This window comes from Equus przewalskii, chromosome 25 (assembly GCF_037783145.1).
Source record: "Equus przewalskii isolate Varuska chromosome 25, EquPr2, whole genome shotgun sequence".
Classification (NCBI taxonomy): domain Eukaryota; kingdom Metazoa; phylum Chordata; class Mammalia; order Perissodactyla; family Equidae; genus Equus; species Equus przewalskii.
The window spans coordinates 7876986-8021164 of NC_091855.1; the positions used below are offsets into that span (position 1 = coordinate 7876986).

Below are 144179 nucleotides of genomic sequence, written 5' to 3' on the forward strand. Positions count from 1 at the left end.
TTGAATTTGCAATAAATGATTTAAATCAGGGGTCCTCAAACTTTTTCTGTGGGGCCAGATAGTAAATATTTTAGACTTTGTGGGGTAAGAGGCAAAATCTAGGACATTATGTAGTTACTTATATAACAAGATAAAATAAATTGGCACAATTTTTGTAATTAAAATTCAAAATATCGAGTACATTTTTTGTAATGCCTCTTTTTAGGGAATAACACTTCCTTTAACTGGGATTCTGAGTGTTTCCTATCATCAAAATCAGTTAATGATAACTTGCTAATGGTTATCTGTAATGAGATTTTATACATATCATCTTTAAAAATGTCTTTTCACACAGATAGATACTGCCAAATACTGCTATCAGTCCAGGAGCATATGGTTTTAACTGAGTGTATTTATCACTTGGAAGGCATTTGTAAAATTCTATTAGATGTTTTCTCTTGATATTTGCCTTTTAGCATATCATTACATAGTACATTAATCACTTCCAATTGAAGATTAGGTGGAAGCTCAATTGTAGTTAAATGGATTTTGAAATATGGAAACTTCCTTTGCATTTGCACAAAAGTCCCCAAAATGCTGAGCTCAGATAATATATCCACTGGCAATTTACGTGAGAATGGAAGTCTTGTCTCTTGTTTGGACTTTTGATAGTATGAGAAATGTATAACACAGGATATTGTGATTCAAACATCAATTGTTAAAATGACTTTACCGCAATATGTTTCTCATTAAAGTTATGTTTGCCTTGTAATGGTAGGTTGAAATCTTTAAGAAATATTATCAAGTCTTTAGCGAAAGTTAACTTCCAAAGCCATTCAGTGTTCTAAAATAGTGTTTAAGGGTGGTTCTTCTTAAGACAAATTTCAGTCTTGAACCTGAGCTCAAAAAATTGCAATCAAACTTTATAATTGTTAGACAAATGAAACTTAGATCAAGCAAGTCAGGAAATTCAGCTTCAATTTCTGACAAAATTCAAGGAATTGAAGATGGTTAAAGTCTGAAAGCAAATGAAGTTTGTTTACCATTGACACTACTGGTTCAGTAACATGATAGAGTCAAAATTTTCTGCATCATACGTGCTAGTGAATAATACAGTGAATAACCATAGGTTTTAAATACCTTACATTTTTCACAAGCTTTGTAAATTTGTCCAATTAGGTCTTTTTCTACCTCACCTGTTTTTTTGCCACCATCATTTATAACACATCTTAGCAGATTCCACTTCAGGTTGTATAGAATTACTGTTTTCTCAACTTTGAAAATATTCACCTGTAGTTATTCCATGCAGAATTCATAGAGGCTAATTCTTCAGTAACTTCAAACTGAGCATTGATGCTTAAATAAACAAGAACAGCAGTTTTAGTAACATCTGTCAACTCACCAAGTCAAAGAACCACTTGGACTCATTTACCTTTCAAATTGATTACTGATGTTGCTCCCAATGTCCTCAACTCTTTGACCAACTGTTCTTGCTAAAAGGCCCAGAGTCTTAAGCAAGTTTACTGTCTCTGGACACATTTTTTTGGCTGCTGCATTCAAACAACCTCACCGTCAGTAAATGGCTTTCCGTGCTTGGCTCACAAAAGAGACTGACTTTATTGGAGACTTGACTTACTTTGGTTGCAGCCTCATTTTCATTTTTTATTTTATGAAGAAATTCTGCTATGATGAGAGATTTCCAGTTTAAATTTTTTGATTTTTCTGACAGTTGCTTCTCTGAGTTGGAAATGCTGTGATGAATGTTTCTTTTGGTAATGTCAACATATATTGTATTTTAGCTCAGGTATAGATGCTTTGTCATCTAATTCAATTTCAAAATAATTTACATTCTACTGTGCCTTAAAAGCACTTTAGAAGCCCACTTACCTTGTTTTGAAATGATGGATATACACTGGTAATAATAAAGAAAAATGTTACAGCTTGATGATACCCATGGAACTCAAAACGCTAAGTTATAACCATGTCAACTATGATTTGTAGCGTGCTGAGCAGCAGTATGAAGTAATGAGAATCACACCCAGTTTGTGCTGCAACTACTCAGTTCTGCTGTTCTACCATGAAAGCAGCCATAGACAATATGTAAACAAATGAGCAGGATATGTTCCAATAAAACTTTATTTATGGACAAGGAAATTCAAATTTCATATAATTTTCAGGTCACAGAATGTTCTTTGGATTCTTTTTCAACCATTTAAAAATGTAAGAACAATTCTTAGGGCACTTGCCATAGAAAAACAGATGGTAGACCAGATTTGGCCGCTAGACAGAGTTTTCCTATCTCTGATCTAAATAATCTCATTTTTTGATACTTTTACTGTGATAGTGTAGGGGTACTTACATAAAACTTAGCTACACTTTAAAGTAAGGATAACTGCAAAGTGATATTGCTGCCTTCCTAGTTAGCACATATGCTTCAAAAACTATTTTCCCAAAAGAGACAATATTTTAATACATCTAATAAAAATTAGATATAATTTAGATTGTAAAATTATAATTATATATTACAACTTAGAAAATAAAAATATATTTAGTAGAGTTATTTAATTTAAATTTTAATTTGATAATCCTCAATTTATAAGATAGCAAGGGCAAAACATGAGTTCAATACTAAAGCAACTGGTATAATGTTATGAAATCATACAAATTACATTTCAATACATAAAAGTTTAGTGGGGAGATGGAGAAAGCATTTTCAATTAAGTGACTGAAGCAATTTGTGTTTTTTCTTCTGAAAAGGCTTTATCTGTCCTCCGGCGTTTAAAAGGTGGATCTTCATAATTCTCTGTAACAAATCCAGAAAACCTGTATTAGATAAGATATTTAACATTTGAAAATGCTTTTAAAAAGCAAGGAATATAGGCATTTTAAAGATTTTTAATCTACTCAATTTATACACGAAATAGTAACATTCCTGTGGATTTATTATTTTAATGAAATAGCCTTCTACTAGACTGAACAGTGTGTCACACTAAAATTTGTGAAATTGGTACAAACTTTCAATTGAATGGCAAGGGGTCTTGAACTGAAATATCTTAACTAGAATTAGTTTTACCTATTTCCAAATCTAATAAATAATATAAAATATAAATGTAGCCCAAGAAAGCTCCATGAACGGTATTATAAGTCACATTTAATTTCCCAGAAATTGCTCACCTGGATTTGGGGTCTGGTTCTTGTAGAGTACAGCAGCAGGAATCTGAAAGGTGATGCATAACATTTCCTTGTTCGGGGCCACATTTCTCACTAGATGAACTGAACTGCATGCCTCCAAGGAGATGCCTAACACAGCTCCAGCTCGTTGCTGAACGTCCTTAGCAGGGTTAGCATCTTTGGAAAAGCTGTAACAGTGCACTATGGGAAGGAGTTCACTGCCGCATGGCTGCCCATCTAAAAGCAATTTGAAAGCACTGAGAAACTCGATAGCCTTTGCTGGCAAGTTCATGACAATGTGCACAGAGTGTTTTCTTTCTTTTGACAGTGGTCCCAGCTGCTGCATTAACTCTTCTCTGACTGGTCCTTGGAGGAAGTCTTTCCCATCCAAGTTAAAGACTTTCACCTTTTGGTCCACTTTATTTAATTTACAATTGTGCAGTAGCCACTTATGGGATTCAGGATTGAGATCATTGGCAAATACAGTGCAGTTTTTCTTTGCTACTGGAATGGCAAAGGGCCCAACCCCAGCAAAAACATCAAATAGGACATCTCCAGGTTTGAGAAGTTCTGTGATACGGCTGTGTTCTGTAGAGAGGCGAGGATTCCAATAGACTTTTGAAAAATCAAATTCATAGGTGTAGTTGTTTTCTCGAACCTGAAAAAGGTATTACGCTTTTGGTTAATCTGCTTAGTCTTAAATTCCAGTCACTGGTATTGGATGGGAGCACCCATGCACAATCACACATTTAACTTTACAACTATTAACAGCAAATAACAGTACATTTAAAGGCATTTTAATTAGAATTCTGGTGTTTATGATATATGTGAGGCCAGTTAATATCTCCAGAAGTTTCTCAGAAATTTTAGATCCTCTCTCTGGAAGAATGATGCTCCCTGTTACTCGAACGGTCAGTACCAAGTGAAGAACATGCACAGTGGTCAATCAGGGTATACCTAAAGGTTATGCCTTAGTGTCAGCTGAGATAAGCACTTATTACCAAAGGATTCACTTTCAAATCTTACTTGCCATAACAGACCTCGTGCATTATACACAAGCAGTAGGCAGTGGGGGGTTGGTATACAGGGAAAGACCATGCATGGGCTCTAGAGTCAGAAGCCTGGCTCCAGACACCCTGCTGAGTCATTCCTTGTTACTTCATCTGCAACCATTATCTTGTGGGCTTCTTAGGTTTTGTTATATTTGAAGCTTTTGGCTCCGGGCCTAACAGTAAGTGTGTAGTAAATGGTATTCTAATATTCTGATACAATTAAATTATGGAGAAATAATATTATGCTTAAGATATTCACCTAAGTCCATGTGGCTCAGAATCTTAAAAAATAATTACTCTGCATAAACTCTCGCCTGAGTTTTATAAAGTCCTGTTTAAAAGGTATGTGTAACAATTTAAGAGTGGCCTTTGTTATTAAAATTTTTGTCAAATTATGGAGAGTTAACCTATTTCCTGCTTGGGTACAAAATTTCACATACTATTAACATATAATTATCTAAGACTTTTGGGTTAAAAAAAGTTTATTATAGTCAGTACTCCAGAGGATTGTCGAGGTGGGGGAGGAGAAAGTGGTTTATACCAGGAATCTGTTCCTACGTATTTTAAATTATTTTTCTTTTAAATAGATTTGTTTTTATTATTAAAAAAAATACGTGCTCAGTAGAAAAGTATAAAGATGATAACAAAGGTCACCAGTAACTACACCAAATAAAAATATACCACTGTTAACATTTGATGTGTGTGCATATTTACAAAGATATTTAGTTAAAATGGAAGTCCAGTATATATACTGTTCTACAACTTGCTATTTTGTCACTTAACCTGTCAATGGGCAATTTAATAAGTATGAAGCTAAATAATCTTTAATGATAGAATATTCCACTGTATTGTTATACCAGAATTTAATCAGTTCTCTACTGATGAATATTTAGGTTGTTTCCATTCCTCTGTTTCTTTGTTATTATAAAAATGATGATGAAGAACCTAGTACCTACATCATTACAATTTTGTCCAGCTATATCCTTGGGATAACTTCTTATAAATGGAATGTTAGGTCAAAGGGTGTACCCATTCAAAATTGCAGCATGTTACCAGATACTCTTTCTAAATGTTTATATGTAGTCCCATCAACAGAATATATAAATGTTTACATTCTCTCATCAATACTTGATATTATAAATATTTTTAATCTTTGTCATCTAAATATGAATCTTGATATATACCACACTAGGAGACAATAAAATACTCTATACCTTGGTCATCATATTCTCCTCTCCAGATAGCACTTCCATTTGGAAATTTCGATATGTATTATCAATATTATTGATTTTATTTACTGCTGAAGTGATTCCTGGATTTTTGTCAATCATAACTTGGCCTAAAAGAAAAGATGAGAATTTGTAATAAATATTGCCTACTGGTTGCAAAACAAAAGCTAAAACTGCAAATATGAAATGGAAATGAACTGTATTTTGATTTATGGACAAAAACTGCATCTAACGTATAAAGTAGTATGCAATTTTAAAACTTCAACAGATTACTAAAGTTAATGTCTGATGGCCTCGAATACAACACAAAAAAATGTATGGGCACATTTTTAAAGGAAAAATTTTGAGGAGTTTGGGTCTACCTAATATTTTTCCATGTTTTCTACTATATCTCCTCAAATGTACCAATACACAATAAGCAAAAAGCTAGACCATAGAGAACTGGTAAAGAATGAAAAGGAGACGTAAGGACTGTGGCAACAAATGGTCTCAGAAAACACCGGCCGTCCCCATTGGCCTCAAACCAAATGTTTGCTTTACTGTGCACCTGAGATCCATGCCCCCACTTTGGAAATAGATACTAGCAAAATAATGTTTTCAAATAAAAGCAATATAGATTCTTTAGAATCTTATTTTTTTAAATGTTCATTTATTTGTTCTTTTTGTCAAATACTTGCCAGAGCAGAAAAAGCTACAACGATAATAAAATATGCCAAAAATGGTATTTTGACACCGTTTAATCAGTCTACTTTTTTTGTCAGCATTTAAAAAAATTTTTCAGAATCTATATGCTATCCCACTGCATAAGGAAAGATAATTTGATTTGTAAGTTAGTAAAAAGTCCTCAATAATATAAACATGCTGAAATACAACCAGAATTTGTCTAATTTCTCTCTGATAATTAGATACCGGATTTTAAATAGGATAATATTAATAAACTCCAGCCAATCATTGCTCTTATCCTCTTCTACTTCAGGTATCAGAACTCAATTTTTAAGGTACAAAAATTAGTCTGAAATGACGAATGAAATTAAAAAAAAAACACAAACCTGTTCTGAAGGTCTGTAGTAAAGCTTTAAAATTATCATTGTGTGAAAATGTTTTGCTTTTAATCAGTGAGCGCTCCTTTATGAAAGAGAGGTTATAAAATAGGAATGCCAAAAGGAATGTTTGAGTTAAGATAGGCAATGGCTCAAAGGAAAGCCTAGAGCTGACAATTGCACCCAGTCATAATTATAAGGATCTGCTTAAGTATTTATTATGTTATCACTAAGCATTATCAACCCCTTTCATCAATAAAAACAAAGGAAACGCATACATAATAGCATATTTCTGAAATCCTACCCACGCAAAATACTGAGCACTACATTTTAAAGTTGAACATCATTCCCAGAAGTTCTGACAATTACTCTACATTAAAAAAAAATCTGGAGAATGCATGGCCATCAAATATTTATATAAGGTCAAGAGCAATTCTGATTAGTCTCCTACTTTTTTCTTATACCAAATAAAGGACCCAGGTTCAAATGTGGGCCCACAGAGGTATGACATACACAAGCATCATTTCTAAAAGGCTAGGAGCACTAAAAAACAAAGTATGGTGCCTGACATATAGAAAAAGCTCAATTAGTTCAATCGATGAAAGCATGAGCGTCTTGCACTTTTGACTATAAAACACTCAAATTTATGAAACCTAGCATTCAACACAGTCTTGAAGGCCCAAAAGTCCTGTGTACTAAGATGACGAACTGCCAAAAAATTCTGCCAAAGCAACTGATTCAAGTTTAATCTATGCTTATGTATTGTGTATGCAAAAGCTTTACGATATTGGGAGCTTGCCATGACTCTGGCAAGGGTATTCCAAAATGACCCTCAAAAGAGAGGGTACGTAGCTCAAAATGATAAAATGTCCTGCTTCTCTAATTTAGCATCTTAAAAAATAATTTTCAAAACTAAAATTAGAACTTGCTAATTGATTTCTAGTATGAAAACATGACTACAACACACCTACCAATTAAATGCTTGAAAGGTAGTTGATGATCTCGAAGGTTCAGGTGAGCTATATGTCCAACTCTGCTGAACCCAGAAGTCACATCTTGACCTTCAGGAAGCACAGCTCTCAAGATTTCTTCTGACTTAAAATTTTCGTAAGTTAGTTCCAAATTATATTTAGATATCTGTGGATTGACATTAAGCTGTCTTAAAATATCTAGTTCTGCTTTCTCAAAGGAATCATTAGTAAACATTTTATAGGGATCCAACATAATTAGCCTGCTTTCTTCATCTTCTGGGTCTTCAATCACACGTTTTATGCCTGGGCGCTGCAGTGCTGCCCTTTTAAGGGATCGCATCAATTTACTGACTATTTCTTTCCTCACTTTAAGCACTGGGATGGTGACTGTCTTTTTAAAAGCTGTTCTATCAAGTTTTGTCATTCCTCGAACATCAGAGGGGGGTGCAAACAATTCAGAGTCTCTCTGATTTGTTTCTGTTTCAGGCATGGTTGAGAATCTTTTTCTTTGATCCAACAAGAAAATACCAGTTGCTCTGCTAAGCTTCTGTATCAGTGATGTCCAAGCTAGTGGAATTGATTCTGATTCAGTTATTCTACAGTTTTCCACTTTGAGAAGTCTTCTTGAGAATGCAAATGGCCTCCATAAGATCCTAAAAAAAGTATTAAGAAAATACCATAAAGCTACAAACTAACTTCATGTTCACACTAGGTTTTGAGAATAGAAATTTAAATCCTGTTTTAAATAACCTGCTAAATGCTGCTAATTAAAACTTTTAGCGGCACGTACAAAGTATACTATCTTTTCCAGGATAGGATGACTTTTATTAGTGGCAAATAATAAATTTGCAATTTCAGCCCACCTGCTGGCAAGACAAAGGCTTAGTGATCCATCAGCCTTCCTATACTCCATGAAGCTCTCCACCCACAATTTTCTAGAGAATACATCTGAGATTGGCGTTAAAGGATCATCTCTAAATGAAACGGTCATTATATTTATGACTTTATCAGGGGCAGTATTTACTAGGATATTCTTTTAATTTTTTTTTTATTTTTCCTTTTTCTCCCGAAAGCCCCCTAGTACATAGCTGTATATTTTTTAGCTGTGGGTCCTAGTTGTGGCATGTGGGACCCGCCTCAGCATGACTTGATGAGTGCGCCATGTCGGCGCCGGGATCCCAACCGGCGAAACCCTGGGCCACGACGCGGAGCGCGCGGACTTAACCACTCAGCCACCGGGCGGCCCCTACTAGGATATTCTTATGGGTGCTTATTGTGTCAGACGCTGTGCTAAATGCTTTTCACACTTGATCAATCTTGGGAGGTGTGTGGGATCGCACCCTCATTTTGTGAGTAAACTAAAGCTCACAAGTAGGTTAATTCACCAGACGCCTCGTTGCTGGTAAGTGGCTAAGCAAGGACTGAAAGCCAGGCCTGCTGTCTTCAGTGCTTGTGTTCTTAACATACTGCTAGGTTGTTTGTCTTGACTGCCACAAGTCCTGCCTCTAACTAGAGGTTTCAGTATCTTGAGGAGGATTTTGCTGAGTGTTATATGCACATCCCATTAACAGTATCAGTTATTCGGCTTGCCTTCTAGAATACCAAAGAAGTAATTGTAAGTGGAAAGCGCCCTGCCCCGGAACCCTGAAAAGCAACAAACTTCACAGGGTTCAAAATGGGTCTAGCAGTTACCCAGCGATGTCATCTTGGGTAAATTACTCAATCTGAGTCTCGGTTTCCCACCTGTAAAATGAGCTAAAGGCTCTAGCAGAAAGCTTTTGGGAAGATTAAGCAGACTCCTCACCACGCTGTACTCGGACCGAGGCTCAGCACCGGGGCGCGGGGGTGACCTCGCGACGCTTCCTCGCCCAGGCAGCGCGAGGCGGAGAGCAGCCCAGGCGGGCGGGTACCGCCACCGGACCCACAGCCCCTTGGGACTATCAAGGGTACCGCGGCCGCCACCTCACCAAGGTCACCATCTCAATTCCCGGCGCCGCCCCGCCGCGGGCTCCTAGACCAGACCCCTCACCTCATGCTCTGGTGCAGCTCGGAAAGGGACGGCGGGCGGAGAGGTAGGCCCTCGATGACGTCATCACCGCTCGCCGCCGAGGGGCGGGCGTCAGCAGCTCGCGCCGATTCCTTCCTTTCTTCCCCACCCTAGAGAGGTACGGGAACGGGAAGGGCAGGGCTCGCAGCCCCGCCTCTGGCGCGCCTAACGACGAGACGGCAGGGATATTAGCTGGCAGATGGACCTGGCAGTCCGCCAGCGAGCAGCATGCAGGCGCCCGGGGGGACCCTCAACGCCCAGCGGGGCTGGTATGTCTCTGCCCAGCAGCTCGAAGAGGCGGAGGCGGAAGAGTCGTGCCCGTTGCTAAGCAACGTAAGTGGGCTCCGCGCTTCCCGGCGCTCACGGCCTCTGGGCTTCCCTGAAGTGCCTGCCAAATAAGACCGGGAAAAGAAGGGCGACGGCCCGGGGAGAGGGGAGAAGCTGAGCCTGACTCCTGGGGGATGGGGCCCAAAGGCAACAGTGAGATTCAGATGAGATCCGGCGGAGTGCTTGAATGTGAAAGCGGCCTAACAGGTCCTAGGAAGAAAAGCTGAATGGAAGGTGCAGGTGGAAGAGAGGCAGCTCCGAGTGGAGGCTGGGGACCCGACTGGTGGAGCAGCCCTAGGGTCACGTAACTCTCTGCTGTGTTAGTATCTTTGTCGGCTTCCTGTTTTCTCCACCAGTCTTGTGAGATTTTTGCAAGAGTCACAAGACTTTTCTTTTCTAGACTTAGTCATTGAGGGCCTATAAACAGTACAGAGATCCTTAGCGGCGAAGGAGGGAAGGTTGGCCTGATAACAAATACGTAGCACTTCCCTGACCCTAAAGCCTGTGCAGTGGGCACTCGGCTTTTTAAGCCAAATCACTGGACTGTAACAGTTTTTAGTCCCAAATGCTGTTTTGGAGGAGGGTGTTTTCAGGCGTGTCCTCGCCAGAGCAACGTGAATTGCTTCCGTTTATTATATCGTCGTTACAAGGTATTCCTGCCCATCCTTCCTGTGGAGCAAACTTAATTCATTAAGTATATAAATAGCGATTGGTTTTGCAGACCTGGTATTTCAGGAGCAACTGTTGTCTCCAGCAGCCCCAAGCTGACTCAGGGATTCTTCAGTAGTCACGTGAGCTGAGGCCATCTCCCTTCTCTCCGTCACTACCTCATTCCTTTCTATCTTCATCTTTTGCAGTCACAAGGTTAGTCATGGCTCTTCCTGAAGCCTGCGTAGCCTCTGTACTGGTGGAGATGATATTCCTAGGAAACTGGATTCCTGGAGCTGCACTAGTGGGAGGTGGAAAGGGAAGAAAGGACACCAGTGCTGGTTGAGCAACTAGTGTGTAACACAATGCCTGGTGGTTTGCAGGAGACCTTCTCCATAACCTGTCAGTCATTTCTTGATGAAATTTGAACTTCACCATCCAAACATTTAACACTATTAAATTTATGTGCTTACAGGAGTTTCACAGACAGAGCTCTCCAGGTGTTTCATTTGGTCTCTCAGTATTTAATTTGATGAATGCCATCATGGGAAGTGGCATCCTTGGCTTAGCTTATGTTATGGCCCATACTGGTATCCTTGGATTTAGGTGAGTTTTTTTCTTATTCTACCATTGATTTTTTTTTTTTTCATTTTGATAGTATACTGAGAAGCAAAGAGATAGGCTGCAGAAGCTGGTGCTATACAATTTCTAGTTAAATTATTTCTGGGGTTTTAGCATTTTCCTGCTACTCTTATATTGTTTCAAGCCTGTAGCTTGGAGGGATATTATATAATTTGTATTTTTTTATTCAAAAGTGTGGCTCATTTTAAAAAAATAGAAACTTGATCCACATTTGTTTATAACCTTAAGAAGTGGCCTATTTGTTGTGTCAGGTTGTCCAAAGTGAATCAAAGTTTGTCGGTCATGCAGATTGCTTACAAATAGCAATTTTGTGAATGTAAATAAAGCACATAATCTTTTCATTCATCTCCATCTCTTCCACTTCTCCTGTTGTTAAGTAGTGTTGTTTCCCTTTCCGAGGCTAGACGTGTTCTTTGCCTGTTCCTTTTCATCTTTCAAGACTGGGCTCGGATGCCAGTTTGCCCAAAATAGAAGATATTCCTGGCTTTTCTGTGTTCCCATAGTGCTTTCTATATTCATGCTGTTATTGTAATGTGTTATGATGATTGTGTGCCAGTTAGTTTCCCCACTAAACTCTGAAATTCTTTAGAACTGGACCCTATCCTTAGCATCTACACCCATGGTTAATAGAATGAATGGATGTTTGTTTTATTTTGTCAGTAGAAGCAGACCTATTTTACTAGGAAATTTAAAATATGAGAAAGTCTCATTTGGCTGGTGTTTTTTTTTTTGCCTTTATTTTGAATTAAATAAGCAAATCAATTTTTAAGTAACCCAACTTGCTTTTATTATGGAATGTGTTCACAGACTTTCATAATTTTAAAACTTCAAAACTATATGTGACCCCTTAGGCAAGACATAGTCATAGGACTTATTTTTTGGTTCCCTTTGGAAAATCATGTTTTACACTCTAGGGTCTTTCATACGCATGTGTACACTGAATGTGTGCTCACTGAATCATGTCACACTTCTCATTTGGTGACACCAAACAGTTATTTTGTAAGGTGTCCGATGTGAGTTTCCTGACAAGTGTACTTTCCATTTCAGTTTTCCTACTTATTAACAAGCGTTAAATGCACCACAAAGATAGTATTTCTTCAGCTGTTGGGGCACTCCACGGGGGCAGCTCTCTAGAAGCTTGTCCTGCCAGTATCTTCCTGAGAATGAGTAGGGGGTCATGCATGTTGTTTCTTTCCACTCTGTTGGTGGGAGAATCCAAATTATTACATTGCTTGCACTTTTTTCAAATTGTGTCATAAGAAGTGTGTTGACTGCATTTGGTTTGGTTTGGTGACTGTGTGTGTTTAATAGATGCTAGGAAATGCAGTCAATTCAGTTTTATAGATAAAGTATGACAGGGAGGTACACATTATTGGAAGGGGGGGATGGAGGAAAGGAAAAAGGAGAAGACAAGGAGATTTCACCACTGAAACTTCTCTTTAGACTAAGAATAGGAAAAAATAGTCATAAAAGGGAACTAGTGCAAGATCATCTAATGGCTGAACCAGCAGTCAGCAGACGAGAGTGCTAAAGGAGAAGATTTGTTTTTGTTTTAAAGTTTGTTTCTTTCTGATTTCTTTTTTGGTTTTAAAAGCAGTATATTTTCATTTAAATAAAATTTGGTAAATACAGAAAAGTATCTTCTCTCTTTCTTTACTGACTATAATCCAACTACTTAAAGACAGTCCCTGTGAACATTTGAATGTGAAAAAAAAATTGTTTTGTAATGAAATACCATAAAAAAGAAACTTTTTAGGGGGTTTGACCATGTACTCTTATATTTTAGTTTCCTGCTGCTGATAGTTGCTCTTCTGGCTTCTTACTCAGTTCATCTCCTGCTTAATATGTGTATTCAGACAGGTGAGTAAAAATATGCTGATTCATTTGATGAAGCAGCCCCTTGAGATTATATCTACGTGCAGGATTGGATGTCTTAAATCTAATTTCCAGTGAGGCTACATTATTATTAAGTAGGGTTGTTGAAATGGAGAATTTCAGAAGGCCTGGATATATGTCTATGTAGACCCAGTCCTACTGGGGAATATCCAAGGACGTGATGGGAGCGGGAAACTAGCATTGTTACCTGCATTTCTCCTCAGCACACAACATAGTTTCCTGGATTAGAGTAGATTAGACAAAGCACCTGAAAGCTGTTCAGAGCATTCAAACCTTATGTTATGGGGTAGCAGTAGACAGGTGTTCATTCTGATCATATTTTCTCCTAGGGTGATCACTTCCTCAAGGAGAACACCCCAGATCTACTACTGCCTTCCCTTTTTCCTGTCTGTCTGCCGGGATTGTGGGAGGCAAGGTCACTAAGCTTTGATTTACTTAGATAGTTTTGTATTTCAACTTGCAAGTCCAGAATAAGATAGTTTTTTGTAAGTGACAGATGTATATGCAGTTAATACAATACATATGTTTACATGGGTTTTTTCCATTTGGAACTTCATCATGCAGTTCAGTTTTGCATGAGGACTTTTAACAAGTCCTCTAGGTTATTCTTGTGCAAGTTACAGCTTATAGTTCACAGCTGTAACTTGCACCAATACCTTTGGCCATCCAGTTTATGAATGAATGCCTTTGCTTTCCAGGGGCTTGGGTGATATTAATCTCAAAGTAACAAGTTGTTCATAACAGCATCCCAAATTCAGGAATAATAGCCTTAAATAAGTGTATCTAAATCCTGCTGAAACTTGACTAGAATTTTAATGACATGTTTTGAAATTTTGCTTCTTTGTGTGAAAAAATTATTTTTACTTAATTGTGATAGTTTAACATCTTAATAGGTTATTTTATTATGGGTTCTACTCAAAGATTAATACATTAGTCAACTATGTGGCAATTCTGTCTTCATTAACTAAAATGTTTCGCTTTATTAGTTTCAACTATTTGAAAGTAATATTCAATTTCTGAAGATTTCCAAGTAATGCTAGTTTTTTACTCTCCCTCAGTTTCATCTATATTTAACTTTAAAATTCTGACACTGTCTGTTGTTCTTTTCTGTAACTTTGGGGCATATAATGTGCAAACCTCTGTATTTCTTTCTTTTTTCTTTTTCCTTGATTTTTGTAGCTTACTTGGTCCATGAACTAGCTTCTTCATGGTTCTTCGTACACACTGATGCACGTCTTCTGTTGAGTGAATTCCTTCAGTCAGTGTAAAATTCCCTGTGCAGGTAGGCTTTGTAAAAAAAATACGTATATATAGAAGACTAGAGAATAGCATGTGACTAAATTCCTCCTCAGTTTGTTGGACTGTCATGAAGGAGTATCGTGCTGAGATCAGAGGCGTTGGTCAGAGAAAGGGCTATCAGAAGTCTTGTACAAAACAATTTCTTTATTTATTTGCCTGGAGGTAAAAGGTGAAGAGAAATTTTTATCTTTATAAAAGTAAAGGATTTCTTTACGTGAAATTCTGATATTTTAGATTTTATCTAGGGTTTGGGGTCTATCAGGACTTTTCTTGGGAGCTGAGCTGGCATATAACGTACCTTAATCTCTCTAGCCTTTCGTCTTGGTAATGGTAAGCCTTTCCTTTTGGGATTGTTGTGAGAATGAAATAATGTATATAAAATGCTAGCTTTTATTATGAGTTTTCATTGGGGCAAAACCCTTAAGGATTGCAAGGTTTTGTATACACTGCTGGCTCAGAAAGAGTTCGCTCATTGCAGTTCTTTGGGGAAACTTCTCTGCCCTGGGAATAAACCCTTAGTCTCTTCTTCTGGCCTCCATATCACTATCAGCACGAGGGAATGAGAGTTCTGGAACTCACCGTATTTCCAGTCAAGTCCCTACTCCCTAGTCCTTGATTCCCACACTCACTGCATTGTCACCATTATTTGCCTTGAGATTATTTCGATTAATGACATTATACCATTTACCTTAATTTACGTCAGTCACTTCAAGAATCCTAGGTTATCCTTCATTTCCCAGGCTTATCTCATGTGGCCCTGTCATCCATTTTCTGACCTCATCTCCCTCTCCTCTCCAACTCCTGAAACCCTTCCACTGTGCTCTCTAGAACTCATGATCAATCATCAGCAAAACCCTGTGTCCTCAACTCTTTTCTGAACATTTCCTTCCCTTCTTGCTCCAAGTCTTCTCTGAGGACATTGCTTTCCCTGTGGTCCTTTCTTCCATGTCCCTCGTACTAGTTTGAAGATGGGATAGATGTCCCATTCACACCTCATTTTCCACTTCTCAACCACCTTCCTCTCCGTAAACCCCAGCTTTGAATCTCATTACTCCATAACACCTGCTGCTCCCCTTGCTATTATCACCTATAGTCTCTTCAGCCACTTTCTGTCATTTTGTCAAAATTTTAGCTCCCACTTTACTTTCAGATTCTTCAGTGTTACCCCTGTTATAATTCTGGATGATGTTAATATTCATGTTATAATCCTTCTAATACTTTCATTTCCTTAACTTCTTGTCTTCTAATGATCATATTCCGTACCTCCCTTGGCTACTTACTTCCATGGTCATACCATTGATCTTGTCATTACCAAAATTACATCCCCTCCAGAATCTCCTTTTCAAGAATCTTGCCTTCCACCCACCACTGTCTCTTATCTTTCTAACTCATTCTCTTAAGCACTCCGACTCTGACAATTCTCTGCCCCCACCAGGACTTCAATTCATTGATCCTACCACTTGCACTGTCCCTCACTCTTTTGTCCATATTTCCCCTCTTTTATCCAGTTCAAGTGTCATGGTGTGTTATTGCAATCACTCCCTTGCCCCTCTCTTGCATCATTATACTCCCCTGGCAAAACCCCGACCCTAGTTAAATGTAACTCTGCCTACTTCACACATGCGCCTGTGCAGCTGAATGTTCCTAAAGAAAAACACAAAGCTATGCAGGTTGATATCACTATAATCCAATGCCTGGTGGACCTATGATGCTATCACACAATCTTTATCAACTTCTTTAGTTCATTCACTTGCTTACTCTGCTGTCTAGGAGATGACTTTTTCATATCTTCTTTCTCTTACACCTTCAGCACATTCTCCTTGGTTTCATTCTTAGCTGATGTCCTCACTTTCTATTTCACTGAGAAAATAGAAGCAATCATAAAAGAACTTTATAAGCTCTTGCCACCACTTCTGCCTACCCATTTTCATCTGTGCCATATACTCTGTTACTTTCGATGAACTCTTGTGTTCTCATCTAAGGCCAGCCCCTCCACTTGTCCTGTGATCCTTCTGCTCTCACCTACATCTCTCTAGCCACTCTTTCCCTTCTCTCTTTTTCATCATCTTTGTTCCTGTCTACTGTTTTCTTCCTGTCAGTTTACAAATAGTCTATAATTTCTTTCATTTTAAAAATGACTCCACATTCCTTCGATATGCTTCATACCTTCATAGCAAAACTCCTCAAAAGAGTTGTCTATACCCGATATTTCTCCTTCCTCCTATTCTCTCTTGAACATGCTCCAGTTATGCTGTTCCCATCATTTCACTAAAATTACTGTACCAATGAGTTCCACATCAATAAATCTAGTGATCAGTTCTCAGTCTTCATCTTGGTTGACCAGTCAGCAGCATTTGACACAGTTGATGGCTCCTTCCTCTGTGAGACACTTTATTCACACTCTCCTGCCTCTCCTCCTATTTTGCTGAATACGCCTTCCCTCTTCTTCTGCTGAGTTCTCTTTATCTCCCCATCCTCTAAACAGTGGAGTACCCTTGGGAATATTCCTCTGATCTCTTGTCTTTTATGCTCACTTATGGGCTCATGATGATCATAAAATTTACACCCCAGCCTGGAACTCTTCCCTGAATTTCAGGCTCATATCCAACTGTTTCCATGCCATCTCTAGTTGGATATCTAATATATATCTCAAATTTACCAAACTCTCCATCTTTGCACTGCCAATTTATAGCTTCCACTGTTTACTCATCTAAGTATATTTTCCTTCTAGTTGGCTCAGGTCAAAAATTTTGGAGTTATTCTGGACTTTTTTCGTTTTTCTTTTTTCTCATACTCCAAATACAAGTTCCAAATGTGAGAAAGAATCTGTTCTGTAATTTGGAAGGTAAAATGTTGATACAACAATTGTGAAGACCATGATGGAAAGGTATAGAGGTTACCCATTTGATGCAGCAATCATGCTACTAGATATTTACCTAAATGAATTGAAAGTTTATGTTGACACAAAAACATGCACATGGATGTTTATAACAGCTTTATCCAAAATTGCCAGAACTTAGAATCAATGAAGATGTCCTTCAGTAGGCGATGAATAAACTGCTCTATCCAAACAATGGAATATTATTCAGCAGTAAAAAGAAATGAGCTATCAAGCCATGAAAAGACATGGAGGAACCTTACAAATGCATATTACTAAGTGAAAGAAGCCAATCTGAAAAGGCTCCATCTGTATGATTCCAATTATATGACATTTTTGAAAAGGCAAACTATGTAAAAATATCAGTAGTTGCCATGGTTAGAGAAGAAGAAGGAATGAATAGGAGCGCAGTGAAACTATTCTGTATGATGTTCTATTGGTGGACATATGTCATTATCCATTTGTCAAAACCCATAGAATGTACAACATCAAGAGTGAACGCTAATGCAAACTATGCACTTTGGGTGATGATGTGTCAGTTCAGGTTTATTGATTGTAACAAATGTATGACTCTGGTGTGGGATATTGCTGGTAGGGGAGGCTGTGCACATGTCGGGTAAGGGAGGATGTGGGAACTCTCTGTACTTTCTGCTCAGTTTTGCTGTGAACCTAAAACTGCTCTAAAAATAAAGTCTATTTAAAAAGAAGGAAGGAAAGAAGCAAACTTAGAGGAATAGAGGAAACATACTTCAGAAACCAGATGAAAACTTGAAAAAAAATGTTATATTTAATAGCTTCAGAGAACTAAAAGAATATATTGCATTCTTGAAACAAGAATAAGAAATTATTAAAAGGGTAAATTCAGAGAACACAAGTCCTGGAAGCTAAAAATAAAATTTTAAAATAATCTAGTAGTTGGATTGAAAGAGTTAAGGACATTTCCTAGGGAAGAAACAAGACAAGGAGCTTGAGAATGGGAGAGAAAATATAAGAAAACTAGAGGATCAGCCCAGGGGCTTAGTGTGTAAATAATAGGAATTCCACAAAGAGAGAAGAGAAAAAATGGGAGGAAAGAAAATTATCAACAGAATAATACTAGAAAAGTTGTGTAACTGAAGGAAATTAGTTTCCAGATTGAAAAAATTCTTCGTAGTATGCAATATGATAATTGTAAAAGAATTCACACCAAGACACATCATTGTGAAAAATCAGAAACCCAGTTATAAAGAGAATATCATAAAAACTTTCAGAGACAAGAAACAAACAAAAAATTCTCATACAAAGAATAAAAGACTAAAATGGAAAAAGACTTGCCAGGAGCAATACTATAAATTAGAAGACTATAAAATAATACCTGCAGAATTCTTGGGGAAAATGACTTTAACATAGAATTCTATACCCAGCCAAACTCATTTAGATGTAAAGATAGAATAATGACATTTTCATACATGTAAGGATTCCAAAAAATTATCTCCCATGCATCCTTACTTAGTGAGCAATGGAGGATGCCATTTACCAAAGGTAGGAAGGAACAAAGAAACAGGGAATTTAGCATAGGAGAGAAAGAAAGGGAATTCCCAGGACAACAACTGAGCAGCAGGTCTAAGAGCCACCTCCAGATTAGGGTAGTTCTTTTCACAAAGGCACAGTCAGCTCTCCAGGCCATGCTTGCCCTCAGGGTTGTGTTCAGGATGGAAACCCTTTTCTTTTTCTTCTGGCTGTTGCAGAAGTGTAAGAATCAAATAGTGGGAAATTGAAATAAGGTATTAGCAAACAGAATAAAAGAAACAGGTTAAGGAATGTGACGAAGTTAGAATTGAAGGGGGCTGATACCTGGCTGAATGTGGAGAGTGAGGGAGAAGGAAATGTCTAAGGATATCTCCCAGATTTCTGGCTTGGGCCACTGCGTTAATGATAGTGTCATTAATAGAGAGAAGAATTCAGCAGGAGGTGTTGGTTCAAAATAAAATAGTTTGGTCTTGCATAAGTGGGCTTGGAAGTATAAAGTTTCAAGAGGGACAGGTCCTAGAACTGAAGCCCGAGATAGAGGTTCATTCATTCATTCAGTATTCTTCTATCTCTTAGGAATACAGAGATGGATACAACTCACTTTCTTCCCTAAAGAAGCTCATAGTGTAGTAGGGGAGACAAATATATAAGCAAATAATTTATATCATAGTGTGGTAAGTGTAGCAATTTAAACATGTGCAAAGTACAGTGATAGCTCTGAGGTGGGAGTGATTTGCCTTGTCTGGGTTAGGGAGTGAGGCTCAGAAACATTCCTGGAGGACTGAGCTGAGAAGCAATTTGACTAGCAGACAAAGCAAGAGAGTATTCTAGCCTATACAAGGGTACAAAGACATATGCTGCATATTTTATTCAAGGTACCATAATAGTTTATTATTATTAGCGTATAAGATACAAAGGAGAAAATGAAACTGAAGAGAGAGACTGAAGTGTCAGATCCTACGGAATCTGGCGTTTTTTACTGAGGCAGTGAGAAGCAACCAAGGTGGTTCAAAGGAGTCAAGGTAGTTACTGGGATTCTCTGCTTGTTACTTCCAAAGAGGATTTTGGTCCTTCCTAGAGCCCACTGAGGAAGCTAAGATAGTCCCTTATCTTCCTCTTCCTAAAGGAGGATTAGAATTCTTTTATGAGGATTTTAATTTTTAGTAATGATGAGGAAATAAACAAAGGGTAAAATGGCCCCCTTGTGCTCCCAATTTTGTTTTTTTACTTTAACCCTCTAGAGCAGTGATTCTCAACACTATCTATTGCAACACCTAACTTTTATTAAAAAAAGTCAAATACTCCCTTTCCTATCTGAAATGAAATTCCTCTAGGTGTTATCACCTACTGGTAGTGGGCTGAATAATGGCTCCCCAAAATTTGGCCATATCCTAATCCTGGAACCTGTGAATGTTACCTTATATGGCAAAAAAGGACTTTGCAGGTGTAATTAAGTTAAGGATGTTGAGGTGGGGAGATTGTCCTGGTGGATTGTAAACGCAGTCACATGTATCACTGAGGGAGCTCACAGGCAGAAGAGAAGGTAGTGTGACCACAGAGGCAGAGATAAGAGGGATGTAGCCACAAATCAAGGTATACCAGCCGTCACCAGAAGCTGGACGAGGCAAGGAATGGATTATCTTGAGAGCCTCTGGAGGGAGTGTGGCCCTGCTGACAGCTTGCTTTTGACACAGTTAAACTGATTTTGGATTTCTGGCCTCCAGAACTTAGAGATAAATTTCTGTTAAGTCACCAAGTTTGGGATAATTTGTCATAGCAACCATAGGAAACTAATACACTGCAGTCATGTGCCGCATAACAACATTTTGGTCTACGACAGACCGCATATATGATGGTGGTCCCGTACGGTTATAATGGAGCTGAAAATTACTATCACCTAGTAACGTTGTAACATTATAGCACAATGCATTACTCACGTATTTGTGGTGATGCTGGGGCAAATCTTCAGGTCCATTCAGGAGGTATTCCAGAAGAAGGCATTGTTGTTATAGGAGATGACAGCTCCATGTGCGTTATTGCCCCTGAAGACCTTCCAGTGGGACGAGATGTGGAGGTGGAAGACGGTGATATTGATGATCCTGACCTGGTTTAGGCCTAGGCTAATGTGTGTGTTTGTGTCTTAGGTTTTTTTTGAGGAAGATTAGCCCTGAGCTAACTACTGCCAGTCCTCCTCTTTTTTGCTGAGGAAGCCTGGCCCAGAGCTAACATCTGTGCCCATCTTCCTCTACTTTATATGTGGGATGCCTACCACAGCATGGCATGCCCAGCAGTGCCGTGTCCGCACCCGGGATCTGAACCAGCGAACCCTGGGCCACCAAGAAGCAGAACGTGCGAACTTAACCGCTGTGCCACCGTGCCGGCCCCTGTGTCTTAGTTTTTAACAATAAGTTTCTAAGGTTAAAAAAATAAAATAAAAAATTTCAAAAATAGAAAAAGCTTATAGAACAAGGATATAAAGAAAGAAAATATTTTGTACAGCTTTACAATGTGTTTGTGTTTTAGTCTGTGTTATTTCAAGAGTCAAAAAATTTAAAAAAATTTAAAAGTTTATAAAGTAAAAAAGTTATGGTAAGCTAAGGTTAATTTATTATTGAGGAGGGGAAAATCTTTTTAATAAATGGAGTGTGGCCTCAGTGTGCAGTGTTGATAAAGTCTACAGCAGTGACAGTAACGTCCTAGGCCTTCTCATTCACTCCCCACTCACTCAGAGACTCACCCGGAGCAACTTCCTGTCCTGCAGGCTCCATTCACGGTAAGTGCCCTATACAGGTGTACCATTTTTATCTTTTATGCCGTATTTTTACTATACCTTTTCTATGTTTAGATATGTTTAGATACACAAATACTACAGTTGCCTGCAGTGTTCAGTACATGCTGTTCAGGTTTGTAGCTTAGGAGCAATAAGCTGTAGCATATAGCCTGGGTGTCTAGTAGGCTATACCGTCTGGGCTTGTGTAAGTACACTCTATGATGTTCGCGCAATGACGAAATCACCTCACAAGACTTTTCTCAGAACGTAGCCCTGTCGTTAAGTGACGCATGACTGTGCTTATACATAATATTATGTCATATAGTAAAATAAAGGAGAAACAAAGACAAATTAAATGCTGTTGGTGATGTGATTTTCCTCAAGGCAAACAATTTTTGGCAAAGTTCAAAACAAAACAAAACCTGCATTTGCATGGTCATTGTATTCCTAGAAAATTTTAATGTGTATTTAAACCATTAACCATTGTTTTCTCAGTATCTACCAAACTGTGCTTGACACACAGAAGGTATTTAATAAAAGCTGGATACGTGGGTCACAAATGGGTGGATGCATTAGAGCTACAGAGGGATTCTATCTTAAAAGTTCTGAAGTCAAAAAGCAAGGCAAAAATTACATAAAGTCAAAATTGCCTTTGAAAATTTCTTATGTAGTTTATAAAATAGAGTGTTCAACATTTACATGACATGTTGGACACTAACGTATTCTTTCTTAATAAAGCTGAGAGCTTTTTGTTTTGCCCAGCCTTGATGTGGGCTCCATATAAGGAGAGGGATTGCTTTAGGGTCATGATGAATCCCATTCAGCACTGTGAGATGCTGTCACTGGGAGAGCACATAAGAACTGAAACCGACTGAAAGAGTCGATTCCCATCTCCCATCCCAGTGCTCACTGAGCATTTGCTTGTTGTTTGGAATGGTAAGTGGCCTGTCCAGCTATTTCTATGTTCATCTCTTTCTTTTCTGGGTGAGTGAGGCTAGTCCAATAGACCCACAGTTTATTAAGTGGGATGATGACGTGACTTCATTTTCACTGGATTGGTGTTCTTGTCTCATCCTTTTTGCTAATGAATAGCTCTCAATTGGGCTTGATTTTTCTCTCCCACAGGCATTTGGCAATGTCTAGAGACATTTCTGGTTGTCACAGCTGAGAATGTGGGGGGCTAAGGTAATACTGGCATCTAGTGGGTAAAAGCCATGGATCTGCTAAACATCCTGCAGTGCACAGAACAGCCCCCACTGCAAAGAATTATCCATGCCAAAGAGGTCGGTGGTGGCAAAGTTGAGAACCGCTGGGCTAGACTGTGTGCTCTGCTCATGTAGCAGTTCCCTCATATGGTTCGCCTTGACGTTAGAGTAAGTGCTGCCTGTAGCAGAAGCTGAGCTTTTTCTCTTGGGCTGCAGGGGAGGAGAGGGGTGAGTCTCTGCAGGGTTAAACATATCTTTAAGTTAACCTCCTCTTTTATTTTTATCAAAAGTAATATATGGTCACACACGTGTGTGTGTGCACGCACGCACTTGTGCAGCAGGGCTTGGAGGAGTTCCCAGCCCATTCTTACCCGCTTCTGGTTTCATTCCCAGAGTTAGCACCGTTTAGAGTTTTTGTTTTTAACTCTTTTGGTGGTTATCTTCCTAAGTCTAAATAATATTCTTCTACTGTTATTTATTGATTTAAGAGATTATCTGTTGACACTTCATTCTGAAGGGTGAGGAGTTAGCTTAAGAACACTAATCCTCCTTTCCCCCCTGTAATTTTCATTAGTTTATATTAAATAGTTCTTTCATTGATTATTTTGTAACTCTAAATAATACACTTAAACCTTTATTTTTGTTCCATGGACTTTAGACAGTGTCTCTTGACTCTCTGCTATGTTATATGATATTAGTGTTCCTATCCTTTCTTTCACCTGTCCTCTTCCTATTTCCCGTAGTGTTTCTGCTGTACCCTTACATTGTCCAGGTTGACAGTATTTACTTTCTGTTTTGTAATCATATTTAAGTCATTCATGTTTTACCTATAAATTGAGTCTGAAAGTTGAAAACTGAGTAACATTTATAGGATATTACTATGTAAGTGTTGTTCACTGCAGAGCCAAGCAGTATACTGGGATCCAAGAAGTTTCTCTATGCATGCAATATCACAGCCTTTGTGTCATTTACATGGAGAATGTTCCTAGTATTCTAGCATTCTATTTTCTTTTACTGCATTGAGTGCTCTAAAGTCACGCCACATTTAGTTGGTAAACTTACATTTAAATACATGTTAAGAAAGATCAGACATGGCAATACAATTGCATAGTAGACTTTGGATAAATGAATGACCTGCACAGCACTATTAGGGAGAAAAAAGGCGAGAGGAAAATGATGGAAAACAGAAGAAGGAAAAGAATTTCAAAATAATAAGGGTGCATTCCAAATGGCCAACTTTCTGAGAGTTGAACTGTGTTTGAATAACTCATGTCCCTCAATCTAGATCCAAAGATAATATTGCTGCTGGTGAAACTTGGGCTTTGTACTATAACCAGAGTTTATTAATTGTCCTATTTCATTGAGGGAAAAATGCAAAGTAGACAGAACACTGGAGTAACTAGCTGGAAATATTCCACTACTTCATGGGAAGCAACTTTTTAAATGATTCCTGTGGAGGCCAAACTCTTGGTCTAGCCAAAATAGCACTAAAGTGTGCCTTGATGGTATATTAAAGAAGAAATTTTTCCCCAGTTTACTTTATTAGGATTTACAGCCTTTCTGCCCCCTCAAAAACAGAGGATTGATTTCTTTAATATCAAAAAATAATTTCCTAAAATAGATTGCTAATGACTGCTTTCAGTTATTTATTTAAGGAGGATTGTGCCAAGTACTGCTTGTATGAATTCCTGTAAAAGACTGAATTAATTTCATAATTAATGTTATTCCTGTTCTGGAGGAATATGCTATTAATGTGGCTGGTCATCACCACATCTTGTTTTAATATCTTTCAAGACATCTTTCACTTTATAAATAAGGTATTAAAACATCGATCATCTGAAAGAGCAGGAAAAATGTCCCTTTTTAGTAGACCAAGTGATATTTAAGTTACTAAACACCAGGGAAGTTAAAAATTGTAGCTTAAATAAATCCTATCAAATATTTGATGGAGGAAACAGAACTATTCAAGTGATAAGGTTTTTAAAAGTAAAGTTTCACTACCCCATTATAGTCATTATAGAATATTTGAACCCCTCCCCAAAAAAATGGAGAAAAAGAAAGAAGACTGCACAATCATTGTTACTGTTGGTTTTTAATTCATTCCACTCTTGTATTTTTACTCTATAGATTATATTCGAATGCTATTTTTTTATCTAATATTGCCTTTTTAATGTTATTATAAACATAGTTTTTTGTTTTTTTTTTTTAAAGATTTTATTTTTCCTTTTTCTACCCAAAGCCCCCCGGTACATAGTTGTGTATTTTTAGTTGTGGGTCCTTCTAGCTGTGGCATGTGGGATGCCGCCTCAGCATGGCCTGATGGAGCGGTGCCATGTCTGCACCCAGGATTCGAACTGGTGAAACCCTGGGCTCCCGAAGCAGAGCGCATGAACTTAACCACTCAGCCACGGGGCCGGCCCCTATAAACACAGTTTTTAGTGGCTACATATTATTCTGTCAGGTATATTTACCATAATTTTACTTTACTCAACCAATGTTGAACATTTAGGTAGTTTTTTTCCAATGTAAATAATGCATGATGAGTATCTTTGCATATAATGATTTCTCTGATTTAGTTTTATTTCCTAATATGCAAGCTCCTAGGGGTCAATTGTTATAAATATTTTAAAGTTTCAGTGGTCAAATTGCATTCCAAAAGTCAGTACCAGATTATACTGTTACTGGCATCTTATTTGCCCAAATGACAGAATAGAACTTTGAAAGTATTTCATGAGTTGCTTTTGGAATGTCAAGATGATCCAGAAAACCATTGAAAAGTGAATATGTGAAGATAAAGCATTTGGCTGACTGTGTGCATATTTTAGTAAAGCCTCGATGTTAAGCCAGAAGCCATGATTCATATTCCTGATGATCTCAGACATGGAAAAGTACTTCTAATTTCTACAACATAAAAGAAGTATGAGAGGGACAGAACTGAAGGACTAGCCAGACTTGCTGACATGAGACAGAGTTAGGATTTGGACATTATACTCAGTCTTCACTTAAAAGTCTAGGCCTTTTTCACTCTGGATTTGGGAATTTGCTGTGTTTAGAGAGATTTTTATAAAACTAGAAAATAATGGAGAACAAGTTTGAGATTGCTGAAAGTATGCCAGTCTTGTCAGAAGTTGCAATTACAACTATCTTCGTTAAGCTGTTAGTTTGATTATATTTTCTGGAATAATTAAGGTTATGTTCTAATTAAAAAATTAAGAATAAATGTTTAGCTTATTTAAATTTAGATAATTGAAATGCCAGTTCTTTTTGGACTCTTTCAATATTATGATTTTGCTTAAGGAAAAGTTACTAGCTTTTCATGTTTACCAAATATACAATCTATACTTGTTTTCTGCTGTTTAAAAGTAAACTTCTTTTTTTGAAGATTGGCACCTGAGCTAACAACTGTTGCCAATCTTCTTTTTTGTTTTTTTTTCTGCTTTATCTCCCCAAACCCCCCAGTACATAGTTGCAGGTCCTTCTAGTTGTGGCATGTGGGACGCCACCTCACTGTGGCCTGATGAGCCATGCCATGTCCGCGCCCAGGATCTGAACCGGCGAAACCCTGGGCCGCCGCAGCGGAGCGTGCAAACTTAACTGCTCGGCCACGGGGCTGGCCCCTAAGCATAGTTAAACTTTTTGATGAATATTATCTTGATAACTTCTCACTGACTGAGAAACTGATGCAAAATAGATCACTTTAAAGGCAAGTTATTTCATACATTCCCATATGTAACACTGAAGAGCCTCCTTACTTTAAATTCTTGGGAGGCAATGTTTTCTTAGGAAAGAACAGACAAATTTAACTGTAATATTAGAGAAGGATGCTAAAAATGAACAATGATGTTCCTTTGATCTCATGCCTCATAGTAACAGACCTCGTCTGGAAACTCGGTTCGTATACGCATAGTAGGTAATAAAATTACCTTCTCAGTGTCAAATTAGATAGAAGCTAACATTTAGAGAATTTTCTGGTTTAGTATATATACCAAGGCTTTGGAATGCTAAATACGAAGAATTGTGCCCCTATACAACATTATCACTTAATTATGTTTAGGAATATTAAAACAAACTAGTAAATAGTTATTGATTAAAGTAATTATTAATTTTTTTGATGACATTCACTTTAGAATATGTGAATTTGGAAAAAAATTTTTAGCAATTCACATAGAAGGAAAAAATTCCAGTTTTTACTTTTGTAACTCTGCTTTTTAATTTTATGTTCTAAAATATATCCAAAATCTATCCCTGTAAGATTATTATTGATGTCTTTCATTGTTAAAGCATAAATGTTCATACTTATAATCAAATTATATATCCCAAATTCAAAACTAAGTTGTCCTTGTCCGCTGTGTTTAGTAGTGTATAAATACATTTTAAAAAATGGTTGTATCATCCAAAAAGTTTCTAACTTCTTTGATCAAGTTTGTTAATGGATTAGAGTTAAAATTTTAAATGTATACTTGGCAAAAAAATAGGTAAATTTTCTTAATTAGTAAAAGTTATCTTTTCAGCATTTCACTGTTTTCTTTCTGACCTTGTAGTTATAACATGTAAAGACCATATATGGTTTAAAAATGTGGAGTTTTTTGTTAATTTAGTGGCAGTTTAAAGAAAACTCATGTGTGTCTTGAGAAGATATATTAAACTTGCGTTAAGAAATGATGAGCGTCGACTCAATAGGAGATGTGTGTTGCTATACCAAGCCTTAGTATCTACTGGTCAGCTTTTTCTTAGTATAAGTACTGTAAGGTTAAGCACTTTTCAAACTATAGGATTATGTGAATGTTTTTCTCTTATTTTTACCAGTGGCATCACTAGAATGAAAACGTAATTTCATACTCTTATGATGAAAAAAGAAAATGTATGCCCTATTAATTTGGGGATAAAGGTATTGTTTCTATCATGAACACATTATCATCATCCTAGGTAGCCTGGAAAAGTGAATGTCTCTGACACTATGATACAACTTTCATACTTTATCTAACTTTGTGCAGTTTTCAGAAACTATTGCCAATGAAAACTTAGATTTCACTGTTTAGTGAGAAGTGGGGTTGTTCTTGAGTAATTATTGCATTTGAATTAATGCAGCTTGAGTGGTTATTAGACAGCCTTGGGATTTGCTAAGCTCTACTTATTCTAAGAGGACTCTATCGTTACAGACCAAATGTCTTCAGAAGTTTCCCCCAAAAGTGGTTACTTCTGCTTTAAATTTAATGTGACCATCCAATAGCTATAAGGTAGTAATGGAGTAGCTTTCTTTCCTTTAAGACCTGGCACACAAATGGTTTTGTGTAAAAGTGAAAATTATCATTTCTTTTAACAGCTGTGACATCTTATGAAGATCTTGGACTCTTCGCATTTGGATTACCTGGAAAGGTAATTTTTTAAATTTCTCCTCACTGTCCAAATTCCAGAGGAGCATTTTTTCCTTCTGTTTCCAGTTAAAAGAGACAAGTATATATAAGAGAAGGAAATTAGAAGGAATAAAAGGAAACTAAAGTGAAGAAAGACAGAATGATGGGAACAGGAAGAGAAAGAGAAGAAATATTTCTATACATGTTTCCTAAAAATGCATCGTAAATTTAACTTAACACTTAAATCTTTTAGTATTTTTCACCCTAACAAAGGAGAGCAATGACTTGAATAATTTTAAAACAGTAACAATGGCCTGTTTTAAGTTTTCCTTCTTAATTTTAATTATAGTCTCTGAGTAAATCTTCGGAAAGACAGTAGAAGAAAGCAGCATAGAATTAAAATTATAGCATGACTCTTTACAAAACCGATAATTAGAAGATCATATCATTTAAGAGCTGAACAGTGCTAAAAGATTATCTAGATATCCCCTCATTTCTAGGTGAGGAAATTAAGGCCCAGAGAAATGAAGGGCCCTGTTCGTCCACGGTTACGTAAAGCAGGTACTATATCGCAGGACTCCAGACTCTCAATCTACTGCTTTTCCTCCTCAGAATAAGAGAAATAACAGCAGTATTTATTGGGCATTCATTTGTGATAGGCAGACTAAACTGATTTAAGAGGTAGGAAGAATACTGTCTTCTTCCACAAATCATCAGAAGGTAATATTATTGTTAGTGCTGTGATACTTTGTTATTTCTGAAGAACTATCCTACTTCTAAAACCCATTTGCATGTTGGTTCCAAACAGAACTTTTTCTTTTCATTTGTGAATCTGTTGTTCGTGGGATTTGTTCTAGTAGAGGTGGGCCTGAACAGTGATCTATTCCCAATCTATGTAGGACTGCATGATCCTAGATAGCTAGTCAGCTCCAGACATACCTTGGGGGTGCAGATCCACCAAGATTTGACTGATCTAAAGGCACAAGTGGAAGCAGAATATTTAAACATTTCCTCTGAGTACATTTGATTACCAAGAATGGATAAAGTGCTATCTTGAGTTTCCTAGGAATCTCATCAAAGATCACAAGCTAGCAAGCCTGCAGGCTGAACTTAGTCCTCAGGTATATTTTGTTTGGCTCAAATCTTTGTATTTTTAACTGATTGCCAACAAAGAGTTATAAAATTTTGAAACAGTTCAATTTCTGACTTTCCTTGAAAAATCAGAAGATCTAGTTACATTGGATCCACATTCTTACATGCCAGCAACTGGCCAGAGCTGAGTAGCAGCTGCCCCATTTTGAAAGGAGAGTTCTCCAATATACTAGAGTCTTTACTACCTCCTATTGTCTTACACTCAGCTCACTTCATACTATTGAATTTGAAACATTTTGCGTAAATTTTCAGATCTGAGAATATGTGGGCTCTAGAGTTTTTGCTCTAGACTTTATTAATCCCTGGGACAGGGATGTTCAAAGGCTTGGTGTAAGCCAAGCTGATAAATTCAGAAGACTCTATCATTTCCTTTTATGCAATACAGCATTGGCACAGCACACCTCAAGCTGTCTCAGTCTACCTACTAAAGTAATGTGGTAAAACCAGTAAAAAAGGGAGAATGAGACCAGATAGATTCAATTTCAACTTTTTGATACTTTGATAATCATCAGTTACCAGCTTTTTAACACTTAATAACTGTTTAAGAGAGACTGCCAAGAAAACTTGCAAAAGTATTCTTTATAGTAACCATGGAACTATTAAAGAAAGGCTTTTTATGTGATGATTATTAGTTTTATGTATTACAAGTGGCTGGCAAAATTTATTCTTTCCAATTTCTCTTCTCTTGACTTCTGCATCTTTTTGATAGTAATGGTTATTGGATTTTAATAAAATACTTATCCTTTTATAGTATTTCCCCTTCATCTTCTGAATACATTTGTTCTTTTATAGGTGGTGGTGGCAGGCACCATAGTAATTCAGAATGTTGGAGGTAAGCAGTTGAAAGTGCACCGCTTGCACATAGATATTATAGAAATGATTACCTTCCTCTCGGTCTAGCTGGGAACTTGAACCTCTGTAGACATAGGTATCTTCAGAAACCCTGTGTGTTGTCCTCATTACTCTTTTTTCAGGTCCTTTTTAGCAGCCCTTATAGGACAGTAACTTCTAAATTCAGTTCCAGCTAAGCCCTTGATTTCAGTCTCGTTATTAGGTCGGCAGCACACTGCTAAAGCATTGGCTCACTGTGCTTGTGACAGTGGTGAGGGACAGCCTGGAAAAATTCTCCAGGTTATTCTAAAATATTTCCCCTCTACTTTTGTCCTAATCACTCCCGTTGGCAGATACTGCTTTAGAGAGCATGATGTTCTGCGGGCTGTGAACAATCAGGTGTGGACAAGCAGTGTCCTTTTGTAACCAAGAAGTTAAAAATGACCAAGCAGTTTAAAAAATAAACAAACCTGAGACAAATAAGCATTCTCACATATATCTTTTGTTCCCATTATCAAGAACCACATGGAAATAAAAATTACTGTTAATTATAGAGTATTATTGACTGAATGTAATAAACATTTAAATCTGAAATATGGGAATCATGTTTGTAGGTGTTGTAAAGAAGTTAATGGTGAACAGTGTCTTAATTTTCTTTTACCATTGACTGGAGTGCTAAATAAATCCTTAGTCTGAAGGAAAATTCACAGAGAAGGTTGACATGCACTCGGATCTTAGACAAGATTGTATGGTCAGGGGAAATTTTAATCTTATTTCTTACATGTAATAGTTCAAAATAATTTAAAGATGACAGCTTTAATAAAGTTTAACTCTGATTCTCAAGAGATCTGAGGTATTTCACTTTAAGTATTGTTCAACCAAATTCTATCTTTGAAGGGTTTCTTGGTCAAGGAAAAAATTAACATTCCAACTATAAATTGTACCTGCTATTGTTTTGAAATCCTGAACATTCATGTTTTAATTCTTTGAATTTTCATGGGAAAAAAATGCTATCGAATGAGAAGAAGGCTTTCTTGGATGCCATACCAAATAATTTCCTTCTAACACACACTACTTCACCCTTCACACTGGAAGTCAGTAACCACTCTCTTCCTTAATCTATATAAATGCCGTTGATTTTAAGATCTGCTTTGTAATAATTTATTTTATTTTAGCAAATAAATATTGCTTAAATGTGCACTCATAATATCTCTAATATGAATGCATATTTTTATATTTTCAATCCCTCTCTATATGATTACTGAGAACCATCACATTTTGTTTAGATTAGGTTGAACTGTTTTTTAGTAGTTTATGTAGAATTTTCAATCCAGGAATTTTGATCCAAATATGTGACCCTAGCAAAATGCTGCTGTTGTATTCTGTGTACCCTTCACCCTGATCCCTTCCTTCTCTAATCTAGTGTATAACTATTATTGTACATGATTTTAGCACTTGGCTTTTATTAGATTAAAACTATCTCTGTGTATGCTTTTCTCCCCCACTATATTGTAAGCTGCTCCAAGGCAAGGATTGTGTCTCATTTCTCTTTGTACTCCCAGAACCTAGCATAATACCTGGGACTTGATAAACCTTTGTTGAACTGAATAGAGCTGCATGTGATTTGTATAAGCTATTTCCAAGTGCTTTTTAATATTCTAGATATATTTATCAAGAAGAAGAGAAAAGAAGACTGCTAAACTGATCACAGGCTTTAAATATTTGAAAAAGTGGACGTGAAATATAAAAATAGATACTAGACTAATTCGATATTGTTACAGAGAGCAGAACTGGTTCCAATGTAGAGTAGAAGTCTACAGTGAAGCTGGTTTGGGTTCATTTGGAATACCTTTGTGACTAAACTGTGATGACGAAGGTGGCCTACGCTCCTTTGAAAATGTCCCTTATCCCTGAAAAACATTCAAACAGAGTTGGTTAGTCATTTGTCAGAATGTTCTAGAAAGGATTCCTGCATTTGGTAATGGATGAATCATCAGTTTTCCCAACTCTAAGTTTGTTGATTTGCTTACTTTGTTTTGGAAACTTTTTTTAAAATAAAGTGACTTAGGAGCAGTCACAGCAGTTTTTAATGTCCCTCAAATTCAGAAAAGCTGGTAATATTTATTTAGCTTTTAGAATAATGTCCTCAGGATTTTCTTCACATTGGTTAAAAGTTTATTTATTGAGAACCCAGTCACTGAAACATTTTAAAGAGCTTTTTTCTTTTGTGCATAAATCATTCCTTTATTAAAATCATAGAATTGGAAACTTGCTCTTGTGAGCAGAATGCTGGGTTGAATGTCTACTCCAGTCTCTGCCATTGGGTAGGCATGTCTTGGGGGAATCCCCTCCCTCACTCTCTTGGCTTCAGTTTCCTCTTTGCTAAATTGGTGGGGGTAGGATGGGAAGCAGGGAACTTAAGGTCCCTTCCTACCTCAAAATTTGAATTCTAATTTGGCCATTTCAAAGGCATGTTAATTCTTTCAGAGCATTAAAATATTTTTATTACAGGAAAGTTCAGTGGGGGAGTTATACTTGTTTCAAAATATGATTTGGTCTTTTCTTATGCATCTTTACCAAGTCAGCAACTATTGCTCTCAAAGCTGTCGTAGATGCTGTTCTCTGTCAGAAAAGCAGAATCTCAGTTCTTAGAACTACCCTTTAGGGCAACTGCTGAGCCTCTGAATTTAGAGTCTAGGAACTCCAGCTTAAGAAGTAATTTCTTGATGGATATAAATTGGGTCTGTGGAAGTCCTAAACAGTTACTAGACCATGTATCCTTGAGAAGAAACAGCACACTTATTTGGGAGGATCTGTAATATGTTGTGCATATGATTGACTTAGTGTTACGTCTTCAAAATGGACTTTGACTTTTTTCCTCATTAATTGGAAATACGTTAGATATTTTTAAGATGATATGAAGTGTATAGCATCAGATTGAATTTCTACACTTTTTACCTTCTATCTGCATATAATGTGGTTCAGGTAGCATTTTTTGAAAGATGGAATGTTCGTTATTAGTGTAAATGGTCTGAGTTTTTGCAGTGATCATTTAGAACTGAAAAATAATATAGTAGATTCTATTTAGGTCAAGTGTTCTACTAGATACTTTAGTTACATAACTCTTCAAGGTAGATGCTATTATCCTCATTTTACAGGGGAAGAGATCAGTGCTCAGAAGCGATAAGTAGCTCATTTACTACCTTTACCCCTTAGTAAAGCTCAAACCTCGCTCTGCCTGTCTGCTTCTAAAGCCTTTATTCTTTTTGCTATGATATAATAAATGTTTGAAAAGCTGTGAAAAGATTAAATGTTGAGGATTTTAAAAACTCCTTGGGGACAGAAACTATGTGTTTTCATAACTTGATCTAGTTTCTGGTAGAGGAACTCAATAAATAATATTTGTTGAATGAGACAATTTAAAAATTCTACTTAAAAGCCTAAGATTTTGCCTCAAAGAGGCAATTTTATATACCATATAAATGATGGAAAGAAACTTGAAAGCCCATAGCATGATTTATAGCTTAGAATTATATAAAAATTAAAAGGTTGAAAGTATTGGGGAAAGTTATATCTTATTTATGTAAAATAGACAAAATATTTTGAAATCTGTTTTCAGTTAGGTAATTATGTTTTAGATTAATGCTTCCTAACTCTTGTATTCTTTGTAACATTTAAACATTTCTCAGTTATCTTGGGATTCTATGCCCCTGGTGAATCTATGAGAAAAATGGAAGAAAAACCTTTAGAAACAAAATGAACATGAATTGCTCTTGATTGATATTTGTTACATGGATCTTTCCAGTGAAGACCCAGTTTATCACCTACATCTCCATATTCCATAAATCTAAGTAATTTGCTCATTCATTTATGTCCGTAGTACCTAGCACATAGGAGGCATTTAGTAATATTTGTTATAGGAATAAAGGAAGGAATAAGAGAAGGAGGGAAAGAAGGAAAAGCAAGTGACTTGGCTTAGTACTTCCTTAGGAGGAAAAAGAGTTAATCAACTGGGAAGAGAAGACCACTGAATATATGTGAACGTATTTTAGGAAAGAATCTACTGTCAGAACTTCACAGAAAATCTTTTTTTCCCAAGATCCAGTACCAAGTATTAGTCACAGGTCACTAATGTGGTCTAAGTCGATTGGAAAAATCCACTGTCTTTGAATAATCTCTAAACTTTATAATAGAAAAAAAATGTGACTCACTAAATTCAGCATTCTTATTCTAAAGTTATAGAAACCTTTGTCTTTGGGAAATGGAGAGCCATATAGTAAAATACTACTTCAAGGCGATTCCTGATCTCCTCCCAATGCTAATGATTTAGGGGCCTGAAATAGGCCAGAGCCAGAGATAGCCCCCAGCTGCCCATTTCCTCAAGAGCTGAGAGTCGTTGCTACTGGGACACGAAGTCAGAAAAGAGGTATCTGGAAGTTGTAATATTTAATGCAGTTACAGGGAAGAGAACTCTGACTTAGAGAGTTTGAATTTAGTGGACTACGAATAAAAGGATTAAGAACTGTAATAGCAAAAAAGTATAGATAGTTTCTACAAAGTTCTCTAACTGTGTTGCATTATGAGATCCATTTCCTAAAACCCAAGGTAAGTAGTTTCACACTCATTTGAACTCCTGAGATTGACCACTCAGAAGGCAAAAATATCCCTAGAAATCAAGCAGTAAACCCCACATATCATTAATCAAGCTAGAGAAAGTCCTATTAACTCTTACATCATAAAGTGAAGTTAATTGATGTTCTTTCTGGTTTCGTATCTTGCCCAACTCAAAAGGTAGAAAGGTGAGTGGCTGCTAGGAGTATATTAACTTCTTATTTTGCTCTTTTTTTTTTTTTTTTTTGAGGAAGACCAGCCCTGAGTTCACTACTGCCAGTCCTCCTCTTTTTGCTGAGGAAGCCTGGTCCTGAGCTAACATCCGTGCCCATCTTCCTCTACTTTTCATATGTGGGATGCCTACCATAGCATGGTGTGCCAAGCAGTGCCATGTCCGCACCCTGGATCCGAACTGGCAACCCCGGGCTGCTGAGACGCGGAACAGCGAACTTAATTGCTGCGCCACTGGGCGGGGCCCCTTATTTTGCTCTTATAAAATATGAAGGATCACTATGGATAGCATATTCTTTCCTTAGTTCTTTAAAGCCCCAGTTCTTTAAAGGAGATTGAAGATCGAATCGCTGCTACATATTGTGAAAGGAGCACTGTAAACATTATAGTAGTCTTACTGAAACCTCCTGAAAATTGCTAGAATGACCCAGATTTTCCGGTCTGATACAGTTCCCACAAAGCTTCCACTAGCTGCCCTGATCAACACCCTAATTTGGGAATGTAAGTTTTAAGCGAAACTCAGCAGCCCTTTTGTGTACTCCAGCAGCACAATTTCTAAATCTCGTAAACACAAAGGTGTAAATAAGATCATTTTCAGTTGAGAACTATAGAAGTCTCAAATTATCAGTTTTTCAAATTCATGGTTTAATTTTAGGTAAGATAGAATCTATTTGGTTTAATTTCTTCCTTTTTTTTTTTCTTTTGCTGGGTAGTGAAGTCTTTTAGACGTACATTCTAATTTACATTGTCTCCTGGGAAACTAGGATTGGGCATGCTGTTACAGCGCCATCTGCTGGTCAGCTCCTCTGTAGTCAAACTGCAGGTTTTTTGAGCCTGAACAGTGTTATCCAGAAATTCTAGAAAGCGCTGCCTTAGAAGAGGAGGGAGAGAGGAAATTTGGAAGGAGAATTTTTTTCACAAGTACTCCCTTTGACAAAATTTACCGGTAAAATGTCACTTCAAAAATATTTTGAATATAATGTATTTCCTAGGAATAATTTTTATTTAAGTTTAATTATATAATTTTTAGAGTAGTAAATATTCTGGTCACTTTTTATTCAGAATTTAAGATCTTGATAAATGATAAAACGAAGATATATGTTTTTCAGGGGTTATTGGGGGGAGGATTTCTCCATACATTTTAATATCCATTTGTGCACAAATTAGGGAAATGACATTGTTTTCAGAGTTTCAAAAAGTCCTATTTTAAAAGGAGAGGTTGTGTTGTGTACCGTTTTGAGTGGGAACAGACTTTCATTGGTACTGGACGTTTAGTAGGAACATCAAGTTAATAAGACACACTGAATGTAGTAAACCAGTTGCTATCAGTGACTAAAAACACGTTTGAAGTAAAATTGAATCTCTCTTAGACGAAAGGCAAACTTGTATTTCCTCCCGTGGCACATCTCTTTAGGACTGGCTGACTGATCTTTTAAGAAGTTGCTGAACTTCCTCCAAGGGCTAAAAGCGAATTCTGTCTTTAAAATAGCTGTCCCGTAATCTCATCTTCATATATGTATTTTGAGTATTTAACAAAAGGGATAATTACTTTTTGTAAACTAATGGCTTGTTAGGCCCAAACTCCAATTGAGGTTTTGTCTGTTTTTGTTTTTTTAGGGAGTTCTGAGAAAAATAGTCCATAACAGTACAGGATTTGTGGGAAGAGAGATTGGTTTTTGTTTTAATTTTTTTAGATTTTGGTGTAATGTTACTATCTCAAATATGTGAGTATAGGAAACTTTCTCTTCTGAACTACACTCATAGCTGTAAATGCAGTAGAATCATAGTGGTAGATGCAGGGGGTCCTTTCATGAAACTCCTCCGCTTGTCTGAGGAATCTTGGGCTAATCACTTTGCCACACCACCTACAAACTTGAAATGAATTACATTGAAAGTACAACTCAAAGTGAAATGAACATTATAAGTGTTTTTAAAAGCTTCTAATTAGTGTTCTGTGTTGTAGAAATTATTTACTTTGAACCCAGCTGTTAAACTCAGCATTCAGAAGCAATTTGTTGTTTAAATGCTGGTGAAAAAAGAGTAATTCTGGGCAGTGGTCCTTTTGATAGACTTTCCTTATTTTTCTTTGCTGTGGTGGATTTCTTCCTCACTTTCCCATAGCATAGTAGTTAATAATGCACATTTCTCAAGCCTGACGGGCTATTTCTACTATTGCTAGCTTGGGCAAGTTACTCTTTGTGCCTCTATTTCTTCATCTGTGAACTAAATAATATCTACCTCACAGGTTTGTGGTGAAGGTGAAATGAGGAAATAACTTGTAAATCTCTTGGAACACTGTCGAGCATCTAACAGGCATCCAAAACACCAAATGTTCGCTGTCCTCATAGTTCTCCCACAGAGCCCTTTCCCTTTTCTGTTTCTGACATTTCTCCCCTCAACCGCCATGCTCCCAATTCATGTGTTTCTCTTTACGATTAAATCAACCAATATTAATACCTTACTACTTGCTATTACCTAATCAAATTTTACCCTATTTTAGTCATTTCTTAATATAACAGTTGCTTCTCCACATGGTTTTTAAAGAATACTTTCAACTTCTGTGTTCTGATTAAGTTGACAGAATTTTTTATTTCCTTCCCAGCACAGTTTCTGTTACATGAGGTCTATTAGCTATGTTTAAAGTGAAAGAGAAAAGAATACCTGTTTCGTTAATGTGGTGAAACTAAATGATTTGTAGTGGCTGAATACCCGTCATTAAGATATGTCTTCTAGTACTAGTTCTGGCTTTGCTGGTTTGGAGGCCAGAACCACTTAACTGTGACCATGGCTCTTATGGATGGCCCTGTTACAGCTATTAATTTAGAGTACAACATGGTGTGTGTTGTATTAGGAGTCTGTGCTATGTATCGATGTCAGCAAAAATCATTTACAAATTCTTGCTTATGACCTGTCTCTAAGATGTCTTTAAACACTTCCTTATGCTATTAATAGAAGACATGAGACAAAAGGTGTGACAGGCAGCTATTTGATCTAGTGAACCTTTTGGTTAAAAACAGTGGATATTTGAGCTCTCCTGTTGATATTATATATTTAAAACTTTTCCAACTTATTTTATTGAACTGATTATTCTTTTTATGTGACTCTAAGATATATTTCCTAACAGTGTCTATTTGGTAATCTTTTTTTGTTTCCTCTCTATATTATATGTAATAGGTTAAAGTGCTAGTCCTTGCATGAAAGTTTACTTATGGTTAAGAAAAAATAATTTAGATAGTGAAAAGAATAGTGTCTTCTTTTGTTTTACTTGCTTAGTCAGTGGAGTTTTTCCCCATCATGAGCTCTGTAGTTTTGTAGCTCTTAAAACAGACACCAGCATTCTCTAAGAAGCAGTATTTTACATGTTTTATTATATTCATATCTTGTATACTGAGATCTTTTTTTGAGAGAGATACATATGGTTAGTGAGTTCATATTTCTTGAAATGTGATGATTCTTCCGACTGGACTCTAATGAAATAGGACTCCCATTTAAAAACTAAAGAGTTAAGGCTACAGCAGAGGATAAAAGTGGTCAGATGATTAGCCAGAGGCTAATAGAAATTCTGGGAAGAATGACAGATTGTATATTAGAAAGAAATATGATCTCATATTCATTGAAGCTTTTTACAACTAAAGATCTAAAAGAAATAATAGCAAATTACTGAAAGATGAATGTCTGAAACTTTAGAAATGCATGTGGTGTTGGATTAATCCAAGCAAGAAAGACTGATGGGCAGATAATAAACTACATTGTGTAGGAAGTCTGCGTTCCTTGTTTTAAAGGTACTTTTTATCTTTTTTTTTTTCCTTGCAAGATATATTTAAGTAGCTCTAGGCCAGTCTCAGGAAATTCAGTTCATGATTTTCATCATCACACCATATGTGTATGATTCTTTGGAATAGATAAAGTATTATAAACAAAGGCCCCAAATCCTTGAGTGGAGGAGGTTAATCTAAACCTTCCTTCTATTCTGTGCCAAATTGATAGCATTTTTCCTTACGAGAGTGTGAACAGTACACCTTTTCACATACAATCAATTGTAACGCCCCATAACTAACAGAGGGTTTGAAGAAATGTACTGTACTTCTGCTGGGGAAAAAGAAATAGTTATGAACCGGAAAATGTGTATATTTTCATTACAGAGAACTGGTTATTGACTGTTCTAAATTTTAATTTTCCATAGGTACATGTTATTTTACTAAAAAATTGAGAGTGTATGTGTTTGTGTGTGTGAGTATTATCTGTCTTCATATAAATTTATCCACAAACTGGTATGTATCCTTTTTTTCTCCAGGGTTAAACGCCCACACAGCACTGTAATAATTGTGGAGAAGCTCAGCTACTTTTAAATATATTGATTGAGGAATATGCATTCTTTTTCTTAAACTATTTGAGCCTCTTAATTTTTCCCCAGATTTTTGCCATTCACACTTGGCGTTCATTTACGTTCTTAGTTTTTGTAGGTCCAAGGAGAAAGTGAAATGTTTCTTGAAATATAAATAAGTAATAAAATTAACATTCTTACATAGTACCCTCCTAATGGATATATTCTTGTTGGCTCTTTTTTAATATATACTTAATCTCTAGGGGAAAGAAAGATTACTACTCTGTTAAACTGAAGTTCTGACTCTAAATCATCTGGGTTTCTATATATTTAAGCATTTAAGTTTAAACTCAGGTGTTTACATATAAGTGAGTTCTGTATTCTGTAATCGTATTATAACATTTCTTAGTATGTGGTGGAAGGTTTATAGGATTTTTTTATTGCTACATCAGAAATAGGATCATTATTAAAATGCTATAAAAGTTAGTTATTTCTTGGATCCTGTCAGGTAAAATCTGAGAAATAATGACTAGCTTCAGGTTTTGACTGCATAATACAGATGAGCCCTGTTAGTAAAATGGAATAAAAGTTGTAAGATATGTCCCTTTAATGTACTTAATGGCTTCCATTGAATCTTTTCTTAACCTGTTTTAGAGGACGATTGAAAATGTAAGTCATGCGTCTTGTTTTGGTTGTGTAATAGCGAGTGTCCATAAGGTGTGTGTGTTGGGCAGGGGCGGGGGGTGGCAGAGGCAGGGAGGGAGACTTCTAGGGGGAGGTCTCTCTCTCTAGTGAGAAAGAACAAACAAACAAAATTATTAGCTGTACTTATTAGACTTGTGTTTCTATATCACTTGTTGCTAAACTAAACTCTAGTGCCTTTGACAAGGGTGATGATGTGTGAGATTTTGCAAAACTTCAAACAAAATTTCATTTATAAATGGCCTGTAATCAAGACTCTTTCTCTTACTTAAATAGTTTGCCTTGGACTTGAGAGATAAACAAAGGATAATGAACTTACCAAATTATTCTTCTCTACAAAGTTACTTCTCTCCACTTCTGGTGTATACATATCTTTGAGGATAGTGCAGTACCAGTTAATCTTCCACATGTTGTCAGAGCCCTAATGGACATCTGTGTTTTGGATAGATTATTCTTTAAATGGTTAAAAATTATAGGATTCTAATAGGAACTCTTTTTATTCTTTTTTCAGCTATGTCATCTTATCTTTTAATTATTAAAACAGAGCTTCCTGCTGCTATTTCAGAATTTTTGTCTGGAGACTATAGTAGGTAAGAAAAAATATTTCACATTGTATCCATTCATTTATTAACTCAATAAATATTTATTAAGCTCTAGTGGGAAGTAAAACGTAGTCCCTGCCCTCGAGAGACTTACAAATTAGGCAGGGGCAGAGTAGTAACAGAGAAGATGACACTCAGTAGACGTTTACTGATGATCCATTATGTACACAGTACTGTGCTGTGATGCCTCTGAAGTGCCAGGTGTAACCTTTGCGTTCTTCGGTGGTATGATAGGGCGGGACAGGTATGAGCTAGCTCTTGGAGAAGAGTACAGGAGAAATTTCTGAGGATATGAAGGATTGGGGTGGGGATTGGGGTTGGGAATGGGGGAGGGCTGAGAGTACTGACAGTAAAGGTTTAACCAATGGAGGGGAGTGGATAATACTGCTGTCACTTCTCAGCAAACCATAGTGATAAGGATAAATCATAGTGATAAAGTTACAACCATACTTGTGTAAGATTCCTATTAGAAAGCATGATTTAAAAAAATAAATTATCAGGCCAGCCCCAGTCGCCCAGTAGTTAAGTTTGGTGCACTCTGCCTAGGCTGCCCGGGTTGGGTTCCTGGGTGTGGACTTATACTACTCCTCTGTCAGTGGCCATGATGTGGTGGTGACCCACATACAAAATAGAGGAAAATTGGCAACAGATGTTAGCTCAGGACAAATCTTCTTCGGCAGTCAATCAGTCACTCAATCAATTAATTGCAGGGACTTAATTGTTTCATTTCCTGTTTCTTAACAATATTATAAATAATACTAAACCACATTATACCTCCTTTCTCCTTATTTTAAAAATACTAGGTTCTAAAGACTATTGACTCATCTTTTTTTATGGGGAAAAAACAAATTAATTATACTTTTCACTACATAGATTAAGAAATTTTGAGAAGGATAAACTTGAAAGGACAGAATACTTTTAATTGTCATCAGGTTATTTCACATAATTTCTAAACCACAACACAAAAACCTGTTGGACTTCTAGATTTAAATATTTGGTTGTTTTGCTCCAACATTTGAACTTGTTCTGGGTTGCAGGGCAAGTTTTCAAAATTTGGTTTTTACCTTTTACAACTTGGCTTCCATTAAAGAATTCTACTTAGACAACTGCAAATACATATTTGTAAGGAAAGTATGATGTACGTTAGATCTGAATAGGAACCATCAAGAAACTGTGGTTGAAAAAAGGTAGCTAGACGTCTTTAATGATTTTTCATCATCAGAAGATATTGTGCCTTTGTATAGTAATTTACAGTTTACAAGATTTCCACATTCATGATCACATTTGATGCTCACAACTTCCTTGTTTTATCCACAGCTTTATCTAGTTTTAAGTTTTAGTTTAACTAAAGTTTTAGTTTAACTGTTAGTTTGATAAACAATTGCTGTAAGAAATAGCTATGTGAAATTCACTTTGGCATTTGCTGTAAAAATATTGAGGACAACTTCTATTACTCAAAAAATTCTATGTGATAAATTTCTTTTATAATTTAAGGCTAAGAACTCAAGGCAATATGAGGTAGAATAAAGAAGGTTAGACTAAGAGTAAGGAGACATGCTTTCTACCCATTTCATATTCAGTAACCTCAGGAAATTAACTTCTTTTGGCTATAAAAGTTAATTCTGAGCCTTAGGTTTCTTAGCATAGTGGGAGTACTAGTATTGCCTTCTTAACAAAGTTGTTGAGATGGTCAAATAAGATATTATACATACACATGCTTTTGTAAGCTGATGGCATAGTGTAATTGTGGAGAATTAAGAAATTCCGATAATAATAACTGTATTAAAGATGGTTTTTCTCTCTTTGCCCTGTTGGGAAGTTCAGAGTCAAATTTGAATGTATTGCATAAGCTATGTTAATACTAATAGATGTCACATGTGTTTTCCTTTTTCTTAGCCCTGAATTTGGTGATTTCTATTTACATTTTTTTTTATTGTCATATGTCTTTATGGAAAGAGGAGGGCTAAAAATACATATAAAATTTTAGAAATAATTAAGGTGGTATGTGACAGAACTGTTATTAAAACTTTTATCATAGCTTCATTTTAAACCAATTGCCATTTACTTTATTGGGGTTTTTTTCTGGTTTCTTTAAATAAGTAAAAATTAACTCCCATCTTACTCATATTAGTAAAAAATCGATTAAAATGTTTTTATGTGTCAGAAATGGATTTCTAGAGGCTGGCCCCATGGCCAAGTGGTTAAGTTCACGCACTCCACTTCAGCAGCACAGGGTTTCGCTGGTTTGGATCCTAGCTGCAGACCTAGCACTGCTCATCAAGCCGTGCTGAGGTGACGTCCCACATAGTGGAGCCAGAAGGACCTACAGCTAGAATATACAACTATGTACTGGGGGCCGTTGGGGAGAAGAAGAAGAAGAAAAAAGATTGGCAACAGATGTTAGCTCAGGTGCCAATCTTAAAAAAGAAATGGATTTTTAAAACTGTATGCTTAAAAATAGTGTGGCCAGTTTGCATTCTCTTTTATGATGTTTTAAAATTGCACATCTTTTTAGCAGCCTCATCTTGTTTTAAATTAATATATATTCTCTTATTTTGGATTTTGAAGTTTTGAAAAACATTAATAAGCCACTAATTATTAATTGGTTAGAATGCAGATAAAACATTAGTCTTTAAAGTTTAGTGCTATCAAATAATTAAGAAACAAATGTTATGGTGATTGACTTAACTATCTAGGGCAGTTTATTTCTAACAATATTTCTTCTATGGGATCAATATGATATTGATATGCTTTTGTTTTAGGGTTTGATTTGCAGTAAATTGCAGTTAAGATCTTTCACGCGTGCTTATTTTCTGGGTTATATGTGGGCTTTGATGTACCTTTGTGAAATATAAACCTTTATAAAGACGATACCAAAAAGAAACTTTATGTTCATAATATTGTAATTTCAAAAATTACTGTTAGAAGTCAGAAGCTGTAATACTTAAATACCAAACTTTTATGAGGCATCTATATTTTTCATAGAATAACATATATTTTAAAAATCTATGGCTGTTAAAAGTTGGAAGCTCTCTGTTAACATTTAATGATCTTGTCAGGGGAATATGATTGACACAATTAAGTTGTCTTGCATTTGAGTTACATAATTGATATGGGATGTGAGTGAGATCCTAATTCAGAACATATGATACTCTTGTTCTATTGTATTTGAGAATGAAATTAAAGCAATTTATAAATAAATCTGGTTTTCATTAAAATATGGAAAAAAACATCTGCATGCCAATGCATTTACAATACAGCTAAGGATTTATACTCTATATTTCATACTTGGAACATTTTTATCATATAGGATTAAATCCACAGATCAATCAAACAAGTTTTCTAGGAAGTATAAAACTTTTCACTCTAATTCTTTTAGCAAAAAGAGAATGTATTTAGATTGCAGTAGGAAAACAGGGATTCTGTTAGGTGATTCTTTTTCCCACCCCTTAGGAAAAAATTTAAGGTTAGTATATTGCTCTAAAATCTTGATTTATAAAATATGTTTATTCAGTATATGCTTTTTAAAATTTCTTTTAACTGGTTTGTATTTCTCAGGCTGAGGTTTTATTTTGTAAGTTTAATCATTTCTGTTCTTTGGAAAATATCCATTGCCAAACAGTTCAGTCGACTGTGACATGCACATGAAATCTAAACTAACTTTACTGTGCATTGCTGTATTGTCTTTATTGTTGAGGAATGTTAAAGAAAAGCATTGTATTTACAATCAGCTTTATTAACATAATAAATAAGCATAGGAAATTATTAGTAATAACCAGTAGCCAAGCCAGGGATAAAGAAATTATATTTTGCAATAAAGTTCTTTTTATATTAGGAAATTAAAGTTCAGTCCTTTGAAGGGGAGAGTGTAAAGAAAGCACAATCTTGAAATAAATGAGGCAGTATCTGCAAAATACCATAACCTCACCATTACTATTCAAGAGTAGAGAGTGTTTCCATTGCTTCTGTCACTAAGATAATCATCATCCTTTTCCTGACTTTCCAGACATATAAAATGAAGTTGTTGAGCCAGATGATCTCTGCAGCCTCTTCTAGCTCTAATATTCCATAACTCTGATTCTGAGTTACTGCTGGGAGGAGGTGAGGTTATTTTCAGACCTACAGTTTAGTGCTTTGCGCAGTCATGTGGCTTCTATGGACATGAATGAACTATGACCTGAAATAGAATAAAGTTATAAAGTATAATATAATAGTACAAGTTTTAAGTTAAGGGTTTCAAAGTGTTCTCTTATTCTTTTGCAAGAGAAGAGTCTTTGGTCCTGAGGATTAACGTGCTCCCTTTGCACAAGTCTACGTTCATGACAGCAGGGACAGCAGAACTAACAGATGGAATCTGCTCTGGGGCTCCTTTGGGCCTTTTTTCTCCTGGCACTGCAACTGTCTGGTCTGATACTGGGTCCCAGAAGGAGGGAGATTTCAGGCATAGAGCCCTGGGCTTTTTGCCAGCTTCAGAAATTTAGTTGCCAGGTGTTCCTCAATGAGATATTTTGAAGTTCCTATTTTGATACATTCTCAAGAATGACTAGAAGATGAACATGCCAAGTATCATTTTGTATTTTTAATGTGCGTCCTCTCTTAGGACCTCTTGCATACCAGGAATTGAGGGGCATGTGCAAATGCAGCTTCAGGTCCATTAGAGCTAGAAATACTTGTGCATAGGTTTTAGTTTCTGGCACATGCATTTCCTAAAGACGTGAATTAGGGTGGAGAAGGGAAACGTGTGATCATGGTGCTATTTCTGCTGCTGCTCCTTCTCTCTTCTGTTCAAGAGGAAGTTGTCAGCACCCAATAGTACCCATTACAGATGCATTAGAAAGGACTTCCTCATGAGCCAGGTGTAAAAGAGACACAGTGAATCATAAAGTCCATGTTAGAAGCCAGGAGTTGAAACTCATGTGGAGGAAAACCCTGTCTTTTTTTTTTTTTTTTTTTTAAATTGAGATATAATTGGCATAACATTGTATAAGTTTAAGGTGTGTAATGTGTTGATTTGATACACTTATATGTTACAATATGATTGCCACCATAGTGTTAACACCTCCATCATGTCACATAATATCATTTCTTTTTTGCTGTGAGAACATTTAAGATCTAGTCTCTTAGCAACTTTCAAGTATATAATACAGTATTGTTAACTATAATCACAACACTGTGCATTAGATCCTCAGAACTTATTCCTCCTCTAACTGCAAGTTTGTACTATTGGCCAACGTCTCCTCAGTTCCCCCACTCCTAGCCCCTGGTAACCACCATTCTACTAAGTTCTATGAGTTTGACTTTTTTAGATTCCACATGTAAGTGATATACAGTGTTTGTCTTTGTCTGACATATCTCACTTAGCATAATGCCCTCAAGGTCTGTTCATATTGTCACAAATGGCAGAATTTCCTTTTTTCTCATGGCTGAATAATGTACCACATCTTCTTTATCCATTCACCCACTGACAGACACTTAGGCTGTTTCCATATCTTGGCTATTGGAATAATGCTGCAGTAAACATGTGAGTGCAGATATCTTGTTTTAATTTCCCTTGGATATATGCCCAGATTGGGATTGCTGGATCATAGGGTAGTTCTATTTTTAATTTTTTGAGGAACCTCCGTACTGTTTTCCATGGTGGCTGAATCAGTTCACATTCCCACCAACAGTGCACAAGGGTTCCCTTTCCTCCACATTCTTTTTTTTTTTTTTTTAAGATTTTATTTTTCCTTTTTCTCTTAAAGCTCCCCCAGTACATAGTTGTGTATTTTTAGTTGTGGGTCCTTCTAGTTGTGGCATGTGGGACGCTGCCTCAGCATGGCCCGACGAGCAGTGCCATGTCCACGCCCAGGATTCGAACCAGCAAAACCCTGGGGCCCCGAAGCACAGCATGTGAACTTAACCACTCGGCCACGGGGCCGGGCGGGCCCCTCCACATTCTTGTCAATACTTATCTCTTGTCTTTTTGATAATACCCATACTAACAAGTGTGAGGTGATATCTCATTGTGGTTTTAATTTGTATTTCCCTGGTGAATAGTGATGTTGAGCATCTTTTCATTTACCTGTTGTCCATTCATATGTCTTCTCTGGAAAAATGTCTGTTCATTTCCTCTGCCCTTTTTAAAATCAGATAGTTTGATTTTTTGTTATTGAGTGGTATGAGTTCTTTATATATTTTGGATATTAACCCTTTATCAGATAATATAGTTTCCAAATATTTTCTCCCATTCTGTAGATTGCCCTTTCATTTTGTTGTTTCTTTTGCTGTGCAGAAGCTTTTTAGTTTAATGTAGTCCCACTTATTTTTACTTGAGTTGCTTGTGCTTTTGGTATCATATTCAAAAAATTGTTGCCAAGACCAGTGTCAAGGAGATTTTTCCATATGTTTTCTTTTAGGAGTTTTGTGGTTTCAGGTCTTACATTTAAGTCTCTAATCCATTTCAAGTTAATTTTTGTGAGTGGTGTAAAATAGGAGTCCAATTTCATTTTTCTACATGTGGTTATCTAGGTTTCCCAGTGCCATTTATTGAGGAGACTTCTTTCCCCATTGACTATTCTTGGCTCCTTTGTCAAATATTAGTTGACTGTATATGGGGGTGGGGGTATTGTTTCTGGGCTCTCTATTCTGTTCCATTGGTCTATTTTTATACTAGTACTATACTGTTCTGATTACTATAGCTTTGTAGAATAGTTTGAAATCAGAAGGTGTGATACCTCTAGCTTTGTTTTCTTTCTCAGAGTTACTTTGGCTATTCATGATCTTTTGTGGTTCCATACAAATTTTAGGATTGTTTGTTCTATTTCTATAAAAAATGTTATTGGAGTCTTGATAGGGATTGCATTAAATCTATAGATGGCTTTAGGTGGTATGGACATTTTAACAGTTAATTCTTCCGATCCATGAACATGGACGGGATATCTTTCCATTTGTTTGTGTCTTCTTCAATTTCTTTCATCAAAGTCTTGTAGTTTTCAGTGTACAGCTCTTTCACTTTCTTGGTTAAATTTATTCCTAAGTATTTTATTGTTTTTGTTGCTATTGTGGGTGACATCATTTTCTTTATTTCTTTTTCAGATATTTTGTTTTTCATGTATAGAAATGCAACTGATTTCTGTATGTTGATTTTGTATCCTGCAACTTTACTGAATTTGTTGATTAATTTGAACAGTTTTTTGGTTGAGTCTTCAGGATTTTCTATATGTAAGATCATATGATCTGCAAATAAAGACAGATTTACTTCTTTCTTTCCAATTTGGATGCCTTTTATTTCTTTATCTTTTCTGATTGTCCTAGCTAGGACTTTTGGTACTATGTTGAATGCATGGTGAAAGTGGGCACCCTTGTCTTGTTCCTGATCTTAGAGAAAAAGCTTCCAACCTTTCACCGTTGAATATGATGTTAGCTGTGGGTTTGTTGTATACGGCCTTTATTATGGTGAGGTATGTTCCTTCTGTACACACTTTCTTGAGGGTTTTTATCATGAAAGGATATTGAATTTTATCAAATGCTTTTTCAGCATCTCTTGGGATGATCATATGATTTTTATCTTTCATTTTATTAATGTGCTGTATCACATTTATTGATTTGCAGATGTTGAACCATTCTTGCATCCCAGGGATAAATCCCACTTGATCATGGTGTATGATCCTTTTAACGTGCTGTTGAATTCAGTTTGCTAATATTTTGTTGAGAATTCTTACATCTATATTCATCAGGGATGTTGGTCTGTAGTTTTCTTTTTTTGTAGTGTCCTTTTGTGACTTTGGTGTTAGGGTAATACTGGCCTTATAAAATGAGTTTGGGAGTGTTCGCTCCTCTTGAGTTTTTTGGAAGAGTTTGAGAAGGATTGCTGTTAATTCTTCTTTAAACATTTGGTAGAATTCTCTAGTAAAACCATCCGGTCCTGGGCTTTTCTTTTTGGGGAGGTTTTTGATTACTGATTCAGTCTCCTTACTCATTATTGGTCTGTTCATATTTTCCATTTCTTCATGATTCAGTCTTGGTATGTTGTATGCTTCTAGGAATTCATCCATTTTCTTAATTCTACATGACAGTCGGAGACTTTGGCTACCTGGTAGAGAAAGAGGATGCATTATCGCAAACTGGGAATTCTGAGAGCATCTGCCGAATGATTTGAAAAAGTAATCCCTATTGTCTTTGATGCTCCCCCTTCCACATTAGCATGAATTTTACGTTGTTACTGTTGTGCATGTATATATGTATATGTTTCAGTGTAAAAATATGACAGCCACATTATAGACAATTTAGAAAAGGAAGTAAATAAAAACTATACATAATACTATCTCTTACCTAGTTACTGTTATCATTTTATTTTCTTTGAATTTTTCTCAAAAAGCTCTTTTAAAACATGGTTAATAACTGTATATGTTGTATTTCTATCATTAGCATTTTCCATTTTACTAAATTGTCTTCTATAAAAAGCTGCATAACATTACATCGAGTATACTGTAAATGACCTAAATATTTTCTGTTATTGGATATGTAGGATTTCTCCTCAGCTTCTTAATATTATAATAATGTTGTACTCACAGCTTCATGCACATAGAATTCTTTATATTTTAGATGATTTTCTTAGAGTAGGTTATCTCTTATCTCTTTTATTGCTCTTGTTACATATTTTGAGTGTTTTTCAAGAAGATAGTACTAATTGACAAGATAACTAGCAATGTGTGAAGGACCAATTATGACACATCCTTGAATATTATTTTTTAAACAATTTTACTAGTTTAATTTCAACAGCCTCATTATTTATTTCTTTAATTAGCACCAGCAATTGAATGTTTCAAGTGTATTTACTAGTTGTACTTCTTTCATGAATTGTTTGCCTTTTACATGCTAAAGTCAAGTCTTTATTATTAAAGTCTTGGAGAATTAACTCTAACTTTTTAAAACTTCTACACATATACTTTATATTGAAAAATTGAAACCATATATATGCAAAAAAGGAGAAAATAAAAATTGCTCATATTGCTACCACATAGAAATATGCACTTTGGTATTTTAAGTATATCCTTCTGACTTTTTTTCTATGTGCACCCATTTTTTTTTTTAAATAATCAAATATACCATCACACTCTAACCTACCTTTTTCATTCAATATTCTAATGCCTTTGTATGAAAAATTTAATACATGGTAATTCATGCCCTTTCCTGAAAATTTGAAAAATATGGAAAACTGTAAAGAAGAAAAATTACCTATCTTTCTACCACCCAGAGATAATCCTTGTTAATATATTGCAGTTCTTTTCCATTTTTAATGATTCTATATTTTTCTTCAAAATTGCTATTATTGCTATTATGCTATATATATTTATGATGTTTACTGAATGCTCATATTATTATACCTGTAAAATTTCTTTTTTATGATTGTCCCATAGTCTCATAATTTGTTTTAATATTGTCATGGTCTCAGATGTTTGTTTCCAATTTTCATTATTTTAAGTATTTTCAATAAACCTCTTTTTATAAAAATTTTTGTTATTATTGCTGATTGTTTCCTTATTTTTGTTATTATTGTTGTTTGGTGAGGAAGATAAGCCCTGAGCTAACATCTGTTGCCCATCTTCCTGTCTTTGCTTGAAGAAGATTGTCACTGAGCTGACATCTGTGCCAGTCTTCCTCTACTTTGTATGTGGGATGCCACCACAGCATGGCTTGATGAGTGGTGTGTAGGTCCATGCTCAGGATCCGAACCTGTGAAGCCCAGGCTGCTGAAGCAGAGTGCGCAGACTCAACCACTACACTACTAGGCCAGCCCCTGTTTCCTTATTTATTTATTTATTTGTTTATTTATTTATTGTGGAAGGTTAGCCCTGAGCTAGCATCCGTGCCCATCTTCCTCTACTTTATATGTGGGACGCCTGCCACAGCATGGCTTGATGAGCAGTGCGTAGGGCTGTGCCTGGCATCTGAACCAGTGAACCTGGGCTGCTGAAGCAGAGCACGCAAACTTAATCGCTGTGCCACGGGGCCAGCCCCCACTGTTTCCTTATTTTTAATAGTCTTTTATAAGTGTTAAATATTTAAAGCTTGTCAATATCTATTACCAAATTGCTTTCCAGAAAGGTCATGTACACAGTTTATACTTTTATCAGTTTTGTGCACAGCTCATCACTCCTCACCAACATTGACCATTATCTTGTTTTTAAATATTTGCTAATGTAGTAGTTGAAAAGTGGCATCTCATTGTTTTGATACATCCCTTAAGTGTAAATTCATTAATAAGAATAACAGGATCCCACAAGAACATATTCTAACAAAAGGAAGTAGGCTTTTCCTAATGGGTGGTTGTAACGGTTATAGCTGTGTGAGTGTGAGTGTGTGTGTGTAAGCACAAACACTCCAGTCCTATACCTAAAATAGAACCATTTTTTCCCTAATAGGTCATGGTATCTTGATGGACAAACACTACTAATAATCATTTGCATTGGCATTGTGTTCCCTCTTGCACTTCTTCCTAAAATAGGTAAGTCTTTATAGAAGAGGACATTATTTATGTAGAAGAAAGAAAGAAAGACAATAATGTTAAGGGGCTTTTAAACTTCACAGTACCACATTTTTAGCAGAAGGGTAGTGGTTATGAATAGTTTTGAACTTGGACTTACTTTAGGTTGTTCAGCCTTCAGCCCTCCCTAGTTAACCTATTACTTGGTTTGCTCTAGTATTTTGTCTGCCCAACTAAAATAAAATCTTTACAGCAGAACATTAAAGAGCAGCCTTTCCTTACAGTGTACCATTAGTGGTAAGCCAGTTCCAATTCTGCTGTACAGAGCTACATAAATGATCTGTGACAGATAGTTGGAATGTTGTTATTCTCAACCCTAAGCCCCAGATACCAAGCGCTATAATAGAAAACATGCCCAAGATGCATAGCTTTAGCTCTACGTGAGGATCACTTTCCTTATAAATTGCTTTTTATTTTACTGTTATTTTACAGGCTTCCTTGGCTACACAAGTAGTTTATCATTTTTCTTTATGGTGTTCTTTGCTCTTGTGGTAAGTTTAAAATATAGTGTTTTGCTTATCTCCTCACAAAAATTGAACTCACTGTGTTAATGCCTTTTTCTTTTAACTCTGTTTTGTGTTGGGAAGGCATCCCATTTTCTCTCAGTGTGTGATTAAAAGCACTTTTGTTCCACAAAATCATTTCCTTCATTGTGTCTATTTTGAAGAGGCTTAGCTAGAGCAGTATTTCAAATTCAGTATCTCTTGTGGTTAACTAGAGAGGAGAGCACACCGATTCTGGTAAAACCTTAAACGGAATATGATTCTTCGTGTAGGTATATGTATCAGTTTATTTCTGTACAATGTTGTGTGTGTATGTGTGGAAGAGGTACTCAAGCATGAGAATCAGGCTGGTTTTAATCTGTAAAATCAATTTGATACTATTCATCATAATTTTGAATCTTTGCTCCATTAATGAAACCAGAGCTTCTGGGACTTAACCATTGTGATCCAGTTGGGGTGCCTGAGTTCCATCTGGTCTGCTTTATTCAGCATAGATAAATTCTCGTAAAAAGACTACTGCAAAGAAATGTTTTTCTTCACATGTGGAATGTGGTTTTTTTTCTTATTTTTTAAAATTAACTCATTTTTACTATAACACAGGAAAAATATCTATCAGATGGTAAACCTAATTCATTTTAATATTTATAAAATAATTTAATATAAAGATAAAAGAATTTGAATTTCTGATTTCTTTTAATTCTTCTAAAACAGATTTTAACATCCCAAAGATAGTATCTTTCTGTGAAATTTTGGAAAAAAAGTCCTTTTTCTCTTTGTATAGCAGTTTATTCCAAAGTCAATATCTAAGTGTCAAACCTTAAGTAGGGTTAAACATTTTAAACTTGCCAAGAAGATACATTTTTTTTTTTTTTTTTAAAGATTTTATTTTTTCCTTTTTCTCCCCAAAGCCCCCCGGTACATAGTTGTGTATTCTTCGTTGTGGGTTCCTCTAGTTGTGGCATGTGGGACGCTGCCTCAGCGTGGTCTGACGAGCAGTGCCATGTCCGCGCCCAGGATTCGAACCGACGAAACACTGGGCCGCCTGCAGCGGAGCGTGCGAACTTAACCACTCGGCCACGGGGCCAGCCCCAAGAAGATACATATTTTAATAGCTTGATTAAATTCTTAAAATCATAAACTTGATTAAGTTCTTCCTTATTAATGAATGAAAAATAAATGAAAGAAAAATGCCATCCAGGAGAGCAAGACAACACATCAGTAGTTAAACCATATTATAGAGCCAGGTTTCCGAGCTGTCTAAACAGCCTAGGATGCATTTAACTTAGGCTGGACTATCTTCTGGGATACAAGGGTAAAACAAGTTTAGCGTGGGTAATTGAAGTGGAAATGACTCTAGTTTCAGTGTACAGAAATGTTTACACTTTAATGAATGCTCTTAAAACTAAAAATACTTAACAGTGTTCACATTTAATCATTTGTTAGAATTTTTTTTTTTTTTAAAGATTGGCACCTGAGCTAACAACTGTTGCCAATCTTCTTCTTTTTTTTTTCTCTGCTTTTTTTCTCCCCAAATCCCGCCAGTATACAGTTGTATATTTTAGTTGTGGGTCCTTCTAGTTGTGGCATGTGGGACGCTGCCTCAACGTGCCCTGATGAGCGGTGCCATGTCTGTGCCCAGGATCCGAACCAGTGAAACCCCAGGCTGCCAAAGCGGAGCATGCAAACTTAACCACTCTGCCATGGGCCGGCCCCATTTGTTAAATTTATTAACATAAAATCATTGCCCTCCTCCCGAAATTGTCTGACATGTATCTTACAAGTAAGTGAATTGAACATACACTTTTTTTCCAGATTTTTTCTTCCAATTTTTTTGAGATTTAATTGACATGCAGCACTATATAAGTTTAAGGTGTACAGCATAATGACTTCATTTACATATATTGCAAAATGATTACCACCATAAGTTTAGTTAACATTCATGAACATATACTTTTTAGGCTCTACATTGAAGAGGGAAATAAATATTTTCTCCATAATCTGATTGTCGAGAAGCAACTACATGGGTAGGAGTGGCCCACCTACGCAAATGAACATATGGATATTAAAAAGAATCAGTATTGATAACATTGAATTTTTTCCTCACAGACAATTGGCAGTCCAAACATTGCATAGATAGGAGTAATTAGGTTTTATAGCCAATAATTTGAAGCCAGTGAAATGTATTGATACGCTATGTCTATTGTAGTTTTCACAGTATTCATTTCTGTCATGGCAGGTACCTTAATTTGATGCAGATTTCTACTGTGGCAGTCATATGGAAGTAATGCCCTTATTCTGCATTTGTTGTAATGCTTTACAAACTATCTGCTCGAAGTTTTACCTGTAAGCACACTTTAAAATTGGTCTACAATGGGACAATGAAGAACACTCTGTATACTTTTTTTTAACGCTGTTTTTCATCAGCATATTTATTTTACACTGAGTGTTAGGTTTTGAAATGCATAGTGGTTAAGGAAAGGAAAAACGTATATATTAACCCAGATTTTTTTGAAGGATATCAATTTTTTCATTGATTATTTTCGTCAGTATGTTTGTAAACCTATGTAACAGTTATATTACGTTTTTAAAAAGCAGTCCAGAGAACTATTATTTTCTTAAATTACACTTTTCAAATAATGCAAATCAAAACCTATACTCTTATCTATTGTCCCAGATCCTTATGCTGCATCAAAAATTTTAACAAATTTTTGCCCTCTCTGAAATATCTAAAATTTTAAAAATAAATTTTATTTTAGCAGTGACTCAGAATGACAGCAACCAGATGGATTTACCTTTTTTGGTAAATTTACCTTTTTTGGCCCATTTTAGGACACAAACGTATTGCCATTCTTTCCAAAAGTTCTGTCTTGAGTATAGATTAGTATTCTAAGTAATGTTTTAATAAGTCAAAATAGAATTATTTGAATGGATTTTGGTCAGAGCTTCCTTCTAGTGAGCACCGTGTTAGGCCTTATACGGTGGGGGGAGTTGAACCTGGACACTAGGTTTAAGGATCTGTCAATCTAGTAGAGGAGATAAAATAAATGTACGAGGGGAAAACTGAGAACAATATAGGCAATACGTAACCAAGTGTTGACGTATTTGCTTCAGAGTAAGAATTGCAAGAGTTGAGAGGAAAGAAGGATCACTGAGAGCTAGAATAAAGAAGGATGTGGAAGGAAATAAAACTTGAGCTGAGCCTTGAAAGGTGGGAAGGACTTGGAGCAGTGAAGAAGGAAGGGCCTTTTCTGCAAGAGAACACGTATTTTTAATACTTAGTCTTACTTTTCCCTTTGTTTTTCTAACCCCTGGAGTTACCTTCTACCGTGTTCTGTCTTCAGCCTGAGCGAAGACTCTTGTTACTCTTTGTTGTTGTGTATCTTTCCGTTCCTGTTCTGTACTTGCGCTTTGTAGGACATCATCTCTATCCAAGCCATTCCACCAGGCAGGCTTGGGGTTGGGCCAGGTCTCTGCGGAGAAATTAGCTGTAGTAACCGAATTTTATATTAATGTAAAATCAGGTTGTTAGTGATATTTTCTAATTAGCGAAAAACTAATGATTATATTGCATTTTGGAGTGTTGTTTTGACTTTTTTTTTTTAATTGGCACCTGAGCTAACATCTGTTGCCAATCTTTTTTTTTTTTTCTTCTTCTGCTTCTTCTTCTCCTCCCCGAAGCCCCCTAGTACATGGTTGTATATTCTAGCTGTAGGTCCTTCTGGTTGTGGCATGTGGGACGCTGCCTCAGCGTGGCCTGAGGAGCAGTGCCGTGTCCGCGCCCAGGATTCAAACCGGCAAAACCCTGGGCTGCCGAAGCAGAGCGCGCAAACTCAACCACTCGGCCACGGAGCAGACACCTGTTTTGACATATTTTGATTTGCAAGCCTAGTAATGACAGCTGATAAAACAAATGAGGTAGCTCACATACAGAGCTTATCGAAGTACACGGTACGCAAGCCCTCCGTTAGGTGGCTGTCGCTGCCACCACTACCACTGTTAGTAAGGGGAAGTGTGAGACACTGAATTTGAGGCAGGGCTGAAGAGAAAGACCAGTAACAACCTTGCTTCTCTAGCTTCTACCTCATGCCATCATACTTTTTTGAAAACATCAGAAAAAAAAAATGGTGGGATTTTTGCTTTTGATTTTTTTCTTTCTTCTTGCTAAGTTGACCATTTAGTTTTATTCCATATTGAAAACTTATGTATAAGTGACAAAACCACTTGCCCATTTATCCTTCTAATTCTTTTTTCTTGATAAGGGTTTTAATTAAGAGTAATTAGTTCAATCGCTAACTTAATCCTAAAAGTCTGTGTTTTCCTTAGATGTTTTATCACTATATAAAATTTTGATTGACTTGGTTAAAATCCAAAACTAGATAAATACTGAATAGGAATAGGAATAGTATTTACTTACTGTCTCCTGCAAAGGACATATACTTTCTTTATTCTTCTTGCCCCTTTGTACGTTGGGTTTTAGCTTGGAGCAAACATTTACAGAGTAATTACGTACCCTGAAACAATGACAACAATGGCAGTGTGGGCACAACCACAACTGTAGGTCTAGGAACAGGATGGGTGCAATTAAGAGTAAAATCCTAAAGCATTTGCATTGATTATTTCTGGGAAATAGCATCCCTCTGGATTTCTTTCAATTTTCTTAAAATTTAGTTTCACCAACTGGAGTTCCCCAGCTTTGTGCTCTTATTCTTAGACAGCTTTTCCATATTCACCAAAAGTAACTATACATCTGAGAAAAACAAGGAGGGACAGCACTTATACATCAGAAATCCCTGAGCTCCCCCTTTGCATAAGGTCTCTACTTATTTTTGCCTGTGGCCATTTCCAAAACTGCTATTAATGTTTCTCTGCTACTGATGCTAGATCCACAAATAACCATATTCTGTACCATTGTCACTAAAAACATCATGTTCTCATTTTAAGTTGCCCTTTTTTGGGTAAATGCTGTGATGCTATTGGAATTTTGAAAGTTGACATGAAGAGTACTCTGTCTTTAACGGGGAAGATCCCTGCTAAACAGATACACGGCAACTCCTCCCGTCCTGCCCTCCTGGCCATAGGTGACCAAATTAAATGATGACCCCATTCTCACTGGGGAAAATCATATGAGCAAAGAATCTTCCTAGGTTTACCTAGCATATTTTTGGTATAGTGTTAGATTAGTTGAAATAATGCTGACCTATTTGAAATCTATTTCTTGTCATGAATTTTGTAAGAAATAATCTGAGTGCTGTTTCTACTTATTCTTACAGATAGTAATTAAAAAATGGTCCATCCCTTGTCCTCTGACATTAAATTATGTAGAGCAATACATCCAGGTAACGGTTTATATTTTCTTCCTTTTTATTGTAAGCTAAAAAGAAAAAAAATCAGACTAATAATGATTTTTTTTCTAATTAACAAAAAAGTAATGGCTGTATTTCATTTTGGAACTCTGTTTTCAAATATTTTGACTTGAAAGCCTAGAAATAATAAATTCATCATTTTTGTTGATGTATTCTGACTTTTAATGGCTCTTGGTTTCTCTCTTTCCCCTCAATTCTCTTAAACAGATTTCAAATGCGACAGATGATTGTAAACCAAAGCTCTTTCATTTCTCCAAAGAGGTGTGTAAGTTATTAACAGATACTTTTGGTTGATTTTTCACATTTCAAGTTTTAAGAGATTTGTGTAACAGGGTCTCTTAGGTCTTTGTACCTGTAACTAATTAATTTTCATGAAAGTGCTAAGTATAAGGTTGCCTACCAGAAGAATAATATTATTTAACACAGGGTGGCCCATTATGAAACAACCACCTTTTTTTTTTTTTTTTGGCATGGCTTTAAAAATAGAGCCTGTTTTAAATGGGCCACAGCCTAAAAGAACAGATTTACTGAATGTCTGGTCTGGCCAATAAGGTCCTCTGTGGATACAGACTTCCTGTTGCCCTCTGGACTTGTAAAGCTAAATAGCCAATTATATCAAAAACTCCTTCCCTGTGAGTAGAACCTTGGTCTCTAGCTAAACAGCTTCATCATTGGACCAGTGATTGAGCACAGCCAATATGTCTTCTGGCTGACATTCCAAAGTTGAAATTTATGATGCCTGGAGTGGAGACTAGCAGACCAAGTCCCCTTGCCTTCTCGAAGAGCCCTGTGATACTAGAAATGCCTGCAAGAGCCCCTGGGCATCAGCAGAGGAAGCAGGAACTTGATCTGGATGATCTCTCCTTGACGATTATAGAAGAGCTCAGAATCTTTCCTGTTGCTGCAAGTTTCTTCCTCTACACTTGATTCTGCTGAAACACAGGTCCCAGATGCTAGAATCCCCTCCACTCATGTCCAACTCTGTTAGTGTGGTAACTCCTCTGTGCAGAGTTTTCCTTTTTATCCCCGGTTTTTAAATGAGAAATGTCTCTAGCCTCACTAGGGAGGTTACCACATCTTTTCCATGGTAAAGGCCTACCTGTGCCTAAAAGATCTAGGTAGGGTAATTGACAAGCCAGGAAACTGAGCAATATATGAAAGAGAGTTTGTGAATTAAACTCTCATTCCCTTAATCCAGTCTCAGGAAACACTAAAGCTTTCCTCCCTCCCTGCTCCCCTCAGATATTTTAGGAGGCATTATGTCCCAAGATAGGTCTTCACTCATCTACAAGTTCTTTTGCTGAAGAGCCTAAAATTAGTTAGGGGGAATTTTTTTTTAGAGTAGGAAAGAGAAAGTAAATCATCACCATCTATTTTGTAAAGATAGTATTTTCATTTAGATGGTAACTTTTGTTTGCTTTGTAATTTCCTTGGCCTCTTGCGTAGCCTAATAAAATTTTAAAAAACACAAACCTTATGCTGTGTAGTCCAATGGATCTCTAAGAATTTGTCAGTCTAGAATAAGTCATGTTCTTTCCCATTGAAAGAGATCCCAGTCAAAGATGCCGGCAATACTAAGATGAGGTTAATGTTTTCAGTATTCTCTTGGAATGAGTTGGTAAAAGCAGCTTCAAAAGCATTAACTATTATTACTGCTTAAGGTAATATGATGTATTTAAGTTTCGTAATGCATACATTAGGAAAGACTGAGAATTACAATAAGATCATTTCCAAAATGTTATTTTTAATCTTACCTAAATATTATTTATCTTAAATTATTTTTATCTTACTCAAATAATATAGAAGAATCATTGATTGTAGTAAAAGCAACATGGTATGGAAGCTATAGTACAAGCAAGTACACTGTCAAGTGGAACATTTGCTGGTGACCAGAATTATGTCTCTCTTTAAAAAAAAAACACACATTTTATAAAGAGATAATTCATGGAAGATGAAATACATTAACCAATTGATTGTTGTTGAAGAAGTGAGTTTATTGTCAAATGAAGTAGTGGTTTCAACAGAGTAGCATTTAATAATTTCATCTTTTTGAATGGATAAAGAAGTTGTGGTACATATATACAATGGAATACTACTCAGCTGCAAAACAGAACAAAATCATCCCATTTGCAACAACATGGATGGACCTTGAGGGAATTATGTTAAGTGAAATAAGCCAGTTAGAGAAGGATAATCTCTGTATGACTCCACTCATATGAGGAATTTAAAAATGTAGACAAAGAGAACAGATTAGTGGCTACCAGGGGAAAGGTGGGGTGGGGAGTGGGCACAAAGGGTGAAATGGTGCACCTACGACACGAATGACAAACATTAATGTACAACTGAAATCACACAAGATTGTAACCTATCATTAACTCAATAAAAAAAATAATAATAATTTCATCTTTTAAAATTTTTTTCAGAGTGCCTATGCCATACCAACCATGGCTTTTTCATTTCTCTGCCATACGTCAGTATTGCCCATATACTGTGAGCTTCAAAGGTACTATAGAATTCTGGAGTATTTTAAATGTATTATGTCTTTTTACTTCCAGGGCTTTCAAATTGAATGAAATTCTCCTTTATGAATTCTTTCCTCCCATTACTGGATTCTAAGTGTTAGTTTAAAACAAAATAAAACAACCAAGAGTTAGTTCTGTCCAAGTTGAGAATGTTTCCTAGAAGTGTAACATTTGTGCAGTAATTTCAAATAAGGAACGCTAGTGTGTAGTTGTTAATAAACTAGGTCTTGAGTGACTGAGGGATCCTCTTGACTAGCTTAGGAGATACTTCTTTCTTTAGATATAATTCAGATCACTGATTCTATTTTTGCCATTTTTGTCTTGTAGCCCTTCAAAGAAAAGAATGCAGAATGTAACCAATACAGCAGTTGCTTTAAGTTTTCTCATTTATTTTGTATCTGCACTCTTTGGATACCTCACTTTTTATGGTAAGTATATTATTTAATTGTAAATGACAAAGTAAATTGTTCTATAGTTGATCTCACACCTGAGTATGGACTTTGTTTCTGCTTTGCATTACCAAGCTAATTTTTTCAGGCTGCCAGAATTCAATGCAGTACATACTGTGGTGGCTCTATGGACCTTAAAAAGATTGATTTTCTTTCTCTTATAAAGGTGGATCAAGTTCATATGAAAATTTTCTTAAACGCCTACCTTAGTAAAACCTCAGGCTTAGGGACATTGATGGCTTTCTACAAGAAAAAATGTGCAATAATGATTTTAATTTTTTTAATTGAGAATTCGATGTATTAGACTCTAGCACTTTGAGAGGTCGAGAGAATCAATCATTTTAATTGCAGAAGAACAAGTTGAGAAAGGGAAGGGTTTTACACTGGACTACAGTTGTACACTTAGATGTCAGAAATTTCTGCCTTCAGACTTAATCCACATGATTCAGCAGATGTGCATTCTGTGATGCACCGTGACCTTTCTCCTTAATTTTTTTAGAAGATTCTTTTAAATTCATAAAACAAAGGTAAAATTTTATTTTACTTACTTTTGAAAAATTGCCTGCTGGGTGTGCATTTTTTTCTCTTCTCATAAGTACCTCAAGAAAATGTAAAACTTGAAAGTCTAGAACAAGAAAAAAAATTGTAAGCTCTCTTGTAATTTGCAAACATACTTGCTTAATTTGCTTAATTGCATTAATTAACTTGCTTAATTGCAAACGAACATGTTATAACAAATTACACTCAATTTGTCAAATTCTTGAATACACTTTTCAGTTTATGAATGCTTTCATAACAACTTTCCAAGTAAATGGCTGTTATTACTTTGCTGATATTTAGCTGTCATGACCCTGATTTCATGGTTGATAGCCTGTGCACATGTTTCAGGTTTAAGACAACCAGGATGACTTGAAATGGCGCTTTGCTTATCTCCCAGAGTTTTTCCAAGTCTGACAAGGTTTTGGACAACATTTACTTGCACAGCTACCTTTCCTAAGTCTGGTGGAAAGAGTATGAATTTTGAAATCTGACAAATGTGGTTCAGATAACTACTCTAACTAGCTGTGTGCCCTTGAACAGGATACTTCACCATGCAGTATCTTTGCTTCCTAATCTGTAACATGGGGCTAATTGCATAGAGTTGTATGGAGGAGGAAATGACTTACATGTAAGATGCCTATTATAGTATCTGGCACATAGCAGTCTTCACAAATGAGAGCAGCTGGTGGTGTGTCACTATTATCATTATCATTATTATTGTAATTATTTCATAATTTCAGTTGCCCTATTTTTCATCACTGTACTTCTCTTCTTACTATCTTTAATGAAATTTAATTCAAATGTGGTAACTTTTCAGTATATGCTGTAAGTATTATCTTGGAGTTTTTAGTGTGTGAGAAAACTGTAATTATCCCTTTCTTGCTGTCTCTGTGTTGTTTCAACAGTAATAAAGGCCATTCATTAATCCACATCTGCTCCCGCATTTTTATGCTGATGTAGTATCCTACATGGTAGAGCCCTGTGTACACCATCAGGAAAATCATCTTCTCCAACATGAGTGTGTTACCCTGCTTGATACGCTACACAGAAAGTTAAAGCAGATTGTTAAATTTTTTTGATCATCACTAATGAAACAAAATTCTTTAAACACGTAAGCTCTGTTTTTGGTTGTTGGGTTAGTTTTTGTACAGACTTGAGCTCAATAAGACTTTTCTATATTAATAAGGTATTATAGCAGGGTCTCTGTTAGGATTAAGCAAAAACTTAGTATAGCAAAATAGCTGTCTATTTTTCTAAATTAAAATTGTCACCTGGCACAAATACTATTAATTTAGGAATCTTCAACATTGCGAGAGTCCTAAAAATGGACGTCCTCCTCCATATGGATAAATAGAGCTATCTGGAAGAAATCTCAAATGGCCTACCAATCTCCAGGATAGCTGAGAAATAATTACATGAATTCCATGAGATATGCTTAAGAACTATATTAAATTGTAAGAAAGCTTTGATTGAAAGGGGAGTGGAGGAAGGATGGATGCTAATGCGTTTATTGAGCTAACTTTTGTTACGTAAGTACCAGGTATTTTACATACATTGCCTAACTTAGTCCTTGCAGCAACTCTGCAAGGTACAGATTCATATAGTTTGAGTAATTTGGGCAGATACCTGCAGCTAATGAATAATGAATTGGGATTTGAATCCAATTCTGACTTTCTCCGAAATCAGTGCCTTTATTACTACGCTCCCTCCTCAAGAATCATGCTATAGAATCCACATTTCCTTCATTCCAAGTTTTTGTCAAAGTTAACTTTTGAAAAAACTTGGATCACTTAAGCTCCAGGCACATCTGTATATCTCTATATCTATCTATCTATCTATCTATCTATCTATCTATCTATCTATCAATCATTGTTTGAACACAGAGGCTAAACATGTTTTTCATCCTATAAATGAAGTGTTTCCTACACAGAGATTTTCCTAGTTATCAAGTAAAGCTGTCACCTGGCACAAATACTATTATGTTTTGAGTCTTCAACATTTAGAAAAAAATCCAAAAAATTTGTCTCTGACTTAATCCTTCTCCACCAATGCAAATGCATCAGAATGTCCACATTTTCTATAATGGAGAAATACACATCAAAGAAAAATCACATGGTAAATAGGTAGGTGATGGATAAATAGATAGAAAGAATGATATAAAAGTGATTCCTTCTCCAAAGACAGAGGAAGATTCAGATATTGATTTGCTATTCACAAATCAATCACAGTGGTTCTTTTCTGGGGTTTTAATCATAACCAAGGGACATTTTTATGGCATATTTCTATTGGGATAACAGTAGCTCTCAGTTTTATGGAAAGAAATTTCTAGTTGAAGCTGAGACTTTATCAGAAGGGCTAGTCAGAAGTTAAAGGCTTCAACTCATTTTGTAGATAAGTAACTGAAGCCCAGAGAGGTGAAGTGACCTGTCACACACTTAGTGGCAAGTCTCCTGAATACGAATCCAGTGATCTTTCTGCTGTTCCATGGTAACCTTTATAAACTTCATACCCTGTTTGACAGTATATTACACAGGACAGCCTCCTGGCTTCAACAGCATGTACAACTTGCAGAGATCACCATCAGGTCCTTCCTGAGATTTGTAGAGATTTGTCTGAATCTAGAGAAGTGTGTTATACTCTATCCCTTACATATGTTAAGGCTCAGCTAAGAACACAGAATTCACTGGCTCAGAAGAAAGGTTTTCATCCTGGGAAAGTAGGAAGTGGACATGTAACAGATAGTTTGAATTTGTAATAAATCTAGTGCTTCTGGCTTCTGGAGCTGCTTGGAATCCTTTTATCCAGTGCTCCCAAAGCTTAGTTAATAATATAAATTTTGTCAGATTAAAGGGACCTATAAGTACGTATACCTAGATTAATAATAATGTTTCTGATTACAGATGTTAAAGCATTGTAAGGTGAGGGAGAAAAAGTGTTCCTCTGGTGAGCCAGGTCAATGCCCAACTGTTGCCTAATAACTAGACCATTTAAAAAGTCTACAAAGTTATTAAGCAGTAAGTGTTAATAGCTCATTTTTAATGATTCAGAAAGTAGAAATAAAATAGTTTGCTGTATTTCTCCAAAGACTCACAAGTATCTCACAGATTTGGAAATAGAATCCAGCTTTCCTGACTCCTCTTCATCTCTTGCTTAGTCCATTAGTCCCACATTGTATAAAGTATGTCTTTGATATTTTAGACAGTTTCTCTCCCATTTCCATTATCACTAGTCTAGTTCATATTCTTGTTATATTTCAGTGATTATGACAGTAGCCTTCTAACTGTTACCCTGTTTGGGGTCTCTTTTTCTTCCAATCTGTCCTCCTACTCAGTTCAGATGATAATACATTATTCTTCATAAGTCACTGCATCTCTGTGGCCTACCGGATTGTGTCCAGACTCTACCGGATTGAGTCCAGAAGAGCTCTATTACTGGGTCTTAAAGGCATTGCCAGCCTTATCACCCACTCCTCTCTGCTCTACAGCCCACTATATCTCAGCATTATAGTACCACTGACTGCTCATTTTCTCAAATGCACATTCCCTTTGCTACTTTAGGCTTCTGCTTATGCTGTTTCTTGCTCCTAGAGAGAATCTCTTCCCCCACATCTTTGAATGTCAGCATGCGTACATTAACTCACTTAATGCTCTCAGTAACTATAGGTCAATATATTGTTGTCCCCATTTTATAGATGTAAGAACTGAGAGACTCAGAGAAGTTAAGTTGCTAGTAAGTAGTGGTATTGGAACATTAGTCTGTGTGGTCCCAGAGTTCAAGCCCCTCTACCATCCTGCTGCTCGCTAGATCGTGATGACTCCCCCAAGCCTTCCTGGACTCCCTCCCTGCTCATCCCAAAACCATAGTTACCTTTCCCTGTTCGAATCGCCATAGCTCTTTGTTTAGACCTTCTGCCACTGTGTGTGTATCTGTGTGTTTTGTACTATATGTGTGTGTTCACCGTATCTCCCCTTAAAATTTTAAGATCCTTGAAAACAGAGGTGTGTTTGATTTGTTTTTTATTTCCTCCAAAGCATCTTTTTCAAAACATATACCCTCAAATGAAAAAGCCCCATGCTATTTTAAGTACAACCTGACCTTTCCTTACGAGGCAGTGATATGGAGTGTTCTTGAGAACCCTCACTCTTCAGACCCCTCAGGGAGAGGTATGAAGGTGAGAATGGAAAAACACCATGGAGCAAAGCATGGTCAACTGTCACTGTCACTGACTACCACACTGGCTTGCTAAGTAAGCCATTTCCCTAAGACTGCATTCTCTTTTATGGAAGATGAATCTACACATGCAGAGTTGATGAAGCAGGTAACATGCACAAAACTCTATGAGATTCTAGACAACATTGTGGTATTGAAGGAAAGGTATCAGCTTTGGCACCAAAAAAATTTGGGTGCACAGCCTGCCAGCTCTGCCCCTTTGTGTTGTGTGATCTTGGGCAAGTCTTTTAACGTTTTTTGCCTAGCTATATATCTTATATTGTTATCATGAGGACTAAACTCAGTAGCACATGTGAAAGCACTTTGTAAAACAACATAAATGTTGTTCAAAACCTTCAGATTATGGAAAAGCTCTAAAGAGATATTTTTATATATATATTCATTGTCGTAATTTTAGAGGCTCTGCCTGTGCTGTTTTCTGGTTTCATTAAAGAAAAAGATTGTAGGGGCCAGCCAGTGGCCCAGCAGTTAAGTTTGTGCACTCCACTTCAACAGTCCAGGGTTTCGCGGATTTGGATCCTGGGCGCAGACTTGGCACCGCTCATCAGGCTATGCTGAGGCGGCATCCCACACAGCACAACCAGAGGCACTCACAACTAGAATACACAGCTATGTACTGGGGGCTTTGGAGAGAAGAAGGAAAAAAAAAAAAAGAAGATTGGCAACAGATGTTAGCTCAGGTGCCAATCTTAAAAAAAACAAAAAACAGATTGTAGGTTTCAAGAAGATATTTAAATATCTCTTATGTTTCGTAAGATAGGAAAAAGGACAGAGAGACATTTAGTGCTGGGATTCTAAAATCTGTTAAGATCCATTTGTGCAAAGGAAAATAATTTTGCTGTTATTGACATCTTAGTAGTTTATAATGTGATCTTTATTACTATATTTTTATTAACAGACAAAGTGGCGTCAGAATTACTACAAGGCTATAGTAAATACCTGCCGCATGATGTTGTTGTCATGACTGTGAAGTTGTGCATACTGTTTGCTGTGCTTTTGACAGTGCCTCTAATCCACTTCCCTGTAAGTACTCTTAAAGGTTTTGTTGCTTAGTGTAGTGGCTCCCTAATAGGGCAACACTAATTCTTTGCAGACTAGAATGTTTGAATCACATCTAGTCTTGTATATCTTATTCATTTGTCAAGTAATTGATCAAAGACCTCATACTTGCACACTGGCCCCATGAAAGCACAGAAATAACAGTGAACCACTAAGCTAATTTGTGCTTTTTGAGATTTAGTTTAGATTTATGCTCTCCCACAGCATTGTTTCCAATTTAGAGACTAGAGTTCTTCTAAAGTTTTGGGGTTTTTTTTCTCCCCTTTAATTTTGTATTCTGTTTTCAAAAGAATGTGCATGAAGAGGAAAAAGTCAAGTCAGCAAAAATAAGCTCTTTCTGGTTTATTGTAAATTTGTTTTCACATAGACATTCTAGTTTAATTTTAGTCAAAATATTTTATTTGCTCTAGATTTATAACTTGAGGCACAACCGATCTCATTCTGCATTTAGCTGCCATACATAAGAATCTTAAGAATTTTTGAGAAAATGAAACAAGGGCTTTGAGTAATAAATGCTTCTGCATGGATTTTTGAATCCCTAACAGTGAGTTCCTTAAGAACTGGGCCTTCAAGATTTTTTGCCTCCTCCCTGTGCGGACTGCAGTGCCAGGAGTGCAGGGGGGCTGGATAAACATTTATGGGACGTGACTGCCTGCTGCCTGCGTTAGCAGTGAGAAGTGTCATGAACTAGTTTTCATATTAACATGCTGTGAAATAGATAAATAAAATCGTAAATGGTGTTCCCATGGCATGATTTCTTTTTCTGTTTTAAACCTTTTGTTCTTCTATCTGTTGAATTTAATGAAAATGATTCTCTGAAATTTCATCACAATGTGCTATTGTGGATAATTTTGAAAATTATGCACCCTAAAGAAATTGCATGTGAAAATTTTTTCAAGAATTAAAGCAAAATAATTTTTATGAAGCTCACAGAGAAAGGTATATTTCTTAGTTTATGTGTAATGAGCACTTTATGGTAATAGTTTATGGTATACTTTTGGATTCTAAATTGTTTAGAGGGCAAGAATACCATACTTACTGTATTGTACATGTGTTTCCCTAAGTGAGTGTTTTTACTTTGACACTTTCTCTTTGCTTAAATCTGTTTCTTTTTCTGTTATACAGGCAAGGAAAGCTTTAATGATGATGTTTTTCTCCAATTCTTCATTCTCATGGATTCGCCATTCTTTGATCACTCTAGCACTCAATATTATCATCGTTTTACTTGCGATATATGTTCCTGACATTCGGAATATATTTGGTGTGGTTGGTAAGTTTTCCATTTCAAAAAATTCACATCATAAAATGGATAAAATTGTCCTCCAGCCTCACATCTGAATCTAGCAATGTCTTCTTTTTCCTCCTCCCACTTAAAGGTTCCAGTACATCGACGTGTTTGATTTTTGTATTCCCAGGACTGTTTTATCTTAAACTTAGCCGAGAGGACTTTCTCTCAGGGAGAAAGCTTGGGGTAGGTTGGTTTTTGTTTCTTTTAGGAATGCTATTTTAAGAAATAATTTGTCATTTTATCATTATTTCATCCACTCCAAGAAATTTAATGTATTTTGAACTATAACATACATTATTGGAGAGGGTGGAGGTTTAACAACGTACTCTAACTGTTCTTTTTCTCTTTCCTTATTTCCACAGGCTTTTGTTTTGCTCATCTTTGGAATTTTGGTTGGGAATTTTAGTTTAGCACTCATCATTTTTAATTGGATTAATAAGTGAAAGACATATTTTCCTGCTTCTTATGAAGACTAATTTACCTCCATATGCAAAAAGGAATAATTCTGGAAGCCACCTTGGATGAATTCTCTTTGTGTGGGTTAACATTTTTGTAAACATTATTAATAGGAAAGTGGAACAAAATGGGAGTGAGTAGAGGAAAGTGAGCTCATAGCAATTTTAATCAAAATAAGAAAGAAACTCAAAATGCTCAGGTCAGTCTTTCATTTGTGGGTTTATTTTTTTAAAAAAATCAATAGACTTTATTTTTTAGGGAAGTTTTAATGTTTACAGAAATATTGAGCAAAAAGTACAGAGAGTTCCCATATATCCCCTCACCCCCAGCACACCTGTACTTACCCATATTATTAACACCTTTCATTAGTGTAGTGCATTTGTTATTCTTGATGAGCCAGTATTGATACATTATTATTAACTGAAGGTCCATAGTTTACATTAGGGTTCACTCTTGCAGGCATTGGCAACCACTGATGTTAATGTCTCCATAAAAACTATGAGCTTCTCCCTATGAGCCTTTTCCAGAATGTCACATAGTTGGAATCTTATAGTATCTAACTTTTCAGACTGGCTTCTTTTACTTAGCAATATGCAATTAAGTTTCTTTCATGTCTTTTCATGGCTTGATAGCTCATTTCTTTTTATTACTGAATAATATTCCATTATATGGATGTACCACAGTTTGTTTTTCCATTCACCTGTTGAAGGACATCTTGGTTGTTTCCAAATTTTGACACTTATGAATAAAGCTACTATAAACATTTGTGTGCAGGTTTTTGTGTGGACCTAAGTTTTCAGCTTTTTTGGGTTAATACCAAAGAGCACAATTGCTGCGTCGTGTGGTAAGAATACATTTAGTCTTGTAAGAAACTCCTGAACTGCCTTCCAAAGTGGCTATAATATTTTGCATTCCTGCCAGCAATGAGTGAGAGTTCCTGTTCCTCATCCTTGCCAGCATTTGGTGTTGTCAGTGTTTTGGATTTTTGCCATTCTAATGGGTGTGTAGTTGTATCTTGTTTTAATTTATATTTCCCTAATGACATATAATGTTGAGCATCTTTTCATATGCTCATTTGCCATCTGTGTATTTTCTTTGGTGAGGTTCAGATCTTTTGCCCATTTTTTAAATTGGGTTGTTTTCTCATTGTTGAGTTTTAAGCATTCTTTGTATATTTTAGATATCAGTCCTTTATCAAGTATGTGTTTTGCAAAGATTTTCTCCCAGTCTGTGGCTTGCTTTTTCATTCTCTTAACAGTGCCTTTCACAGAGCAGAAGTTTCTAATGTTATTAAATGTATTGAGTCAATCTTTTGTTTGTTCATTTGTTTTTTAAGAAATCAGTGTATTAAGTTTATATACAAACTCCAATCTTAGCTTGTGGGTTAATGTTGTCAACATCAATCACTAATAACAAAATTGTGGATTTTGCCCTGCCTTCAAATCCTAAGAAACTTTTGTGATTTTCCTCTGTTATTCATTATGAGATAGAGCTGTGATGATTGACTGTGGATTTTAAAAGTTCTCTGAGCTTTCTCCGTTTGTCTCTAAAACATGTGACTTTCTACTTGGCTAACAGAGACAAATGCTGATGGTTTATATCATATTTTGTTTGGAGGTTATAAATCATTCCAGTCTTCCCATTGATGTGGCTTATTTTTGGTTGGAAACCAGAAGCGAGGTCTCTTCTCCCTATGAGTGTTCTATGTAAAGGGCAGTTGGTTAGCAGCCTACCAAAACCAGGGTGTAGCAGTAAAAATGCAATCTTATCCCTCTGCACATGTAAAATAGGGAATTGCATGCAAAGTGCCAATTTGCATGTATGGAAATACACACTTTTGCAGGTGTCCCTTTTCTTCCCATTTAGCAAATGGCCTGAAAAATTGATAACTGAACTTCTCTTTTGAGTTAAGATACTTCTTTAGCAACCTGAGATCAGCACAGTTTTATGGAAAAAGTCCAAGGTTTTGGGTTAGAGAGACTTAGATTCAGATCTCAGTGAGTTTAGGCAAACTACTTAACCTCTCTAAGCCTCTGCTTTCACATAGGTATTACACAGAGTTAATACCAATTATACAGGGTTGCGTTGAGAAGATTAAATGATCTTGTATAAATTAGGTGCAGACCGAAACATGTCTCTCTTAATAGAATAGATATTTATCCCTTTCTCCCATCCCTTCATCTGGACCAGTAACATGAATTTGCTTTCAATCAGGGACATAGAATTTTTTCATCTTCCATCTTGTACAACTAATATGTTTAGAATCTCTCTAGCCTTTACTCACAGGGGTACTGGCCCCATGTGCGCTCTTTTTAGTGCTTTCCCACAGTTCTACCCCAGCTGTATTATCCTACTAAGGCCTTCCTGAAACTGGGCACTTAGCATGGTCCCAGGGGCACAGCCAGGCCTGGCCTCCTATGTGGCTTTAGACCAGCGAGAGCCCATCACTCTGATAAGCTAATTCTTGTACCCTCTTTTTCTATTTATGAAATTATAGATCCAAATACAAATAGGTGTTCAGCTGCTTAAGTAAATCTAACTCCAGTAATACCAAAATAACCCTAAATCTGCAACAGATGCAAGGATGCCCCCTGGGGCAAATGTTAAGTGTGATGACAGCTGGGCATCAATTAATACATTTGTCACCTGCTCATGGGATAGGATCCTGGGAGGTTTGGCAAATGGACAAGTAACCTATTGAACACTCTGCACAAAACTTAGTTAATATCAAGAGGAATCATTTGTGGAGGTGTTCACTTTTATTTTACTTTAATATTCCACCTTATCCCGTTGCCTGTTTGGAGTCACAGCTTCGCCTGTGAGTTTGGAGGAAGCTAACGAGATGGCTGGTGAGAGCAGTGCCCCCTCCACCAGGATTACCCGAAAATCTTGTTCCAGTGCTCCTCAGCATTTCCATGGGAAATAGAGACCTTCTCATTATGGGCTTAATGTTCACAATTTATTAGGTAATAACTATTGAAAATAAAACTAAGTAAAGCACAAAATATATACTTTTCTAACACTTGGAGACTTGTTTGCTAAATTAAAAGACGAAGTGCTGAGAATATAAATTACTTTCATATGTGGAGGGTGAATGTTTAAATTGTACTTTTTTTTTAACAGAATGTTTACTCATGAGCTTAGCATTTAAATGGTTAAAACAAGCCTTTGAAGTTAACACTCCATTAAGATGAATGGGGGTAATTCACACCTCTGCTGGTGCTGTATTATTTCAGTCTGGCTGCGGAGAAAACAAGACAGCAGTACGTTGATTTACTGTGTGAAGGTTCTTTAAACACCCAAGGTCTGGAAATCTTTGTTTTCTGTTGTTTTTTTTTTTCTTTTCCATCTTGAAGTAGAATCTGAAATTCAGCACAATCTAGCTATAGAATTGAAATCTTGAAAGTACCATAGATCCTCAACTATCTGGCAATCCCTGCCTGGCATTGGATGGGTAGCACGTTGCCAGATCAGCAGCTCTCTGGCTGTGTTTGCTGCTGTACTCCAGTTTTTCTTCCTACCATGGCACCATTTAAATTTCAGTTTAGTACCCTGGTGAATTCACCACTGGAAAATCAGAAACAAACCATCCGTTTTCAGGTGAACTTTACACATGCTTTTAAATGGGTTATGAGCTAATCATCGGCCTTCATGTGCTCTTAGAAACAATTTCATCTTTGCAAAATCTCATCTTCTATGTTTGCCTACATATAAAGTATCTGCCTTTAAGAACTTTTGATTCTTCCCCATATTTGGGGGGTGGAGGTGGTGAAGTGAGCAGAGATCAGTTGGGAAAGATTCATTTCTTCCTCAGTATGTCTTTTCCACCAGTACTCTTTTGTCATTGAAATGTGTATTCCACCATTGATGGAAGTGTTACAGCCATTTGACCCTGAAAAGATTCATTTTAGAGCCTGAGAATAAGGTTATGTGAGCACGGGGGAAATGGTGAGCATTGTATGAGACGTAAACAAATTTGGAAGATCTCTTTTACGGTGGACAGATTTTTCTCTTCTCCATTGTCTGCCCTGTGTATTTGCAGGATCAGGTTACTAGATAATCTGCGAGTAGCTGGGTGTGGACAATATTTCCATTTGGGCTGTCTTTAGTGCTGACATTGCCACTACAATATATAGACATAGAAAATCGATGCTAGAAACAGGGACTCGAACAGTTCACTTTAACCTCTTCCTCCTTGGCATGCTGGCTGTTTTAGAATTAGCCCTATTGGAAACATACATTGTTTCCTACAAATTCTCTGTCTAGATTTTAATGGTCATAGTTTTGGGCCTTAGAACTTCTCAGAACCTTCTATAGTACTGAGAAATTTGTTTTTCTAATTTAAACACAATTTATTCATTGTCCTACCATGATCCTACCATAGTCTTTCCATAATGAAGTAGGAAAAATAAGAAGACAAAATTTTGGTGAAGGATGAGTAAAGATATCATGGATGTGGTTTCCTCTTTACAATAAAATTCTTTCTGTTTCTCACCCTTCCCAAACAATCTGATGTATGTTTTTACTATCGTCATCCATTGTCCTAGTTTGCCAGGCTGTCAATCACGATGAGCAATTATGAGGAGCAGGAAGACTCATTTTGGCTGATGGCCAGGTGGGCAGGTGGGAATGAGAGGTTTATTCACCTATAGGACAAAGTAAATTGGTGGAGAGGAAAACTGAGTTGCTGGGGGGAAAAAAAGACAGATGGATTAAAAGGCATTGTAATATGGGATGCTATAAAGAAAAAAGACTTGCAGAGAAATGTTTCTCACTTATTTGAATGTATATGTGTTTTGTCTCATGTTGATCAGTGGACTGATGCACAGCACAAGCAAAGGGCTGGCTAATTCACTGAGCAAATATTTACTGAGCACATGTTATGTAGGAGTCATGCTAGTCCTAAGGTTGTTAAGTTAAATAAGGCACACTGCTTGCCTGAAAACAGCTCAGTTATAACTTTGATTTTTTCAGATTGAACCTTTTCATATAGACTTGATAAGTGAAACTGCTTAATTCAAAAGAAAAATTTTATATACATTAAGATTTTAAAATATATATTTAAAATTATATATACACATATATATGTATATTTTAAGATTTTGGAGTCAAATTTACCTGTGTTCAAATCCCACCTCTACCTCTTTCTGTCTAATTTTGGACAAGTTACTTTAATTCTCTGAATACTCTGATAACCTTCAATATTTTAAGACTGTATTTTCTCTCAACCAGGGGAAATATACCTTGTTTCAACAAGACAGATTACATGATATTTGGGAAAAGCTTGAGTAAGCTGTTAAGCACTGAATTGAATACGTGTACAATTCTGTTACTTGGCTGTTCCTCAAATCACGTAGTTTCCAAACCATGTATCTCTTCTCCCTTCTCTGTTTCAGCTACTTACTCAGCATCCTGATCAGAAAACGGTATTCTAGAAATATCCTGATCAGTACAGTTTATTTTCACTACTGGTATATTCTTCCTCAGAAAAATAATTTCTGTAGTTTTGTAGTATTGTCAACGTACTCTGATTTGACATCAGCTTTTCACAATAACATTACACTTTAGGCTCCTAAAGTTTGTGTTCAATAAAAGCTCCAGGTCTTTTTCAAGTGAACTGCCAGATTTCTAGGACTTGTGCTATTGATTTTAATTTTGTATTGATTTAAATTTTTTAAGTATGAAGAAATATGTATATATTTATACACACATATAGTCATGTGTGTGTGTGTATATATGTTAATATCTATTAAATTTCATCTTTTTAGCTTCAGCTCATCCTTCTAGCAATCTTTTTTTTAAAGATTGGCACCTGAGCTAACATCTTTTGCCAATCTTTTTTTTCCTTCTTCTTTTCCCCAAAGCCCCCAGTACATAGTTGCATATTCTAGATGTAGGTCTTTCTGGTTCTGCTACGTGGGACACTTCCTCAGTATGGCTTGGTGAGTGGTGCTAGGTCCGTGCCCAAGATCCGAATCGGTGAAACTCTTGGCCACTGAAACTGAAGGGGGAACTTAAGTACTCAACCACAGGGCCGGCCCTTGATTCTTGATTCTAGTGCATCAGTCATTGTTCCCTGCTTCTTGACATCCTTCATTCTCCTCTTCCTTCATCCCACTCACAATGAGATGTTAATGAGACAAGACTAACTGCAGAGCCCTGCAGTCCACCACTAGGAACAGTCCTTCCAGGTTGTCATTCATCACTTTGGGTGAAGTTGTTAATGTTCCTGTAGTGTCATCTAACCTGCATTTCTTCAGCCCCCCTGGAAGTGTCTCCCACGTTAGTAGGTACAACCTAAATTCTCACCTGTTTTCCATATTTCTGGTTGCTCTGGGACATTTCTGCTTAGATACCATGCAGTTACCTCACTCAACATGTTCAAATCTGTTCCCCTCCACAGTTTTCCCCTGTCTGTTGGTGGCCCCACTGTTTTAATTTAACCTCCCAACTGGTTTTCTTGCTTCCATTCCTGCCACTTGCAATCCATTTTCACACTGCAGCCAAAGTGGTTGTTTAAAAAATGTAAATCAGATCATGTTGCTACCCTGCTTAATTTCCTCCAAAGGCTTCCCAACTCACTTAGAACGAAATCTGTGCCATGACCTATACGACTCTATTTTGTCTGTACCCACTTACTTCTCTCATCTCGACTCATATCTGTCTTTCACTCTTCTCCAGCCACACAGGCCTTTCTGTCCCTTGAAGACACTAAGCTTGTTTCTATGTGCTTACTGTTTTCCCTTGTTAGAACATTCTCTTCAAAGACCTTTGCAAGTCTGGATCCTCGTCATTCAAGCCTGCTCGGAGAGGTCTTCCCTCACCATCTTAGGTAAACAAGCAGCCCCCAACATGCAGTCATGCTTTGTCACTTTACCCTGTTATACACGTCACTACTGGAAATCTTGTTTGTTGTTGTCTTTGTCCACTAGACTGCAAGTTTCACAAGAACTGGGACTTGTCTGACTCATTCGTCACCAAATCCTTAGTGTCTAGAGGGGTACCTGGTACTTGGGAGTGGCTTAATAAATATTTGTTGAATGAATACATAAAGGAATTTAACAGACTGTCTTTTCACTCTACCTCCTATCTGTCACCATGTCTGTTCCTTTGAAATGCCTCCTAGATTTGCTTTTATCCTGTCCCCAACCTCCTGCCAGCACCTGAATCTTAGCTCTCATCTCTTTGTCCCTGGATTATTGCAGTGATTCTCAACCTGGGCCACTGTTTAGAAACACTTGGGGGGCTTTCAAAAATAACAGTGTCCAGGCTCCACTCCAAAACAATTAAAGCAGAATATCTAGTGGGTGGGACCCGGGCATTGATATATATTTTTAAAGCTTCCCAGATGATTGTAATGGGCAACCACTGGATTGCTGCATCAGCCTTCTAACAGATGTCTGCCTTCCAGTCCATTTTGTCTGTTGCTGTCTGCTGATCTCCTTGGAATCCTGCTTTCATAACACGACTTCCCTGCTCAAGAACCTACAGCGGCTCCCTACTGCCTACCACTGTAATTCCACATTCCCGTGCCTCGTCTACTAAACTGTGTTTCATCCTTTTCCTACCTACACTCTACAATATATTGAGACTGTTTCACTGTCTGGCACTTGATTTGCCTTTCATTACCCTTCTCCTACATTTTTACTTCCACTATCCTTCTCTCTTTGCTCTGACTTCCATGTACACACCCAGAATGTCCTTATTGCTCTCCTCTACCTATCCAAATACTTCCTATTCTTCAAGACTGAGCTCAGATCCCACCTTATAAATATTTTATTCTACACTCCAACCTACTCCTTATTATCCCTATGATTCTTTTGATATATATTGTTAGTACTTTGTAATATATTTTCTATGTTTTTCATAAATTGCTTCTATGCTTCATTTTTTAATAGGTAATATGCACGTTGTACAAACTCAGAATTTACAAAATTACCTCCCTCCCTTTGTCCAAAGCACCCAGTTTTCCTCTTTGGAAACAACCACTCTTACAACTTTCTGTATTCTTGCAAATATATTCTAAGCCTACTTAACCATATATGTATGTAGAACACACACATATATACACATACACACAAATGTTGGCATACAACATGCAATCCTCTGCACCTTGACTTCTTTTCACTTAGAAATTTATATATATATAAATTTGTATATAATGCATATTATATATAATTATATAATTTATATATAAATTTGTATATATATTTAAAGATATATATGTACATATTAAATAATACATATTGATATGTATCTACATTTAAATTGTGGTAAAAAAAATCTGACAGTAAATCTGCCCTCTTAACAAACTTTTTAGTGTACAGTACCATTGTTAATTATATGTACATTGTTGTACAACAGATCTCTAAAACTTTTTCATCTTGCTAAAACTAAAACTCTATGCCCATTGAACAGAAACTCCCCATTTTCCCCTTCTCCCAGCCCTGGCAACTACCATTTTACCTTCTGCTTCCATTAAGTTTCACTACTTTAGCTGCCTCATACAGTAGATTTATGCAGTATTTTTCCTTTTGACTGGTTTGTTTCACTTTGCATAATGTCTTCAGGTTTTATCCATGTTGTAGCGTATGGCAAGATTTCCTTCTTTTTTAGGGCTGACTAATATTCCGTTGTATGTATGTACCACAATATCCTTATCCATTCTTCTGTCAATGGACATTTAAAAAATTGTTTCCACCTCTTGGCCATTGTGGAAAATGCTGCAATGAACACGGTAGTGCAGATATCTTTTTCAGTTCTTTTGGATGAATACCCAGAAATGAGATTGCTGGATCATATGGTAGTTCTATTTTTAATATTTTGAGGAACTGGTATACCGTTTTGCATAAAGGCTGTACCATTTTACATTCCGGCCAACAGTGCACAAGGGTGCCAATTTCTCTACATCCTCACTAGCATTTATTGTTTTCTGATTTTTTGCTAATGATCTTCCTAACAGGTGTGAGGTGATATCTCATTATGGTTTTGATTTGCATTTCCCTGATAATTAGTGATGTTGAGCATCTTTTCATATACCCCTCGGTCATTTGTATGTCTTCTTTGGAGAAATGTATATTCAAGTCCTTTGCCCTTTTTAAAACAGGGTTATTTGTTTTTTTAAGTTGTAGGAGTTTTCATGTATTTTAGGTATTAACCCCTTATCAGACATATAGTTTGTAAGTATTTTCTCCCATTCTGTAGGTTGCCTTTTTACTTTCTTGATTGTTTCGTTTGCTGCTCAGAAGCTTTTAAGTTTGATATAGTCCCATTTGTCTATTTTTGCTTTAACATTATATTTTAGAGAATATTCTGTATCAATACATATAAAGCTTCCTAACTGTTTAATGACTGCATAATATTCCATTAATGTATGTACCATAATTTAATTAACCAGTTTCCTATCAATGCATATTTAGGATTTTTTATTTTTAAAAAATTTTGTTTTATATAATACTTCAATTATTATCTTTATACATACATCAGTTAGCACATATATGAATATATCTGTAGGATAAATTCCTACCCTTTAACTGGAATTCTGAGTCAAAGGGTTTATGCATTTCTAATTTTGATAGACATTACTAAATTGCCCTCCATTAAAGGTTTTACTCACTTATATTCCCACCAACAGTGTAGTAATTGCTCTTTAAATTTTGTGGTGTTATTTAGCTTTTTACGTTTAAACATCTTCTCTCCCTGATTCAGTTGTCATTAACCCAAAGACATGAACCACGTCCTGTACATTTTAACGTGTGTGCAACACCTTACACCAGAGGTTCACTTAACTGGTGCTCAGTAAATATTGGTCAAATCTTTCTTCATTGTGTATTTAGGGGGTTTTCTTATGGCTCTGATGAATGCCTTGTGAGACTTACCTGCTTCACGTGTGCAGTTCCCAGGAGAGGAAGTGACCCATGTGTAATACTCTTAGGGGAGAGGCCGTCCGTTGCCGTTGCTCTTCCAGGATTCTGTATTATCATCGTCTCAGAAAGGTCAGCCAGTCCTTGGATCAATTAACACGTTTGGTTAGTTTGAATCATTGAGTGTAAGGACTGCAGCTTACACCAAACATGTGCCCACTATCCTTCATTTCCTAAAACGTAGTGGATAAGACATTTTTATACCATTTACTATAAATTCCCCCAACAAGCTCTACTCCCTGAGTTTTTCTCAACTTTTTTTATGAAAAATTTCAAACATACATATGTTAAAATAATATGTCTATATACTCGCCACGGAAATTTAACATTTGTTCATATTTGTTGTGCTACCACATATACATTTGTATATATATGAATATATAATATGAATATATATATATATTTGCTGAATGATTTGCAAGCAAGTTGCTGATATTCCACTGAGTAATAAATCAGGCTGAATATTAGTTTTGTAAATATCATAAAATAGAGGAAATCTATTTTAAATGTTTCACAACCTTTTTTTTTTTTTACAAATTATATTCCTTTCTCCAAAAGGATAAGAAGCTGTTTGATGCCATCTTTTCCTCAAATGCCAAAAGACTGTATCCATGAAAGAACAGATTTAGAGGGAGGAAAGCAGCTGGCACCAGAATTTCTCTTAGTAAGGGAAATATCTTTAATGTCTATTTAGAAAAATATCTTGATAAATCGTTTGGGGATGAAAGGTGAAACCCTATGCAGTTTCACAACAATGTGAGTGTACTAAATGCCTGTGAATTGTATATTTTAAAATGGTTATTAATTTCATGTTATGTGAATTCACGTCAATTAAAAAAAAAGTGAGACCCTATGAGAATAGGTTGACAGGAGAAGAGGAAGTGAAAAAGATGGCTGAAGCACTCTGCGTGAAAAAGAACATGGAGTTAGCAGTTGAGGAGGAGCAGAGGGAAAGGGTTCGCAGGGGCTTAACTAGTGGTGGGAGCCTGGAGCCTGTGAGGAAAAGTGGCTGAGGGCATTTTAAGAACAGAAATGTCTAATAGTCAGTTTTAATTTGCCTGCCTCCATCTGCTGAAACCAATAAAAGTCAGCTATACACAAAAATGCCTTGTGTGAGCAGGATCGTGTGTGTGTGTGTGAAAACCCTTCTCTGAAGCCACATGGGGCAGAACAAGAGCAGCACGTGTGCTGGCCAGGTGACCCAGAAACCTCAGAAAAAGAGGAATTCCAAGTCAGAGATGACGAGAGAAAAAGCAAGCCACTGCCTCCTCCCAGAGTCCTTGGGGACATCGGAAGGGTTGTAAGACTGTCCCCATATGACAACATGATTGAACCAGGTTAGCCTGACTCTCAAAGTGTAGACAACTTTACTCAGCATCTCAGTGGCAACATACTCTCATTCCATTGACTTAAGGGTTCGTTCTTGATTAGTCAGCAATTGTGCTTGTAGGAAAATGTCTCTTTTAAAGACAAAAGACCAAATCTTCAAAGAAGTGGACCTCAGGGACTGGGGACAGCTCTACACTTCCTAACACTTACTCTTAGAGTCATCTTCCTTGGTTCTCTAGAACCAAGCCTGGTAGTTCAGAGACTGGGCTCCCAGAAGTTGCCTTATAGCAGCCTGAGGTGTTTTGTGTTTGGGATCAGAACTCCTTGACCCAACTTCTAGTTTGATGGTGGTAGTAGGAATCAAAGGGAGTGAGGCCCCTAGGGAAGGGTCCTGTGGGCAAAAAGCGAAGGCCATTCTTACAGTTCCCTGGTTCTCTTACTCAGTTCTCTGTTCAACTCTGAGAGTTTGTTATTTTAAATGAATGGAAGGTTGTCGATATTATAAAATAATATGACAATGATGAGCAAGCCCATATGTGTATGGACCAGGCACCATGCCAAGCACATTACCTCATGTACCCTGAGGTAGGTGGAGTTATATTTCCCATTTAATAGGTTGAAACTAAAGTTTAGAGAGGTTACAAAGTTAAATGACTTGTCCAAGGTCACATATCCAGAATGTAAACTTGAGTTGGACTATAAAGGCTGTGTGCTTCACTATTATGCTAATAGTTAAGTATGTGCTACTGTTGGAGTTTTTCCCACCAAAAGTTTCTGCTCATAGTAGGTACGTAGTCAATACTGACTGTGTTGAAGCCTGTGTTATTCATTTAAAATGTTGCATCTAAGTCTAAATCTGTTCTGTTACTCCAGCCAAATAGCATTCGGGCACACGTGTCCTCTGAGTCATGGTCTATTGCCACAGCATTACTGTTTCTCCTTCAGTAAGTATTTCAGAGCAATTCTGGGCAAAGGAAAGGTATATGGGCTTTTAAGTAGAGCAGGAGTGTGTTCCAATATTTGTCAATCAGACTTTGAGAAAACTTGGATCCCTTGAAAAACAGTGTCAGAAATCAATTTCTGTGTTCTATGAGTCTCCACAAATGCAATTATAAAAATTCAGGTATAGCTCAGACCATCAACAGTCTAATTCCGTGTTTCCCACACTTTGGACTTCTTTTGGATCTTTTAGAACATCAAAATAAATTTTGGGGACATTCATAAAATTACCAACTTTTTATTTTGCAAATTGAGGACATAAAAAAAATTGTCACCCATCATCACCATCCTTTAATATAAAAAAGTAAGGAAGGTTATACTATAACAAAATACAGTCCTTTAAATTAAGGTCAAGATTTGTTAAAAAAACTTGCTATATAATTCTTATTTTTCTCATCAGGGACCAATGAAAACTTTCTTAGGGACCAGCATTTGAAAACTATTAGTCTAAATGACCAGAGTCTGCATTCAAAACTTCAATAAAGGGCCAGCCTGGTGAGGTAGTGGTTGGGTTCACATGCTCTGCTCTGGCAGTCCAGGCTTCGCTTGTTCAGATCCCGGGCACAGACCTGCATACCACTCATCTGGCCATGCTGTAGCAGCATCCCACACACAAAATAGGAGAAGATTGGCACGGATGTTAGCTTAGGGCCAATCTTGCTCCCAAAAAAATAATAAAATAAAAAATTCAGTAAAATTTTCTACACCTCTAATGCTCATTGACTTCAATTATCTTATATTTGGAACAAGGTATATAGAAAAAGAGATCTTGGTTTCAAAAATAGATTAATGATTTAGTTAACTTTCTCCCCAATAATTGCTGACCCTAAACTTTGTAAGGGAAAAATATCAAAATAATCAATTCCTGATGTACAAATTTACAAAATTTTGCCAACATTTCAGGATTTATAAAAAGGCAGACAGAGCATTTCTACTATAAAACTTCATAGGTTTATATGTTGTATCTAAACTCAATCAGTAATGATTATACCATGATGATATTTACATTTCACAGGGAAGCAAAATACTTAGAGACTCCCCATGTGACTGTCTAGAGATTTGTCATTCATTTGCATTCAAATAAATTCTTTGCTTTCACTCATCCAGAATAGTTCTCAACTTATTAGCTAACCAGACTACATAAACAGAGTTGCATTCATGCATTTTAATGTCAATGTAAAAATGGTTTTCCCAGATTTTTTTCTTTTCAATCAAATCCCCCAAAATATGTCTAATCACTCCCAGACTCAGTTACTTAAACATTTCACAATATTGTCACTTCTGTAGTAAAACAGAAAGAAACCTGCATTCAGTAAATCAGAGAGCCACACTCTAGCAACTTAGAACTTTATTTTGATGAGAGAAAATTCTTGAACTCCATTTCCAACCTCATTTGTGCATGGATGATCTGGCCTGTCACATGGGTATATGCCATTGTCCGGTATATATAGGATTCGTTATTTTGTTGGTAAACCACTCCTGTAGCTTACAATCCAACAGAGGCAACCTGTACACAATAACTAATATTGTGATATCCGGAAGCTCAGGGTTGGGCCATAGTGCATGCCGTGTGCACACTAGACCCTCAGCTTGTTGAAAGAATGACATAGGTTGGTAAAATGAACATTAAAAACTCTGCTGGACAAGTTCGGAGGGCTGGGGGCTCACTGCTTCCCGGGTGAGTGGGGAAGATTTTGTGGAGGAAGTAACAGCTGAAGTAAAACTGAAGGATAACCAAAGTGGAAATGAGAATGGGAGGAAGGCACTCCTGCTTGGAAAGAAAATACTAACCAACATAACAGGAACATGAAAGGTATATTTTGAAAATGAGAAGTAAAAGTTTTCCCAGGAGCAAAGACATAATGACAGTTTGAGAAATAAGCTGAGAGGGAGGATCCTGGTTGTAGAGAATGTTGGATGCCAGGCTGGGATTGGATTTTACATCAAACTAAAAGTAGGGCCTTGGCTGAAAGCCTTTGAGCAAGGCATGATCAAAGATCGTGGCAGAGAAACACTAGTTGCTTCTCTGCATTTGACTATCACCATCATCATCTTCCAAAAGCTGTACAAAAAAAATAAACAGTTTCAGCCTTCAAGGGCTGGTCATCTAAAAACCTCCACTTAATTTGTTCCGAAGTCTCAGCTCCATGGGGCACGGGGAGTTTTTCTGGAGTTTTGGGAAATCCTAATGTCCTTAGATCCTATTAGGGTCTCTGACATATTAAAGGACTCCCCATTAGTTCCTGCCTCTGTACTTTTGCACATGCCATTCACGCTGTGTTCTTTCCCTTCCAAGGTTCTCCCTCAAAACCCAACTCAACACTCACCTCCTCTGGACGGACTTCTAAGACTGTGATTTCATGTATCTGTTTGCTCCATTATTTAGGAAGCCCATCTCCAACATCTTGATGCTACGTTTAATTTCTTTAAATTACAAAATATACAAATTCTTGTATATTTACATGTCTAACCACTCTGTAATAGCGTTTAGGAAAGATACTACGTCCTCCAGCCCCTTTATATCCTCCACCCAGGACTTGCCTCCCATCCCCCTCTGCCCACCCAACTTCACAGTTCAGTGCAGTACACTTGGTGAGTGCTGCTGGTTTCACAGCTTGCCCTGAACAACAAAGGATTTCTTTGGAGCTGAAGTCCTATGGCATTCATGGAGTATGGGTTTTCACCTCTCTTTGGCTCCACCTTCTTTTCACCAACATGTGTAGAGCTTCTAGAACAGTCCACACCAAGTATGCCTCCTCCATATCCTTACTGTCTGTTTCTGTGGGTCTGCTAGTGATGATCGGAATATAGGCTATTAATGCGGTCATGCCTTTGATAACCTGAGACTGGGCAGCGTGAATAGTAACCATTCAGAACCAAACCAAACCAAGCTAAACCAAACCAAACCACCCTCTTATTTTACCCAGGCTTAATCTTTAAGAAGTGTTTCTCCCTAACTCACTTCTGCTCATCTTTATCTACTCTCTCATACTTGTGACTAACAGTGGTAGGGACACTCCACCCTCACACACACCTAATTCCATCCCTCCAAACTTAGTGTTCTCCAGAGCCTGTTTGTCATGTGACCTGCTGTGGGGAGAGGCCCAGAGGCTCAGAGAGGGAGTTTGTGATGCCAGATGGACAAGGCATATTTTATCTCCAGGTCCCAGCATGGTGAAAATCATAGCACCTGAGGTTTTGGAGCTGGCTATCTTCCTTGGAAATTGTGGCCTCCAAAAATGTGTCTTAGGCTGCCTCTCCCTGCGTGCATCGGCTTTGACTGTCACCAACTGTTGCTTCAGGCTGAGTCCCACCTCACTGGATGCAAATCAAAACAGAGCTCAGAGTCAAGTCTGGGAAGCAAGTCGGAGTGGTTTGATTTGCATGGAGGAGCTTTAGTTGCCGCCAGTGAAGCCAGCCAAATTTCCTGGGCTCCCCAGCCCTCCGGAAATAAGCCTCAGAGCTTGGGGGCCTGGGCCCAACAGGGTGGGCGTGATTTGAATGTTCACTGCCACAGCTGCTGCGCCCGGCACTGGTCCCCGCCATCGGTTTCGCTCCATTTTACTGCCTCAGAATCCCCCTGTGCATGTTAGTGGTTAATACAGCAGCCAGGAGACGCCAGACAGCTCTCGGCACCTGGTTCAAATTTAAGGCTCATTTACACATGATGTCACACACGCATTGTCAGCGCAAGGGAGGTCAGGATGGTTCATTTTGGGAAGGTTTGCATTGTTGAGTCTTTACAACACTCACTGCTATTAATGCCTTAACCATCTGACTTGGATTTCGGTTTTCTGGCATGAGGTAATCCCAGGCACTAGATTTATATGCTGAATGGGAAGCCAGCAGTGGTGGCTAAACATGCTGGTTTGCAGATCTGCACCTCTGGAGCCTTGGGATGGAATTAGAGGGCCACATGGCATGTAGCAAATCATGGAGGTTTTGAGCAAGAGGGGAATTAGCCAGACCTGGAAGCAGGGGCCGTGGAGGGGGTGTCGTCTGAGGCAGGAGGCGTGATTGAGGGATAGAAACCGAAGCAAGTCAGACAAGGGTCTAAGCCCAGAAGCCATGGGGATTATTCTAGTTTGGTCAGTGTTTTAGGTCATTAATTGACCCATCGTTTTGGTCACCATCCATAGAAATTCCAAAGCCATCTTCTCAGGCCCAATTCAAGTGTCTCATGTTCATGAAGCCTTTCCTGATCACCCAGCCCGTGCTGATTCCTCTCTCGAATCTCTAAGTACCTTTATCAGCAAAATAAGACAACTAACAATTACTGAGTCCTTAACCTGTGCTACCAGCTCATTTTACCCTCGCAACAATCCTATGCAGAAGGCACTATTATTCCCTTGTACAGGTGATGAAACAGCTTCAGAGAGATTCAACAATGTGTCCAGTGTCAGAGCTGGTTAGAGTCAGGATGGAAGACTGATTCCAAAGACCAGGTTCTGAACCCTTGGAGTAGGCTACATACTATGCCGTAGTGCTACACTGCCTGTAGTACTTAGTACAATAACATGGACGAGAAGTACATGCCCAGGGAACGCCACAGGGGAGTACACGGTAGTGCTATCTGATGCCTCACGTGGATATGCGTTCTCTTGCCTGCTGTAAGTAATTGCCCGGCAGGGACCATCACTTCTGCTTTTCTGTACCCCCTGACTTCCTAGCACAGTGGCCCTCAAAGCATGCTCAGATGGATGGATACCAGTCCCCTCAACCCTCACCTATGCTATTTTCCTACCTAAAACATATGAAAATATTGAGATCTTTGAATAGCCAGCTTCTAGCCTCCAGAACTGTGAGCAAATAAATTTTTTATTGTTTAAGCCACTCAGTCCAGGGTATTTTGTTATGCATCCCTAGCAAATGAGTACACTAAGCCTGAGGGTACTTCACTACCCCTTGGTGATTTCCTAAAACCTTGCTGAGGAAGTTACATTGTAAAGGCCCTTTACTACACTTTTGGGCATGTCATCTGTTTCTTGCTGGGACCCTGACTGGTATACAAGCTTAGACTCCAACAGGAAGGCTTAGTGAGAAGGCAAGAAGGTACATCGCTGAAAGCAGTTCCCACCTAAAGGTGCCCCCACCCTCCCATCCTGTGAGCCCACCTGGGTACTGGTGCTACTGTGAGGTATTTCCTTTCCCTAGGTGCTGAGTGCCTTTGGGCTAATCATACCCTAGGAGCTTCAATTTTCCTATCTGTAAAGCAGAGATAAAAACTACCTCTTAGAGGGTATTTGGAGGTGAATGTTGGATGTAAATATGAATTAACTGAGAGAACCCTACAAAGAAACAAAGTGACCTTCTGTAGCATATCCATAAGCAAGTTCATTGACAAATATGCACAAAGCATTGAAATCTTTGAAGGCAAGAGAATGAAAGGCTGCCCCGAGTGTAGCAGGGGAGGCTCTGCTATTTGCTCAGAACTCCCTGTTAACTCTTTGTTAAAAAGAAAAAACCAAATCAACTTTTATTTCACACAGATACAGCCCCCATGTGTACAACAGGTGAATATCTCATCTCTTTGCTTTGTCCTCCTTTTTGTTTGAGAGTGAAGTCAAAGGAACTAGTTGGAGGCCAGAGCAGCTCAGACACCGAAAAAGGTACGCAGTGTGCAGTGGCAACAGATGGTGTCTGATGCGGGGTCGGTGAGCCGAGGAGTCAAAAGAAAGATTTCTTAGACTCTCAAGATCTGGCAGTAGTGCTCTTTTATTTAGAGAATAGTGTGGAATAGCATGGGGACAGGACCCATGGGCAGGCAGAGCTGGTGCGTGGGGACAGGACCCACGGGCGGTCAGAGCTCCTGCTGCTGCCGCATGGGGACAGGACCCATGGGCAGTCAGAGCTCCTGCTGCTGCCCCCACTGGCATGGGGACAGGTCCCATGGGCAGGCAGAGCTGGTGTGTGGGGACAAGACCCACAGGCAGTCAGAGCTCCTGCTGCTGCCCTGAGTTGAGGGTTAGGGCTAATTTTATAAGGCATGGGTACGTGACTTATTTTTACTGGAGAAAAGAAAAGATGATGTAAAAAGTCATTAAATGATTTCAGTGCAGATGGGGTCTGGTTATTGTGCGGTCATATAACTTTAGATACGAATCTGGCCATATAGATCGGCATGTAGGTGAGGATGCCCTGGGCTTCTCTCCCTGGGGCGGTCCTAATTCATACCATAAAAAAAGTCCACTGGGTCGTATAGTTTGGCGTGTAGGCCAGGTCACCTTGGGCTTCTCTAGCTGGGGCAGCCTTAATCCACATCAGTGGCGTCTGGATCCTATTTTCTATTTCCAATAAATGAGGCTTCTCAAGCATGTTATCTTCACCTGCAAAAGCTGAGAGTCTTCCCTGCCCCCCACAGCTGCAAATAGGGAGCTGTTGACTTTATACATGGTGATGCTGCTAGAACGGGGGCAGGTCCCACCCTCCCAGGCTGCAACTGTGAGGGGAGGGATAGGCGCTGGGGATTGAGACAGGGCCTGGAAAGTGAAGGGGCCCAGCTGGCTTCTTGCATCCTTTTTGCCCTCTGTAAGCTGGGCTCTCTGCCAGCCCTTCCCAGCACGCGAAGGAGACCCAGTCTTCCTCCTCAGTTGGACCTCTAGCTCTCCACAAAGCAGAGCTGGCTCCTGGAAGGATGGTACCTCCAAGCTGACAGGAGCACCTTTTTGTTAGTGTATAATGTTCTCCCTCCAATTCTCATTAGATGTGGCCTCCACTAAAGTATTCTTGTGATATGAAAAGCGTATTGAGAACTGAAATGATCTTGTGTGTTAGCCAGGTGAAAAGAGAATGAATAGCTCAAGACGTTGAGATCTAGGAGTGTCACCTCCACTTTTATAAAAAAAAAAAAAAAAAAACTCCAGCAAACTGCAAGCTTACTACTTTTTTTGAAAGCTGAGGTCAAAGGGCAATCAACTAGCCTGCAATCTAAGGATCGATGGAGGCTTGTGGAGAAGCACGGTCCCTGCTTACCTGGGTGCAGCTGCAGCCAACAGAAGAATTCACCTGGGGCCGGTAAAGACTTAGTGGAGAGTGCGGGCTGTGAGGGAGTGTGCAGACCTGGGGGCTACAAGCCTAGAGGGAGTTTGCATTTTCTTGCAGGCTTTTCTTCACGGAGCCCATCAGGCACTCACAGAAGAGACTGGCCGAAATCCTGAGAAAGAATCCCTCCGCGGTGCAGGTCTGGGGAGGGGAAAAACCCACCGCAGAGGGGCCTGAAACGGCCCAGGCCCGCCCCCCGCCCCCGCCCCCGCCCCCGCCCCCGTCCCCGTCCCTTCTGGAGCAAAAGCCTTAATTTGCAGGCGAAAGGGCCAAACACTGTTTCCCTTTGAGCACTGGCAAAACAGAGGGAAGGAAACGGAAAAGCAAGGCCAAAACCCTCCACCCTGAGGAACCGGCAAGAATTCAGACAACTAAAGCGAAGACTTTGTTGCCAGCAGGTATACTCTACAAGAAATGCTAAAGAAGTTCTTGAGGCAGGAGGAATGTGATGCAAGATAGAAACACGTGTCCAAACAAGGGTGTGAAGAGCCCTGGAAGTTGAATAAACGAGGGAAAAATACATTTAAAATTTTAAATTGTTGTAAAGGATAAAGGAGTGTCAAGAGTGAAATCAGCAGCAGTGTGTTATGCGTGTGGAGGATACATAAAAGCAAAGTGGATAATGGCACAAATGTTGGGAAGAAGCAACTGGCAGTATACTATTGCAAGGTCCTTACATTATGCATGTTAAAAAATAAAATTCAACTGAGTAGATTTTAGAGATCTTATTGGCTTTGTTCAACGACTCATGCATCGGGCAGCATCCAATCTAACGGGAAGGAGCTCCGAGGAGGTGTACAAGAGGAAAGACATTTTAGGCAGGAAGGAGCAGGAACAAAGAAGTTATAGGCAAAAAAGTAGCTTGGTCGTGGCAAAGTCACTTTCCTTTAGGGGACGGCAGGGGTCTGTCAGGCAGCTGACCTCCCCAGTGCTGAGCAGACGATTCCTGATTGGCTGGTTTAAGATTCCGTTTCCGGGAGAACCAAAACCGTAATTAAGTTAAGTCTGGGTTTGGTGATGTGAGGCTTAGCGTAAGCGACTTCATTTGGGGCCTGTTGTCTTGCTTTTAACAATTCCACCCTTTTGATTGAGACTAACTGAGAGATGTGACAAAAAATTTACGACAAAGTGCTGCTTCCACCTACCGCTTTGGAATTCTCGCAGTTCTTGATGAGTCTCTATGTGGTATTCACAGGTCACGATGTCAGGTTCACGTTCTTTAAGTGGGTCCTTCTCTTTGTTCCTTTTCTGACATTCTGTTTTTAGGGAGATCATTTGCTTGGTGGTTAGTGGCTGCAAACATGCATTTAAAGCTTCTGAGAGAATACTGTGCACCAGGGAGACTACTATGATTATTATAAGCAGATGATTCCCAATGTCTGGAGTGCACTTCAGAGCCATGGACCCTCGACTTCTCCAGAAGCATCACTCCAAGTGCAGCAACTGGTATTGTCCATAGCAGATACCTCCTTACTCAGGTAAAAGATAATCAAGGGCTATCCTATTATCAAAAACAACTTTGTCCAGAGAGCCTAGGGATTTTTGTCGGGCAAGTATTGCTTTAGCAGCAGATTCTGCATTATCTTTAAAAGTTAAGGGAAAGTGCCTGATCATAGCCTCGTTTGCACTCACTCTTAGCCAGGGGAGTAGAGTTCTGCCAAAGGAGGCAAATTTTGAATCATGATGCCTCGTGGTAATTCCCATTTCAGTCTGTGGCTCAGGACTAGAAAGGCGACAGCCATGAAGGCCAGTAAAATTTAAAATTTAAGGATCTATAGACCACACAGGCGGTTTTATTCTGGTTATCCTTGCCTCATATCCCTTTCTTTGTATAGAGCCTGGATGCATGGTTCCTCAGGTTTGGGTTTGTTAACTAGAGACAAGGAAAGGGACCCCTGGGGTTAGGGAATCTGACATGATGGAGAGGGGGCTGAGTTTGTTCCAGAGAAACTGAGGCATTGGAAATCAGGGAGGAGTTTGTGACGGGCAGGACTACAGGATCACCACCATGTAGCAAATCCAACCATGGTTTGGAGGTTGAATTACCCCTCTTTGCAATGGCCTGAGATATGTGAACAATGGCGTGGTTTTTCCAGGCCATAACTAAGCAAAAGGTAGACAAAAGAATCATAAAGACCTTCGTGGTGTAAGAATTAGGAAAAGGACAGTCAGAGAGGGAAGAAGGAATGGAAAGAAATGTTCTTCATCCAACATCTTAGGAGGAAGCCGTCTATTGCAATGCTGGCTTCTTCTCTTCCTGGTGAATTTGATTTTGAGGTCTCTAGCATTTGCACAGGACAAGATGTCAGGAGGAGCCTTCTTATGTTGTGAAATATGGACCCTAGGTTTGACATTTTGTAATTTGACAATGATGTCAGTGAACAAGAGTACTTGGTAGAGTCCTTTTCACAAATCTCACTTTTGCAAAAGCATCCAAGTAAAGCAATAACTGTCTGTAAATGACGAAAAAAGCAACTTCAAAATACCCATGGTTAAAGATGTGATGAGAGTTCATTATAATTGAATTGACAAGGAAATTTGGTTATTTTTTGTGACATACAACATTTTAAGATAATACTAGAATTATGACTGATAGCATTATACCAGGACATAGATTTCTATTCCTAGATATTATATTATAGATGTTATATTAATAACATGCATCCATACAAATATAACCTAAGCAGGTCTAGCATCATTTCTTATTTGATAATGCTTCTCATGTAATTTAACATCTCAAATAAACCTAATTAGTTTAACATCTTACCAGATGAGAGACAAATCCTTTGAGATTTTTGAGATTTTCCAGGGGTCCTCTAAGAAATCTCAAACTTAGTTTGAGATCAAAAGACTCCATTTAAAATTTGATTTGGGAGAAGTTTGTCAAAAATATTTATTTATCTATTTATTTATTTATTTGGTGAGGCAGATTGTCCCTGAGCTAACATCTGTGCCAGTCTTCCTCTATTTTGTATGTGGGACGCCACCACAGTGTGGCTTGATGAGCAGTGTGTGAGCCTGCGCCTAGGATCTGAACCCATAAATCCCAGCACTGAAGCAGAGCACACAAACTTAATCACTATGCCACGGGGCCGGCCCCCTCAAAAATATTTATTTAACCAAAGTGACAATTACGGACTTCAGAAGCAAATACAGAAAGTTACTTAGTTGTAAAAAAAATCTAGCTCTTTTAATGTTGAGAAGACAGGGTTTAAGTAATCAAATACCTGATAAAGACAATGTGAAGCACAGTAAATTGTTTTGGTGAGACAAATCTTTAGTGTTCAGGTAGATTACCCAAAAGGTAAACAAAAACACCTTCACAATCTCTTTTCAAGAGCAGACCAAGAGTCCAAGAAAACTTTATTGTTTAAACAGAGAGAAAATCAAATTCTAATTTTGCACCCGTGTACTTTTGACATTAAAATTTATTTTTCAAAACTTAAGTAAATCCATTCCAATCTTAGCCAGTTTGGCCACCCATAAAATTTCTTTCCCAAGATCCCTTTTCCACAAACCTTCTACTACAACTTTTTAAATATCCTTTCAGATTTTGTCCTATGTTTTCCCTCTCTCATTCTAGAACAACCAGTCATTCTACTTTTTTAACCTAGTTTTCATACATGGTTATTTCCTTTCACCCTCATTATTTCTCAGTAGTGTTTTACATGTATTGATTAGAATTATTGACTTCAGGATCCATTACTCCTAATGAAAACTAAGAAGCAAGCAATTGTGGACCATCTGTTACCCTAGCATTCTGCCGACTGGCAAATTTATAAGTACATTTCCTAATTTCCAGAAGTATAATCTTCCTCTTAGTAAATTCTTCAATGTGGCACAAGACATGTTTACTAATAGACCCAAATATCTTCAGCTCCTCTGTAAACGGAAGCCAAATATGGATAAACTTATATCCAGTAATTAATCTAATTACTGAAACATATGTTTTAGTATTTTATCTTATTTGGAAATGATCTAGATATTCAATGAATATTAATCAATTAACTTATCTCAGTATAACTTTAAGGTTTCAAGTCACCAAAAAGATTTTGCAAAATTTTTTTAAGTAGACACATAATTATTGTTGAAAAGTTCATTTATAAACTTTTATTTTACTTACATCTATTTAATTTACTTGTTCTTAATAATTATGTTTAGATTAGTTATGAAAATTTCCTGAAACGTTAAGCAGCTAACCATCATCTTAAGTTATCTTTCTTGCTGACCATTTCTGTGACAGAGATAACTGAGCTTATTTGACTTTTAGTAAACCTAGGTAGAATAAAAGTCTTATATTTAGTGCTGGTAACTCTAAGACATGCCTGTTTTAATTAAACCAAAAAATTTAAAATACCTTTCATTTACTGAAGATAATCCTGGATCATGTGCACTTGAAAAACATTTGGATTAATTCCTATATTTCTGAAAGTATACTTAATTTATATAGTTTTTATATAACTTGTTTGTCTTTAAGCAATGAAATAGAGTTCTTTACAAATTAATTTTAGCAATACCATCTGGAGATAGAAAAATATATCATGTCTATAACATACACTCATGCGTACACAGACGTGCATGAACATACAGATGCAAATACAGCTCTTACAGCTTTCATTTTAAAATGTGAGCCATGAGACAGATATGGTAATGCAAAATTCACTAATTTATAAAAGAACAGTTGGATTCAAATCATGTTTCTGGAAGATGAACTAAGTTAAGATTACCTGCTCAGGTAGCTAACGCTTTTCACTAGTATTTGTGGTGAAGATTTTAAAGATTTTTCAAAGGCCTAGTTTTCAAATGACTTTTCTTTTTTCCCTTCTTATAAGAATTACCTTGGTTCCTAGAGAAGACCAAGTAGAACGTTTACATCACAAAAGGCACAGAAAAAGAATGTAAGTTCCATCAAGAAGCATTTTTCTTCCCTAAGTCCAGATCTTTTACAATATTTACAAGCCTTTTGAGATGAATAGGAGAGGTTTTGGGATTAATAAAAAGGATAAGTGGGCTTTGAATTGCTTCTAGAGCTGCATTTTTGTTCTTGTAAAGACTCAGTTTATAAGACAAGGACAGTTGTTTTTAATTCCGTAAAGAATTGGGTTATAAAAACATCAAGGGGTTGACCCACCCATACAACTACATTATCTTCAATTTGCTTCTTTCTATCAGGGAAATCCTCAACCAAGATGGAAATTAAAAGATTCCTGTGTTCTAAGTTTAGAGTTATTTGTCTTTGGAAAATTTTCTTTCCCTCTGGATATATAGTTTCATTTTGTTTAGAGGAGAAGGCCTAAATAAATGTTCCTATCAGGCTCTGAATGTCAGCTTCCAATCTGGCCAACTTCTGACAATAGAGCTATGTAAAAAAAAAAATTCCTTTCAAATATCTTGTCAAGTTTCAGCTGGGAGAAATAGTAAATGTTCCTGGCAGCATGGAACAACCCCTTGAACACAAGGAGCATGCAAAGATACTACCCTCCCAAGATCCAGAGTCAAGAAAGACTCAGTTCCCCTGAGAGCTAGCAATAGTCAGTAGGACCCTAGCCATAAATGGAGCGCAGTGAGGGCTGGCCCCAAAGCTGAGTGGTTAATTTCTCGTGCTCCACTTCGGTAGCCCAGAGTTTTGCTGGTTCGGGTCCTAGGCATGGATCTAACACTGCTCATCAGGCCATGCTGAGGTGGCATCCCACATACTAGAGCCAGAAGGACCTGCAATTAGAATATACAGCTATGTACTGGGGGGCACTGGGGAGAAGGAGAAGAAAAAAAAAGGAAGATTGGCAACAGATGTTAGCTCAGGTGCCAACCTTTAAGAAAAAAAATGGTGTACAATGCACATTTCTGTCTGGCCATATTTTGGGGCTCCCCAACGTGATGGTTGAGCTGCCTGCAAACACAAGAACTGACAACTTGCTTGCCCCAGGCAGGCAGAAAGCCAAGCCAAGTTCTCAGGACACAAAACAAGACAAACAGTAGGCAATAACTGTCTTTGGGAGAGAATGGATCAATAATCAATGGGTACCCCAAAATCAAATTCACAATAGTCTGAATTTGGAAAGGAAGGGACAATATGGAATTTTACCTTCCTCTCCTCCCCTGGCACTGCAGAGATCTGAGGGAGCTGACTTTGGTAAGAATTCTTGCCCTTCACCAGCTTCTGGCAGTTTTCCCAGGTTCCCATCTGCAGGCTCCAGAATGAGTGGGGTTTAAAGTCGAGAGTGTAGCTCTGGTATCTGCCAGAATTTGGCAAGATTTTCCACTAATTTTAATTTTAGTTTCCCCTTGGATTTTTAAGAGAATAATTGGTAGACATTTACCGGAGAATTTCTCCCAGTCCTTTCCTTCCTGGGAGGCAACCACATGGGGGCCATCTTTTGAGGATAGATATGGGGGTGCTCAATTAGTGTGGAAGGATTTGACAACATTTTTAAGGATAACTTTTCTCTGGTGTCCTGGTTGCATTGAAATGAGATACCAATTTCTAGGCCAGTGTTTTGATGATGGACCCCCAGGAGGGTGCAATGGGGAGGGCCCAGGTGTTGTTTTAGGTTTTGGGCCTTGGAGCTCTTGCAGCTATGAGGTCGCTAACTTGGTGGACTTTTGTCTATGGTCTTGTAGTGTCTTCAGAGTGGAAAGGCAATTCAGACAGGATTAGTAGACTGAGCACTCAGATAGGGTAGCGTAGAGGGGAGTAGCAGGAGCCACATCAGTCTTGGAGCCTTTTATTTTAAGTACATGTCGTGTCTTTAATTTTTCATTAGCCTTTTGCAGTGAATCTTTCAATGAAGCTATTTGGAATCTTGAAGGCTTCTGCATGCCAATTAAACTAGGTATCCCATTCTCTTTGTTTGATTTAAGAGCATTTGCTGTCAAGTGCACTTCTTAAATGAATGATCTTGTCTAATTGGAATGTTCTCCATAATAGGCATTGTAATTCTAGGTTGTCTTAGTAAGATTTTGCCATTTTTGTAGATATCTACAACTCCCAGGACCACAGTTCTTAGACATAAAATAAGCAGGTGTGTCGGAAGGTGGTGTGCTCAATTCTTTGAAACTTGAGGATCCCATTTCTTTAGCTAAGCCTTGGTGCTTTTGAAGTCAAATTAATACTTAAGAGGGATGTGCTGCTGGGTCGGAGATTTCTTGGTGGTTTACAGTGTACCTAGTTGCAGGGAAATTTTCTTTTTTTTCTTTTCCTTTTTTTTTTTTTTTGAGGAAGATTAGCCGTGAGCTAACTACTGCCAGTCCTCCTCTTTTTTTTTTTTTTTTGCTGAGGAAGCCTGGCCCTGAGCTAACATCCATGCCAATCTTCCTCTACTTTATATGTGGGATGCCTACCATAGTGTGGTGTGCCAAGCGGTGCCATGTCCGCACCCGGGATCCAAACTGGTGAACCCCGGGCCGCCGAAGCAGAACATGCGAAGTTAACCACTGTGCCACCGGGCTGGCCCCTGCACGAAAATTTTTTTGAGGTTGGTAGGTGACCTAGTGTTGTTCTAGTCTGTGACCAACTTATCCTAGCAGAGAGTCTTAGAGTTAAGTGGTGAGTGCTCTAACAGCTTTTAAGTGCTTGACCCAAGCCCACCAATTTTGCAGCTTTGCAAAAGGCTTCATTTCTTCATTTCCGATCTATGTGTTCTTTATTTCTTTTTATTAACTTATTGCAGTAGCTAGGGCTTCCAGTAAGATGTTGAATAGGAGTGATGAGAGAGGATATCCTTGTCTTGCTCCCAGTGTTAGGAGAAAGCACTTGGTCTTTTACAATTAGATATGATGTTAGCTGTAGGTTTTTTTGTAGGTGTCTTTTACCAATTTGAGGAAATCCCCCTCTATTTTGCTGAGAGTCTTTCTCATGAATTGATGTTGACATTTGACAAATGCTTTTTCTGCATCAATTTATATGATCGTATGGTTTTTCTTCTGGCTGTTAATATGGTGGAAGATATTGATTGATTTTTAAAAAAATATTAAACCAGCCTTGCTTTCCAGGATAAACCCCATTTATTCATGATGTATTATTCTTTCTTTTTTACCCCAAATTTCCAATTTTTAAATATTGACACAAGCAATTTTAATTATCCATTTATCATTTACTTGGTGTATATCCCTTGTACTAATCTTTTTATATACTCCTAATATCATTTTAAGAATTTCTGCATCAATGTTCATGTGGGATATTAGTCTATAGTTTCTTAAACTATCTTTGTCTGATTTTGACATCAGGGTAATGCTGGCCTCATAAAATGGGTTGAGATGTGTTACCGCTCTTCTGTTTTCTAGAATATATTGTGTATAATTGGTGATATTTCTTTTTTAAATGTTTGATAGAATTTTCCACTGGAACTCATCTGGGTCTTTTTTTAGGTTCTTTCTTTCTTTATTGTTTAATTGTTCAGATGTTTGTAAGTATAATTCAATTTCAGCAGTTTGAATATAATGTGTCTTGCTGTGCTTGCTTTTTTATTCATTTATTTTGTATTTATCTTGCCTGAAGTTCTCTGAGATTCTTAGATCTGTGGCATGATTTCTTTAATTATTTTTGGAAAATTTTGTCTACTATCTCTTCAAATGTTTCTTCCACCTTATTTTTTCTCTTTTCTCTTTCTAGAATTCCAATTAGAGTGTTTGATACAGCTCTTGGATTCTCTGTTATTTTTCTGTCTCTTTGTGTTTAGTTTGATTATTTTGGTTATTTCAATTGTCCTATCTTCAAATTTAGTGATTGTTTCCTCAGCTGTATCAAATCTATTGATAAGCCCATCAAAGGCATTCTTCATCTTTGTTACTAGGTTTTCTTATTTCTGACATTTCCACTTGGTTCTTTCTAATGGCTTTCATCTCTCTGATAAAATTCTCCATCTGTTCATACATATTATCCATCTAGGCCTCTAATACACTAATCACAATTATTTTAAATTCCTTATTTGATAGTTCTACCCTCTGGACCATCTCTCAGTCTGGTGCTTTGTCTCTTGACAGTGAATTGCTTTTTTCTTGCTTTTTTGTGTTTCTCCTAATTTTTGGTCGGATGCCAGACATTGTGTGTAGAACAGAGAAGACTGAGTTAAATAGTATTTGTGCCTGGAAATGGGCATGTATCTTCTGCTAGATCGAGTAAATAAAGCAGGATTTGAGCTGGTCTTGGGTTTTGTTCTTGCTGTGGTTGTATTCAGTGCACTATTAGGTTCAAATGCCGTCAGTATTACCTTATGCTTATGGTCGTGATTGGGGTGTCAGAGGGTTTTTCTCAATGTTCTTTCTTCACCCATAGATTTCAGCCTTCGCTTTCTATCTATGTCTCAGGAAGACTCCTTCTCCATGCTCTTGCCCCCACAGGGTGGCCTACAGTTGCTTGTCACTCAGTGCTGGGGAATGTGGGGTGTGTTTGGTCCTAGTACAGTCTCAGGCTCAGGCAGGCCCTGTGTCTGTGTCTCAGGAGGGGGTCTTTCTCAGAAATCTCACCCCTCCTCCCTGTAGCAGTTGAATTCTGCCTTATATCTTGTGCAAGAGAGATTGTCCTGCCGCTTTCCCACTGATAGGAGACCTCTTACAGGATTCTGGGCCCAGCACTCTTTCCTGCCCTTTCCCCAGGGCTAGAGGGTCTTTTGTCTCTTACCCTTTCCCCAGCTGCAGTGAGTCTTTCCCTGTGCCCTGAGTGCAGCCGAGTTTCCAGCCCTTCCCTAGTGGCTGAAGGGAAGAAGGGTCTAGGTGTCGCCTTGTGCCTTTCCCTCAGCAGTGTTGCCCCCTTCCGTAGGCCTGCACATGGAGGGAGGCTGCTTTGGTCTCCTGCCCTGCTTTCAATCGTTTTTCAAGCAATGGTGGAGAGGCCTGTGGAGAAGAGCTTGCAAGTGGGTGTGAATTCCTTTTGTATTTGCAGTGCCCGGGGGTTCTATACCCTCATGCTAGTCCACTTTTGGCCTGTAGCAATTTGTTACAATTTTTAGCTGAATTCTTTTTTTTTTTTTTTTTGCATGGTAACCGGTGCCTCTTCTTCCTATACTCAACCACAGGTAAGACTTTGTTTATGTCCCCTCTTTCCTTGGAGGGGCTGTCTGCCCTTAGATTTCAAGCTTTTTGATTCCCTATGACCTAAGCTGTCTGATGGATTCAAGAAAATTTACAGTTTTATGGTTCATCTGACTTTTCTTTTGTTTTTGTTGTTAGGATGGGAGAGGCACTATTTTCACCTTTCTACATGCTAGGCAGGAGTGGAACTCATATGTTTTCATATCTAATCAAACATGTACCCCCTCCTTATTCTTGTTTTAAAATTTTTTCTTGGCTATTTTCATGTATTTATTCTCCTAAATACACTTTAGAATCATTTTGTCAAGCTCCTCATCTCCCAACCTCTCCAAAAAAAAATCTTTTGGGATTGAAATGGTGTTAAAATATGTAGACTAATTTGGGTCCCAGATAGTGTTGAAGCTCCCATCCCCCAGATCTGAACACAGCAGCCAGAGCAGATGCTGTGATTGGAAGGATCCTTGAAAGCCTCTAAATCCTATTCATTTGCTCTGGTGCCTTGAAATTCCTGCATTAGAGGTAAGAGAAATATTTCCATAATCTTAGGGAATTCAAATGTATACAATTTGTCTAGGAAGTACCAGTATAATAACCAATTTGCAACCATCACTCCACTTACAAATTAAGGCCACAGAACTAGACAAAGTTTTGTGTGAATTGAGTGAGTGAATGTGTGTGTAAAGAAGGGAGAAAGATTCTGTTAAGAACGTGTGAGCTGGAGGGGAAATTACTGGATCTGGAACTGGGAGCACCTGAGTGGTTGAAAATGAGGACACTGAACCTCCTGTGGAGAGGGACAGCGGGAGCAAAAGCCCCACGGCCACCTCTGTGGTCATCACACTTCAATCTGGCAGCCAGAGGAAAGCCTGCACCGGGGCAGACGAGACTCCTCAGAGCAGTTGGGCATGACTGGGCACAAGGCCTACCGTGTGTGAAGGAGGAAAAAGTTCCCCAGGAGGAACCAGCAATTATCACACCTATCGATTTGTACTCCCATGGCCCTTGCAACTATGACTCTCTTGGAATCAAATGAAACAAACCATCAACAGTTTCAGGAAGACTTTTCCAGTAGGGGAAATAGAGAAAGAAAAAATTCTGAGAAAGAAAAGGAAAAAACTTCTTGATGTTTTCCACAGGCAGCTTTAGAAAGAGAAAGAATGATGCAATTCAATAAAAGACGACGATCCTTGGTTGACCCAGGACATTTCACAGACCGAAGGCCAGAGAACGCAGAAGGGGCCGACGCCACATGCAGGCCTCAGTTTTGATTTTTAAGATGCAACAATTTTTTGTAAATTAATATTTAATTCTCGACCAATTCCAGCACCTCATTAAGGAGGGGCCTGTTCTCTGCCAAACTCTTCCACGGGAACCTGCTGGGTTGGAGTGTAGGTGTCAGCAAACTTTTCCCAGTGTGCTCTAGTGGGGAAATATTTATTTTGCAACACTCCTCCCTGACCAAAAATACAATTATGTGACATGTTTTATATGACCAAGGGGATTCGGACTAAGATTTCACATCCGTAATGTACCCTAATACTGAGAAACTCAGTTTTTTCAATGTCTTTTCCTTGGCATGGACAGGGTGCTGCGTCCTGGAAGAATGGCGCTTCATGGGAATTTCTCTTTAGCCCTGAGAAAAAAATAGTTTGGGAGCATATATGACTGTGTTTGGTTTGGGATCTTGAATCCTGGAAGGTCTCGGAAGGAGGCAAACGGGTGTGTGAAATTATTATTATTAGTTACTGCAAATTCATTTCATAATGGCCTGTAAAAATACACATATTCCACTTCTGAAGCTGCTATGCCTTTACTACAAGTATTTTTTTTTAAACAAGAAACTTTCCACAAGGTCATTTTCTGCTTTTAGAGGGATAACATTGAGAGCAAGGTATAAAGGATCTTTGCCAGAATAATTACCATTTATGGCAAAGATCTCCAAGATTTTACTTGGAGTTGAAGACGCTGGCACTGCCCCTGCTCTGTGGACACACACCACACTCATCCAGCAGCCATGGGAAAGCTGGCCGCCCTGCTAGGCAACGCTGCACATTAATATGAATCATATGTTCTAGAGGGTGAGCTGTGATTATCTGCTAAGTGAAGGCTCTGTCAGGAGAAGCCAGAGGAATGGCAAGAGCATGCCAACCCGAAACCCACGAAGGGGTCCCAACCCTTTTTCATCATCCCCTTTTATGTGTTAGAACATGTTCCTTAGGCACTTCCATGGCATGGGTGTCAGGACTCAGTGTCCCCAGCACAAGGCCAAGCAGAGTTTATGAGCAGAGAGATCATTTACGCGGCTGTTGAATCTGGAACGCATGGCAATTAAGTGATTTGGAATCACTAGAAAGAGGGATAGAGATGTGTTATGGCTGAAGGCAGAACTTGGGCTGATGTTCAAGAGACTAGCCAAACAGCTTCTGCCCGAATTAGTGTCCTGCTGGTAGTTCTGTTAGGAAGGACTATCATTCGTCACTAAAATAAGGCCTTTTATTAGAAGATCATTGTTTTTGTATAATAGTGATGTTATGAAACTGGTCAGAGGGAGATATGTTATATATACCAGTGAAAATCAAATTCACAATCTGATACACAAACACAATAGGAACTATAGAAATGCAAGTTCAAGCAAATATTTATGCGTTGATTCTTGGTCCATTGAGCATAATATTTGGTTTGAGGCCTGACTGGTAGAGGGCACAGTTATCGAGTGCGATGTCCACTTCATCAGGATGGGAAATACCTCCTTCCTCCCATATGTTAGTTTCTCTTCATAACTTATTATGATTTCTTAATCCATCTACCTCTAAACCAAGTACCAGCTCCTAATTGTCACTGAGTGAAAAGCAGTACTGCTTTTTATCCTCCTACCTAATGCGTAAACAGTAAAATTTCCTTTTGCCTTACCTTGTCTTCCTAAATTTACGTTGATCTCTAAGGTAGAAAAGAAAAGTAATTCTGTTATTTTGGAATTTGGGACCCACTCTCCATGTTTATCTTCTTTGTACTTTCACAATTTATAGCTTTTTATCACATTTTCTTTCATCCTTCATCTTTCCAGGAAAAAAGAGATTTATTTATTATTATTTTTTGGCTGTGTAGGAGTCATTCCATTTTTTTGACCATATTACTGCATTTCTCTGGACCTTCTCCAGCTCCATTTTGCCTTCCTAGCAAAGAGATGTTTTTAAAAAGCAGTTATTTGGGGAATAACATCAACATGGTTTATTATTTTTCTCGCTTCATTAGACACCATCCTGCTGTACTAACAGCCATTAGTAAAGCCAAAAGTTAGTTAAGTAAGTAAATAGTTTAGTTTAAAAATAGAAGTGTTGACACAGGCATAATGTACTAATTTGCCAATCCTTTTGGGACACACACACATATAACTAATTTTGTACACACCCACAGAACTTCAGAACCTCCAAGGCAATAATAGAATTAAACACCTACCCGTAGCTGCCAGTGAATAATCAATAAATTGGTAAATTATGAGTGTATTGATTCATTTATGCAAACACTCAATATGACTGGAGAGTGTGCAAGTTAATTGTAGTTTCCTACAATTAAACGGCTTGAGAAAGTTCCCAAACATCATCTAGACTAGCCTCGTACTTTTAAATTTGGCAGCACCTAAAGTAGCCGTGCAAACTGTTGTCTTTCTTGTAAACTCAAAGTTCTTTGTTAGGCATTGACTGGCCAGCATTATGTCCGGCACCAGAGGTAGAAAGATCAGTGGGACCTGGTTCTGGCTATGAAAGCGGGGCAACCTTGGGTGGCTGAGCCATTGGTTTATTGAGATGATTAACGGGGTCTGTACCTGTCCACTGCTTAGAAGAGGGCCAGGCACGTAGTGAGCTTTGCATAAGTTTGTTATTCTTATTACTTCAGAGTTTCAACATTTTAACATTTATGTTCTCATAATCAAAAGGAAATGGCCTATTTAAAAATGCCTAATGAGAAAAGCTGTCCTAGAAGTGTGCGTAAAGGATGGCGGGAGCCCGGAGGAGGGACTGGCTCTGCCTGGGGGAGCTGGGATGGGTATCAGGAAGAAGTTGAATCTGGGCCTCGAAAGATGGGAGGAGCTTTTCGGGCTAGGGGGACAGCAAGTACTAACTAGACCTGTTCTTGCCTCATTTTGAGGTAATTTCCTCTTGTTTAGGGCTTTGGAGAGAGAGAGCACACTGATAGGAGATGCTCTGATAATAACCGTCTTTTTTGAAGGATGGTAAATTATCCGTAATAAAACTTCCTTTCCAGACCATAATCTACCCAGTTCCCTTTCTCGGTCCTCGGGGGATTTATTTCCATCTTTTTTTCCTCTTCGGTGGAGAGGCAGCTAGGAAGAGCCTTGGCGGAATTGTAAAGCTGACACAGTGTGCCTTTGCCTGACTCCCCTCCCAGTCTGAAGTCTTTCCGCGGTCAGCTCTCCTATGCTGGCTGAACATGGCCTCCCACCTTTCAGAGAAAAAGGAGCCTGCAAGCTCGTTCTTATGGGACTGTTCTAGTCCTGCCATGCACTGTCTGCATCCCAAAGGCAAGCTTTCTGAGAATGATGTTTTAGTGCAGAGGTTCCTAGACCAGTTTGCCAAATTTCCAAAATTTTGGCAACCCCCGACAAAGTGCTAACTTCTCATTTTACTATGTGAGAACTTTAAAAAGAAAACAAATTCTTGCCTAATATCACCAATACGTCCTAACAGAAAGCATATTTTAACAACAACAAATAGTGGAAAGGGTTGAATTTCAGAATAAAGGATAGTCGTTTACATGGAATATAATTGGTTTATGAAAAATCCACTCCCTTTGTTTTCCTGCTGACCTGCGATGGTCATTTGAGGAGCACTGTGTTAATTTGAAGGGATGAATACCTATCGGTGGCAAGTCAGCCACCAGCAGGGGCCAAGAGGGAACAGACGGAGAAAGTCTCAGCTTTCTTTGCTGCTTCTGCCCTCCATTTCCCCCACTGGCTCTCTGAATGCCTCGAGCTTTATCAGCCTCCAGCACATAACTGTTAGAGGCATGAGCCTCGGTCTCTAGGATCAACTGCCCAGACCATCCGAGTCAGGAGTTGACCTTAATGGACCTGTGGTTAGTTAGGGCCGTATCAAATCTCATTAGTTAGTCATTCTCACTGTTTCAAAACATTAACTCAAAACCCATGCTTGACCACGGCCCAAGCCTTGAAGAACACATTAGTCCTAAATGCCTTGAGGTTTAGAAACTTTGAGTGCATTGACTGAGGTTAATGTGCTTAAAATATTAGACTTCACATAAGTACTTATTTGAACATAACTATCACCTTTGAGGCACCTGGCATATCAAGCCAACTTGGGACACATCAAGTGTCAATAAAGTTTGATTAATCACAGCAGCCAGCCCAGCCCACTATGGACAGGGTCAAAGTCCTAGCAATGGGGAATGAAATATGCAAAACCTGCATTTCTATTTTTGGTCATGCTCTGCAGCATGGTTCCTAGAATAAATTGTCACTGCACAGCAGGATTCAAGGAAACAGTGCTGACGGCCTCACTCTTCTTGCATTGTGATGCCCAGAGAAAGACCAGCCCACTGTTGACTTGTGTCCTGAATGAAAAATGGACTCCAGGTAGAACTGTGGCTCCTTCCAATTTATGAGATCTTGCTCAAGAGAAATATACATGCATATTTATTTATAGCTGCCCAACTCCTTTTCAGACACATTCCAAATTTATTATTCTTGAAATCGAATTAGTTGTAATCGCTGATTGTGGAAACACTGAGCAATTTCAAGGCAGGCTGGGAGGAAACCTGTGTCATCAGACTCTCCTGCATTAAATCCTGCCTGCAGCTCTGGGCCTTTGGCAGTGACTTAATCTTTTCATTGTCTGTATTTTCACGTTTTTAAAATGGGGAGATACCACGTACGTTGCAGAATTATTGTGAAGAGTGGAAAGAATGATTGTAAACGTCTGACACATAGCAGACCCTCAGTAAATAGTTCTGGTAATTGTTATCAGAATTTTTTAGGGTGGGAAGAAAGCTCCTTTGGCATTTCTTCCCCGCTCTGGGACACCCAGGGGGTGCTGGGAGAATATGGTCCCTTGTGCTCGTTTCTAAACATGTTTTCTCCTTCTGGCACCACAGAGGGGCAAGGACAAGTGTCATTTGAGGGTGGCTTGAGGAAGTGTGCAAGCAAATGGCTTCTCCTTGCTCTCAAAAGTCCGGGACCCTCACTTGGGCCTCACCCACAGTGCCTGTGCAATTTGTGATGGTTCCTGGGCACGTGTCTCTTTCAGTTAGTTGAAAAAAATCCTTGTAGGTGTGTCCTCCCACCTGGGCTGCTCTATATGGCCCCAGCAGGGCACACAGCAAATGCTGGTTGGTTGACTTTGGAAGATGGGTTAGCGCAAAGCAAATAAGGCTTGGAAGAGCTCAGGAACGGCTGAAGCGGCTAGACGGATAACTCCCTTGTTGTGACCATTCCTGCCTCTTGCTTACTCCATTGAAGAAGGGATAGGATAGTGTAAGTTGCCTCTGCTCATCCAGACCAGGTTCAAAGACAGGGATACCAGAGCATCCTCTGCTCCTGTTTTTTAAGTTCTCCTCTGCTGTTGGTATTGTACTGAGTAAACACTCAGCGCTCAATAAATGCTAGCAGACAGACAGAAGCACTGATACCAACCAGCTGGGCTGGGAGTACTGACGCCCAGCGCCCAGAGCACTGCTTCTGGTGGGGAGCGGCCTCCGCTCCTGACTCGGTGTGTGGCACGGCCCTGGCGAAGCCTCACGCCCCCCGCTCACACCCTGTCAATCTCCTGTCCTCCATGAAAGAGCCTGTTTTTCTCCCTGCTGGGCCCCTGACTTCTCTGGGATTTCCTCAGCGCTGTCTGTCCAAGTCTTTCTGCTGCTGGAGGTGTCGCTCAGGCCCAGAAACACCAGGAATGGAAAAACCAGCCAGCTCTAGGCATGGCTACAAATTCTTCACCTTCTCGACAGCCTGGGGGTTTCTTCCCACCAGGACAAAGTGAGTCTTTCTTGGAGTCTCTGAAATCTGGCCAGGTGAGGCCCCTGTCCTTCTCCCACTGGCACGGGCCAGCTCTGATAGCGTCCCTGCCCAGGGGGCAGACCCCCACATGATTTCCAGGGGTCCAAGGACTAGGAAGGGAAGGGAAGGGAAGGGTGAGGGCCTCTTCTGCTGAAGCTCAAAGTCTCCCGCCCTGGATCCAGGCCCATGTGCCCACATGTGCCCAGCCTGGGTCTGGTCGCTGAGCTCACTCTGCCCTGTTTGCTTGTATGTTAGTTCCTGGCAGCTGTGGTCACAAATAGGATCAAATGGTGCAGTTTTTAATTCTGTGTAATGCTGCCGTGAAAATGGGCTTAACTGCTTTTCAGTATGGTCATTACAACTCTCTTAACTTCCCTTCCCCATGAAACCTTACATGAGTCATGGCTGAAGAATCTCACTCCACCCCACTGCCCCCACTGTCCCAAGAAGCAGAAAGGCTGGCTTCCTGGGGTTTCTCTTCCTGGCAGTAAACCCCATGGTCCCTGCAGGACCATTATAACTGATCCAAGGTTAGCACGTCAGGGAGCCCATAACCTGGCAGGGGTGGGGGTTTCTCCTGGCCAGCTCCCTCCCCGTCCAGAAGGAAGACAGGTCACTGCTGCAGATTTCCTAGTGGGAACAGGCATGGGGGAGGACCACAAGGCCAACCAGGCACAAGGGGGGCTGCCCTGTGAAGTCCCCAGGCCCAGCCAGGATCCTCCCTTCCCAAACTCAAGCCTGCTTGCTCCCAGAGTCATTGGTCCTTTTGATTGTAAAGGACGAAAGCTCACTCAGGCCTCTGTGTTAGTTTGCTAGGGCCGCCGTGACGAAGTACCGCAGTCTGGGCAGCTTACACAACGGCTCCTTCTTGCCTCACGGCTCTGGAGGATGGAAGTCAAAATCAAGGTGTCGGCAGGCTTGCTTCCTTCTGAGGCCCATGAGGGAAGGAGCTGTTATGAGCCTCTGTCCTTAGCTTGGAGACGGCTATCTTCTCCAGAGTCTTCACATCATCTTCCCTCTATGCATGTCTCTCTGCCCAAATTTCTCCTTCTTATGACACCAGTTGCATGGATTAGGGCCCACCCTAATGACCTCATTTAATTTAATTATCTCTTAAAGACCGTGTCTCCAAATACAGTCACATTCTGAGATGCAGGGGGCTAGGACTTAAACATGTGAATTTTTGAGGGGACACAATTCAGCCCGTATCAGCCTCCTGGAGCAAAAGTCTGTTTTCAGAATACTCACAGCCCAGAGCTGAGCCGGGCTAACGTGAGTGGCAGCTCCAGAGAGATTTTCCTTTCCATCTCACTTTCCGTGGCCTTTTCTTTCCTTCCAGGTGAAGTCAGGTCTTTCTGTTGTACAAATTCCTAACACCCCTTTGTCTCCCTTGTGGAATTTACCACCACCGTAATTACATACTGTGTTGTAAAGTTATGTGGTCAAGGTCCGTCTCTCAGGCGAGACAGGAAGCATCAGGACAGAAGGGCAAATGGCTTCTTGTCATTGTTGCGTCCCCAGTACGTGGCCTGGACTTGGCACACAAAGGTACTTACTCATCATCATTGAATTGATGGTCTCTCACAATTGGTGTTTCTGCTCCCTTCTCCTCTGACTCCTTACTGGCTAAGCCTGCAGCAGCCTCTGATCCAATTTACCCACATTTCAGAGAGTCACATCCGTATACCATATTCTACTTTGTGCCACTTGACAATTATTTCCCCAATGTTATCCTTTAAAATAATTCACATTTTTACATGAACAAATTTATTTGTAAAGGAAACATTATGTCATGGGTTTGATATTCTACTTATAAGTTTAAATTAATAGATGTTAAAACAAACACATAACTATTAAAATAAGTTTTGGTGTAACAGTTAGAGTCATCTCCTGAAGCACTGGTAGGCCGCCTGTCCTGCTCAGACCCTGGGGGAGGCAGTCTCCCCGGCTTGGCTGATCATCTCTCAGGTTCTGTCAGATAGGGTGCTCTCAGCTGCCCCGCTGGAGCTGACTTAACAAGAAGGACATTTCTTAGCTCACACAGCTGGAACGTTGGGATAGTGTGGTTTGAAGACTGCTTGTTTTAGGGGCTCAGTTATCTCATCAAAGACTGAAGTTCTTCCCACCGCTGTGTCCTGGTAGCCTCAGCATTGGTTTCATCTCCTGGGGGGACAAGATTGTGGCAGCAGTCACACCATCACCTTGAGACAACCTTCAGAGGAGGAAGGAGATTGTTTTTGTCATTCTCTCTTGTCCTAGAAGGCCCCCAGGAGACATCCCTACGTGTCATTGGCTAGAATTGAGTCACTTGCTCATTCCTGACTCAATCCTCGTAAAGGGAAGTGGAATGACCAGGAAGGTCCTCTCGGGGAGAAAGGATGTTTGGGTGTCATGTCAGTGACTAGCCCATGACAGATTGTCGCTGAGGCAGGTGCCCATTGTTGGTCCATTCAATCACTACACTGGCCCCAAACCAGCCTAGGTCAGGGGCAGACAGTTTCGACCAGAGGAAGACTGAGGCATGGCAGTGCCATAAATGACACGTCTGTGCTCTCCTTTCAGGTGACAATTTCTTTGCTTGTCCTCAAGCTCTGCCTGGCCTCAGGCTGAGCCATCAACTTCTAAACTTCTAGATGCATCCTCCTCCCTGACTCCCCCACGCTCTGGCTCACAGCAGACCTGAGCAAACAGAGCCAGCCCCAACTCCACCTTGGCCCCTGAAGCTGGGAAGAGAGGCTCTGCCCTGGGTCTGCTTTTGATGGGGCTGGGCCAGACCCGCAGGGCTCATTTTCTCTGTCTCCTGCTAAATTCCCTGGCAGCTCCCCAGTTGTCAGGTTGCCAAGCTCTGAGTGTCTCCTGGCTCCATCTGCAGCAGGAAATGGGCCTGACGATTGTTCCTCCAGAGCCGCTGATTTTCAATATGGATTTGTACGGATCCCACCCACGCTTCGTCTCCAAAACCCCAGCTTGTGTTCAGCTCTGATTTACTAAGCACGTACTACAAGCCCTGCTCTGTACTCAGTACCACGGGGTCAGGGCGGGGAGGGCTAAAGGATTGGGGGAGCAGGGAGGGCATGGAGGAAGCATCTGACAAGCTCCCTCCTTTGGGCTAATACTTTAGCAATAGTGACAGCCACTTGGAAAGGGCTCACCAGCCAGGGTGGCTCTGTTTGGCTATGGGTCACATAAGCGGTCCAGATATAAAATGCTGTGTGGGCTCAGAGGAGGGCAAGATAGACAGGGTCGGCATGTGTGCTGATTATTCTGCCTGCCTCTACTCTCTTCCCTGCTGGGTGCCCTGAGTCTGACCGCTGTAGATGCATTGACTGGCCCCCGGCCCCCAGTGTCCAGTTGTGCTTGCCAGTGGAGCCATAAGTGGGAGGTGGGAAGGCAGAAGCAAAACGAGGCCTGGGACCTTTTCCCCCTGCGTTCTCCCTTCTCGTGCGATTCTGGTTTGGCTGGATCCTCTAAAGCCACAGCCCCTGAAGGGTGCAGGATGGTGTGGCTTCCTGCTGTCCTGGTCCCGGGGTCCCTTATTGGTTTCCCTGAGCCTCTCCACTCCTCTGAAAATAGCCCCTTTATTCTTCAGAGTTCCCTTGAGTGTGCTGGGATGCTAACTGGTAGACCATCTTAGGAAATACCCCCAGAGGGGCAGAGCCAGGAACGCGGCTGCTGAGGATGAGTCGAAGTTGGGTAAGCAGCGAAGAGAAAAAAGGGCTTTTCAGGAGGAGCACAGCCCAAGCAGAGGAGCCAGAAGACCGAGGGGAGGTTGGGAGACTTTGCCTGGGCAGGGGGTGGAGGGGGAAAATAGGATGAAGCCTTCTCCTGGAAGTCCTTGACTGCCAGCTGAGGGGCTTGGCCTTCATCTCTTGGGCTGCATGGGCCTACCAGAAGATATTGAGCTAATGAGGCACAAGTTTCGACTTTTGTTTATTATTGATGGTTTTGTTTCTATTTCTCCTTGTTATTGATTTTACTGTCATCATTAATAACAGCTAGTGTTTATTAAACACTTATTCATGGATTGAATTGTGTCCACCCCAAAATTCATACGTTGAAGTGCTAACCCCCAGTACCTCAGAGTGTGACCTTATTTGGAAACAGCGTCTTTACAAAGGTAATCAAGTTAAAATGAAGTCTTCTGGGTGGGCCCTAGTCCAACATGGCTGGTGTCCTTATAAGAATGAGAAATTTGGACACAGAGAACGCATGGAGAGAAGACGATGTGAGGAGACACAGGCCATCTCCAAGCCAAGGAGAGAGGCCTGGACCAGATCTTCCCTCCCAGCCCCGGGAAGGAAGCAACCCTGCTGACAGCTTGATCTCGGACTTCCAACCTCCAGAACTGTGAAGCAGTACATTTCTGCTGTGTAAGCTGCCCAGCCGTCTGCAGTACTTTGCTGCAGCAGCTCCAGCAAACGCATAGCCCCACCGCATCCGGGTCATGTCTGCATGAACAGTGCTATCAGATGCGTCCTCGCAGCGGCTCCACAGCAGCAGAGATTCCTCGGGCGCCTCTGATCCCAGCACACTTTAACTCTGGCCATCACACTTAGCGCTCTGACACTTCCCATGCCTCTTAACATGTCCATGTACTGAGCACCTATCATGTGCCAAGCAGTCTTCTAGGGTCTGGGGAGACAAAACGGACTAAATTCCTCACTGTCCTGGAGCTGACAATGGATGTTCCTGTCTGTCTCCACCAGAAGAGGAACAGCTCCATTCATGACACCTGAATGTCTGTGGAGTGAATGAGAATGAAACTAGGACTAAACTGTTGATGTCGTTTCGTCAAGGTCAGTAAGGGCCAGGGCCAGGGCCCAGATGCTGCGAATTAGACAAGCCAAGCCTTTGGATGGCTGTTGTCAACTTAATATCTCCTCTCAAACTGAAGGGACAAGGGACTTATACCATGAAGAGGAGCAGGCCACTTTACAAGTCCTTATTGATGCCCCCAGCTCCCAGTCTTTTGTGGGGTACAGAGGCTGTGACTTCTGCTCAGAGGATTTGAGTGATGTGTAAAAGAGAGGGACATGTATTTAGACTTTCTGTGGAATGCCCATTTTGGTTTCAGTCACATCTAACAGTCAGTTAGCTTGAAAGAGCTCTGAGCCTGCCTGTAGGTCGGCGGCGGCCTCTCATGGGCAGTGTAGGCAGTGGCCTCCCAGTGGCGGTGTGTTCGAGGACCTCTGGCCATTGTGTGAGGAATGGGCCCGGTGGCGTATAGGGGTGAAGGCAGGTGGCGTGTGGTGTGGTGTGACAAGCTGCTGGTTCAATTCAAAGCCCTAAAATACACACTGATGCTGCATTCTCTGTTGGAGGCAGGAAGGAAAGGGGAAGACTTTACCAGCTTGCTGGTGGCCCAAGATGTGAAACCAAGCAAGCAGATTCTGGATATTGAGAGAATCCTTCCACCCCATGTCCTGGGACTTCTTCCCACAGGCATTAGTTCCCTTCATGGAACCAGTGTTTTCCTCCGTGGTTTCCCTCAAAGTCCTAAAGCCCGTGCTGCCAGCCCGCCTTCCTCAGCCTCGGCTACTGTCTTCAATGGCCGAGGAGCTAGGTCTCCTGACTTCTTTTGGGCCCCAAGATCATAAGCATGATCATCTTGATAACGTGATTATACTTTAGTTATCTCCCCAAGCCCCCAGACGTGAAAATTCTCAGTCCACAACAATGGGGGTACAGAAAGCAGGAATGCTCACATGGTGGGCAACGCCAGTCCCCGGCCACCACTTCTGAAAGGCTGGCCTGGAATGATGGCCAACCCCACATCAGATCCTGAAATTAGGGCAGCCAGGCCTGCTGCCCGGGGGTCAAACACAAACCTCAGGAAGTTCCATGCTGGCTTGAGCTCTCCTTCTCCGTCGTGGTCCCCACAAGACTATGTGTAGACAACAGTCATCCGTCCTTGTAGTATTGGGCCCAAGCATGGGCTGGTCCATAGGAGTATGTTGCTCATATGAATGTCATCATCTTGTATGTTGTGGCAGAAAAAGTTGGGAATGAAACCTCTTTCAGGTTGTTAAGAGATGGGCTTCTGGAAGACCCATTAAGAGAATGCTTTGGAAACCAGCTTGGAAAATTCGACACTTTGTCACTTTCATCTGCGAAGCAGCTTACAAACATTCTCCCGTTCCTTCCCATGACTCCCTCCAGCTTCTTTGCTTCAGCCCAACCATCTGAATTTTCCAAGTGAGATCACAGACCCGGAGTGGGCTGGCTCCAGGTTCTGGGAGGGTGTCGGGGGCAGACGTGAGGTTTGGGGACAGGAGCCATCAGTCCTCAGGAAAGTTCCCCATTTCGCTCTATCTTTTGTAATATCAAAAACCCTCCCATCACAAGGCAACTAATCCCTAAGTTCCCCCGAGCTCCGACCTCATCTGTGGGAGCATCTCAGTCATTGCGCTGTAGCAAGACTGAGAGACCTGCTGGCTATCCCGGCTGGCGCAGGCGCAAATTTCCCTGGGCTAACTCCTGGTGCCCCTGGGAATGTAGATGAGCTCAGGCCACTTTGCAAGAATGAAATAGGGACTAGGGACCAGAGCCACCTCTCTGACATTTTAGATTGTACACTCTGATCCCAAAGGGTTATTCTCTTTTTCTGGAAAATCTCCGCAACTGCTTTCTGATTCTCCTCCCCCCTGACTTTTGTTGCAATGGCCCAGAGGAGAGTCTTAGACCCATCCACCTCCCACCCATGAGCGGGAACTTTTGGGGGCACGCACCAGCATCTCTTTGCCCAAGCTCTGGGCTGGTGAGGCAGCTGTGGAGTTAACTGTCTTTTTTTTATTTGTGTCTCTGCGCCTGTCCTGGGAGAGGCATGATGGATGCCCTGAGCTCCCCGGGGGGCAAAGCTGAGGGATGAACTGAGGTGGGAAAGAAAAGCAGGTTTGTAAATAAACAAGGGCAGAGTCAGAGACCCAGGGCCAGGCTCCCGCCGTGCTTTCCGGGCTTCTGACGAGGGGAGCTCCTGAGGCGCCCTCTGGAGCGGCTGGGGAGTCAGTTATTGTTTTTGGATTTCACTAAGATGAACTCCAGATGATTTTCCAGGGGCTGATTTCACAGCACATTTGCTCCATCTGAGCGATCACTCTTTGCAACAGTTGGATTTCCATTCGGCGTTTACCTCGTGTGCCCAGAATCAGGACTGTCTGCCTCCTTGGGGTTGAATCGTTTTATTTTCTTTGGGGCTTGGCCAAACCCTTTCCGTCAGCCTCGGTTCCATCTAGGCATTTCCATTTGCGTGTGGGCAAGACAGACCAAATTCACAGAGGTTTCCAGAGCCCAAGGACAATGCCCACTCCTTGTAGAATATAAAAAGTGGGGAGAGAATCCACCAAACCTTTTTTTTTTTTAAAGATTTTATTTTTTCCTTTTTCTCCCCAAAGCCCCCCAGTATACAGTTGTATATCCTTCGTTGTGGGTCCTTCTAGTTGTGGCATGTGGGATGCTGCCTCAGCGTGGTTTGATGAGCAGTGCCACGTCGGCGCCCAGGATTCGAACCAACGAAACACTGGGCCGCCTGCAGCGGAGTGCGCGAACTTAACCACTCGGCCACCGGGCCAGCCCCCATCCACCAAACCTTTTGATTTCACAGAGATAGATATTTACTTACAATGGAAGACAACAAAAGCCAGAATGGCAACAGACTTAGGAAATGCCACGTTCTCTCGAGGAGCCAGGCCGGCCTCTGGAGGATGCCTGACGGGGCCCTGTGAGGAAGAACTGGTTGATGGGCAGCATCGCACGTGACAAAGAGAACCCCGAAGAGGTACCAGGGGATGGGGGCTGCAGTGGAGTGGGCTGGGGCCTACGTGGGGCCTGACTGAGCTGGTTTGCGGACAGAATGCCTGGGACAGTGACACAGCAGGCCTTCCATTGAGAAGTCTCGTGTCCTTGTGCGTTGAGTGGCACCAGAGGCTCATTGTGTTGTTTATTTTAATTTTCTATCTTAAAAATTTTCCAATATTTATGCTTTTGTAGTACAAATAAAACTAGTCCTGAAAGTCAACCTGCAGGTCATTTTTCACTCAAGGAAAGAAATCTGTGCCCAGGTTGATGCACGTGTCACTTGACGTCTAAATTGTTTAAGGTGAGCAGCAGCGTATTTTCTGTGAAAGGTACTGACCTCAGCATGCCCAGTGTTCCCCCTGTCCTCATGCATTTCCTCACCAGAACATGTGTCCTCCACCGGGGCTGCCACCACTCCCCCAGCTGAGTCATGAGATTCCTGCTATTCACCTCCACAGTGACCACCCTTTTATCTGCCTTCTGACCGCACTCATCTGGCCTCACTAATGTGGCTAAGGGTCCATCTCTTCTGGTTCCATCCCCAACGCTTGGCCCGGGGACAGGGCCACAGAGGGTGCCTGTCATTCACTTGCTGATTGAACACACTCCTTTATGGTGGCTCATGGCCTTCCCAATCCCACTGCTTCCTCCACATCTGCCTCTGCCTCTCTCCTTTTCTCATCCCCAAAGATACCCAAGAACTGTGCTTGATGACCGAACTCGGGGCATCCACCCTGCAGAAGAATGAGTCCAGTCTCTGGAATCAGATCTGAATGCCAGGCCTGCCTCTGCCACTTATTACCTGTGCATCCCTAAACTCATTTCTTAACCTCTCTGAGCCTCAGTGTCCTCATCTGTGAAAACAGAGAGAGCGCTAGTGCCGCTGTGAGTCTTAAATTTCGTTATGATAGAAACTGGTGTTCTTAAAAGGCCCTCAAATTTTAGGTAATATGAAAAAAAGAGTTCTCCATTGGGGTTTATTTTGTAGTTAACAAGGGTTAGGGAGCCCTCTCTGAAACTATGTTCTTAGAGGCCTGGGATTTCATTGAGTCTGAAAGAAACCTGCATCCAAACTTTATTCTAGAAGGGAAAGCAAAGGAAGGAAGTAGAAGCTGGCCAGGCCCTCGGGGGCCGAAGCGCTGGTGCGGTTCCATTTGCTGTGCTCTGTGTGCCCCGGGACCGTGGGGATCGCAGATCAGGATGGCTGCTCGTCCCCGACACTGGCCTTGGTCAGATGGGAGGTGGCTCTGAGCCTGCTGCCTCGATCCCTCCCGTCTTTCTCGCTACTGGCTTGGCCTTTCTTTAAGCTCCACTCCTGTGTTTCCCTGGGCCTTTCTTCCCACTCTTTGCTCAAGAGCCTCTCTGGAAGACCCCAGGGGAAGATCTTGGGCTTTTGAGGAAGAAGTTGGCCAACTAACTCCCTATTTTCACTGCCCAGCTCTCTCCACTGTGTCTCACTCAACGACCCCAAGATCCTTGGTTGGAAAAAGCAACTGAGGGTCTGGAAAGAGAAACTGTGATTCGAATCACTGTCTGTTTTCTACCAACGTGAGCACCATGGTGCTTAGGCATTTTCCCGATGAAAAGTGTCTGGACTCAAAATGCCTACATTGTTGTTTCCCAGGAAAAAACAGCTCTCAAATTACGGTCCAAGGCCAATGGAAGGGCTGAGAGGGGATTATGAAATCCAAAATGCCAAGTTCTTCCATGCAAAGAATGCCCAATTCTACAAACTTTTGTTACTATGGACTACCAAAGGTTATTGACTTGAAGCCTGCTAAGAATTATTAAGCACTACTAAACTTTTTTTTTTTTTTTGCGAGGAGGATTGAGCTAACATCTGTTAACAATCTTCCTCTTTTTTTTTTTAAAGATTTTATTTTTTCCTCTTTCTCCCCAAAGCCCCCCAGTACATAGTTGTATATTCTTCGTTGTGGATCCTTCTAGTTGTGGCATGTGGGACGCTGCCTCAGCGTGGTCTGATGAGCAGTGCCATGTCCGCGCCCAGGATTCGAACCAACGAAACACTGGACCGCCTGCAGCGGAGCGCACGAACTTAACCACTCGGCCACGGGGCCAGCCCCGACAATCTTCCTCTTTTTGCTTGAGGAAGATTGTTGCTGAGCTAGGATCTGTGCCAATCTTCCTCTATTTTATGTGGGATGCCACCACAGCATGGCTTGACGAGCAGTGCTAGATCCTTGCCAGGGATCCGAACCTGCGAACCCTGGGCTGCTGAAGCAGAGCACGGAAACTTAACCCCTATGCAACTGGGCCAGTCCCACTACCAAACTTTTGAGGAAAGCATTGTTTCGCATTATAAAATATAATGCAATGTATAAAGATTTACATATTAAACTATTATAAAATATATATGCATAATGAGAAATACATTATATATATATAATAAAAATAGTTTAGTATAAAATCATGTATATGTTCATAATGTTTTTATACAGTGAATAAGAAATTCTTGTTTGTTTCTCTAATTTATTTTTTATTACTAACTTTTGTTTATTTTCTTCTGGAAAGATGGAACAGGCAGAGGGATGTGGGCTGTGGGGACTTCTGCCAAGCCTAAGTTGGCCACAGTCAACGTTTGAGGGCACCATCCAGAGAAAGGACACTGCAAATAATTTTTTCCCAGCTCCCTCTCTTTTTCCTCAAAATGGCTTTAGAATTTATAGCTGGACAGTAAAGCATTTTCAGATCCCCACATAGGCAATGGTAGAAAAGTTCTAAGTGTGATAGTGTAAATACGTATTATCATCTCAGACAGAGGTATTTGCCTGTCCACCCAAAGGTACAAAGGGGCGTATGGGTTGGTTGTCTTTTCATCTTTATTTACTAAGTACAGAATTTCCTTTCATCAAAAGAACAGAGAAGAGAGAATTAATCCAGCAGTGTAGGCTTCTGCTCTATTATAAGGCGAGGAAAGATATTCAAAGACAAAAATCAGTGTGGAATGACATTTTACTTGCAAGCTTTTAGGAGATACATGTAAACAGAGATCAGAGGAAGGCAGAGAAACCAGGAGGCAGGGGTCGATTATATCCTTCCAACCACTGTAATTGTGGCTCAGTTTGCAGGGAAATAGGTTCCCTTTCACAGACTTGATAATGTGAGCTGCAGAACGCTCTGGGCAGCAGATGAGACCCGATCACGTCTGGCAGGTCCAGAGCTCTAGCCTGGGGTTTCACGTGGTCTCTGCTGTGTTAGTGAATGGCCAGGGCTCCTTGCCCCCAGTGCTGTGCTGGAGTCATGAAGAGTCAGTGTCCGTGGTGGGATCTGGGCCCAGCAGGCTTCTCATCACCCAGAGGCAGAGCACCCACAGAGAAACACAAACACTGCACGTGCCACGTGGAAGGCCAGTGCTCAGTATTTACATCTATTGTGTTCCAAAAATTTATAAAATATGTTAATTACATAAGAGTTGGAAACTTCTAAGCCATATAAAAAGGAAAATAAATATCAGCATAATGAGCCAGTCCTGATGGCCTAGTGGTTAAAGTTTGGCGCATTCTGCTTTGGCAGCCCAGGTTAGGTTCCTGGGTGCAGAACTACACCACTTGTCTGTCAGTAGGCATGCTGTGGTGGCGGCTCACATAGAAAACTAGAAGGATTTACAACTAGAATATACAACTATGCACTGGGGCTTTGGGGAGGAGAACAAAAAAGGGGGGAAGATTGGCAACAGATGTTAGCTCAGCAAATCATTCTCAGCAAAAAAAAAAAATCGTTGTAATCCCACTACAAAGAGTACCCACGGTTGAAATCCTACCCACTTCTTTCAGTCCACTGTGCATCTGTGTGTCTATATATTTACACACACATCAGCTATTAGCACGGACTTCCCAGCCTCTCGCACTCCTGCAGAGGCTCAGCCCTGTTGCATTCTCTCCAGAAGTCCAAAGTCCTCCTCCCTCAAGCTTTCTGGAAATTGCCGGGGGTCTTCTGCCTGCAGGCTCACCTCTGCCTCCAAGCATCTATTTCTTTAGCCATTTTAACTGTGTTGTTCTGCATTTCATGAACTTAGATGGATATTAAGTCTTTCTCTGGATTTCCAGCCCAAATATCCACTCACACAAAGCATCCATTTGGACTGCACTGAAAATTTCAGAAGGGGACAGAGTTGCGGTTTAGCTCGCAGCCACAGCAGCACCTTCAGATGGAACCCCAGGCATCTTCGTGTCCTGTAGGCAGCCTGGCAGGCGGAGTTCCTCTGTCTGCTTCACTCCAGGAGGTCCCAGACTCACTCCTCCTGGCTCCTTGCTCCTCTTTTGGTCCCATGCCCCCTTCTCCCCACCTGCACCACCATAGTCCCCAAAACTCTCCTGTTGTTTTGCACCTGTGAACACCCGACACTCAAGGTCCCCTTTCTAATACAAGTAGATCATGAAGGAATCTTCTTAAACAAGGACCTTTCTTCTTATAGCAACTGTTAGAGTAATAAAAATCTTGAGACTGTCCTCTAGAGACAGTCTTTATTCTGGCTTTTTAAATTGAGCATTACATTTTTATCACTTTCCCATATCATTAAATACATAACAACACAGTATTTCATCAAATTTATGCACTGTTATTCATTTCACTGTTCCACTATTGTGGGGCATTCTTTACTTTGGGGAAATTTATATACAGCGGCAATGATTATCTCAAGGGGTGTGAATATTTTTAAGGTTCAATACTAATTGCCAAACTGTCCTCCAGAAAGATTATGTCAATTTCCACACTCCCCAGCTGTAGATGAGAGTGTGAAGTGACTTTATTCTTAAATGATTTGCTAATTTGGCACTGACTGTGGGAGAGACTATTTCAGGGCAGTAAAGTGACGGTCAGTCAGAGCCACAGAGCGGCTCAGGCACTGAGGGAGTTCTTGGCCTGGCTGAACTCTGGGGCGCCGGGGCAGTCTGCAACCTCTCAGGACCTCTGGTTCTGCTGCCCCGCCCAGGCACAGATGCCCACTGGCTCACGTAGTCAAAGCAGGTCCTCACCCCTGCCTCCTGCTCTCGGAGGTGGAACATCCCCTGGTATCTCCCGTTCTGCCTTGGATATGCTGCCCTCAGCCCCTCCTCCCAGCTATTTCTCAGCAGGCTGGGTGGCTTTGGGCACACCAGCCTTCTCCTCAGCTCAGTAGGGAACTGGGTCTCTGGACCCACTGAACTCATTTCTCTCCCTCATTGGAGCTGGGAAGGGATTAAGGCATCAGCTACCCCGTCATCCCATCCCTCCAGTAGGTTATTTCATGGGTTCTGGTTTCCCGCTCCTAAAGGCCACAGGAGTGCAAACAAGCAGAGCCTCAGAGCTCATCTTTCCATTCCAGATCCCCTGCTTTCCTTTGGGGAGATGAAAGAGAGCCAGGGAACCCGAGACTTCTCCCGCCCTTTGCTCTGTTAGGACGTGGGTAAGTTCTGCTTTTCCCACTTTGTGAGCAAAGCGCACATGTGCACAAGCAGCTGAGACTTTGGCTGTCCAGACTATTTTTAAACAGACTAAAAATACCAACTTACCTCAGGACTGTGCTGAAGGAGCTTGTTTAGGGTATTGGATGGACCTTGACAAATATAAAATGCTTTGCATCACCTGCTCTTACACAGCACAGGTTCCTCCCCTGGGAACCCAACAGGAAGATAGTTCCAAGCTCAGGGCAGCAGAGGAGCTGGGGTGATGGGCAGACAGGGAAGCGACAGGCCCCCGTGGGTTCGGTGATGCTCTTTTGTATTAGGCCTCTCTAGACTCTGGACGACTCCAGGGCAGACCCTGGATTCCTCGGCCCAGTGCAGGCCTGGCACGTGGAAGGCATCCTAGAAGTGCTGGTTGTTGATGGGAACGCAGCTAGATGGGCGTTCCTCGGCTGGGACCGTGCAAAGGATAGAGGCCAGTTGCCTGGGATGTTATGATTCCTGACACTCCTGTTTGGGTGGGAGAAGCCCAGACACATGCACACACATGTCCACACTATTTTCCTCTCCCTTCCACTCCGGGTCCTTCCGCAGTGTCCCTGGGCTCCTTCCTTCCTTGAGACATCTGTTTCCCCAGCGTGAGCCTCTGGGGCACTTTCCTTGTTGCAGAGTGGAAGGAGATCAAGTGCTCTCCTGTTCTAGGTCAGGCACTTCAGATTTAACCTTGAGGCAGAGGCTCAGCTGCCCTGACAACCCGCAGCTCATTTCTACAGCACCGCCTCCCGCAAAGGTAGCCCTGCACGTCCTTGGCAGCCGGCTTCCTGGGGCAGGCGGTAAAAATAGCTGAGGCCCCGCAGCTGCTGAATGATGAGGTCTGGAAGGAGATGATTGATTCTCACAGCTGAGCTGCGGGGTCAGCGAGCTGCAGGCAGAGGCCGCTGATGCTGGGCCCGCCCCAGGTCCTGCTATAGATAGAGCTGTTGACAGAGCAATCCTGGGCTTGCCCCACCTGCGGAGAACACAATGCAAGTTAATTGAAAGGACCTGCGAAGGGCTCTGGTGAGATGGTGTGGACTGTGCACCCTTCGTCTCAGGCCAGACTTGACCCTTTTTTGCTACGGGCAGTCATTTCCCCTCCATCTGGGACAAGATTCGAAGTGGGGAGAGAGGGCATCTCCAGGAAGGCAATGGGGTGGTAGAGTGAGAGGAGCCGCCATTTCCCCCAAAACAATGGTAAGGAGCTGTTGGGGCTTATGAAACACCACGGGGACACAGATGTCAGACAGCTCCTGACGGCCTGGAATCAATATCTGCTCCCCCTGGGCAGGGGCAGCACTCCTGCTCGCCTTGCCAGGGGCTGGGCTGGGCCGGGGTGACCTGCCAGGGATGCGCACCAATTCATCACAGTGATCTAAGGTTAACCGTGCATGCGGAGCTCCTGACCAGTAACAGAGTAGCTTTTAAGCCAGTACCCACACCATGAGGCTGTTGGGCTGTGTGCCAGTAAACAGCTGGACTTGTGAAGTTGCACAACTGGACTAGATCTGGACAATTCAGAGACGTAGCCATGTGCATTTACTTCATAGTGTGTGTCTTTTAGGCAAGCTGTCCCCCAGTGTTCTATAACGCAGTAATAATAAGGTTTCAGAAAGAGAGAAGAAAGTGCTGGAGGAGAGAGAAATTAAGAGGCCAATGAGAAAGGATATATTTGCAGATGAGATTATTAAAAAGGTGATGAATTGGGGCTGGCCCCGTGGCCGAGTGGTTAAGTTCGCACGCTCCGCTGCAGGCGGCCCAGTGTTTCATCGGTTCGAATCCTGGGCGCGGACATGGCACTGCTCGTCAGACCACGCTGAGGCAGCGTCCCACATGCCACAACTAGAGGAACCCACAACAAAGAATACACAACTACGTACCGGGGGGCTTTGGGGAGAAAAAGGAAAAAAATAAAATCTTTAAAAAAAAAAAAAAAAAAGGTGATGAATTGGTGAGGGGGCCAGACACAGAGAAGATAACCCAGATGGCTGTTGCTCCCCAGGAGAAGACGCTGCCCTGTGATTGGAGCAGAGGGACGGGAAAACGGAGACCTACTGGTCTTCGTGAAAGAGAAAAAGGGAAGACTGCCAAGGAGCCTGGGTTAGGAGCGCAGGCTTGAAAGTGGAGTGGACCCTTCCTTTGTCTGTTACGCCGCCTGTAGGACATTTAGGTGTGTCCCTGTCTTTTCTGGAGTCCTGTGAGGCACGTGCACACAGTCTCCCTTCCTCTCTGTTCTTTGCTCCTTATCTGCTCCTCTGAATTGCAGCTTGGTGGGTCCAGACCCTTCCCCAAGCAGCCCCTCTCTCTCCCGCCCACGAACTTAATCCCTGAGTCACTTCTGCATCCATCCATTTTTGGGGGGATTTGGTATATGTAATCGAATCCATATTCCCTGATTGTCCCTGACTGTAAAGTTTCTGTAGCAGTTATCTGAATTTCTAGTTATGGAAACTTTAGAGTCAATTCAAAAGAGGGTAACCAAGATTATGGGAGGTCTGGAAACTGAGTCAGACCAACTTGGGTGGGGTAGGGTGGGGTTGCAAGTATTAGTGTTGAAAAGAGAAGATTTCAGAACACTAAAAAAATAACCCTATAGATGACCTCCAGGTCTCTCCCTAATATTTGTGGGAGACAAATGGAGATTCCTTCTATTCCAAACCCCTCTCCTGTCCCACGTCCCAAGAGGCCTTGCACACGTGTATGTCTGTGGACAACCCAGGCTGCACATCCCAGCTCCATCTCAACACGCCGCCAAACAGCTGCCTCTTGGCTGCTGCCTGAGACCAGGGGGTTCTCATTGGCTGCCTTTGGGAGGACAGACCTGGGAAGAGGCCGCAGGCTGGGGCATTTGGGCAGGGAATTCCCAGGTTCCAGTTACCTGGAGCAAGTTCTAGAAGGAGGAGTCACTGGATCTTGTGGGCACGTCCCCTTGGTCCCACAGACTTCTCATTGCCTCATGGAAAGTGGTGGGGCCCAGGAAGAGCTAGAACGGGGCCCCTAATTTGGGGAGCCAAGGGCAGGGACCCCAGCTGCCCAAGTCGAAGTCTGGTACTGAGTATGTCAAACTCAAGCTGTCCAAAACGGGATGAGTTCCCTGCTAAATATACTCTTGCCCCTGTATTCTGCCTCCTTGGAAGGTGCCACTCTCGACCCCCAGGGGAACCCTGGGAGGGGAAGCCCTTCTCCATCTCCAAAGTAGCGCTCCCTTCTAGCGATTCCAGCTCCTTCCTGCCTCCAGGATCTTGCCTCTCTTTCAGCCCTTGGCTCCTACCCACTGACAGCTCTCACATGTGCCTGGACGGATTTCCTGGCCTCCTGGGTTGATCTCCTCTCCTCCGGGCTCCACACTGCCACCCCAGCAATCTTTCCCCAGGGTAAACATGACCTCTCCACCCTGTGTCCTACTTAAAGCTCTTCAGGGGCTCCCGGTGCCAATAGGATCAGGTCCAAGCTCTTCAGCCCAGCACACAAATCTCTCTATAATCCCACACTATAACCCTACGCTAGAGCCCTACACTGCCCACTGCCGCTCTCCCCTAGCCATCCCTTTTGCCAAATACACTTACAGTTTGTGCAATATTCCCTTTCTTGCTCACGCTGCTCCCTCTACCTGAAGGGCCCTTTCTTACCTGCCTGATCAACATGTGCTCACTTTCTCCCAAATGGAAACCTTTCCAATGCTCCCTCTTCCTTTCCTCCCCGGGTAAAATTGATCCCTTTATCGGTAAACTGGGCTGATGTCCACATCATAGCAATTAAAATATTTTCTAGCATTTATTTGGTTACAAGACTGTTCTTTTCTAACCAGACTGTAAGCTTTCTGAAGGCAGGGGCTATGTTGTTCTCCTTAGCATCCCTGTGCCTGACATGGAAACATGTGTTGAACTGAAATAGAAAAGTGTATATATGACCAATGCCAGTCATTATAGATAGAGTTATATATTGATAAGCATACATTACTTGATTTGTTTTTGCCCGGTATTGTAAATGGTAATAATCCCTAAACAATGGGCAGAAACAGGTCACAAGTGTCGGGCATGCATTCAAGACATGGCTGAGTCCGTAAAAGGTGCGCAGTCTTGCTGAGAACCCTCAGCACTGCCAGCAGCTAGAAAGGCATCTGGAGCCTGCAGCAGTTCCAGGCCTGTGGACTTTGTGTCTCAGGTGCCAGGGTTACCTCAGGACAAAGGCCAGGTCAGTTACTCCAGCCACTGGGCTCTGCATCCCCTTCCTCCAACTGGAGGAGCCAGCAGGGGCTTCTTCCTCACCTTTAAAAGTGGAGGGGAAGGGGGGAAGGCAGACAGATATGAAAATCTACTCAGGTGGTCAGCGACCATTGCTCATCTCACCCACCATGATTCTAGAACGGGCTAGTGCCAAAGACATAGTCATGAACAAGACACAACCCTGGCCTTGAAGGGCTCACACTCAGCTAGGAAGTAAGGAAGCAAACCAATGGGAACTACAACAGAACATGGGCTCAAGTAGGAGAACTACCAAATGATCACAGGACCCTGAGCATGGACGCCACCGACTCCTCCCCATGACTGCTGGCCCTGTGTGATCTGAGCCTGCCCACTCTCCAATCTCACGAGCCTCTGTCCCTCTTGCTCACTGGTCTTCTCTCTCTGCACACATGGTCCCCTCTGAACTGTACACTGCTGACTCCTTTTCATCTTTCAGGTTCTGCTGAATATTATTTCATCAAAGAGGCCTTCTTTCATCACCCCATCTATAGTAACTGCTCCACTTTAATCCTCATTATTTGCTCTCAGCTTCTCCTTTATTTCCTTTAAAGTGCTCATCAAGCTTGACCATCTCATTTATTTATATTTATTATCTCTCTAATTCACAACAGAGTAAGCTCCCTGAGGACAGAGACTGCATCCATTTTGTTTTCTCCTGTATTGACAGCATGTGGGACGTACCAGGGGCTTAATAATCATTTATGAAGCAAATGAAGGAAAGGAGGGCTCTTATTGGTTCTCCCGTAATTGGTGGTATGAGGTGGGGGGATGTCATGGAAGGCATCCCAGGAGACAGGATGTTGGAGTAGAGCCTTGCAGCGTTGTTGAGTGTTTGCAGATGGAAGGGCCATTGCAGGTGAGGAGTCAGGGATGAGACTCTGGCAGGGGTGAAGGGTAGAGGGCAGGAACACATGTAGCCCACCTAGGGTAGTAGGGAGGGGGACAATTGCTATCAACAAGCTGTTTCTTTTGTGTACGACCCCTCCTTGATGGGTGGGACAACGAAGTAAACTATTGAGTCTATTTTGACACACCTACCTCTTGGGCAAGCCCACCCGAACCAAAAAAATTCAGCACAAGCTGAACAATTAGAGCTCAGAGAGCTACCTAAGGGACCCAACAAGGACAGCAGGGACACTCAAGTGACCTCAGATGATTCTGAAACCTAGGAAAAATACTCTAGCAAGCCCAAGTCATCTGATCATGAGACTCATCTCCTGACCATCTCTGCCTGCTCACAAAGAGCTGGCCAAGGACATTCCATCTCTGCCAGGCCACTGGGCCACGTTCCCAGGGACAGCTATCCACTCTGCTCTCTCCCCCATCACACCCAAGGGAAAGCACACAGAATGGGCTTGTGTCCATGGGCTGGTAGACACCTGCCCCAGCACCAGCAAAATAACCACCACCTTCGCACGAGGCCAGTGGGTGGGGCTGTTGTTGGCTGAGCCCTGCTGATTTATGACACCAGGCTCACCATCAGGGTGATGCCAGGTAGAATCTCCAACTTCACCAGGCAAGGTCTCTCCCTTCCAGTGATTTATGGATCCAGAGTGAGCCAGTCGTTTTTTCCTTCTCCTCTTTCTGCCCCCTCCTCCTGGGACAAATGGGTTTCCCACCACTGTGGGCCCTATGGGTGCAACGACAAAGACAAAGAGGCTCCATTTGTCCGTCCCCCCCTGCACCTGCTGTCAGGAGATGATGGCAACGTCCATTTGGCTGGCACTCTCGGCTCTTTCTGTGGGGCTTGGGCCACAGCACTAGCCATTGTGCTCTCACCATGGCTTCACTGGTGGCCAGGATCTACTGCCTGTTGATAGCAGGCAGTATCCTGCCTGGCTCAAGACTATGAGGTTAAGTTTTTCTCTCTCTCCTTCTTTCTCTCCTTCCTTCCTTCTTTCCTTTTATAAGAACCCATAAATCTTAGCTTGATTTCTTGGCGTGAAAACCCAGGAGGTTGGGGTTTCCTTCCCTAAGAGCAGAACAGTTATGAAAGCGTGATGTCCACGCTGGCACCCAGCAGCTGGTACCCTGAACCCGCTATGTTTGTGCTGTATGATAAATGGGCTGTGAACGTTTTCAGAATCATCGCTTTGCTCCAAAAGGTCAAAGAAGGAACAAGAAATGCCATCCCCCTCTCTGTTGTTCTCAGGTGCCCCCACATTCTTCTTGTGCTACGTCAGGGCAGTGGTGTCCTCAGGGTCTGGGACACGGCAGAGGCACAGCCAAGTCAGAGCAGGAGGGAGGCTGGGAACTTCCTCCTGGCATTGCCAGCCTTGGGAGCCAGAGTTCCTTGGCAAAGAACCTTCACTCACTCAAACCCATGGGGGCGCTTGGGCATTTACCAGGTTGAGGCTGGCGTCTATAGAAAATCACAAGGAAAAAACAAATGCAACCACCCCATGCAGTCAGGCCCCTTCCCTCTGCCATGCACTGACGAGTGAGAGGAAGGGTGGGCAATCCAGCACCAAAACCCCGCTCTCAGCCCCCAACAGCCCCTCTGCTTTCTGCTCAGGAGAACCGACATGAGCCAGGCCGATTGGGTTTCAGCTCCAAATGTGGCAGCCAGCAGTGGGACATGTCAGGTCTCAGGAGGCCAGGGCTGCTGCTCCAAGTTTGCCAGGCTTCTGCGTGTGGCTGCCATCCCTCTGGGCTCTGGTGGCCTCCGTGGACGCCACCAGCCTGCCTGGCCTCTTCCATCAGAAGAGCTAAGTGTGGGCTGGAGACTCTGGGATGCTTTGGGGCCTCCTGCAGGTGGGGAGGTGCCCACAATGCTTGCTGCAGGAGTCCCTGCTCTCGGGGTGATGGCGCGTTGTGGATGACTGGTAATGTACGCGGCCACCTTGGAGCACGTACTCTCTGTCGGGCACTGTGCTAAGTACTTCATGTCATCTCACTGAGTCCTCTCAACAACCTGTCGGGAATGCATCATTTCCCGCCTTTTGCAGATGAAGGAACTGAGCTTTAGAAACGTTAGACAATTATCCAAGATCGCACAACCCGTAATTGGGAGAGCTGAGAACTGAACACATGACTCCAACACTCCTGTGCTTACTAAGTAAATTATCCTGCCTTCTTCCATGAGGTTACTGGGAATTCAGATATTTGAGGAGCACTAGGTAAATTAGTCAAAATTCCAAACAACAGTTAAATCCAGGCTGTTTAGATAAAGCAATTAATCTTCCAGAATATGGGCTGGGACAAAGCAGAAACATCACCTTCCCCTCTGACTCCCAGGAGGATGCTAAGGCAGCCACCAGCTGTGACGGTTTCCTCTGCTCCTGGGGGCTCAGAACACACCTCTCAGCCCTACCAGGACTTACTTGGCTCTGATGAGGCCTTGACAGCAGGGTCCCGAGGACATGGACATCTTTGGGTCACCATTATTCTGCCTACCACACATGGGTTTTCTTATTTCGTCCTCATGGTAGCCACAGGAAGTATATGTTCTTAATATACTCATTTTGCAGATAGGAAAAGTGAGGCTTCTAGAATTTGCGTGACTTGTCCCGGGCCACTGTCTTTGCTGAGGCTGCTATGACAAAATACCATAGACTGGGTGGCTTAACCAACACACATTTATGTCTCACAGTCTGGAAGCTGGGAAGTCCAAGACAAGGTGCCGGTAGATTGGGTGTCTGGTTGAGGGCCCGTTTCCTGGTTTGCAGACATCCGCCTTCTTGCTGTGTCCTCACCCAGCAGAGAGAGAGCTGGAGAGATCTGTCTCTTTCTCTTTTTATAAGGGCATAATCCTATCAAGGGGTCCCACCCTCATGACCTTATCTAACCCTAATCACCTTCCAAAGACCTCACCTCCAAATACCATTGCACTGGGGATTAGGGCTTCAGCACATGAGTTTGAGGGACACAAACATTCTGTTCATAGCAACCACATAGCCAGTAATTGTCAGAGCCAGGGTTTGAATGCAGATAGTCTGACACTAATATATTCTACTCCCATGGTATTTTCTGTAAGATGTTACTCTATGGCTCTTCTGTAGCCTATTTCTTTCAACTCCACATATTTTTTTTTTTTTTACTTTTTATTGAGATTATGATAGTTTACAACCTTGTGAAATTTCAGTTGTACATTATTGTTCATCAGTCATGTTGTAGGTGCACCACTTCACCCTTTGTGCCCACTCCCCACACTCCGCCCCCCTTTCCCCTGGTAACCACCAATCAGTTCTCTTTGTCTACATGTCTAACTTCCACATATGAGTGAAGTCATACAGAGATTGTCTTTCTCTATCTGGCTTATTTCACTTAACATAATACCCTCAAGGTCCATCCATGTTCTTGTGAATGGGACAATTTTATCCTTTTTAATGGCTGAGTAGTATTCCATTGTATATATATACCATATCTTCTTTATCCCATCATCTGTTGATGGGCACTTAGGTTGCTTCCACATCTTGGCTATTGTAAATAATGCTGCAATGAACACAGGGGTGCGTGGAACTTTTGGAATTGCTGATTTCAAGTTCTTTGGATAGATCCCCAGTAGTGGGATAGCTGGGTCATATGGTATTTCTGTTTTTAATTTTTTGAGAAATCTCCATACTGTTTTCCATTGTGGCTGCACCAGTGTGCATTCCTACCAGCAGTGTCTGAGGGTTCCTTTTTCTCCACAACCTCTCCAACATTTGTTACTTTTTGTTTTGGTTATTTTTGCCATTCTAACGGGTATAAGGTGATATCTTAGTGTAGTTTTGATTTGTATTTCCCTGATGATCAGTGATGATGAGCATCTTTTCATGTGTCTATTGGCCATCCGTATATCTTCTTTGGAGAAATGTCTGTTCATGTCCCCTGCCCATTTTTTGATCAGGTTGTTTGATGTTTTCTTGTTGAGTTGTGTGAGCTCTTTACATATTATGGAGATTAACCCTTTGTCAGATGTATGACTTGCAAATATTTTTTCCCAATTGGTGGATTGTTTTTTTTGTTTCATCCTGTTTTCCCTTGGCTTGAAGAAGCTCTTTAGTCTGATGAAGTCCCATTTGTTTATTCTTTCTATTGATTCCCTTGTCTGAGAAGACATGGTGTCCAAAAAGACCCTTTTGATACTGATGTCAAAGAGTGTACTGCCTACATTTTCTTCTAGAAGCTTTATGGTCTCAGGTCTTAGCTTTAGGTCTTTGATCCATTTTGAGTTTATTTTTGTGAATGGTGAAAAAGAATAGTCAATTTTCATTCTTTTACATGTGGCTGTCCAGTTTTCCCAGCACCATTTGTTGAAGAGACTTTCTTTTCCCCATTGTATGCCCTCAGCTCCTTTGTTGAAGATAAGCTATCCATAGATGTGTGGTTCTATTTCTGGGCTTTCAATTCTGTTCCGTTGATCTGTGCACCTGTTTTTGTACCAGTACCGTGCTGTTTTGATTACTGCAGCTTTGTAGTATGTTTTGCAGTCAGGGATTCTGATGCCTCCAGCTGTGTTCTTTTTTCTCAGGATTGCTTTAGAAATTCGGGGTCTTTGGATGCCCCATATGAATTTTAGGATTCTTTGTCCTATTTCTGTAAAGAATGTCATTGGGATTCTGCTTGGAATAGTGTTGAATCTGTAGATTGCTTTGGGTAGTTTGGACATTTTAACTATGTTTATTCTTCCAATCCATGTACATGGAATGTCATTCCATCTCTTTATGTCATCATCAATTTCTTTCAGGAAAGTCTTGTAGTTTTGGTTGGATAGATCTTTCACTTCCTTGGTTAAATTTACCCCAAGGTATTTTATTCTTTTTGTTGTGATTGTGAATGGGATCGTGTTCTTGAGTTCTTTTTCTGTTAGTTCGTTGTTGGAGTATAGAAATGCTACTGATTTATGTATGTTGATTTTATACCCTGAAACTTTGCTGTAGTTGTTGATTATTTCTAAAAGTTTTCCAATGGATTCTTTGGGGTTTTCTATATATAAGATCGTGTTGTCTGCAAACAATGAGAGTTTCACTTCTTCATTGCCTATTTGGATTCCTTTTATTTCTTTTTTCTGCCTAATTGCTCTGGCCAAAACCTCCAGTACTATGTTGAATAAGAGTGGTAAGAGTGGACACTCTTGTTTTGTTCCTGTTCTCAGAGGGATGGCTTTCAGTTTTTGCCCGTTGAGTATGATGTTGGCTGTGGGTTTGTCATATATGGCCTTTATTATGTTGAGGTACTTTCCTTCTTTACCCATTTTATTGAGAATTTTTATCATAAATGGATGTTGGATCTTGTGGAATGATTTCTCTGCGTCTATTGGGGTGATCATGTGGTTTTTGTTTCTCATTTTGTTAATGTGGTGTATCACGTTGATTGATTTGCAGATGTTGAACCATCCCTGTGTCCCTGGTATAAATCCCACTTGATCATGGTGTGTGCTCTTTTTAATGTATTGCTGTATTTGGTTTGCCAGAATTTTGCTGAGGATTTTTGCATTTGTGCTTATCAGTGATATTGGCCTGTAGTTTTCCTTCTTTATGTTGTCCTTGTCAGGTTTTGGGATCAGGGTGATGTTGGCTTCATAGAATGTGTTAAGAAGTGCTCCATCTTCCTCAGTTTTCTGGAATAGTTTGAGAAGGATAAGTATTAAATCTTCTTTGAATGTTTGGTAGAATTCTCCAGAGAAGCCGTCTGGTCCTGGACTTTTATTTTTGAGGAGGTTTTTGATAACTATTTCAATTTCTTTATTTGTGATTGGTCTATTCAGATTCTCTATTTCTTCCTAACTTAGTTTTGGGAGGTTGTAAGAGTCTAAGAATTTATCCATTTCTTCTAGGTTGTCCAATTTGTTGGCATACAGTTTTTCATAGTGTTCTCTTATAATCTTTTGTATTTCTGTGGTATCCATTGTGATTTCTCCTCTTTCATTTCTAATTTTATTTATTTGAGTCTTCTCTCTTTTTTTCTTAGGGAGCCTGACTAAGGGTTTGTCAATTTTGTTTATTTTCTCAAAGAACCAACTCTATGTTTCATTGATCCTTTCTACTATCTTTTTTGTTTCAATTTCATTTATTTCTGCTCTAATTTTTATTATTTCCCTCCTTCTACTAACTTTGGGTTTTGTTTGTTCTTTTTCTAATTCTGTTAGGTGTCATTTGAGGTTGCTTATCTGAGATTTTTCTTGTTTATTGAGGTGAGCCTGTATTGTAATGAATTTCCCTCTTAGGACCGCTTTTGCTGCGTCCCAAATGAGTTGGTATGGCATGTTTTCATTTTCATTTGTCTCTAGATAATATTTGATTTCTCCTTTAGTTTCCTCAATGATCCATTGGTTGTTCAGTAGCATGTTGTTTAACCTCCACATTTTTGCCCCTTTCCCAGCTTTGTTCTTGTAGTTGATTTTTAGTTTCATAGCATTATGGTCAGAAAAGATGCTTGATATTATTTCAATTCTCTTGAATTTGCTGAGGCTTGCTTTGTTTCCCAACATATGATCTAACCTTGAGAATGTTCCATGTGCACTTGAGAAGAATGTGTAACATGCTGTTTTTGGATGGAATGTTCTATATATATCTATTAAGTCCATCTGGTCTAGTTTTTCATTTAATTCTACAATTTCCTTGTTGAATTTCTGTCTGGATGATCTATCCATTGGTGTTAGTGGGGTGTTGAGGTTCCCTACTATTATTGTATTGTTGTTGATATCTCCTTTTAGTTTAGTTAATAGTTGCTGTATGTACTTTGGTGCTCCTGTGTTGGGTGCATATATATTTATAAGTGTTATGTCTTGTTGGTGGAGTGTCTCTTTTATCGTTATAGACTGCCCCTCTTTGTCTCTCTTTATCTGTTTTGCTTTGAAGTCTACTTCATCTGATATAAGTATGGTGACACCTGCTTTCTTATGTTCATTATTTGCTTACTCCACATCTATTTTGACCATATTTCTATATGAATAGCTGTATATCTACAACATCATTTTAATAACTGCACCGCTAATGGGGTAAGGACACAAAGAGTAGAGTCCAAATTCTTCTACTTAACACTCACGTGATCTTATTGCTTTATGCTTTTGTTAAACAAGGACAACAGCAATAATATCCATCACATAATGGTGGAGACTGAAATAATGCATTAAATATGATTTTAAAATCATAGCATTCTATGTGAATGTAAGTCATAATGATCATTGTTGTTATAATTGTGTGCCAAGATGGGGAGATTCCCCACAGTTTGGGTATTGCAGGGAACAGAACACTGGTCACCTGGATGTGATCGCTTTATGAAAATTCACTTGTCATTTGTACCCCTTTTTGTATATGTTATTCTTTAGTGTAAAATTTACATTTAAAAAACTATTCCACCTTTTCTATGGAATTATGTGCCAATTTCTGACTCTGGCATTCAAGGCCTTGTACACTGTGACCCAATCTACCATCTCAGCCTAACTGCCCTAGCCCAACCCCACCAGGAGACACACCACTCTTTTCACCCTTCCTACGCTTTCTTGGTTCTGTATCTTTGTCTGATGCTGTTATGTCCTCCCTTTTAAGACCTTTTCAAATACCATCTTCTCTGTGCGTTCTTCCTTAATCCCTATTCAGTCCCTCTTCTGAGTTCCCCTCTTCCTTGAGTTCACGTTCTGCGTCCCCCTTATCAGGGGCATTCTGCCAACAAATACTGTTTGTATAGAACTTTCCTGAATCCCTAGTGAAGGCCTTCAGTCCTAGAAGCTCTTCTTTGTGAGTCCCTCTCTCACAGAGGACACTGACTTTATAGATCTCTGACCTGGGATGGTTAATGGTCGAACACATTTCTGACTGAGAAAAGCCCCACAGCTTGAAATGGAACCATGGCTGTTTTTGCCCTGCCTGGAGGTTCTCTCTATTTTTTTCCCAGTTAAGGTGTGAGTTCTAGGAAGACAGAGCCCATGCAAGTCTGTGTTTGAATCCACTCCCCGCTGACCCTGATCACAGGCAAGCACAGTAGTGTGTGCAGAGTAGAGGCCCCTGGGTAATGGCCTGATGGTTACCGGTTTGGCACGGGTGGAGCATGTTACTGAGAAAGACACCACTACCTGCTCTACCCACCATCTGGGGCTCTTTAACAGTCAAAGGGAAAGACACCTGGCCATTGTTATTGTCCTTGAACCAAAGGAAATGGGGCTGCAGGCTGACATCCAGGCAGCAAGGCTCTGACATGGCCAGTGGCTTGTACTTAACCAGTTGGGAACCCTTCTGCTAGGGAATTGATATAAAGTCTTTCCCATTCCATTAGTTCTTCAGTTGAATGGGATGAGGGATTGGCAAGCTTTTTCCGGTAAAGGGCCAGATAGTACACATTTTAGGCTTTGCAGACCATATGATCTCTGTCATAACTACTCAACTCTGCCACTATAGCATGCAGGCAGCCGCAGACAACACAGAAATAAATGCGTGGCTGTGTTCCAATAAAACTTTATTATGGACACTGAAAGTGAATGTCACGTTATTTTAACATTACAAAATAGTATTCTTCTTTTGATATATGTATATATATATATATATATTTTTTTTACCATTTAAAAATATAAAAAAGCCTTCTAGCTCACGGGCTATAATTTGCAATGCCTCTGAGTTAGGCCACCAAGAGGAAGACTTTCCGTTGTTTCATGGAAATGCTTTTCGGACAACTTGCATGCAAATCGCTGAGGGGTAGAGGAGAAATGTCTGCTAAAGACATTGCCCATGGATGCCACACCAGACCCACTGAACCAGGGAAACTGCCCAGGAACCTGCAGTTTTAGCAGATTCTCCTAGGTGATCGTGAAACACACTATGTGTGGAAAAGCATTTTAGCAAAAAGGAAACCAAGAGCTTTCTTAGAGAAGCTTTTCAATCTCAGCAGAAAAATGAAGCCAACCAAGAAAACAAGTACTTCCTACCTGAGCAGGTTGTATTAGGATATTTTTAAGGCCACTTTGGGTTCTCCTATTTATAAGTTGGTTTAATCTTACTCAGACTCCGACTGCTGTGTTTTCCAGAGAGAACAAGGGAGCACCTGAGCCCTTCTCAGACAGAGACTGTTGATTGCTCATTCCGAGTCCTCTTCCCTCTTTTTTTTTCTAGCTAAAAGGACCCTGTTTTGTTCTGACATCCAGCCTTAAGGAGGGTGACCCTGTTGCAGGGATTACTGCTACATATTTATCAACTGGCTTTTCAGGAAAAAAAGCCCTGATATTTGGTGCTTGCCAGTTCCTGTGGTGTAAATATGCCCCCAGGGCCAGTTTCAAGTATTACCACAAGGTCACTAAATGGAGAGTTGGGAAGAGACGCACGTGATCAACTCTCGCAAGCTGGAATGAGCTGGCTGCAGTCTGTCACTGTCCTATCACCACTCAGGGATCAATAGTCTGAGTCAATTATGGCAATCCCATCCCTCTGCCAGTGATTTGCTTGGGTGCAAAAAATATTTTGGGATGAGATTGTGGCACTTTAAGAAAAGTTTTCTTTATCAATAAAAGAATGAATAGCTTCCCTTCTTCCACTGGACATGACTGGACTGCAGGAATTCATGTTCCACTGCAGTGCACTGGCAGCCATCTTGTAGTCCGGAAGGCAGCTAGCTTGTGGACAAGTGAACACATCATGGATTGCAGAACAGAGACAGGAAAAGGACCTGGGTCCTTGATGATATGATCAAGCTGCTGAATTACACAGGTCTGACAACACTGTACATCAGGACTTCTAGTTATGTACATTCAGAAAACTCCCAGATTACTTAATCTGGTTGAGTTGAGGTTTCTGTTACTAGGAACAGTAAGCTTTCCAACTGATGTCTCTTCTCTGCATTGATCACTCAGAAATTAAGAAGAGAGGACATCCACGAGTTATTGCCCAGCTTTTAGCACCTCACCACGGGTGGATGCCGAGCAGGACTTCGAGGACTCAGAGGCAGCGGACGTACAAGTCAGCTTCTCATGGCTCATTCTCTTTCCCTGCACCACCCTCCAAAGCCCATTTACCATGTGAAATGTCACCACTTTTCTGTCTCACCTATCTTGCTCCAGCACTGCTAGCCCGAGAGATGCAGGCCATTATCAGGGCTCCAGCAACTGCGTGTGTGGCTGAGGTTTAAATGAATTTCATCAGCATGATTAAATACTTATTACATGAGTCAAACATACGGGCTTCATTAAGCTAGTGAACTCCCAGGAACCTCCTCTTCTGTTTATACAACCCATCTGGACTCTCAGATTACTTTAAAGAAACGGGATAAACGGAGTCGATATGACAGCCAGGTCGTCTTTCAGCATTACACTCTCAGAGGAAACTCATCTTCCATTGCTAACTCTGGCTTCCATACAGTTGGGTGCAGAGGGTTTTTCCATCTGCTTCTGGCCTCTGTTAAAGCCTGACATGATGCTGAAATTGAGACTTTAAGTGCAACTTGCCAGGACATGACAGACATGCTTTTCTCATTGAAGCATAGGACATTGTCTAACGTCGTTTGCAAGCACAAACCTCGGGCCTTTTACAAGGAGGGCACACCTTGAAAGCAAAATAAAGGACAAGGTTTAATTAACTTCCCGGGCCTCTGTTAGTCATTATTAGAAGCTCTTTATCAAATTAAAGGCCTGCTGGGAAGGCAGCGGAGGGCTGAGAAGCAGTGACGTGTGTTAAGTGCCCAAGTGGGTTTTAATTGGCTGTTTAAATGAGGAAAAGCTCCCTGCAGTGTGACAGACACACATAGCGGGTGTGTGTAAACACACACACTCGCACACGCACACGCATGGAGCCCCAGGAAGTCTGGGAAATCACAGGAATCACATTTTTGGAAAGCTGACATCTCCAGAGTCGGACCACAAACCCACCAGGAAGGGAACCCTAGAGCACGTGGCATTCCATGTGTAACAAAGGCCGCTGGTGTTATTTCTGATAATAATAAATAACAGTGACAGAGCAGTAAGCTGTGTGAACGCTGCCAAATCTACACCGTCCGTGGCCCAGCCACATTGCCAAGGTCTCTTCCTCTAGGATCAAGTTCAGGGTTTGCTTTGTCTCTTGCATCTATCATGGCGCTATATAAAATGAGGCCATGACACCCGCCCTGCAGGAATGCTACGAGAGATTTACACAAGCTCCTGGCGGTGCCCGGCACAGACTGGGAGCCCAATAAAGGTAGTTATTTTGACCAAGGTGTTTTCTACTATACTCTTTAAAAGGATTATTGGGGATTATTCACTCCTAATAGCTCTAGTTGGGATGAGCGGTACTGCAGCGTGGCGGCTAAGAGCACGACCGGTGGTGTCAGATTTATGTGGGTTCGTGTGCTGCCGGCTCCGCTACATCAAGAGGCCTCTCTGGGCCTGAGGCTCTTTGTCTATAAAATGGGATAAATCATACCTACTTCACAGAGTGGTGGGGAAATCATATGACCCATGCCAGAAAAGAGCTTCGCACAATGTGTGTACAGAGTAGCTGTGACCATCAATATGCTTATTAGGGTTGTAAGTGTTTGTGTTCCTCAATAAGAGATGGGGAGACCCAATTACAGAGCACCTGTAGGACAGGCCGCAAAGACACCCTGCCATTTTTTTTTTAGGAAGATTAGCTCTGAGCTACCATCTGCCACCAATCCTCCTCTTTTTGCTTGACGAAGGCTGGCCCTGAGCTAACATCTGTGCCCGTCTTCCTCTACTGTTATGTGGGACACGTGCCACATCATGGCGTGCCAAGTGGTGCGTAGGTCCACACCACGATCTGAACCGGCGAACCCCAGGCTGCTGAAGCAGATGTGCAAGCTTAACTGCTGCACCACCGGGCCGGCCCCAGGACACCCTGCCTTTTCGCAGAGTCTGCTAGCAAAAGTTCACTGAGGCAAACCCTTGGCGGAGTTTATGGGATTTCATCCTTACCACCAGGATGTGGCAGAGACAGGGCTTTTAGAGAGTGGGGACACATTTAGGACATATAGGGAGGAGGGATGGACAAAGGAAGAGCTCTGAGTCAGTCTCTTGCTGGTGCTCCTCACACTGCTCACCCCTAGAAAGCGGGGACTCCCCCATGGTCCGGGTATGAATACATTTGACCCAGAATAACTCCACGGCACAGCCGGGACAGGAGGCGAGGACCTCAGTTCCCAGTCTATGGCTTATTTAACTGAGAGAGTTTCTTGTCAGGGTGAGATTCCCAACTGGTGGGGAAAAAAATTCTTCCAAAACAACTAATTTTATTTCATAGCAGATTTATTATTATTATTAACTTTTAGAATTGTATTGGTACTCTGAGCTTGCTGTTTAACAGAAGCTTTCAAATGAAGTTCTTATAAGATCGAGATTTCCCATGTTTCTTTACAAGGGTGACGTGCAGTAGCCACCATGACTTTTGGCTTCCTGTCAGCATCACGGTTTGGTGTAAAGTTTTGGGGAAGGTGAGAAGGGAGAAGGAAAGGAATCCCGTGACCACAGCAGGCTGGAGAGCCAGTCGAGAGCATCTTCTGAAGAAGTTAGAGGTGTTAGAAAAGAACCTCAGTCTACAGCTGCTGACGAGGAACTTAAAACACAAGACTGTGGGTCTTGGAGCCATTTTGACTTCAGGGATGTTTTCATAAAGGCTGCAAAAACAAAGCTTCCCCGTTGCAAGCATGCGGCTACGTGCATTTAAACATACACCCTCTGTTCCAATAACACTGCAGTTCTGAGCTATCCCTGATGGATCAGCAAGGAAGAGAACCAACTCCTTCATTTCCCAACATCCTTGCGGGGGCTGGAGGGACCGCGCTCTCACTCAATTTTCCAGCCCAGCAAGGCTTTGAACATGAAACAGCAGCGTCCCAGGGCTTTTACAAATGAGCCACAGCAGGCTGGATGTCGGGGTATGGATTCATGGGCTGCTGGGGGGTTAATATCTCTCGCAATTACAAATAAGAAAAAAGCCTGCATTCTTCTTCACTCCGCCTGGTTCACACATCCTTGGCAGCTGGGCTTCCCAATGCTTCATTTAGGCCAATGCCCGTGAAGGAACGGATCAGCAGGCGCGGGCCATCAGGCGGCCATTTTAAGCCCTTGGCCTGCGTCCCCACTCCCCGGGCTCGGGTGAGACAGACAGGCCTTTGTGTGCCTGAAGCCGGCTAAGCCAGGATGTGACTGCGAGCTGGAATCTGACCTTTCATGGGCTCCAGCACCTGTCAGAAAAACGAACAAGCTTGGGGTGTTTTTTCCGCTCTGGACTTAAATGCCAGTTTTGTGACTCCCTCACAGTGGAACTGTGCCAAGGCAGTTGTGGTCAACTCCACTCTCCGAGGAGCAGACCTGAGACAGGAGTGATGGACGGCCCTGCGTTTCTGAGGCCTGGCCAGCTCTCGGCTCAGAGTGAATTCAAGCCTAGCAGAGGACTCCGGTGCTCTGAGTTAGGAAACTCAGAGCAGAACAAAACAGCCCTAATCCTCTGGCACCCTGTGGTGTGTGTGTGCGTGTGCGCACTCAGCATTGGAACAAAGGCCTAGTCACGGTGACCCTGACACGAGAGGCCATCAGGGGACAGCTTTGGCCCCCTCCTTGTTGGCTTGCTCTAGTGGTCTGGGCCTGAACATATTGGTCAAATTTGGGTTGGACTTTGCCACTTAGGCAAGCAATTTTACCTCCCCGAACCCAACTTCCTCAGCTGTTAAATGGGGAGAAAAATGCCTTATTCCAAAACTTGTTGCGGATTAAATGAGAGAATATATACACATCCCGGAGCACCTCGGAGCACTCGGTGGCCAGCCGCCTTTCCCTCCCCTGCTACAGGGCGTGCTGGGGCTGCAGGAGGAGTATGGGTGCTGGTCACCACGATAATCAATTGCCCCGTGGACACATCCTGATCATGGAAGAGGGGTCTACCCAGCCCATCAGTGACTTCAGGTGTGGGAGGACAACTTTCCTCCTGAGTATGGCCTCCGAGGATCATGTTCACCGCTCCTTGGTGGCCTGCTCTTCAGTTAGAGGCGGCCGCAGCTGCCAGAAAGGCCTGTGGGTTTGGCATGGACCTGTGGTTGGTGCGCTTTCCTGCAGTGGAATAGGGTCAGAACCCTACAGGTGGAGGCAGGCTCGTGCACGCCAATCCTCTAGCCCAAGGAGCTTGTCCCCCTGAGGTAAACATGGCCACTGTGCCTGCATCCTTGGCTCGGGGATCCTGCATCTGCAGAGATGGCAGGCTGGCAGGTCACTTCATTCACAGGCTGGCAGTCCAATACCAAGAAGTAGCTGCTCAGGTTGAAGAAAATGTCCACAGTTATACAGATGCCTGGCCCCTAGCTTGAGACATGCAGGAGATGTCAATGAAAAAAATCTGAAGCCTAATTATCCTCCTCAAGGCTATTAATACTTAAAAAAATACATAAACGTCTATCACATCAAATCTGTTTTTGGAATTACATGGATCATAAGTGAACAAAGTTGCACAGCGTTTTAGAAATGAAGTTTCTGTTTCCTTGTTCGACTTTACCACATCTTGTGAAAATAGCCGGGTAGATTTTTTACCAAATTCGGAGAGCATGTTAGAGTGATATGACAGAAAATGTAGGCTCTGCCCTGGGGGAGTCTCAAAGAAATAAGCCATCGTTACCTGGAGGGAATGAAACTGAAATTTGGCGACAGGTAGCTATGACTGGCAGTTGGGGAAGACTGGCCCCAGACCTCAGATCCCGGGCCAAGAAAGCAAATAGCTGTGTATGAGCCTTAAGCTGGAATGTGGTTGTTGATTTGCAACAAGCTGCTTCTCACATGGGCAGCTCTATGTAGTTGGCTCCGAAGTGAGCAGAACGGAGATTTATTTAGCCGTTCTCCTGAGGATCTCAGGGTAGGGGAGGCCAGTTGGTAAACACACAGATAGGCTGCCAAGTTCATTCTCTTTACATTATTTAATTTAAAAAAAGATATTGTTACTTGTCTAGACTATACATTTTGTAGCCTTTCTGTTGCTAATGTTTGAAACACACAGTTTGCAGTGTGCCAAACACTTTCCTTTACATGTATCACATGTTATCCTCACAAGGATTTCCTTCTATTGTCCGCACGTCACAGATGAGGACAGAGGCCTGGAGAGGTTCAGTAATTTGCCAGCATTACCCAGCTAGTAAATGACAAAGGCGGGGCACAAACTCAGGTGTGTTCATCCTAGGGCCCAAATTCTTTACCAAAATACAACACAACCTTTCCCTGTGGTTTCTTAAACTGTCATTCATTCACTACAAAGATATTCTGATGGTCATAATTTGATTTCGTTGACTTAAAGGGTTACTTTAATCAATCAAATTGCATTCTGACAATATACTTCTCTATACCTTTCAAAAATGTCTGGGCTTAAAAAATTCAAATGAAGTTTAAAAAATGCCCTAAATTAGATTTTCACTGGCAAGCATGTTATCTGATCATGTTATTATTTGATGTCTGATAAACACTCACTGCTACTGTTGATACTGTTTGATACTCAGTTGACTAGTTAAAAGGTGGCTTGTTTTAGTCTTAATCTGAAATACATTAAGAAGGGTCAACCAAGCCCAGGCAGGCTTTGCTAAAGGTTTTTCGCATTGGTCACAGTTTTGACTTATAGATCATCAATTAGTTGCAGATGTCGACAGTAATATGGAGTGTAGGAAGGGTCAGGAGAACACTTCGTTCCCATTTGAGAGGAATTTAGAACTTAAAAAAATACTCTGTTAATTCTAAGCTGCCAACATATACACATCCATGCGTGTGTGTAACTCCCTGGAAAAACTATCAGATTTTTGGAAGCAATAGACTATAATTCTATAGACTTTATAAGTCGTAGGAACTTGAGTTTTAAAAAAATAATCATAACAACAAGAAGGATAACAAGAATCATTTTCATGCTTCTCACGTCTCTATAACTCAATAAACAGATTTTAATAATTACGATAATTACTCATATAAAACCAATAATGCTGACGAGGACAAGCATAGCTCTGTTCACAGCAAGGTGCTGATGCTCTGTTTGTCAGTTGTTCGTTCATCCTCATGCCCTCTCGCTACCATTAGCTCCACTTAGAGCCAAGTCAAACAGAAGGCCAGGGAAGTCATCGGCGCTCTTCATGCTGAGCGCTGCTGTCTCCCATGTGCCCTGCTCGGCGTGAGGCATCTCCCCGGTCTCTTTGGAGGGTCCACATTTGGGAGAGGTGGTATCAACTCTCTAGGAGCCAACAGATTTAGAAAGGGCAGAGATGCAGACACCAGAATTTTTAGGAGGAAGAATGTGGAGAAGTCCAACCTCACTGTGAAAGAACAGGAGGAAAGAATTGCTTCTGTAGCTCATTGATCTCTACAGGTCAGCCAGCTATGGCCCATGGGCTAAATCTGGAGCCAGGGCCTGTTTTTATATGGCCCTGGAGCTAAGAATGGTTTTTATATTTTTAAAAGGTTGAAGGAGGAGTTAGGAGGAGCTGAGGGAGGAGAAAGAGAAAATATATGACAGGCCATTTGTGGCCCACAAAACCTAAGATATTTACTATCTGGCCCTTTATAGAAAAAGTTTGCCAATTGCTGGTCTAGACCAGTGTTAAGAGAAATATAATTCAGCCACATACATAATTTAACATTTTCTAGTAGCCACATATTAAAGGAAAAATAAACAGGTCAAATTAATTTTAATAATGCATTTTATTTAACCAAGAATAGCTAAAATATTTTCAACATGTAATCAATATAAAAATTAGTAGTGAAACATTTAACATTCTCTTTTTCATATTAAGTCTTCAAACGCTGTTGAGCGTTTGACATAACACATCTGAGTTTGGACTAGCGGCGTTTCCAGGGTTCAACAGCCACATGTGATAAGTGGCGACTCCATCGGACAATGCAGGTCTAGACCCTGGTGAATGGACAGAAATTCTATGTGGGGAGTGGGAGGACATCCAGGCTCAGTCCCCAGGGTTTCTCAACCTCCACACTATTGACATTCGGGGCTGCATAACTCTTGGTTGTCAGAGGCTGTCTCTTGCTTTGTAGGATGTTTAGCAATATCCCTGGACTCCACCTATTAGATGCCAGTAACTAGCCCCTCCCTAGCTGTGACAACCAAACATGTCCCCACGTATTGCCAAATGTCCCCTAAGCAGCAGATTGCCCTGGATTGAGAACTGCTGGTCTAAAGCGTGAAAAAGCTGTATGCGAAAACACTCCTGGAATTGCCCAGAAAATGTCCTTTGAGTCAATCACTTTGATGGAAGAAGGATAATTGAAGGAGAGAAATGAGAGTCTTGGTAAGAAAAGCTGAGGCCAGAGCTCAGAATAAAGCATTTGAAATTTATTCCCTCAGCCATGATAGCCATCTAAGAGTTTTGAGCAGAGGAATGAAATTAGCAAAGTTACAAATTAAAACCATTTTTACTTCTATCTTTGAATAACTAGATTCTTTCTCTTCTTTTTTTTTACTGGCACAGATAGATTCTTTTTTTTGTCTTAAAGAAAAGCATCATTTAAAGAGCCAACGCCCCCGCCCTGCGTCTGGAGGGTGGTTTTTATTAAATTCCAGTAGAGGGATGGGTTTCCAAAGCAATCATCCAGCCCCTTGGTGAGCAGGCTCCCTGCCACTCAGCTGACATTCCACCCCGCAGGAGTTGAGGAGAAAGGAAAATCAACAGTGAGCAGGCAAAGAGACTGTGGCTTGCGCTGTTGGAATTTCCAGTGGGGCCCCTTGGTGTTGCAGACCGGGCCAAATGCAGCAGAGCATGGAGGGAGGGAGGAGAGGCGGCCAGATAACAGCCTCTGTATCTTCCAGTTGCTAAATTGTTTGATTTGCTCAGTCCCTGACCTCCAGTGGTTATGGAGTTGTCTAATTCTCCTTTGAATAATGCTGATAATAATAGTAATTGGAGTATGTGTCCGTCTGTGTGGTTCTTCATGTGCTTCTGTGTACATAGTCATGTTTAACAGCCACGCAACATTGAAGGAGATGATATTTGGAGATTTGTGTTCTTTTTTGGGGACTTTGGGGCTGTTTGTCTGGCTCTCCTGGACACTCTGTTTGCCCTTGGACCCACTCCGCCCCCTCTCCACCCTGCTGTGTGCCCCGGGTTGGGCTGTGTGGATTGCAGCAGCCGGGCTCCTCTGCCCTCATTTCCTTCTGGGTTCAGTCGAAGGGAGGAACACCAGGGGCTCACAGGACTGGGGAGAGTGAGGCTGGGGTGTTTACTCCCCCATCCCTTCCTGCCAGGCTGTGGGTTGGCAATGGCTGCATCCCTCCACTGAAGACCACAGCTCCCACGATGACAGGTCTCACCCAATTCCAGAACTACGTCCTCTCCTTGTCCTTTCAGGCCCGAGGATGGGAAGACACGGTGTGCCGTTAGCCGCAGGTGCTGCTTCATCCTTTGTAGGTTGACCCACACCCCTGCAAAGTGTCCACTTGTGAACTCTCTTCAGTCACCCCTTCTGAGTGCGCCATGTGCTTCCTGCCAGGACCCTGACTGACATTCTAGCTCACTTTAGCTTCTATGAGGAGAGTCCACATCTTTGTTAACCGTCCCCACATCCAATTAGGAAAACTCAAGCAAGGCTAGAGTTAGTAGCTTGGTTTTTGAAATTAACGTGTTGACCCCATTTTATAGCTAGAAAAGCTAACCATGGAGTTTCCATGGTTTTTCCTGGGTTACCAAGTAACTTGGTATTCAAGAATTTAGTCAGAAACCCAAAACCTACACACCCAGTTCTCTTCAGAGAGGAATGTATGTAATGCTTAATTTGGTGTTTTTCTTTCTGGAATTTCTAACAATAATAATGGAAAAGGAACTTGGGGGAAAGTGTCGAAGAAAATCATATCAGTGTTTTCCTTTCCTTATGTGTGGATTGTTCAAAGGAATCAAAACCCCAGCTTGAGCTACAATGTCTGAACCAGACACATCAGCTGTCAGCCACCAGTCCTATGATTGGATGTCAGTAGAGGGAGATGTATGCGCTCTCCTCTCCTCTTTGCTTGGAATCTTGGTTCAGCCCCGTGGGGACCAGGCCTGGAAGTCACATCACCTGCACTTCTTCACGGAGTCACACTAATTACAGAAAGAACAAGCCATACTCTGGGTTTTGTCTCAGCCAGTTGGACCAGAGGAAATGAGGAGTGCCGATTAGTTGAAAAGGCTGGGTCTTTATTAAGATGCTTCCCAGCTATCGGTGAGCACACTTTTGGCTCTCGATAGCATAAAGGTTAACAACCAGCAACAGCAGAGATATTAATGGTAGAAACAGTACCTAAAAACTTTAACAAAAGAGAAGACAGGAATTCTCAGGTCACAGTAGGCAGAGGGCACTGAGCTGCCTGCGTGTTCAACCTCTGCAGGCACGTAGCATGGGGTGTGGGCACGTGCAGGGTATCTGGGCTCTAGGCACGGCCCACTGGGTGACTTGGGGCCAATTCCTTCTATATTTTAATCTTGGTTTCTCGGGAAGGGAGATGCAAGGAGCTTAAACACTATTGAGTTGAACGGCTCTCAACCCTGATGCCATATTAGAATCACTTGGGCAGCTTTTAAAGAGGGTATGTGAGTTCTGCTCCACACCAATTGGATTAGAATTGCTGGAGATGAGGTCCTGGCAACGGTCTACATTATTCTGTTAGCAGATACAATTTCAACTGCAGACGAAGCAAGCAGGGCCCCGTACAGAGCCTCATGCCTCAGCCTACTCTCCTCACTTTAAGTGCCTTTCTCCAAGGGTGTCCTTGTTTGGTGTCTGGGATAGACAGAACAAGCAGTGATGTCCAAGTGGGGCACCTTGATCCTGGACTGGGATCCTTGTGGGCCCTGGTCCATGCTTCTTCCCTTTGGGACACCTTGACACTGTGCCATCTCCTACCCCATGTGCATGGGGTCAACCAGATGCCCTGGGGAGCTCTGGGATTCATGTTTATGGGGTTATCTTAGCTGGGCCCCAGTTTCAAGAGAGCACCCTAGAGAGAAGATTGTTCCTACTGGCTGGCAAGGTATCTTTTTCATGGCATTGCTTGACATTGGGCAGCCAGAATGGTATTGACTTGCTGATTTGAGATGACTCAAATATTTCATATAGATAGGGGTCTTGCAAAAAATATTTGCCTGGTACCTCACACACCCTAGGGGGCAACCCTGAATAGATATATACCAGTCTGTTAATATTATTAATCTAGGGGATGGGATTATGGGTGCTTTTAGTTTCACTTTTGATATTTAAAAAAATTAATTGGGAGGGAAATGAATTTTTATGCTGGTGGAACTTCTTTTTGGATGAAAACTGTTTTTGGTAATCAAAACACTGAAATGGGTCATTTTATGTGCAAAAACCCAAACCAGGGTGAGCTGGTGTGACAATGGAAACTGAAATTCTTTGTGTAGTAAAGTGAGAAGGAGTTTGGGTTTGCTGGGCGTCCTAGCGGGAAGGAAGCAATGAAGGTATTTGAGAAAAGAGCACAGCGAGTCCAATGCGGACCAGGGCTCTGGCAGTAAGAAGTCCTCGGGTTGGTGGCGGGGGTGGGGAGGGGGAAGGCATAGACCAGGGACCAGCGTTGTCTACCGTGCCCCTGAAGCTTGTTGACTGGTGCTGTACAATATACCCCCACCCTCTGCGCTGCCACAACTTCGGTAAAGTCTGATCCATCCACAGCCTTGGATTGCGGGTTTTTAGGGCAGAAAGAGACTGGATGTGATGAAGATGAAGGATGTGCTTGGTGTGGAGAACGGGCATGGCGGACTTTGAGGATTTGTGGACCCTGAAGCCCAGCACGACCCAGAGACAGGGCAGCTCTCCATTAATACATAGAGACACTGGCAAGGCCCCTGAATCTCCCACTTGAGTGGGTTGGAGGCACTAGCTTTACACACTTAAGGGCAAAGTGATCCCAGGAAAAGGGGTTGCTGAGAATTGGATAGTGTGCATTTTTCCCCAAAATGTCTTCAAAGAATACACATTATTTCTCTAACAAGAAAAAAAGTTATTTTTAAAAAATCCGCTTGGCAAAAATCCCAGAATTTGAAAATACAGTTCCTTGAAAAGACTGTGAGGACCTGGGCACATTTCCGAAGGAGCACTAAATGGCACAACCCCTGTAGAAGGGGACTTGGCAAGATCCAGCAAAAGCGTGTCTGCTCTTCCCCTTTGACCGAGCAATCCCATTTCCGGAGATCTGTCCCAAAATAAACTGGAAAAGGTGTATGCACAAAGCTATTCATTGCAGCACCATCTGTAAAGCAAAGACTGGAACGCCCTGAACGCCCATCAGTGGCAGGCTGGTTGGGTAGACTATGGTGCAGGCACACAATGGAACACTTTGCAACCGCAGCAAAGAAGGAAGATGAGGTGTGATCTCAGGGTGTATAAATTAAGGGACAAAAAGAAAAAAGGTGGGAAAAATATATATATTTTTTGCTACCATTTATCTAAGAAGAGGAGTATATGTACATATAAAAATACACACATATACGCTCATAATTTTTAAAAAAGAAACAAAATGTTTAAAAAGTAGTTACTATAGAGGAAAGAGGAGAGTAGGATGGAAGGGACAGAGATAGAAGAGAAACTTGTACATTTGACTCTGGAATCAAGCAAATATTTTACGTAATTATAAACCAGAATCATCTGAGTTTAGCATAATGGTTAAAACTATCACTTTTCAGTCTCAACTTTGTGATTTACTAACTGCCTTCTGTTGAGAAAATTATTTAAGTTTTCTAAATAGCAGTTTTTCTTTCTTTGAGATAATAATCCTACTGCATTATGTTGATGTGAGGATCAAATTAGATAACGTACCTCAAGCAGTTAGCACAGTAGCCAATATAGAAAGTGTTTAATAAATGGGAGCAGTGATGCTTTTAGTTAACATACTCTTTTATAGTGTATACTGTCCAGACCCTGTTCTAACTACCTTAAAGATCTCTCAGTTAACTCTCAGACAACCACCCGAGGTTGGTGCCGTCACTACCCCATCTTGCAGAGGACACTGTCTGTTGTTTAAGCCCCCCATGCCGTGGTATTTTTTCCTAGCAGCCCAAGCAGATTAATACACTTATCAAAGACAA

General features: G+C 40.4%; 2 protein-coding genes across 8 annotated transcripts; one reads left to right on the plus strand and one right to left on the minus strand.

Annotated features, from left to right (window-relative positions):
• Nucleotides 1–2097: 2097 nt before the first annotated feature.
• Nucleotides 2098–9616, minus strand: TRMT5 (tRNA methyltransferase 5). 6 transcript variants are annotated; one of them, XM_070593135.1, is made up of 5 exons: nt 9472–9616; nt 7443–8095; nt 5417–5541; nt 3154–3808; nt 2098–2802 (listed from the first exon to the last, which is right to left on the minus strand). In XM_070593135.1, the coding sequence occupies exons 1-5, from the start codon at nt 9474–9476 to the stop codon at nt 2693–2695; spliced, it is 1548 nt and encodes a 515-aa protein (XP_070449236.1). In that variant the 5' UTR covers nt 9477–9616; the 3' UTR covers nt 2098–2692. The 6 variants fall into 6 exon arrangements, with proteins under 6 accessions (XP_070449236.1, XP_070449237.1, XP_070449240.1 ...); XM_070593136.1 differs by having other exon boundaries at nt 2098–2782; nt 9472–9608; XM_070593139.1 differs by having other exon boundaries at nt 2098–2782; nt 9247–9554.
• SLC38A6 (solute carrier family 38 member 6) lies at nt 9552–68171 on the plus strand. Of its 2 annotated transcripts, none has more exons than XM_008539205.2 (16): nt 9552–9822; nt 10940–11070; nt 12893–12966; nt 27987–28039; nt 29962–30001; nt 40380–40458; nt 50877–50959; nt 51431–51489; nt 56772–56837; nt 57072–57125; nt 59288–59367; nt 59714–59814; nt 65504–65628; nt 66790–66934; nt 67041–67135; nt 67315–68171. In XM_008539205.2, exons 1-16 carry the CDS (start codon nt 9718–9720, stop codon nt 67393–67395), a joined length of 1371 nt encoding a protein of 456 aa, XP_008537427.1. In that variant the 5' UTR covers nt 9552–9717; the 3' UTR covers nt 67396–68171. The 2 variants fall into 2 exon arrangements, with proteins under 2 accessions (XP_008537427.1, XP_008537428.1); XM_008539206.2 differs by having other exon boundaries at nt 9820–10135.
• The last annotated feature ends 76008 nt before the right edge of the window (nt 68172–144179 follow it).

Coding starts and splice junctions, on each gene's coding strand:
- TRMT5 (XM_070593135.1), bottom strand. Junction 3,809..5,416: donor AGGAGAATATGATGACCAAG/GTATAGAGTATT, acceptor TACCTTTTTCAG/GTTCGAGAAAACAACTACAC. Junction 2,803..3,153: donor GAACCAGACCCCAAATCCAG/GTGAGCAATTTC, acceptor TATCTAATACAG/GTTTTCTGGATTTGTTACAG.
- SLC38A6 (XM_008539205.2), top strand. CDS start 9,718: ATGCAGGCGCCCGGGGGGACCCTCAACGCCCAGCGGGGCTGGTATGTC. Junction 51,490..56,771: donor TGGTGTTCTTTGCTCTTGTG/GTAAGTTTAAAA, acceptor TTATTCTTACAG/ATAGTAATTAAAAAATGGTC. Junction 59,815..65,503: donor TGGATACCTCACTTTTTATG/GTAAGTATATTA, acceptor TTTTATTAACAG/ACAAAGTGGCGTCAGAATTA.